Here is a 111,305-nt window from a genome sequence, read left to right on the forward strand (position 1 = left end):
GCGAATTGCAAATAATTTTAGTATTGTGCGATGTATACTGTTCTTGGTACCGTTAATCTGAGCTAGGCAAATCTTCAAACGCATCTCGATCCCTTTATTCTCGATTTTGCTTTATTATTATTATTTATTTGTTCAGATAAAATAATCCATCATTATGTTAGTACAAATGTACAGCCTAGTGTTAGTATATTATTATTAAAAACATAAAAACTCATGAAGAAGACAAGTGAGGCACAAAATGCCTCATGATAGGCGAAGACATGTCATCCCCGTATCCGGCTCAACAGAAATCCTGTTTTAATTCTAATAATAGCGCCGAAATCATTTGTACGGGCTTGGGTGAACATCTCCGAAGCACTGCAGAAACGAGGCAGTCCCAAGAGCATCCTAAAAGCATTATTGTATTGAACATGGCATGGCAGTAAGCGACCTGACATAAAAGTATAGTCGACCCATAAACTACTCGTGTATAAGTTTTACAATAGGCCTTGAAAAAGGTGATTTTCACTTGTTTACTTCAACCAACCAACATATTACCTCTGGCCGCCACACGCAGGGTATGGCTTCGATCGGTTTATTCAATATCGATATTATATCTTAGGTTTTCAGATAGCATATGCTCGAGATATTAACATTCACTCTCTCGATGCCAAGACTATTTGAAACATCTCCGAGCATATACCATCCCCCCCAAAGACCATATATTTACATTGTAAATGAGGCCATGCTTACTAGCGTATGCCTCACACACACGCAGCAGTTTTGTAATCGCCTCTGCGGTGGGAGCCAGCAGCACCATATCATCAGCATAGCTAAGGTTGTTTATGCTTCCTCCTATGCTTAGTACGACAATCAGGTCGTTAATCCTGTACATTAACGACCTGATCGTAAAATAGTTTAGGACATGACAGACCACCCTGTCTTACACCACTCCCCGACCTATACGATGTACAAAAAGCGTTAGACCACGTCACAGTGTTGTTCTGGTTGGTAAATTTTTTTTTAAAATATTTAACAATTGAGTTGCCACACCCCTGTCTTCCATCTTCCTCAAAAGCATATCATACGACAGAAGATCAAAGGCCCGAGTCAAATCCAGGAAGCAGGCATATGCCAATGTTTATATCAATTATTAGCATTTCTTATGAACTCGATACACCGTAAGCATTCTGTAACATTTTCATTCCAAACATTAAATTTCAGATTAACTCTTTGTTCTATTATTCATGACGTAATTCGATATAGATTGAAATAAACAGCAAGTCAAACTCCGCCAGTAACAAAAGAAATTATATCTTTATATACAAATATCTGCCCGATGCATGACAAAATGTATTTACTTTACACACTGTACCCGACAGCTAAAAGTCGGACAATTGTTTCAAAAATAACTCAACAATTATTAAATTTACCGAAAATTTTGTATAGAAAGTTCTAGTGATAAATATGTATACGTATGTCGTCATAAAAAGACTTCCCCTTATCGGTCGTATAGCAAAAAATCTTACAAATGAATGTATTTTTTTGGTAGGCGTAAAATTTTATAAAATAATATTAAATAAAACTGTACTTACTTGGTCACTTCTACGTTCTCACACAGGCTTCCAATAATCTAAAATAAATTTTAATCTATTAGTTAATCAATTACCAGTATTTCACAGTTTATTAGACAAAGTGATTGACAGCGTATTTGTTTACTATAAGCATAAAAGTACATTTTAGATTTTTATGACCAAATTAACTGGTTTCCCTTTAAATAAAGTGTGTGTGTTGTCGACCTTTCAGAGATAGGTATGCTCTTTTCTAATCGACCGTCGTAATAGTTTGAAAAACCTCTACTGGCAGCTTCTTCCGCAAAGAGGTGGTAAGCGGCAGAAAGTACCTTAAAAGCGCTGTAATAATCTCTAACGCTTACTGTAGTGCGTGGGTGACACTGACAAAGTTTAGAACTGGCCAGTTGTCAATGAAAACTTTTTTAATTTCAATTTTAGAATTATTTGGTAACCTTTTCGGTCAAAGATTTATTATGACTTTCGTTGTGGGCTTACTCAACAACAAAGCTATAGGTTGCGATTAGCATTTCTCAATGAAGCCAAATCTCGTGCCACTATTAACAATTGGTTTAACAAGTTTAAGCGTGAACGTAGCAATCTCAATGATGATCCACATGAGGGACGTGATTTAACAGCGACTGAAGATAACAAGAAGAAGATAAGAGTGACTAGGCATTGGTATGAGTCAAGTTCAAAAAATATTACACGAACATTTAGGCGTCAGGAAGTTTTGTACCACCACACTTTAACCGATGACCAGAAACACCTTCGCATGGACTGGTGAATATTTGACTTTGGCAGGTGTATAATAATGAGTCTTTAATAATGAGTCATCCGTCATACAGTCCTAACCTGGTGCCCTGTGACTTTCATTTATACCGAAGAACTAAAGATAAAATTCGAGGTATTCGCTTTACGAGCCCTGAAGATGCGGTGAAAGGGTACGAAAATGCCATCGAAGAGGCCCCTAAAGAAGCATTGGTCCACTGCTTTTCTTAATGGTTCCATGGAATGCGACGAATGTAGAGAGGAACGGAGATTACTTCGAAAAAAAATAAAAATATTGACAACTTTCTACATTAAGCCGTTTTTAATTTTCTAAACATTTTCAGTAGTACCTAGGTAGATATCATTCAATTCAAGCTTATAAGTCGTAAACAAAATGGGTCGTGGCCGTAAACACACCACGCAAAATAAAACAAATAAGTAAAGGGTATTTAAAAGAAAACGTGACTGTTCTTATGTACACACGTTAGAAGTTATACTTTTTTGGCGTACAGGAAAAGTTCAAACTAAACTAAATTAAACAAGAAAACATTTTTATAATCCAGAACGTCAAATACGCAGCAAGCACTCCGTGCCTAGATCAAAATTAGATTGTACTCGCAGGGTGTTTATAAATAGTTATAATGCGATGCATTCTCCTTGGAAAGAAATAAAAAAATACTGGCAGGCATTTTCAAAAAAATTAAATGAATTTCGAGATTATAAAATATCTGTGCTTGAAATTGGTCAAAACTTGAGATTAAGATTGGGGATTCATGTTGCTCCAAATTCTATGGCTGTGCTTTGGTGTCCTAATTTCAAGCGAGTAAAAACTTTCAATAACGAAGACCCCGGATGGCAAGCCCTACATTGGTAGTGACTAAACAATTGTTAAAAAAGTTGAAAACATTATCTTGGAGGATTGTCGTGTTACTGATTGTTTTATAGCAGAATAAATAAAGATTGTTTTAAGTGTCCATAATATTATACACAACCATTTAGGTATGCAAAGATTTAAACCAAGGGATTGATCAAGTACCTTGATGATAGAGCCAAAATCGGTAAAGTTGTTTGTTTCACGCCCCCGCGCCAAGTCCAGAGTGATGGGTGCAATTAATGAAGAATTTGCCAGAAATTAATAGAACTCTATGTATATCACCGGACCTAGCTTTAAGTGATTTTTAGATTGAAAGGAACATTTTGGGAGACATAAATATATAGATGATGTAGTCGCATAGTATACGATTCATCATCATCATCACTCATCAATTATGAAACATCTTCAAAAACGGATTATTTTCAAAATGGAATTTTATAATTATATATATAATATTGTTACGAGCTAGGGGATCGGATAGAAAATGCTATGGATTTATTCAAGGGTTTATTTCTTGATAAATCAATGAGGAATTTATGGGCACCAATTAATTGCAGAGATGCACTAATAACATACAAAAACAATCACTTATTACTTCACTTATGCACATTTCACACTGTACTTTATCACTTTATCGCTTCGGTGTTTCTCTCTTGTTATCGCATTCAAAACTAAAGGCGACTAGTCGCGTTTCGGCTCGCTTATATATCCCTGGGAATAATTCTAAACAATATTCGAGAACTTTCTAGGCGGGCTTGCTACTGAGTAGCGATTGCACAATTCTAGAACGTCCGCACTCTTTGTCTCTTTCGCACGTTGCTCCGTCCTTGTCGTACGGCGTTCTAGAGTGCTCAGTCTAGTTTCGAGAAAGTTCTGATCTTCTCTCTCTCTCTCTCGTATCATTTCGTCCTTGTCTCACACCTAGAAAGTTCGGTCTAGAATATTCCTTCATCAAAGGGGTATAACTAGGCCTGAAAACGCCTGAAAACGGGTCTCCTGAAAACTGCACCACTCGACTACACATGTTCTGAAACTGACTGAAAAAATGTTTCAGCTTCCTGAAAACTAGGGTAACATTATGGAAATTACAATTAACTAATATGTGATTGAGCCTCTCCTGAAACGGTCAGAAATCATATTTCAGCCTGCTGAAAAGTTCTCTAACTAGTGGAAAAATCTAGAAACATTGCAGTCGACCCGTCTCCGTAACAATATACTCGACTTTCAGATTACAAAAGATGTAACCTGAAAGTTGAGTACGTTGAAAAATAATATACCATTTTATAGTATAAAGAGATACCTTTTTCTTAAATATAATTTTGAATTGAAATCATTGTGCAAATACTTTAGAATTTCGAATTAAAATTGTTTTACATTACATGAATCTAGTAGTAGCAGGGCTACTCAACAGTACAAGACTACCAGTGCCGTATAGATGTGCTATAAAACAAGCATATATAATATATATATACATAACCAAGTGAATATTCTATTTGGCACGAGCCAGGTTTCCAAGATTGCACCAGTTTTCTACAAAAAAGATTATAAATCGTTTCGCTTTACAACTGATATAAATTGACATAAATGGAACCCAAAAATCTGAGTCTTTATTTTATAATTTGTTACCTTTCAATGTATCAGTTAGTCAATAAATAACTGTATGTATATCATTAAAACAACATAGCTTATTTATTCACATCTAAAGTGCTCAATACTGTTCCTACAAGAAATTTACATATTCAAGGAAAAATGTATCGACCTGATTATGTAAGAAACTAAATTTAGTTTTAAATTTTTACGACAGGTAATAAAAAACCCATCTTATTATATATTAAAGGCTAGTTATATATGCCATTTTATTTTTAAAGATACATAATATAAAGATAATCGAATTAAAAATAATATTGAGACATTAATGGGTCATTAGGTAATAAATTTGCATAAATTATAAATCGCTTCTGTTTTTTAACATTGATTTTGATCATTCAGCGAACACTGCGTAATTGCGGTTTGGGTTAGACAATTTTCTATGTAGGATTGGATTTTATAATTTTTTCCATAAAAAACATTATTTAGATATGAATTTATAGAACTTATATATTACTAGATGTAATATTTAAATTAATAAATAATATTAAAATTATCATGACATTATGAAGTGATAAGCACAGTAGATTAGTTCAGTATATTTGGCCAATTATGGCCATTATACTGAACTTTATTATTATAAAATGTTGCGTCCATTAAGACAAGACTTGAACTTTAAACGTTTAAAGATATAATATGTACATATTTGTTTTAATATTTTATACCTTAAATATTCTTGGAAATAAATAAGCAAAAAAACAATAGAAGATAGGGAAATCTGCTTTATTTACATGGATAACAAATATTGTTAGAACAGGTACTCGCGTACTGATGCGCATATATTATCTGTATTTTTAATACTACTTTTAAGGTAAATGGGCGCCACTGGCGATGAAGCCTCTTTCGTCAGCTGTGTAGTCTACTCTGTAGGTGATACCGTCTGGACCGACGTATTCGTAGAATCCTTTTGACCTCATGCCTTCGAAGTCATTGCCTGTCTCAATTTGACCAGATTCCTCGGCGAGGATTTTGTTCTCTGTCTCGTACAGGTAGTGGTAGCCGTCAGGGAGAACGTCGCCATCTTGACGGATGATTCCGTATTTGTAGTCGTATGTTCCAGGGGTGACCACTTTTGGTACTACTGGAACAGGGGTGTTGTATACTGGCTTGTAAGTGACAGGCACGGTAACGTAGACAGGGGCAGCTGTGGTGATTGGTACAGCTGTTGTGACAGGCGCAGCTGTGGCTGGGACTGGGACTTTTACGCTATAAGTAATTTAATAAGATATATAAAACCTCCTGCAGTAATTTTTAATGCTTCGTTTTTTATCTTAATTTATTTAAATAAAGAACAATGTCCACCATTATTTAAGTCTAAGTCTGATTGGCGGAAGTATGAAAATGCAATCTCAATTTAGCACAACCCACAACTTAAACTAATAAGTAAAAAAGGTTTGGCATTAACATGCGTTAAACGCAATATTCCAATGAATTATACAACAATGTTATAGATGAACTTAGTATTCACTTATGAATAAAATAATTTGTGATAAGGCAAACTACTACGAATTTTATAACCATCACATTACCATGAAACCCATATTAGGTCATTAACGCATTACCAATTGAAATTGAATTAGGCCAATTGCATACAGCTTTACATATATTGGAATATTATGTCTTTATCAGTGATATGAACATCGTGATTATCTTATGAATTTATGTTCTTAGACGCGGTTATAAATTCATATGGTGATGACCATTATTTTCATAATTTTATTACCGCACTTTGCACAATCGATACAAAAGGCTTGCTGTATTACTAATTAAATTGATAATCGGATACATGAACACAGTTATTACGTTGAACTTTGGGAAATTTATTCTGTGGGACATATCAAAGATGCCTTGGATGTAATTGATTTGTTTATAAAGCTTTGAATTTATTAAAGCTTTCATATAGAATATTGACGTTTCGTGTTTAATTGAGTAAATTACCTGACTTCTTTTCCGGGCTTGTACTTTTCAATGTCATCCTTGTTGCCTACGTAGAAACCTCCTGGACCTCCCTTGTCAGAGGATCCAGTGTAGAATCCGCCAGCACCGCCACGGTCACCACGGTCACCACTGAGAATAACAGAGGATTTATATATATATAATGGTATAAATGTAAAAATTATTTCTTAATACTGTCTTAGATTTATGTGAGCATTAAATATAACTTCTTTACGAACTTCAATTCTTTTACATTACTTGCGTAATTATAAATTCGTTGAAATTAAAATTATTTACTACTAAAACTTTGCTTACTTGTATAGTCCAGAATTGTCTGGGATATAGCGTCCAGAATTGTCGTATCTGCCGGTTTGATATTTTCCAGATTCGTATCTACCTGAGCCATATAAGTTAGGATCGTATCTACCTTCGGTAGCTAGTTTTACAGGGGTTCTGTCGACAAAGTATACAATATGTTAAATAATGAATGTGGTGTGCAATGGTTTGATGGATTACCGTCGAAAACTCGAAATATTACAGCTTAACAATATATTTTTAAAAATATTACAAAATTAAAACCGTAATATATTAAAGAAATTGTATTTTTTATTGAAAATACAATATAACCCCATATTCCAATAGATAGATGATTTAAAAAAAACGCATATATTACCTGTATTCAGCCGCGAGGGCCACGGCCAAGACACAACCGAATACCTGAAACACCAATTCACAATCACTATATTTCAATATATTATTAAAAATTATTTTCGGGAACGCACATCCGCCATACGTACCAAGAGCAGCCGCATTATGATTATCTATGAGACGAATGTTGATATTTCAAGCATCAATGTCTTTTTATATCTTTTTCGACCATTATTCTTGTTCCTCCCATTTATAATGAGATGATACAATAAATATGTATGATCTCTAGGTTACACTAGTGTGAGATATTTTGAAAAATATTTTAATGTTTTAAGAATAAAATAGTTTCACTTGATAAAAATCTTGCGTCTGCTTAATGCTACATATAACTTCAATATTTTGGAATTATGCTGAATAATTTTGAAATAAATATAATTAAAAATATTAAATCATAAATACATTCCGTAACTATCGTACCTTAATTGATTCATATATTTACAGTAACTAATAATTAAAGAGTATGGTTCCTGTGGTGTATCTTTAGCGCTGGCAGTATTTCCTCATTGTATTGCGATAGTAATTCGTTGAGCGATTGATAGGAATAATAATAATTAAAAACGGATAGTTATGGTGAAACAATTTGAAATTAATTATAAAAATGATGTGGTATATATTCCTAAATGTCTTTACCTTAACTTTCCGTCTGATGTTTTTGATACATAAAATATAACTGGGAAGTCCTAGGCCTCTTACGTAGGATTTATGAAATGTGTTTATTTTTTCTATAGTACAACGGGCAAAGGGGCAGGAAGCTTACCTGATTATAAGGGCTACGCCACGTATGGACACACTCAACGTGCTCAGGAGTGCTTAACCAGCCTTTTAAGAATTGGTTTCTTTTACTGAATTATACTATTATGTTAGATTTATAGCTAAATAGTTAGAAATATACATATATTTTAATTCTGGGAACTGAGTTTCATTTCTAGAAAAAGTATTAAAATTCAAAATTATCTTAAAAGCATCTCACGCCGCTTCAATGGCGCGGTTAAAAAGGTTATTTCCGGGTCTTTTGCATAAGTACCCATAATTATAAATATGTGTCTGATAACACTTATAGTTGTGATAGGCTGGTGATGCGATGTATAACGATGTTCAAATTCCAGCTAATCATCGATAGATTAAGCGACTTCGACATTAAGAAGCTGCTTGTTCTAATCTAAAACGCGACAAGTGAAAATGGATCAACTTCTACAGTATTACGTAGTCTAAGTCTAGTCTAGTTTAGTCTAAGAAGGATTTATACATTTTAATCCCCCAATATCAAATAGTTATAATATCACATAGCTTATTTACACACTTTAAAGTGCGTCATATTACTACAAGTAAGTTTAAAAATATAATAATTGCGAAACGCTTAAAAATTCATTGATTTCCAATCATCATCAAATTATTAATATGTCTGTTACCATTTACATAGTCCTGGTAAATGCGATTATAAAATATAGTTTAAAAATAAAAATATAATCTAAAAGACATTGAATCTCTGAGTGTAATAAATAACTGTAGGATGTCTTACATATGACATTAATATTTAATAGAAAAAGAAAAAATCGTCTCATAGTTTTGGTTTGTTTTTAAAATCAAATAATTATAGAAAAAAATTAAGACATTTGGCATATACATTGGAATAAAATATATATGTAAAATTTGATGCTGATTCAATCTCATTTTAAATATTTATAGTTTGCTTTAAATTACATTTTAAATTGAATATTTAAAGTTCGGAAATTTGCTGGCGTACACGTGAATGTCCAAATTAATTGTTTTAAAATTGATACAGTTAAGATTATGTTTTTTTTTTATCAATGTGTAGTGTGTTGTCACTATAACATACATCGTACCGTACTCTATCTCACATTTTACTATTGAAGTTAAAATACTTTACAGTACGCTGCTTCATTAATAAGGCATGTAAGGTTAGGTTGGTGGACTCAGTTTCCGCACTCAGACTCATAATTGCTCGGTTGTACATAAAGTCCTGGCTAATTAAGCCAGCCTAGCTCCTTCCAGAAGTACAGAAGTTGCCTGGGCTCTATACAGGCTTCACGGAGCGACCTCACTGCTCCGAGGATTTCGTACGTGGGTGACTGATTCCTCTGCGCTGAAACAGCCTCTGCACTCTAAAAAATATGTTTATCCAGGAGACAATGGCCCGTAATTGTCCCTATTATTGTTTTGATATTGGTTCTATTTACGCCATAAAGTCGCTTTTTCAATTGCGGGTTAACTGCCGGGGCCATTCCGCGATGTATGTTGTTGTAGCGGTGATCTGACGAATCTAAGTTCGCACTAGTGAGAAGGGCAAGGGGAGGAGCAGATACGGGCCATCGGGCATCATTCCAGAGCTTCTTCTCGCAAACTCAACGACAGCATCATTGCCATTTTTAGGCATGTACCTTAAATAATTTATTTTTCAAGTCCTTTTCTTTTTTTAATGTTGGAAATTGTCAAGGACCCTTTGAAACTAAACGGATCGATTTATCATGAACGGTGGGCATGTAACAGATTGTCTTAATCCGTGCTTTCTTTTGCATTGAAGAGCACCTGGGACACTTTCGAACCCTCCTCGCCCTTCTTATTTGTTACGGTGGCCTCAAATAATACTCTGAATACGTTCTATTGGCCGTCGTTGTAAACGGCTTATATGGTTTCTACAACGGCAAGAAGCGACTGATCTAATTCGAATATGATAGTTAAGGAGCTTCGTTTAGTGCTGTACACTGTCAAATGGGCCGGAAACGCACTCGAAGCGGCGGTATCGCTTAACATCAGGTAGGAGCTTCCTGCCTGTTTGCCCTCTGTTCTTTAAAAAAACTTTTCTAAAGTGTGTTGCATGATAACAAAGGTAACTCTAATTCAACAACAATTTCAAAACATTACAATTAAAATTAGTAATAACATTCTATTATGTTTTATTCAATGATAGATAATAACTAAGAAGTATTTATTTACAATACTATAAATACGACCAAAGTAAAAATATTAAATATTTGCTGATCTTGCAAACCTCGTTCCACATAGTGTGGTTAACACTGCCACAGGGACCTAACTTTTTAATTTATCAATTTTCAATTATTTTTATTACTACTATGTACTACACTAGGTTAAGAATTTTTTTTAATACTCTATATTTATGATTTATTAAATAAATTAACATTAAACTCATCAATATCATAATCATAGAACTGTCAACTCAAATTTTAACGTTGCGTTTGTCATACCAAATACCCGGTCAACGGTTACCCGTTCATTTGCTATTTGATCAAATTATATTTTAATGTTGACTGTTCATTTCTGAATCAAACACAAAAATCACAAAAAATTGTCCAACCATTTTTTGAATTATAATTGGTGTAGCTAACACGACTTTTTATATATTACATGCAACTATTAGGTCCTTACATATGAAATTGGCGTATTGTCGTACTGGCCACTTTGACCTCAAATACCTCCTCCTCTTTGTTTGGAATTTCAAATTCAAATTTGTACAGCTATTTACTCATGTGCTTGTGCATTTGTGCTTCGATGACCGTCATTCATTTGTTTTTTTCTGTCTGCGTCACTCATTTTACAAAATAGAAAACTTAAAGTATCGCATTATTTACGAGTACGAGTTCCGCCGTGGCACTAGTGCTGCGGAAACGACTCGAAGCGTGAATGATGTGTATTGCGGTCATGTTGCAAAAGAAAACATAGTTCGTTTTTGGTTCCGACGTTTTCGTTCTGGAAATTTCGACCGGCAGAACAAGCCCCGTGAACAGCCTGAGACCGAAGTTGATAATGAAGTATTGAAGGCTATTGTGGAAGCGGATCCATCGCAAACCACGTCCGAGTTAGCTGGAGGCTGCGGTGTTAGTGATAAAACTGTTTTAATTCACTTGAAGTAAATTGGGAAGATTAAAAAGCTTGAAAGGTGGGTACCTCACGAATTAACTGAAGCAAACCGGCAAACGCGCGTCGACAACGTGCGTTACATTACTGAACCGGCACAATAATGAAGGTATTTTAAACCAAATCATTACCTGTGATGAAAAATGGATTCTTCACGATAATCGGAAGCACTCAGCGCAATGGTTGGATCCTGGCCAGCCAGCCAAATCCCGCCCCAAGCGAAAATTAACCCCAAAAAAGTTACTTGTAAGCGTTTGGTGGACTAGTGCCGGTATTGTTCATTGCAGTTTTCTCAAATCTGGCCAGAATATTACGGCTGATGTCTATTGTCAGCAATTGCAAACCATGATGGAAAAGCTAGCGGCTAAACAACCTAGGCTGGTCAATTGCTCCACGCCACTGCTACTTCACGACAACGCTAGACCACACACTGCACAACAGAAGGCTACCAAATTAGAAGAGCTTCAATTGGAATGTCTAAGACATCATCCGTACTCCCCGGACCTTGCTCCAACAGATTACCATTTTTTTTGAAATTTGGAGAACTTCTTGCAAGGGAAAAAAAATAACTCTGATGGGGCAGTCCAAATCGCCTTCACAGATTTTATTGGTTCCCGTCCGACTGGTTTTTTTTTAGTAAAGGGATCAATGAACTACCTATGAGATGGCAAAAGTGCATAGAAAACAATGGTTCATACTTTGATTAATTAAATATATTATATTTTAAAATATTCGACTTTTGATTCCTCCCATACAAAACGCCAATTTCATATGTAAGGACCTAATATTTATAGCACCACAGGAACTAATAAATAGGTAATCATTTTGTCAGATCACTTAATGAATATTAAAACACCTCAGTAATTTGATGCCGATATACATACTACAGTAAAATACAACTACAAAATTACAGAGTCCGACGTCGCCTTCTTCCGTACCTGCAACTTAGGTATCAGAATACTAAGAAAAACACTTTTTGAACTGATTGAAGCTATGTATTATTATTAAAAACTTATAATTATTTACATAATTCTAAATTATAATTTTTTTCCGAAGTTTCGCGGAATAAATTTAAAGTTTAACGGAATACATAGCTTCAATCCGTTCAAAAAGTGTTTTTCTTAATGTGTAACATAACAATAAATTTACCTTAATATATAATACAATCTAATATAATTTGCTATAAATTATAATACAAATACCTATCATTTCGTGGTCTCATCTGTGTTTTATGTTTTTGGCAAAGGCCGCCATTTCTGCGTGCACTCTCTGTCACTTACCAGCTGTTTTATTAATTTCATCTATCTCTTTTGTGTTTATTGTACTTTGGGCACTAGTTCCTCTTGCCAGCCCCCGCCTATTTCCACTTAAGTTTATTTATTTTCTTTGTATCTATTATCTACTATATTTATCTAAAAAACAGTTAAATAAAACTTGTATTTGCTTATATTGTAGTTTTATAATATTATATTTGTATTAAATATGCAGATAAAATATATTCTTAATACATTCTCAGACCTAAACAAACTAAAACACTTTCATTGTACTGATTAAATCTTCGAAGGTGGTGAGTTAATAACGGTATAACACGTACAACGTTGGGAATCTTTGTAAATCGTAATTTAATATCATGAGTTTTCACTACCTTATAGCATGATCGACTGCAGATCTGGTCTCAGATTCATACAGCGGGGGACCGAAATATAAAAAAACGCAACGTGATTTTTCTAATTATTATTAACAATAGTAGTTAACAAACTTGCTGTGTATCCGTCCTTTAACTTCGTCCCGTTGGAAAGAAAATTATAATTTATGTAGGAAATGTATGAAAAAAACCGCCTTAAGATTGAAATCACCTGTTACGAGCATTATTAAGTTCGGTGATTTCAGTGATTATTGTCGATGTACAAAATAAATTGTGGTTATGACAGAGACTTAAAATACGATAATATTTCATCAATTTTAATAGGGATTCTTCGGCATCATAGAGAAGCCGCCCACGCCGTGAATGGACGCCCTTAAAAATATTATGAAGTATAGAACAGGACAAACGGGAATCTCATCTGAGGTTAAGAGATACCGCTCATGAATACTCTCAATGCCAGAGTCGCTCGTGTGTTGCCACCCTTTTTAGAATTGGTACTCTCTTTTCTTGAAGGACCCTAAGTCCAATTTCTTCGGATATACTTCAATGAGCAGCTGGTTCCACATTGTAGTGGTGCGCGGCAAAAACTGCCTTAAAGAACGCTCACATGTGGAACGACGGACGTCGAGGTGATACGGGTGGAATAACGTATTCTGCCTTGACCTCTGATGATGAAACTCAGCTAAGTATTAATCTGAACAACTCCTTATATGTATAATGATAAGTCCGTATAATGTATACGTAATTCGACAATGCATCAAGTTAATAGCTAAGTTAGCAATTTATGAAGATTTAGACTTTTGCACCTTATCAAAGAGGTAAGGACATAGTTTAGGAACTGGGAAGGCTTTGACTTTGGCTTTGTTTGGTGTTTGTTTTATGTATAATTTCAGTTTTCTTTTTTTAAATCTATTAATATACTAATTTTAATTATGATTTCTGTATCGTATATTTTGTTCAACAATTTAATCTGTTTTAACTAAATAAATAATATTCTTCACTCATATTATGGATTTATTCCTATTAAAATAGTTTATACACATTAAAATTAATATAAACAGGTAGTAGTTCTTCTTAATGCTTAATTGAGTGTCGTTATTTCCGAAGGTTTTCGTTTCCAGTTTTAACAGATTACATCGAAATATGTTAAGTGAACCAATTAGCGACTTAATATTTTTGTTTACCTATTTTATATTATGTAATATAAAACAAATGCTTTCAGCCACCTGTCCCCTTATTTATAAATTTTTTTTTACTATATAAGTCGAATACGCATCCTTTACCAACTCAGCGGGGTGAAGTCAATTGGAGCTGCAAATTTATTCGAATTTGAACTCTTGTTTTTACTGGATTTTTCCACACCAACAAAGTCGTTGGCATTAAACATAATAAAAATGGTGTTATTAGTACCAATATCGATTAAATTTGATATATTATACAAAAATGTGTTCGTGTACTAGTGTACACACGTAAGAAGTGAACCTTCTTTATGACCTTATTTTTCGAAAAATGTTCTACTATATGCAACGTTACAGAAATTGGTTAAATAAAGTTAAATAAGATAAGGAGTGTCTATAAATATATTAATTAACAATTATTTCATTTTACCTTATTACTACTAAGATGATTACAGAATTTCATTTATTGTAATAGAATTATTACTGTTATGTATGTATGTATGTATGTGTGGACTCTGTTTCCGCACTTAGACGCTCAATGGACCTATCCATTGTGCGTAAAGTCCTGGCTAACTAAGCCAGCCTAACTCCTTCTAGAAGCACAGAAGTGTCCTGGGTACCTCGCAGGCTTCACGGAGCGACCTCACTGTTCCGAGGATTTCTACACGTTGCTTAGTCACAGCCTCGCATTCCAGGACTACGTGGGTGACTGATTCCTCTGCGCTGAAACAGCCTCTGCACAGGGGGCTGTCTGTCGCGCCTAGGACATAAAGATGTTTATTAAGGAGTCAATGGCCCGTAATTGTCCTTATCATTGTTTTCAGATTTATTCTATTCAAGTTTAGAAGTTGTTTGGTAAGCTGTCGGTTGACTGCTGGCAGAGCCATTTTGGACTGTCTGCAGCCCGCACCTTGTGACCAACCTTGATGTTGGAGCTCTGTGGATCTCTGGCATACCCAGGCTCGCACCTGCGAGAAGGATAAGGGAAGGAGCGGATACGGACCTGCAGGCCTCATCTCCGAACCTCTTCTCGCAAGCTCATCGGCAGCATCGTTGCCAAGTGATCCACTATGGCCCTTGATCCACTGCAGGGTAACTCTGTTTGTCAGGGTTATTGCCTCCAGTGCATCGTGACACTCCAGTATCAGTCTACTGTTGGTCTTTTTGCTTACCAACGCCATCAGCACAGATGCACTGTCGGATACGAACTTAATACAAAAGTAATTAATTCCTAACCGCTGCACGGCTCTGGCTGCTTCAGTTATAGCGACACATTCGCACTGAAAGATCGAGCTGTATGTGCCCAAGGGCAGTAAATTATTACTGTTATTGTTATCGTTATTATATATTTCTGTTATTAATAGCTTCGAATCTCGTCTCGTGGTAGGGACAAGAAAAAGATGGCGCGTAACGGAAAAATGTATCGCGTAACCGAAAATGTGTACCCCGCACTTTTATGTTCTAATTTAATTGTGTAAAATTTGTGATGTCATATTTTCTTGTATATTTAAGAATACATGTTGTAATTTCTAAAATAATGAAATAAATAAATATGATGTCTGACGACTACTTACTGTAAGTACAATTTGTCAAGAAATCTAATAAGTTACTTTGGGCCCTAATAAGTGTTTAACCGGACTTATGTACGTAACGTATATAATTCTATAATTATAAATATATTCTTCAGATATATGAAAATTCTTCATTATATTAATTTTAACACGATTCTGATAACGTAACCTATACGCTGCAATAACTATAGGAAAATTGTTACTAGTTGTATATAGTTAAACTTATTATTAGGTCCTTACATATGAAATTGGCGTATTTCGTACTGACCACTTTAATCACGATGTTCTCCTCTTTGGTAAGAAATTCCATATTCAAATTTGTACAGCTATATACTCATGTATTTGTGCTTCGATGACCGTCATTCATTTGTTTTTTTCTTCTGTTTTTTTCTGTTTGCGTCACTCATTTTACAAAATGGAAAACTTTAAGTATCGCATTTTTTACGAGTACGAGTTCCGCCGTGGCACTAGTGCTGCGGAAACGACTCGAATGGTGAATGATGTGTATGGCGGTCATGTTGCAAAAGAAAACACAGTTCGTTTTTGGTTCCAACGTTTTCGTTCTGGAAATTTCGACCTGCAGAACAAGCCCCGTGGACGGCCTGAGACCTAAGTTGATAATGAAGAATTGAAGGCTATTGTGGAAGCGGATCCATCGCAAACCACGTCCGAGTTAGCTGGAGGCTGCGGTGTTAGTGATAAAACTGTTTTAATTCACTTGAAGCAATTTGGGAAAATTAAAAAGCTTGAAAGGTGGGTACCTCACGAATTAACTGAAGCCAACCGGCAAACGCGCGTCGACTGCTGCGTTACATTACTGAACCGGCACAATAATGAAGGTATTTTAAACCAAATCATTACCTGTGATGAAAAATGGATTCTTTACGATAATCGGAAGCGCTCAGCGCAATGGTTGGATCCTGGCCAGCCAGCACAAAACCTGCCCCAAGCGAAAATTAACCCCAAAAAAGTTACTTGTAAGCGTTTGGTGGACTAGTGCCGGTATTGTTCATTGCAGTTTTCTCAAATCTGGCCAGACTATTACGGCTGATGTCTATTGTCAGCAATTGCAAACCATGATGGAAAAGCTAGCGGCTAAACAACCTAGGCTGGTCAATCGCTCCACGCCACTGCTACTTCACGACAAGGCACAACAGACGGCTACCAAATTAGAAGAGCTTCAATTGGAATGTCTAAGACATCCTCCGTACTCCCCGGACCTTGCTCCAACAGATTACCATTTTTTTCGAAATTTGGACAACTTCTTGCAAGGGAAAAAATTTAACTCTGATGGGGCAGTCCAAATCGCCTTCACAGATTTTATTGATTCCCGTCCGACTGGTTTTTTTAGTAAAGGGATCAATGAACTACCTATGAGATGGCAAAAGTGCATAGAAAACAATGGTTCATACTTTGATTAATTAAATGTATTATATTTAAAAATATTCGACTTTTTGTTCCTCCCATACAAAACGCCAATTTCATATGTAAGGACCTTATATATGGAGTAACGGTTTCTCTTGTGAGATACTCTACTCTAAGCTAGGTGAAATGTACTAATAATAAAAAACGTTGTTTAGTCCAATGAAATTGAATTGTCATTTTGCCAATGAAATTCATACAGGCGTTATTGACAGAAATTAAAACCTTCTTACGACTCAATTCTTGTGTAACTCTTTATTATACATTTTTACGATGTTAAAAGATGCCTGTTTTGGCAGGGTCTCTAATTTAGTTCTGATGTTTTATATGAATGATATGAGTGTCCCAATCCATTTTTTTTATTTGTCCTCATGTATTCATGGAGTATTGCAATATTTTTTATATCGCAAAAACAACCCGTAAGTCAGCCAGTAAACTATTTAGTAATTATAATCTATAATACGAAGATTTTATATTAAGTTTTCTATTAACTTTATTATTTAAATTTCACGAAAGAGAGTCACGGCAGATGGTAAAAGCTTTAGAAAATGAACGCTAACGTGCATGACACTATGTGTTGTATATAAAATACTTCTCTTATGTGTTGTAAGTGATTTAAATTATTAAGAACAGAAGTAGCTACTGTTAGTAGCTGTTGTTACTGTTAATTTTTGAGACGAAAACATCTTTCTGTAGGTTTTAATTAATACAAATCGTATTTTTTAATATTTTATTACTTATATCACATTATGGCCCGATTTTTTTAGGCTAATAGGTACAACAGTTACTATTTTAATTATGACTAGATCACTGAGGCAAATGAGCGCCAACAGGGACGAATCCGTTTTCATCAGCTGTGTAGTCTACCCTGTAGGTGACTCCGTCAGGGCCAACGTATTCGAAGAAACCCTTTGTCCTCATGCCCTCGAAGTCGTTGATCTTCTCAATGCGTCCAGCCTCTTCAGCGAGGATTTTGTTCTCTGTCTGGTACAGGTAGTGGTAACCATCGGGGAGAACATCAGCTTCTTGGCGGAGGATGCCGTAGTTGTATTCGTAGGTGTTGGGGACAACAACCTTGGGAACGACTGGGACTACTGGAACCACTCGTGTGGGTGAGACGTACTTGGGTTTGTCGTTCAAGGAAATGTAGTAGGCACCGAGGTTGGCTGGGGTGGCTGTAGCGGGAACTTCAGTTACGGGGACTGAGGTGGTGACTGGGACGGCTGTGAAGGGTACAGTTGTGGTGACTGGAACAGCTGTGACTGGGACAGCTGTAGTCACTGGGACGGCTGTTGTGACGGGGCTGGCTGGTGTAGGGAGAGCTTCGTTGGTGCTGATAATTACGACACTGAAATTCAAACGATGATTTGTTAGGGGCTATTATATATATATATATATATATATATATAAAGTAATGATTGGCTATTAAGTGAATGGTGGATGAAATCATCCTCAATAGGAATCTTCAATAGGTACGCTTAGGAAGACTATACTGAAACGAATGTTTTAAAGGCCAGCAACGCACTTGCGAGCCTTCTGGCAATGTGAGTGTCCATGGGCGGCGGTATCACTTCACATAGCTATTACACTAAAAAAAATAAGAGTTACAAATTTACTTATAAATGCGTTATTTTATGAGCCATATAATATCATTTTTAATATATCTTAATACTGACTATGAAAAAGCATTTGCGTCTACAGCCTTGTTCGTTGCTAATGATATCAAGTCAAGAATTAATTAGAAATTGGTTGCCATTGGCTCTGATGATCTGAATTTAAACTACATAATTGAGATTGGTACACATATTTAACTAATAAAATTGTATATAATTATAACTTACTTAGGTTTCTTTACTTGTTCAAAGTTCAATGGTTTTGAGTCTGGGACGTAGAATCCGCCAGCGTTTCCACGGTCACCACGGTCACCGCTGAAATATAAAACAATACATAACAACCAGAAATTCATTTAACAACTCAACTTTTTAAATATATGTATATATATATATATATATTTTAAAAGCACATTTTTATAGGCTAGAAGCGTAGTAGTGAACCTTCTGTGTGAAACACGACAATTGTGAGTCTTACACGAAATGCCTGTTTCATAATTATGTTTTTAATTTTAAACGAGTACTTGAGTTGGTCGGACGTAATTAAGATCTAACTTACTTATTAACTATGGGTTTCAATATCCCTAATGCCCTGGAAGCGACTATAGTATACAGCAAGACTATGGATGCAGCAAGTCGACATATCGATTAGGGCATGAATGAGGCCAATAAGACTTTTATTTTTATATGCTATTAAAACTCGCTGGAGCGATGAAAGAAAATCGACTGCGTGTGTAAAGATCAGAAGATCACCCTGAGATGATGATGAAATTTGAGGGTAAGAGGTTGTAATGCCAATGAATTGTAACACGAAATATAAACTAGGACTATTAGACTCCAACACTTACTTGTAGTTTCCAGTGTTGTCAGGTACGTAACGTCCGGAGTTGTCGTTGTATTTGCCAGAGTTGTAGCTTCCGGCATTGTAGCTGCCAGCGTTGTAACGACCAGGTTCGTAGCGGCCAACCACTGGTGTAGGGTTGTAGCGGTTAGAGTAGAATCTGTTGTATGGGTTCAATGTGGTCACGGATGCGGAAGCTGTGGCACGACTGAGTGGCTGTACAGTTGAGCTCCTGAAATTGACAATCTTTTTATAGGTTTTGTAATATATTACAAAATGATGGCGAATCTCAATCACACGATTTATGTTGTCCAATCACCATTAAATGAAATAGAAAACGTGGATTCATTTCGTCTTTTGTTTTGAATCCTCACTTTCCCGATCCGAAACAGACCTAAAACTTTTTAACAAATAATAGACAATGCTACTCTTGTGTTAGTCACTAACTAAACTGAAAATGTCAACTATAACATTATTTAATATGTAGAGTCAAATTCATGAATATAATTAATAACTTTGTTTAATCCACCAGGAAACTGATATTCACGTATAAATGAATTCTATCGCGAAACTAATTAGCATTACACTATGTTCACTTTTTAAGTATTTAAAGATGACTTACGCTTGCTCGTCAGCTGCGAAGGCAACTGCAAACGCCAGGGAAAGAATCTAAAAAAAAATACAAAAAATATTATTTGTGCAAGCACTAAGAAAATCTATTAGAAAACGATCATGTCTTGCCAACAATATTTCTAAAACACCCCATCTAGATACAGACTGAGAAAATTATCTGACTTCTGGATCTCATATCCCCATATCAAAATATTAAACTCATTGTTAAAACTATTGCCAGTTAATGTATCCAAAAATAATTAATATGTATTGTCACATACCACAAAAGTACGCATTGTTGCTCTCTAAACAGCTCAAACCTAATGCTGATATAACCAATATTCGATAGCTATATATACCTTTTTTTTCGCCAAACATAATTTGTGAATCCTATCCAGTTCTCCATAATAAGTATATTAAAATTATCTATTCATTAGCAGATGTTCTCAATCGTCGCTCAATCAAGTCGTAAATTCGAAACATCGACATGCTAATGTGATTTATTTCTTGAACTTGTCAAAAATTTATTGCTACGAAGTCAGTATTATGTATAATCAATTGTAATGAAAATATTACAACAACTTGAGGCCTATTCACTAAAACTAAAACTTTTTCTTCAATTCACTTTTCTGTTCTCGCTAGAAAGTTGTATTAGCTTCGTCCATACTTTACACTGATGTTATCGCTAACCTCGACATGAGCAGTTTTTGTTATCACAGCGTCCAAAAATTGGTGACAGTTTTCTTTTTTTAGTCTGTTTAAAATAACATAAATTTTAACATGCTAATGATACATTTACCAAACCTCACAATTTCCCTGAACTTAGACATAATTACTAGCCTGTTATGCATGACATATCTGTGAGCAGACTTAAATAATGCAACGACTATTTGATAACGTTATAATTTTTAAATTAGCGTGATTTAGCACTAAAAGTACCTCATCCTTATGTTATCCACGGTATTTGGGAGTGTTTGCCTGACCATAAAAAACAGCTTGGTAGGACGATATAACAAGCGAACCCAAACGAGTACGGAACTGATTCTTCACGCGGGTAAACTGTAGATTAAGTCTCATTGCCTACAATACATCTCATAAGACGACCTTGCTACTGTTAATAGACTATGGTATATCATAATGTAATTTTCATTTAAATTATTTGAAGAAGTCTATTAAGTATGTGTGAAATTATTTAATCAATAACCGTCTAAAATTCGTCATATTAGCGCGTTTAACCAATTCAAAAGGGAATTTAAGATACATAGCAGAATGAACCTAGTAGACTAAAATTAGGATTGCTGATTGCGACGTGCGTCTCGTTCGTATATTAAGTTTCTCATGTAAAATAAATTACATTTTTTGTAATAAAAAATAAAGTTCGTACTTTTCTAGTTTTTTAAGGTAATAATTTTCCCTTACTAGTTAGTTGGTTCTGGTGGCAAATTAAACTTGCAGAATGTCAATAAATAATAATTATATTTCTCTTTTATTTGTTTCAATCATTACACAGTACTTAGTAATAAGGTGATCTAATCAGATCACTGATTAATATCCAATAACTCACATGAACCAGTTTACGCATAATATTAAACGAAGATAGATTGATATATTATCATTTTTATAATGGATACCTTGAACTATAGAATCAACAAGTATTTGATCTATTTTGAATTAATGAGTGTAAAGGTAAAAGTTCGTTGATTAGTATTTAAATGAGGATCCATAATGAGTCCTAAATAAATAATATGTATGTAAGAATTATGTGTATGTCATTGCAAATGCAATATGCAATTTGGATATTTTTGGAAATAATAAATACCAGGGCGGGCGAAATAATATAGCTTTATGCATGAACAACTAAGTCTCATTGCACGTTAATTTATTTATTTATAAGTACAGCTAAACGTATTATAAAAAAAGAAGAGAGAATATACAAAACCAAAACAAATTACATTGTTAAACAAATACGAAACAGAAAGTATAAGTAATTTAATATAAACCGCTTAGTATTTTAAATTGTTACTACTGTTAAATAATGACTGACTGACATTGCTTCATATTAAAGCACTCTTTTGTCTCTTTTAAAATTATGTTCATGTTGTGATGTTTATGATGGTGAAGTACACCTACGGCATAGTTTTTTAAGTAACGCCCATAGTATCATACATAATAATAATAATTAAGCCTCATTTATTCCTTGAAACATTCACCCATCTTCACAAAATAACACACACTCAAAATTTTATACAGTAATAAAAAAAATCCAAGAACATCTTATAGGCCTCCAATTGGCTCCATCTCTCTCTGCCTTGAGCATTTTTCTACCAATCTTCACCACCTAGTTCTTTTAGCTCGTCAGCCCACCATGCAAGAGGTTGACCATTGTTTTCCCTGGTGGCCATATCATATACATAAAATTAAAGTAAAAAATATTTAGATTCATAATGTTCAGCTGACCGATGGCAAATGTTGAGACTGGCAATGAAAGCAGAAGATAGTACACAGCTGTGATAGCATAACACTTATATTCCGATCTTAGCTAGGATACGAAGGACAAGGCCTGCCATCTTCTGGCTACAATGAAATTGCATTGGCAAATTTACGTGTTATTTGAAGCAAAGATTCCGTGATATAGAACATAACTAGACTCGTAGGTTAAAAATAATTGGTTAATTATCACATTCGGACAATAGACGCATTCATTAAGTTAAGTTGACACATCTGTAAGCGTGATTTAGAACTTCGACCCCGGTTTTTACATTTTTAAATCCTGTTCGCCAACATTGAAACTTGATATATAACGTCCTGTTTCGGCGTTGTTTTATTTATATAATATTTTGATGACATTATTTTTTCTATTTTAACGTTTGTCTGATCTGTTTTATTAAATTGGTGATCAAAAATTTTTTTCTAACCCGGCTCACGAAATAGATACAGTATTTTAGAATACTTATACTTATATCTTTAGAATACTTATATATACCAGCAGTGCAGTGTTGGCCTAGTGGCTTCTGAGTGCGACTCTCATCCCTGAGGTCGTAGGTTTGATCCCCGGATGTGCACCAATGGATTTCCAAATGCGCATTAAACATTAGCTCGAACGGTGAAGGAAAACATCGTGAGGGAACCGGCTTGCCTTAGACCCAAAAAGTCGACGGCGTGCGTCAGGCACAGAAGGCTGATCACCTACTTGCCTATTCGAAATGATCATGAAACAGATACAGAAATCTGAGGCCCAGATCTAAAAAGGTTGTAGTGCCATTTTTTTTATATATTACTATAGGCCTTAGGGCCTAGATCTAAAAGGTTGTTGCGCCAGTCGTAATGTGGTAATACCTGCTGCTATCAAATTGATAAGAAGTGTATTTCTGGATAGGGAGGATGCAACACTAAATTTTTATATATAATAACATTAAAAAGTCAGTCAGTTTTTTTAAGTGGTCTAGTAATGTATAGCTTCGGATCTTTCCATTTTTTTCATTCCAATTTTTTTCAATTCAGATGCAATTTTTGTTTTGGAAGATACGTTGAAGTGCATAATTTTAATTGTTATCAAGTGGAGCGCTATTTTATTTTTATTATTTTCACGGCCGTTTCTCATATGGAATAGAACATGTGAATGGCTAGTGGTTTATGTTAACTGATAATATTATTGTCAATATAATTGAATCGACCGTGAATCGTGCTTTAAGTGTACGCAAGTTTAGAATTTCTCATATCTTGTTTACGAAACCTGCCAGGTGTTTTATATTTGAGTCATATCATATTCTATTCTATATGAGAAACGGCCGTGACAATAATAAATATTATATATATATATATATATATATATATATATATATGTTATAAAATGACAGACATTAAACTGTTAATGATTCCGGTTAATGTGGTTATGAGGTAAAAAAATATATAAATCAGTGGCTCTTGAACCTTTTTAGGTTAAGGCCTCAGATTTCTGTATCAGTTTGTCATTTGTTAATCTAATAGGCAAGTAGGTGATCAGCCTGTGCCTGACGCACGCCGTCGACTTCTTGGGTCTAAGGCAAGCCGGTTTACTTACGATGTTTTCGTTCACCCTTAAAGCGAATGTTAAAAGTGCACATAGAAAGTGCCATTGGTGCACAGCTGGAAATCGAATCTACGACCTCAGGGATAAGTTGCACGCTGAAGTCACGAGGCCAACACTGCTCAAAGGCTAGGAGCAATACCACACTTTTACATATTCAATAAAAAATATTATAATCAAATTCCATATTTTTACTGTTGATTATTTTTTATAAATAAACTAAGATTTAGATTGGAATAAACATAATTATAACATAAAATGATTATGCTTAAATGTAAAAGTATATGTTTCTTCGAGACAACTTATAGGTTAAAACGACGACAGTCAAATAATAACTCTGGTTAAACGTAAATTAATCAATAAAGCTTTTTATAAATTCGACGATTATTTGAATGGTCCTAATCCTTGGAATTGATTTGCTCCACTTCAAACAATTTGTATGACTCAAAACTTAAATCTAAATTTCAAAAATCAGTTGACGTTTGTGTCCCGCGCTGTTTACGATGCGCAAACTTTTCCCCACTCCCTTGTTTAATGGTCAAAAAGTTATCCAGTATCGTACCTATATGAATAAAATTGTTTGAGTTTGAATTTGAAACCTAATCGGGTATTTTCTTTGTTCGGCGTTGTTCGTAATTTGAAGAAGATCTTTTTACGATGAATCACGCGTATCTTACTCATTAGTTGGTGATGTAATGACTGGAATAACTTGTTTATAAGATAGTACTGTTAATATTCATATGATTCTACTACGATTATTTATTTATTACATAAAGAGCATATAATTTCATTTCTTTGAACATTATCTTCGTGGATAAGATCCATACAAAACTGAAAACTGGTATCTATTTTATTTAGTTTCCAAAACAATTAAGCTTAATTGCATCTTTTTATCTAACATAATCATTTGTCCCTATTTTCATGACAATGTGAACACAATTTGATAGAACGAGACAGAATATTACTTTAGTTAAAAGAGTGAAATTGGAATAATTGAGTCTTATAAATTAATTTTAATAAAGACATTTTGACTACATATTATTAGATTAAATAAAAATCAGTAACTTGTTACTGGGAAATTTTAAAAAAAATAAGTCAATTGAAATGATATAAAGCGAACAGGAGGCACAACTTGGACGAGAAGAGCTTAATATTAGAACCAAAATCGGATTATATTAAGTATTAGATTAACTTTGGTTATGTAACTTAAATATGTGTTTATATGTATAATACTGAGTGTCAGCAATAAAGGCTTAATAATAATAGTGGAAAAAATAATATATGTATATACACACAATTATATTGGCACTTGTAACGAACGTTAAATTGTATATGATAAAGTTAGCAATATAAAAAAACAAAGAAATGGGTCCGGATTTATAGCCATTAATAAAATTATATAAGATTAAAATACAAGGTTCGAAGCCTGGTCATTGCCCTAACAATAACGCTTAAATCTTTTTATTTTCGCTCGTTCTTTCAACTCTACGGTATAAAGTTTATAACCGCTTTAGTTTTTTTATCTCTGAATGCTGACTGCTAATAAAGGATACAGTTAGATTTTTGGAAAGTGAGAAATTTCACGTTTATTTTTAAATTCAAATAGTTTAAGAAATAAAACCCGGGCTAGTTCGGGTCCGAACAATATCATTTTACATTTTTATTGCATGATAGACTCAATTATAAGGTTCTCTATGAAATCTTCTTCTTATCCACTACAGTATTGACAGAGCGATGAATGATGATGATGATATTAGAAGGGGCAGATGTGATGCGCTTCACGACGTTTCGCCATCGTTGCCTATTAGAGGTCATCCTGCTGCACTTATTAAGTGAACCTCCTACGATAGACTTGATTTGATCTGGTAAGAAATATTGTGCATTTAATTATAAGTATCAGAAAAAAACAATATCTACTTAAATTTATCATTAATCATTAATCAGGTTACACTACAAATGCACCTGGAGCCACGGACTTTTGAATAGAATTATTTAAGCACGTTTTATGTTACATATAACTGTTTATTAACTGTAACTGTAATTTTTAGTGCTAATTATAGATAAAATGTTACGGTTCCTTCCGTTTAAGTCCGAATACAAATATTAAAATTCGTTAAATTGAACCGATTTATTAACAGTATCTGTGACATTGCTTAAGACCCATTTAGATGGAAAGAGTTGGAAGATGAAGAGACATTTAAAAATATGTTACGGGTTACGAAAGCCCAATTTCCAAGAAATTGGACCGTCTATACAAAAAAAAGATACAAATATGCGTCAAGCTATAGCTGCTCGGACAAAATTACGAATAAAGAGTTTCTGCCTACAGGACATTCCTTTCACCTTTCAAAAATAGGTCAATATACAAACAGGATTTGCAACAAGATGGCAGTTTCCTTCATGTGTCGGAGCTTTGAATAGCAAACACATACTGATTTAGTGTCCACCAGAAACACAATCAGAATTTTCTAACTATAAAAATGCATTCAGTATTGTACTTTTAGGTTGCGTTGATTATGACTATTATTATGTATGTTAACATTGGAGCAAAGGGAACAAACTCCGATGGTGGTATATTTAATGAAAGTCCATTAAAAAAGGTATCGAGGAAAATACACTGGACTTGCCTAGTCATGTTGTTTTCATTGGAGATGAAGATGTTCCTCTAAAGCCGTACCAAATGAAACCATACCCGCGTCGAAATAATTTATCATATCATTATAAAATCATATTTATAGACTATGCCGATGCAGGAGAATTGTCGAAAAGGAATTTGGTATTTTAGTTTTACGATTTAGGATTTTTGAAAGACCATAGAATTGGCGCCCTAAAAAGTAGATGTCATAATAAAAACAACTAGGTACATGGGGAGAAAACCATAAAAATGGAGCCTTTGAAAATCTATCTTCGCAAAATTACAGTAACCTTACCAGACAGGTAATTTCAGTCCGTGAACAGTATTGTCAATATTTTAATAAAAGCGGAGCAGTTTCGTGGCAGAATAATGCAATTTTTTTTTAATAAACAGCTTTTAACAATCGCTGTCTCTTCGTTGCATTTGATTATAGTGTTATCGACACATAGTTCGATGTCTTGATTCTTAGAGTTTCACTACCAATTATCTGACAAGTTAGTTTAGTTTTATTGATACTATTTTCAATCTTGTTTTTGATATTTAAGGACTTTGCCGCGTAACAAGCTTTCTTAAATAATTTCGAACATAAAGAGTAAATTCTTCATTATGATTGTATGACATATAGGCGTAAATGTCATACAACCGTTGTCTACTTTTATTATTTCCCGCTGTCGACCAAACACTAAACGATTTACACTGCGAATGAGGGACTTTCTTTGGAGTAAAGATAGTGTTGAACTCCTTATTAATATAATCCTACCTTAGATTGTTGTATTGTGTATCAATGGTAGAACCTCCCGGCAATAAAGGTAGGTGTTTATCTATATTATATCTAAATCACGCCATTCGCTTTTTTATTTACTATCGTTTAAATACCATTTTTACCATAAGGAACATGGATTATCAAAGCCTTACAAATGAAAACTAGCTTCTTTGGAAAAATCTTCTTTTCTATTTCCGGAATCATCATCATCAAAACCATCATGATCACCTTCAGCAGCATCATCATCACAATCATCAATACCATCATCATTATCATCACCATCACCATCTATTCTTAGAATAGAGAAGTACTAGCAAATAACAGAAAACAATATTTTTATAAAAAAATTAAACAAGTATTCCAATATTCTTATATTAGCTAAAACTTTTTCTTTACATGTGACAAGTGTTGCCGATAAATACTACCGTTCAAAACTAAATTAAATGTCAAGATAGCTTAACCTCTTTTAACCGGCGTCACCAATGATCTGCTCCAATACTTTGTAACTGTATGAGTTAAGTGATTCCCTCACAGAGTAGCGATCCCGATTTCAAAGTTGAATTTTTATACCAAGCTGTAGGAAAATGAGTTAATTTGAGATTGAATCGCTATCGTTATATTAAGGCCCATTTAGATGGAGAGAGTTTCTCGCACGTTTTGGTGCGAGAAATCGTACGCGACTATCGCTAGCAATAATCGCCACAGCATTATCGTATCAAAATGTTAAGATACAGGCAAGAACTAAATTCTCGCCTACGATTAGATCATACGAGAATCGCCAGGGATTTAATGCTAGGCGATAACTTACTGCGTCTGTTTACACATCGACATTTTAGTGAGAAGATTCTTACTTACGAGAAACTCGACTAGTATAAACACGATCTCGTATGACATTGTTTTATATTCATGCGAGTATTGTACAAATCGGTTAGAACCGTTTGCGAGAAGTTTCTTTCGAGTTTAGTGATTACTTGGGTATTGATCTTAAAAATGTCGCAAAAATCCTTTTTGGCTCTGCCGATAATATTAAGTTCATTGAATTTTATAGAAGTTACGACTGTTTGTGGAACACGGAAAATAAAAATTAAGCCAACATTTTTTTTCCGTTTCCGTTTAATTAATTCTTGTCTTAGAAGAGCAAAATTAAAACACCCTCACGCACTGCACTGATAGCAACTGGCACAAAACTTCAAAATACGATTATTGCTTTTGAAATTCTGTTTACACGGACACAATGAACTTTCCATTGCGAGGCAAATCTCGCAAAAGTGGAAGAGCAAGAGGTGTGAATGTTTAGACGGAGAAACTATTTTATATTCTTGCGATAATCGTACATTCGAGACAAGAAATTCTCTCCGTCTAAAGGGGCCTTATGCTTATTATTTGCCAGTTTCTATACAGCCTAGCTTGACTTTCTTGTAAATATTTTAATTTATTAACCGTTTAATGTTGTGTTCTTTTTATGTATATGTCTTGTATGTTATGTAAATGTAAATAGGTATCCCGTTGGAGTAATCTGTAATGGTAGCCTATTTTGTGAATAAATAATTATGAGTTGGAACATTCCGTGATTTGCATTTGATTCAATATCGTTGAGTGTTAGTAATCACGAAAGGCTGATTCCTTTAAACATAAAGGAAATAAATGTATCTTCCTACGCCTTATACAGCCTAAAACAATGATAATTCAGCGACACAAATCTGAAGATACATACAAAATCGGACCCACTGACAATGCCAAACAATACATTTTTAAACCCCTTGAATAAAAGTTTGATAAATTACGATTTCTTTATAAATTGCCAAGATATTAGTGGCAGTGACTATTTGGTAAGAATAAAACGCCTTATACTACTCGAGTGATATTCTAGTAGAATGTTCTAGCCCAGGAAATCGGATTGTCTTTGGCCCAAACAAAATTTAAAAAGCTTATATGACGGATATATATGAATTTATTACAAAAAATAGTACTTTACACGCGAGTTCAGTGAATGACTAGAGTTCTACATTTCAAGATGTTTTCTTCAATAAAATTGCTAGCATTGTTCGTAATACGGCTTTGTTATTTTTATGGACAAGTAACTGAACAGCATTCTGTTAATACGGTCTTGATGAAGTATTTGAGACCCTTGTTGCCTACGGGAACAAGGAATACACAATTGAATTTCTTTACCTCGGATGTAGAATAAGTTACAAAACTTTTGTTTAGTATGCAACATTGAATTAGTTATATATCCCTAGATCTGATGCCGCAACCTTGTGCCACCCAAGGAGCGTTATCAGAAATCAATATAGAAATCCTGATCCGTATACCTAGTCTAGACATAAGTTCCCTTACAAATGAATGATTTTTTTAATGAAGTAATGTAATATTATTCAATTACCTAAATTTTGTCTCAGCAAGAAAATAAAAAATATTATATTCTAAATGGCCACCTTTGGCTTATATAAAGGCCTTTAATCATTGTAGCCGTGTCGTTTATAGCAGGCCATGTCCTCTAAAACTGACTATAATTTAAAGTCTAAAGGATTGAGGTCTATGTTAGATGAGGGGCAGTTTTCAGCTCTTATAAAGTCCGGAACGTTGGTTGCAAGCCAGGCTTGGGTGGTTCGAGCCTTGTGACCAGTTGCAGAATCCTGCTGGAAAGTCTACAGTATATTTTTAAAAAGTATATTGCTGAGAGGTTTCACAACATGATCCAAGACTGTATCTTGATACACTTTGGCTAAAGTTTTCACTTCTTTTTCACAAAATTGTAGTTTTTTGACTCCTTGATGACACACGCCCCACCAAATCATCACTGACGCAGGATGTACACTTTATAATTTTGTTTATTGTGAAGTTCTTCAATCGTGTAAATATACCGACTATGAGCATAGAGTTTCAGATTTCACAATCATAGAATGTAGTCTCATCAAACGAAGTTCATTTTTTTATATTATTATGTTTATTGACAAAGCACAAAAATAATAGATGTAGTCCGGCAAAAAGCCACAGCCCTCTTCTAACCCACGTGAAAACATTGTGAAAAAAAACCAGTGAGTTAGAACATAACGAAATGCTGATTACATTTGTCTATATACCATTTGTGAAATCATGGACCGGATACCACTACATTAGAATAGTTGAGATAATATTAAATTCATGCAATATATATATATTGCATTATATTTAACAAGTTATCTGTTTATTTTCGTAACCAGCAATGTTTGTCGATTTAAGGCCGTGTGAAAAAATAATGTTAGAATTTTATTCAAAATGATTTTAACTTTAATAGTAACTATCTAATCCAAATTCTGTATATTGTATAATGTTTCATTATATTGAAATCGTTAGTAAATTTTTCTGTATACAATTGTGTTTATACTTAAATTTGTTTTAAAATAATGTCAACAGATTTTCAGCGTAATAAAGAAAATACTTTTTATCTTATTCTTGAGATATACAGATAGAATAATTATATACAATATATACTGTCATCCTTACAAACTAGCAACATTACTGCACATTAGATTGTATGTCAATAAACATCAAAACAGCCTCTCCTGACCTCACAATAATGTAATAGGTTTCAGAAGAACTATTTCGAATTTATAAAACATTAATGCAAAGTCATTTAAAAAATGAGTAGACGCCTGCATCAAAACAGCTAGGAGGTTGCTTTTACATGACAATAAAACAGAAAATTAATTAAAAATGTCATAAATTACTGCAAAGTATCAATAACCTTTAACATATACTATAAAGACGAAGCTACAATGAGATATGCTAATATTATGTCTATGATAACGATGCGGCAGTATTGTCGAGTCAATAAATTAAAAAAAAAACTAGAGAATATGTTGGCAACGCTTGGAGGCCTCTAAAACTAGTTTTATTTAAATGTCAACGACTATTATTACCACCTCCAAGGAGGTCGCGGGGTCAAAGAATATCATCTGCAATAGCAAATCATGTGCTTTGAACATTACGTACTGTGACCTAAAATAATATAAACTATTTATCTGTGAAGCTACAAATTATACGCTTTAAATTAGATTGTCTTCAATCTTTGCCATTTTTTTTATAAAATTTACATATGCAATGACTTTTAAAATACATACTTTTAAGCTAAAAGTTGCTAGTTTTTTTTATAAAAGTTACCATCCCATATTCGTACATAAGTTACGCTTTCTCAACCAACTAATCGATTTTGATGAATTTTCATAGCAATAAATTTTTATATTTTATGATATATTCCTACAAAATAAATGAGTATAGAGTTGGGTTACTTACATATAATTTTACGTGTGTATATAATATCATTGTGAGGAAATCGGCAACAGACTTAAAAGTGTCGACGGCATGAGTTAGACACAGAAGTCTATTAGAAAAAACAAATGATCACGAAACGGACCCAGAAGTATGAGGCCAAGACCTAAAAGTTAGTAAGGTTGTTTTCAGTTAGCAGAATTATTAATTGCTTATAAAATAATTAAATAGCTTATATTATAAGATTTGAATAATTATAACCATTATATAATCATCTTACTTTATCTGTTGTTACCCGTTTCTAGATATACCATAGTTTATTTTATTATATTTTATTTCATAAACAAGTTGGGTCACCTTCTGTCTGATGTTGTCGATAATTGAATTTAAGACTCTCTCGTTTTCCATTACCGTACAAGCGAGTGATAGTTGCGCAAATAGACGTAAGTCCATTGGTGGACAACCGGTCGGAGCCCCGACCTCAGGGATGAGACACTGCTTCCTACTTGTGGATAGAAAATTGATAAGTAGAATCGGTTTTTTTTAACTGCCATGATGTACATAACAATTGGTAGAACTAATTAATATATTTATTTGCATTGCATTCGCTCTTTATCTAAAAAGTGTGTTGCCATTGAAATTATTATGATCTGCATACAACTGCCTACTACCTAATATTGAAATCGTAATGGTATCGTACACAGATGTAACCTAGTTACCTTTACAAAATTAATGATTAAAAACACATTTGCGTAATAACAGTTACGACATCTAATGCTTACAAAAAAGTATTTTTAACGAGAGGAATAAATAATTGGTGATTTAGTTTATTTTATCAAATTGTAGTCGTTAATTTTTAAAGCCTTATTTTCATTGTTCTAATTGAGCGAAGTTACGAGTACCTATACACGAGTGTTATACATCGTCTAGGGCTATTTGTACCACTTTATTGTAAAAATAAAAATAGGATTGTAAATAAAAGAATTAAGTTTTATAGAAGTTATTTAAGTTAAGTATAAAAGTATATACAAAAGTATTTAAAATAATATCACTGTAGTTCGAACATACCCTTCTGGAGCCTCAAACTTTTGCTGACAATATTAACTATAGCTTTCGTTAGTTATGCCCGGTAGAACAAATAACCATTACGATTGATGCTAAACTGTGGCGTAATGCTTACTCGTTTGTAATTGGCTAACTCCAAGTTTAGTTACTTATTGTTGTGGCTGAGGTGGTGCGGTGGCAAGGTAAGCCAAAGCGCGCTGAATGTCAGCTGGGATTGGGGGTGGTGTGGGAAGATGGGCACCCTGGGGTTGATATCCGTTCTCGTCAGCGACGTAGGTCAATTGGATGTTGCTTCCATCATCGCTTGGGTACTGCACCTGTCCCTGAATTTGGAGAGCTGGCTCCTCCCCACCGATGTTTCTAAGCTGACCGTTCGCATCAGCCACTATTCCGTTTCCGGTTTCGAAGGAGTACTGGAAGGAGCCATCTACGCTGATGTCGCTTTTCTGGCTCAGAATCGGGATGGGCTCTTGTCCTTGGGGAGCCGCGAGAGCGACAGCCAGGAGGGATAAGACGATCTGTGAAAAGAAACTACTTTTTAGAAAGCACTACTACTCGCATAGATGATGTAATCCATGAGTCACATAAAAATATTGTAGATTTTTTTTCAATATTCTCTATAGGTCGACACATAAGGTCACAAAGCTAAGCACAGCCACTTACAAAGGATTTCATGGTACTGAAATGTCGGTGAAGGCACAAGACAATGTTGGTCTAACTGTATATTTCGGTATATATACGGGTGGATCACGATGCCACTTACCACCACTGGGTGGTATTGCACCATACGCCCCGTCAAAATAAATTCATTTGAATATGAGCGAACGTTTGAATGATTTTTAGAAGTCAATCAATTTGAAATCTTAATTATAATGACGTATTACATATGCATTTATGTTAATTTTACAAGTTATTTAAAACTTAGCTATTAACTTCAGTACATTTATACAAAGTATTAACTTTTTATGGTAAAAGCCGATTACTAGCAGTAACGAGAATCGTAAATATCAGTATTATATATATATTAATTTCAATCATCACTCCTAGTTTAAACAAAAAAAAAATTTTCAGTACAAGAAAAACTGATGTTACGCTGTTATTATTTTTCACTATCAATAATCTGAATTGGTTTTTTTACGCTTATTTAAGATCAATTTTTTGTTATATAATACTAGTATGAAGTAATATAAGAGTATGCGCTAAAATAGTATATGCTTATGTATATAGCTAATACTTATAGTATTCATGATATTTCAAGCGATTAGGATATTAAACAAAGTATGAAATACTGAATGCAGCGCCATCTGCCATACTGATTTGTGAATCTAAACCATCCAGGGCGCGATCCAAACGCATAGAAAAAAAATATTAACATCTGTACATCCGTTTAAGAGGAGTTTTTATTATATATATAAAGATATTTTTTGTCCAACAACAATATATTTATATTTAGACGAATATAAGTTGTTTTTAAGTAGCAATAAAATGTGTTTGTAGTTTAAGGTAGTATGTAAAATATATATTAAAATCATTGTTTGCTAGAAATTAATAAATTATTATGTAATATTTAAGATTTTACTGCCACGCACATTTATGGTTTAAATGTTTGGTTGTTATTTCTATGGAATTTACTTACAGGACTCTCTATAAAAACAGTTTTCTCCATAGCCATACTTCTTAAACCAATTAAGGTGACCGTAAAAGGCAAATGTTTTTCAAGGTTAAAATGAAAAAACTGCAAACGTGTCCATTATTTTACTAATTGGCAACGGTTTTTGAAAAAAATGCAAAATAAAAAATATTATTTTTATAGAAACTTGCATGCACTACAATGAGATAATTTAGTGTAAATTTAAGCGACAGTTACACTTAAATCTACACTAACAAATACTCTATATAAGCATAAGTAATTACATTTGTATGGGGTATGTTTTTCATAACTTATATTTTTAAACTTAGAACAGTGGTTTAAATTTGGAAAGTCAATATTTATATAATCGGTAGACAAATGTCATTTGAACTTTCAATTTGACCTTTTGGCACAATAGACATCCAAACAAAGTATTTGCATTTAAACTTATCACTGGTGTTACCAATATACATTTTGGTATCGCAGTCAAAAATAAAATTATTAAATAAATTATGAATTTGGGCCGTTTGTCGTGCTGAATGTCAGCTGGTGACTGGAGTTGGGAAAAATGTCCCTGGGTATGGAATACTATTCCGTATTTATTAGTGAATTAAAATTTAAATATGGAACTAAAGTGTATTGTGCATACAATACACTTTAGTTCCATATATATATATATATATATATATATATCTTTTTTATTAGACAAATTAATTTTGAATTTATCAAAATTTGTTTTTTTAGATTTTCTAATACTAGGCCCTTTCTAGGTAGGTACCTGTAGTACAACTATTAACAGACAGGCAAGTTTTAGGTTCCTGTACCTATCAACTTTAAACAACTATTGTTTTACTGGATATCAAAGCTTGGATTGCGTCGACAATTAAGCTAAATCAATCGCTGTTTAGAATCCTTGTTCTGTACTTTTTATGCCAACTACACAATGACACTAATTATTTATTTCCAACACACAAATATTTACAATATTCATAATTTACATACAAATAATAACAATTAAAAATTATTAAATATAAAATTAAAACAAATTTAAAATGTTTGGTCCCTGTGCGTATCGCTGGCAGCATTTCCTCGCTCTATTGCGTTACTTATTCGTTGAGCGAGGAAAGCACCAGCTCTGGGGTCACCCGTACTATCTACGAGCCAACTTAAATCTTTAATTAGCACTTGAACCCCACAGCCTAAGAGTCTCTACTCCAAAGGAAACAAAATCGAATAATATTCGTTTTTCTACTAAAGCACACGTGAAATACGTGTCAATAGTGTCATCCAATTGTCGAGGGCTGTCTGATTTACCATATAATAAAAAGGAGAAGGCCAAAGTTATTTGCATAACATTAGAACGAACGAATTTGTTTGATACTTAAACGGGCCCCCCGTTCTATCTACTTATAATAAGATAGCCAATTCAAGTCGAATTGCCATCAATTTTTTATTGAGTAATTATGAACGCAACGTATAACAACGTTTAATTTACAATCATCTTGAGCATCAAGGTAATATTTATAATTATTATAAGGTCAAAAGTTGAGAAGTTAGTTTTTAAATGCCTTTGTATATTTGCAATATTTGTGAACTTCAAAATACATGATGTAGTTCTTATACTTAATTGAAACCAAAAGCCGGAATAACGTTGTCTGTTAGAAAGATGTCTGAAAGACCAACAAGAAAAAAGAATCACGTCCCCATATTTTATTATTATTAATTCCTTGTCTTTGTCTTGTCCTGTCGTGTATTGGTCTTTATTGGTTATAGTTGAGGTCGGAATGGGAGTGTGTTTTAGAGACTTGTGTTGTCTATTGTTATTGTTGTTAAACGTTGTATGTAAAAATACAAAAATTATAATAAGTTTGGTCCCTTTAGCAGTTCGCTATATAGCGAACTTTAACACTTATTACACATTGCGTTGTACGTATAATGTACGAGTATGTACTATGTGTTAACGTTGAAGTATGGTTCGGAAACTTAAAAAATCCCCATAGTAGTAACGCTAAATTTTAATATAACAACACTCCCAAAATAGAATTAAAAAGCATTCGATTTAAAAATAATAAAACCAAGATTTTTACATAAATAATAATAAAATGTAAATTTTATATTAGGTTATAAAAGAACTGTTTTTGGACATAGTAATTCAGTGACAACTCTATTTTTGACCTCACATTTCTCTATCTGTTTTATTTATAATTCTTTGTAAGGTTAAATCATCAATCTGACACATTAACCCTTAACCATTTAGAGCAAGTTTCCATTGGTTACTTAAAATAAACCCATTGCTGCATAGCTAGGAATCGAACGTACGACCTCAAAGTGGAGATTCAAACGATTGTAGAATAGATATGTCTACTTGTGAAATCATGTCAATAATAACGAGGATTTTATTTAAATATTATTTCATATGACTGGAAATTAATATATTATATTTTTTTGATGTAAATATTTTAACTATATACGAACTAATACTTTTTTTTTACTCTTTTCAATTTTTACTCTATTAATATTTCTATGTACTTAGGTTAAGAAAATTGCATACAATATATTTGTTTAATTAAAAAATTCGATTACTTTATTTGTGTTAATTTTGTTTTCAAGAAATATAATAAATTCCACTACAATTCAAATTTTAAACTTGAATTAATATTGAAGACCTAATGAAGTTTTCTTACTTGTTATTTTTTTTGCCGGGAATCGACCTATAAAAAAGTAAAGCTCCGTTTAGCAAGGCCCCCAGTTCAGTAAAGTGTAACATTAGAAGCATTTCATATATATTTCTTTTTTGACGTTCATATGTGCACTATGTGTTACCTATATGAATAAATTATTTTGAATTTTAGTAAATAGCTTTAGTTTGTAATACAAATGATAACAAATTTTTATTACATATAAATGAATATAGATAAAATATTAAAGTCATAACAATAAGATAAGTGATATCAAAAGTTTCCTTGTAACACAACACTTATACTTACATACGTTTTTTAACACAGAAGAAGAAAAAATTTGCTGAAATAATAAATGTCAAGAGGCCATTTAAACCTCCATGAGGTTTTTGGTTGGGTCCTTGATAATTTTGTACAAACATTAATTTAAATTGTTATTTAATTTTACTGGAGACAGGACGATGTTTGGTAGAGCTGAATAAAATGCATAATATACTTAATATTATATTATACAAAAAAAACTAAATTTTAATGACTTTAAGCGTTCTCAGGCTGTGGAGGAGCTGTGGCAATATAGGCTAAAGCTCTCTGGATAGCTTCGGGTACTGGTGGTGCAGTGGGGAGGTGGTCACCTCGGGGCTGGAATCCATTCTCGTCAGCGGTGTAAGTCAACTGGATGTTTCCATTTTCTCCTGGGTACTGGAACTGTCCTTGAACCTCCAAAGCTTCAACATCACCAACCTTCTTCAGGGATCCCTTTTGGTCAGCGCTGATACCATTTCCAGTTTCAAATGCATACTGATATGAGCCATCACCGTTAATTTCACTGTCTTGTCTGAGGATGGGAATTGGCTCAGTTGGGGCTTGAGGGGCTGCCGCGGCCGCAGCGACGAGCAAGGCGAAAATTACCTGAAATATAACATTGTTAATAAACTTCAATCCTGAAGGGGTTTTTAACAGCTGACCAAGTTGTTTTTCTAATCCTAGTGTCTACCGTTACCAATAGCGGTTAAACTTCGAGATCAAATATTCAAATTACAATGAAACAAACTTTAGCGCCCAAATTATGGTATTTTAATCACATTTAGAGACACAAAATAACTATTTTCACAACACTAGCGAACTCCATAACGTACAACACAACACTTACAAAAGACCTCATTGTATGTATGACTGGTTGTCAATGTATGATTTAAGTACAATGTATCGATGCTGTGATGTCCCGATTTGAGTATTTATAGTATATGTTACCACCTCCCGGCATTCCTAATTTCGTAATACATTGCGCAAAATCTATGAAATAAGTAAACAAATGCATTACCTCGAATGTTATCGCCAACGTAATTGTCAACAAAGAATTTACCATTTCAGTTGACCTCAACGTACATGCAGTTTTGAAGTATCAAAATACAATTTGCCTTGACTCCGTAAGGATATTGATTGAGGAGACTATTTCTTATGATTTAGAAAGTTCTGGAATTTAATTAAATTATATTATACTATTAAAAATTTGTTCAATTCGTTCCTACGTGAAGACAAGTAAACAGAATATTAAAGCTCACTGTAACATACACTATCAAAATTTGGGTATATTCATAATTGTACAAATATATTCATAATTGTGAAAACGCATTCTTGTATTACTGAATATACTATATATATTACTATATATTACTAAATATTACTAATATTTATCCTTAAACGCCTAATAATATCACTTTAGGAAGTGAAGTAACGACAGTGAAATAATAAATAAATCATTCTCTTGATTGTATTAGCCATCCTCAGAAAATCTTATGAGGTATATATATTATTTAAAGTAATTATAGTAATTTCATTAATATTATAACTTATATATTTATAATTTTATTATTAATAATTAAATTATATTTTATTATTATTAATTTTCAAAATTACAAGAAATTTCACCTGTGTAGAGTCATTAATAACAAAATAAAAAAGCAAAATTAAACATGACTCCCGTATGTAAAATTAAAGCAGTAAGACCTTAGTATGGCCCTTATATGTCAGCGCAAAGACTCCTTAAAATCGAAAATTCTTTTATATAAATTCAACATTAAAGTAATATAATATTTTCAAGATAGAAAGTCTATATGATGTATTGACGCCTTGCAAGCCCCGGGCAGAACCGTGATTGTGTATTGTTCCGATAAAAGATTACAACACATGATTGAAAATGTATCTGCTAAAATCATGTTGGATGTAACATTATGTAATTCCATAATCATTTATGTATAGTTCTTACAACAAAAGATTTCATAGATGTTATGTAAATAATTGTGGGCCGCTGAGTACTGGGTTATCTGCCAGTTATTTAGTTAAGTATTGCGATATGTACACTAAAAATGATTAAATATGTTTACGAAAGGATGCTTTTTTGTCGAATTCCACCAACAGAAAGGAATTGACAGATTGTTTTTTTTTTATTTATAAATTCCCTCGGAATTTATATAAACTAGCGGACCCGACAGACGCTGTATACGTCTTAAATACAAAAGATTCAAACATAAAATAATTTTACCATACTCGGTCCAGCCGATTAGGAGTTTAAAAAAAGCGTAGAAGATTCATATACAAATTTACTTGATTGATGTCATACTTCCATTTAAATTTTAACTATAGATTTTAATATTCACAATTTATTTTTACTGTTATTTTCCTTAAAAGGCCGGTAACGCACCCGCGAGCCCTCTGGCATTTAGAGAGTCCCTGGGTGGCGGGGCGGTATCACTTAACATCAAGTGAGCTTCCTGCTCGTTTGCCCTATAAGTAAAATCAAAAGTAGACAAATTGTTGTTATGAATAGGATTAGTAAGGCTTTGTAGTTAATAATTCGAAATTTGAATTTGGAATCTTTCTGACGCATATTTCTGGGATTTCATTTGAAAATGTTTGTTTTAAAATGTTACATTTGGTTTTTTTTCGCCATGTATATATGTTATTTTTAATGCATTCACGTTTTACTAATCACACGTTGAGATTAAAAATAGCATATATAGCATGGTAGATTTACACTAACAATACATAATAACTTATTCTAGAAGGAAATTCCTGTTAAAGTACTTAGAGCTTTCCTTAAGATAATAATCATTTCTCGGAATCAGAATATGAAGATGTATGCTGATGTCAATGCGGTGGTCTGGCGACCTTGACACGGCGGGGAAAGTGAACTGACGGCTCGTTGAGCAACGCAGGTCGCCAGATGACGAGCATAGAGTGTAGAATTAACACCTTTTGGCTCGTCTCGTTTGTCTGTGGATTTCGATGCTTTTTTGTATGTTATTTTAAAAATAGTTCTTTATTCAAATCAGGCCTTTATACTTTAATGTACTATCTTAATTTTTAGTATATATTGAGCGTTGATGTTTTTAGTTCCTCCTGAATATTGTACCTACTATTTAGGCTATTGTAAGATGATTTCAAAGTATGCAAAAACGTGGCCCAAAGCTAATTCAATATAATATCTTATTATAATGGCTATTGTTATATGTTTGTAGTTAAAGTAAAAATATTATTATTATAATTCTCGAATCATTGTGGTTTCGTCACTATTTAAAACAATTTTTTTGTTTCCTAATCGTAAAATTAATTTTACATAATTCAATTACTTACTATGAATAACTTAGCATTTTTGGCGTAGGCGGTAAAAAATTAATAACCGATGTTCGTAAGATAAACATCAAAAAACCTTCGTTGAGCAATACTAATAATATTAGATGACCTTAACTGCGAAACCTATCGAAGCTGCCTTCAATATCTCTTCTGTGTTTGTTTTTTTTTATTTCCACATCTTTTGTATTAAAATATGAAAATATATATTTTTTTTATTTTTACATTTAAGCTGGTAATACTAACTGTTTAGGAGTAGGTAGGTCTCTCTATGTCTCTACATATGGAAGACATTTAGACATAGCTATCAAATAAAACCACGTTAATAATGCATTAAAAATGTATTCCTTATTATTCATAAATATGTCTACAGTAAAAACATATAACAGATAAATTCTGTTTAAATAAATTGCCAATTAAATTCTTATTCTATTAAGTTCTTGACCCGGGGTGGGGAGTGTGGCGAGATGGTCTAAAGCTCTTTGGATTTCCACTGGGATTGGTGGTGGTGTCGGTAAATGGGCACCGCGTGGTTGGAAACCATTTTCATCGGCTACGTATTGTAGTTGAATAATCTGTAAAATATTATGAATACTGAATTATAATGTACAAATCGTAAAAGAACATTTTGCAACTTTTTTGGTGATTTTCAAACTACGTGTGAATAATATCACAAGATCTGATAGGCGTTCACCTGCACCTAGTATACAATTTCACACAAAATAAATTTCCAGAGAAAATATTAACTTTCATAGTAAATAAATGGCGTGTATTTACTACGTAATAATAACATATAAAATGCAATTTCATTTGAAAACCACGTTAAAAGTACAAATAAGTTTAGAAGTTCGATACTAAACTTCAAATATTAATTTATAATATAATTAACTCGAGATATGTCTCATAAAAGTAAATGTTGTAGCATTATTTTTACATTTTCTCATCAATAAGGAAGAAATTTATATTTTTACACTAATATGCTACGAGTAAGTTTATAGCAATAATACAACACTACAACTTACTTGTCCATCAGGCGCTGTATATTGATACTGCCCCTGCGCAGACAGAATTTCTTGTTCAGGTATACCAGCATTTTTTATTACTCCCTCTTCTTCAGCTGCAATACCATTAGCTGTTTCATAACTGCGAAACAGAGTGGGTTAAGAATTAAAAAAAAATATAAATATATTCATAAAGTGTTGTATTTCACTGTGCGTATAATAGATGATATATATATATTACTATTAAAATCTGTTTAGTTAAATTCCTACTCCAAGGTTTGCCTGTTAGAAATCACATTAAGCAATAAAGCCGACCATATGATGCGCAAAAAATACTTATAGAGTACCTTTTCTTTCTTATGTACAACAATATAAAATCTCCATTGAAATCATTAGAAGTCTTTGATCTTTATATAAAACTATGTTTGTGAAGTGAAACTTCTTTATCGGCGTTGGAAAAAAAATTACCTTCACATTTTTCCGCTACGCGTCATCTTTTTCTTGTCCCTACCACGGTTGATTAGAAAAGATTCGAAGACATTAATAACAAAAATATATAATTATCATAACAATGCTTGTAATAATTATATTACAATTAATGAAATTCTGTAATAATCTTAGTAGTAATATGATAAAATGAAATAATTGTATTATTTGTTTTCATGTCTATGATAATAAAAGCCTTTTGTTAAACTTTATCTAATTTAACTCTATTTAACCAATTTCTGTAAAGTTGCATACAATTGATCATCTTTCTAAAAATAAGGTCATAAAGAAGGTTCACTTCTTACGTGTGTACACTAGTACACGCACACATTTTTACTTCTATTGACTGAATCCGAAACTTATCCTATATTAGTTTCGTTTTACTATAGAAAAATTGTAGTAATATTGACTTAAATTTTGGAACGCAGAATATACATACATACATGTATATACCGTAACCTTTAGTTTGGCGAGCTCAAGCTTCTAGGAATAGTCCTCAGATATTGCATCCTACCTACAGAGCCTACAAGCTACCATCAAAGTGCTCACGACCTCTTGTACACGCAAGCAACTTTGAATCCCATACTACTAGAGGCGGTGAAAAATAATTTTACATACAAAATCGCACTGACTACGAACTGGTGCCCTATGGCTTAGGTATCTCTAATGGTGTAATTTCTAGTACAGCATACATATGCTGGACACATTTTAGCTTAACTTTAAACTTAATTTCATATATAAAATAAATAGTACTATAATACTTACTTCCATCTATAAGAGCCATCGGGATTTATTATCTGTTCCTGCCTTAATATGGGAATAGGTTCTGTTGTGTACACTTGCTGTTGATAATAAACATCTCTCACATCAGCCGCTACCACGCCTAGCGCCAGTATTGTTAGTAACTGCAAACAAAACATCAGAGCTTAGAACTGAAGATGCTAAATAACATGATGGAGCTCATGATTCTTAATAAAGGAAGTAATAAATAGACTGCTGCTATATATACAATCAAAATCGATGTATATAATAAATAATGTATACATAGCCAAATACAATATTTTCCTACGAAGTATAGTAACTTTCAGCCAGGGGTTGAAAGGTCTGGGCCTCAGATTTCTGTATCTGTTTCATGATCATTTGTCAAACGACTTTTTGGGTCTAAAGCAAGCCGGTTTCCCCATCATGTTTTCCTACACCGTTCGAGCGAATATTATGTGACGGAAAGTCATTGGTGAATAACCGGGGATCGAACCAACGATCTCAAGGATGAGAGTCGCCCGCTGAAGCCACTAGGCCAACACTGCTCATATGCTCTCTGCTGCTCTCAACAATATATCGCTATCTCAAACGATTGTGAAACAATGTGAAATATGAAAGCTCATTTATGAATATATTATTATGAATGCAGTAATAAAATAAGCAATACTTACGAAAAACATCTTAAATCCAGACGATCCTTAGAGATGCAAGTAAAGAATGGTGCATTTCAGATCGCAGGCCGTATTTATATGTATTTTTTGTTGCAATTGCCACGTATGCAAAATTCATATTTTATGGTCGGCAGTCAACAAAGGATAGGTTTTGAGGGGCGTCCCTTGAAAGCTGTTACGTGATGACATTATTCGAACCTGCCTTGACACTGCTTTCTGAATTTTAAAGTCAATAGGATCTTCTAAATAAAATAATTATTCTCAATGTCTATTCAGAGTTAAAGATTAAATAATGTATATTTTATTAGGATCATTTTTTAAATTAGAAACACGAAATAATTTCACACTTAAATGTGACTTTTTCTGTCTAGAGAAAGATAGAGCTTAATAGCAATTTAAAATCAGTTTTTTCTATTATTGTAATAATTAAAGTAAAGAAAATAATAATACACTTTACAAGTATACTTTCCTTTATTAATGGTAAACATGTAAAACAATCCCTTAAATAATATAAATACATATTTTTATTCGAAATTATACAGTACTTACTTACTTATAATAAATTTAGCTAAATAATTCGTTAGCTACAATTTGTCAACGTACGAGTGAACTAGCATATATCCGAATACCTATATATCAAAGAGTCTCTCAGTTTAATATTTAAAGATTAATTTCCTAAAGCAGTGGATAACACGTAGTGTGTGTTTAGATTATTTATGTTGGATATATGTGATAAAATATGCCTTTTTATATGGTAACAACAGAAATTATTTTACGTTGTTTATTTTGTATTCTATGTATAACATAAATATACTTTATCGTTCATATCTTATCAAACCAGTTGCAGTATGACACACTTCAACAAGGTTTAAAAGAAAATTTATTATACTGCCCATATCTTGCCTCATCAAACCTTCGGGTATCGCCTTTAAATTGATTTTTGACTTTTATTACTTGTCAGTCATATAAATCCTTATAATTGAAAGCTTATTATAAATGCTTCCAGAATAAAAAATTAAGTCAAAAGATCTGCGTATTTTAGAATGCAGAAGTGTTTAGTACGATACGATATTGTATTTTTTTTATATATTATAAGAATTTTAATGGTTCCAGAGAGAACAAATATATGAATGAAGTTATGTCCTATGGAATGAGGACATATGAAACGTAATATTAAAAATCACATAACATAAAATTCAACACTACCACCATTTTATTTACACTTTTACAATAATTTGTACATACTTTTTTTAAGTGTAATATTTTATACTGTTTTCTTGATATCTTTAACATTGCGGTACGGATTGTAGAGGTTGTATCGGGCAGCAAAAGGCCTTGCGGGATTGTATTGATTGAAGTTGTGTGGGCTTTGATAGTTGTTAAAACTATTGTAACGTGGGTCGTAGTTAAAGCGATTCTGTCTAGGGTCGTAAATATGGTTGTAGCCATTGCCAAGCAACCCAGGTGCCACGCCGTTGCCTAGCAGCGCTGGGGCCACGCCTTTGCCATCAGCGGGAATGTGCACACCGGCTGTTCTAAAACCTGTATAAACGTAAATATATATAGTAAATAACGAAGATTTTCATCATTCATACATTAAGCAAAGCGAACATACAAAGCAGCTTTAAAGGCTATTCCGATTTTGTGATCACCAAGGAACTTAACATGTTTAGCTGGCATTAACTGAAGACTTTTATAATAATTACCATTTTCATCAGCAACATAACTGACTTGAATGGGCGTTCCCTCTGGAGAAGTGTAGGCATAACTGCCTTCAACAACCTGAAACAAAAATAATTGTATTCTTCGAAATCCTACAGAAATGGTTAAATTAGAGACAAGTCTATTTGACCTGCGAGAATCAAAAAACATTTAAGAATTATAAGATACCAATCAAAGGTTTTGAACATATATTGAAATTTATTATAAAAAATGTTTTGTTCAAAACGTATTATTTTCAAAAAGTCACATTTTTTTATATAGACCTGGACAGACCACATATCCACCTGATTTTTAATGAGATGTGACCTATTGGAAGGCCCGTCCATGTCTATTTAACCACCTCTTAAATAAACCCATATTAAACTGTCTATAGAAGATGTAAAGAGGCAAAGACTCCTTTGCTGTTGAAGAAATTAAGATTAGCGCAGTGCGGCATCTGAACTCCTGAGCATCTGTGCTTTGAGATAAGTGTTGTTTAAAAGGAGGTGACGGAATCGGGTTGTTTAGTTCCATTGAGCATACTCCGGAGTCTAATTAAAAGCTGATGACCTATGCTGTACGGGATGACATATTACCTGTGTTCCTTGTGGTGATCCAGTATTGTCAATATAGGCATCTTTCAAAAATCCACTTTCTTGGGCTTGCTTTCCGTCTCCCGTAGCATAACTTAAAATATAGTATAAAACGTCATATAAAATAAATAATTGATCTATGTAGTATCGATTATAATTATATAATATAATAATTATATATATTATTATAATTATTAGTAATTTATTGTATTATCTAAAATGTATACACAATTATATTTAGAATGTGTATGAGTATTGGCAGATTGTATCATGCCATATATATAATTATAAATAAATAAAAATATTTTTATTTTATTTCAAGGTTATATATAATATCAAATAAACATAATTTCAACTTTCAATATTATCGTGATTTCAGGTATCGTATACTTTAAACTAAAAAAAATGTTTCAAATGTTTTTTTTTATATGTATATGTATGTTATCACCTGTATGAGTAACTTCCATCTGGGCCACGGTTGCTGGAATAACTAATTATAGGTACATTTGGACTAGCTGTATTGTAACAACTCCTGTATCCATTATATCCAGAAAACGCTGGGTTACCAGCAAAATTGGGGTTCACAAATGCAGAGGAAGTTGGGACAGTTGGGGCCGCTTGTACAGCCGCGGTAGTTGCTGGTGCTGGGTCACATAAGACCACTTGAAGACTTAGTCCGACGCATACTGCTAATCCTAACATCTGAGAAAAGAGGTTTCCTGATTGTCCATTATCTAGGTCTTGAAACCTAGTCTGGAGAACTAACGAGAAAGCTATACATAGCCATTTCACATAAATAAGCTGGGGAATAGAAAAGTCTAAAATCCGTCCTTTCTTGTAATTATCAATCTAGATTGTTATATTGATAACATGGCAAAATAAATAGACGAAAATTTATTAATTTGTTAATTCTTTGTCATTGATTGCAAAATTGATTTAATCCTAAATAATTATTATTAAAATACATTGTTATTTATTCAATAGGATTAAGTTATTATAAAAAATCCTCCCCGTAAAAGATGTCTAAATAAATTAATTGAACACAGTGAAGCGAAACTGTGAAAAAAAAGTGAAACTATTTTTACCAAAATTATTTAACCCCATCTTGTCCCAGTTAATTTTAGTCAGATATTTATTTAAAACCTAGTTAACAATTTAAAACAGGATGTATTAAAATTCAACGAAGCAAAAAGCTAAAATAATTATAACAAAAACTTCAAACAATATTCATACCTTAAGATTTTTGGAGCACTTGTTCTTGTTGTTTCGGCTTTGTTAATGCAACACTTCGCTAGAAATATTATATTTATACAGGCTGGGTTGCAATTTTTTGCTATTTAGTTCAATTTTACATAATTTTTACACGTAATTGTGTATGTTAAATTGTTTTTATCGTCAAATATTTAGTAATAATTGGGTACACTATACATAGATATACAACCATCAGAATCGTTCGTTTCTTAATTGAGTATTGGCAGATTGTACTTAAGCCAGTAAGGTAATTACTAGAAGACTAAAAAGCTTAGGATATGTTTTCTTAAATAAGTCTCCCTAATCGGGCATTAAAATTTGTAACTTAATTAATTATTTAAAAAATATTATGATAAAGCGTTTATTACTGAAAGCTAGATACAATCATATAGAATTTAATTTAATAAACATAATTTTTCATTAGGCAATCAGCGTTTCCTGTAACTATAGGTATTTAATGTTAATTATAATTGTACAGCCGCGGTAGTTGCTGGTGCTGGGTCACATAAGACCACTTGAAGACTTAGTCCGACGCATACTGCTAATCCTAACATCTGAGAAAAGAGGTTTCCTGATTGTCCATTATCTAGGTCTTGAAACCTAGTCTGGAGAATAGTAATAATAACCTAGTTTTATAATAACCTAGTCCATTATAAACATTCTCCATTCTTGAAAAAATGGCTTAAATTTTATTAGTTGAGGTTTGTGAAAAGTCTTTCATTATTAATTTCTTACAATATTCCTAATAATTATTTTTATGGACCTGATGTATAAGTTAGCACACCGAAACAACTAAAAGAATGTTAAGAAAAACTTAAAAAGTAGATGGAATAGATCAATTTACGCATATGATTCACAGACCTTATTTTATTTGAGAAACGATTGTAAAGCAAGCGAAACGTCGGAAAAATTTCAAATTATGTAAAATAATTATAAGTTTATAATAATACATAGCTTCAATCCGGTAAAAAAGTTTTTTTAAAAAAGACAAAATAGGCTAACCTAACACATTTTTTTTCGGAAATTATCAGGTATGCTAATAACCCTAATACAGCTCTATAATAATCTTCAGCTCTTTAATCTATAACATAGTATATACGAGCACACCGCTGCCTAAGATTCTGGTCTGTCGAATGCACTCATTCTAAAGTCTAAAGCTTCATTACCCAAGTTACTGACACACCCCAAAGAATGTACTTCCATGGAGGATCCATGCGAAGGGATAGTTCAGCAACTTCAAGTATGAAATACACTTTTGTAGCCTGCGACAGATGGGTCCACATACCTTATAATAAAAGGACATATATGTCAATAGTCTCTGCCATGTTCGGGAAGACGTAAAAATAGGTTTATGAGAAAAAAAAGCTATCTTGTAAGTGAGAACAAAGAAGAATATTGAAGTGTAATCGTAAATCGCAGTGTTGGCCTAGTGGCTTCAGAATGCGACTCTTATCTCTGTGGTCGTAGGTTCGATCCCCGGCTTATAATGGACTTTCGTTCTATGTGCGCATTTAACATTCGCTCGAAGTTTGAAGGAAAAACGTCTTCAGGAAACCAGTTTACCTTATCCATTAAGTGGACGGTGTGTGTCAAGCACAGGAGGCTGTTCACCTACTTATCTATCTGATTGAAATATTGATATGATCATGAAACAGATACAAATCTGAGGTCCTAAACCTAACGATGTCGTAACGCCACTTTTTTATTTCTATCGTATAGCGCATTACTGCACCAGTTTTCACACAGCCTATGAATGAGCGAAAGAAATTGTTTTCCTAAACGTGAAATAAATATATAGTAGAATAAACACTGAAAACAAAACTGTGTCAGTGATTAATAATCACGCACAACCGCACCAATACATTGAAGATCTAAAAAAGTAATTATTCATTTCATAGTTGTAAAAAATCTCATTAATCTGGCATTTGGACACAGATACAAATCTAATTGTCAATTAAAGCCCACGATTGCATCAGTAATCTTAATTCTAACACAGTGCCTACTTGTTGGTATATATAACGGAAATTAACATCGCTTTGTAATTGAGTTGTTATTAACCTAAAAACACACAACCTACAATTTTGTTGTTATACAACAAGGGCCAAATGGGTAGGAAGCTCATCTCATGTTAAGTGATGCCATGGACACTCTCAATGCCAGAGGGTCCGCGAGAGTGTTGCCGGCTCTCGAAGGTCCCTAAGTCGAATTAGTTCGGAAATACTTCTATGGAGATGTGGTGTTCATGAAATTTATTGGATACATTATTAATTTAAGTTTGAGAGATATAATTATGATAACGACGCACGACGCAACGACAGTTCGCAAGTCAAGGGCGTAGAACGGGCAACAAGAACTGGCGCTCTCTGCCCGTCTTAAGGGTCATAGAAATTGTTTGTAAGGCAGAGGAGCCATAAATCTTTGAACTGGAGCATATCAATCCTAAGGATTAGGATCATTTAAATAATCGTCAAATTTATAAAAAGCTTTATTGATTAATTTACGTTTGTCGAGAGTTTTGAATTTATTCAATAATAATTCTCTAATATAATCGTACATGAGCTGAGAAAATAAATTTATTTATTATATAAAATTAACTGGCTACCAAGCACAGATCTACGTGTGTGTTAATAAGTTATAAACAAATGAATTAATGAAGAATACGTTTGAAATTATTTCCTTCAAAATGTTTATCTTAATTTTATTTATGTAAATAAATTTAAAAAGTTTGGTCCCAGTCGCAGTGCCTTTGTTACTTGCAGCATTTTCTCGTTGTTGTACTATGTTTATTCGTTAAGTGATGAAAGCACTAGCTCCGGGGTCACTGGTACTAACTACCAAGCGCGAACTTAAATCTTTAATTAGCGCCTGTACACTTCAACCCAATTAAAGTTGGAAGAAAGACTTTTATATTTGGTGTTTATACGCTTGGTGGCGCCTTCTCTATGGTAGGTATGGAGGACATATGGGCAAGCAAATTCTGATGGCCATACGAAGCGTTTCAGGGTCCAAAAGAAGGATAAGCACTAAGCCACTGACCGACTTGCCGAAATCCCGCAGCCTTGCGCGATCTGTAATTGTGGTACTCATAATTTTTAAAATAAAAAGTCATTTATGTTTAATTTACTGAAAAGGTATTAGCAATATTTCGTATTTTTACAAGGCGTAGATTTCTATAAAACGTATTGGGCCAAAAGTTATTTTAAAACTCGTTAAAGAGTTATCTTAACGTTTGCTATTTTTTTACTTCAGGCGTTTACGGTGCGCTCGGATTTTTCTTTTAATTTTATTAATTTAATTTGATAAACATATAATTATCTAATAATATACACAACAATTATTATTTAGTAATAAGTTTACCGACGTCAAATACGTTTTTGATATACGGGATTTATACATAGCTAAGTCTTGTACGGCTTAAGGAACTTCGTCTATAATACTTTTCATGAGGAGACTATATGACACAGCTGGCTTCGAGAATTATACTAATATAGTATGCTTTATTATCATCTAATTAGCTAGCTATTGCCTAAGCTGTGATCATACGCGTACAAACAGAAAGTAGTGACCCTAACTTTCAAAATTTCATCTAATCGTGAAACTTATAAACGAGTAAATGTCAAAAAAGATTAGTAATCTCGAATTTTTATGTTTCGCCTACTCAACTGGCCGTAAGCTTATTTTTTTATTATGTAGAGAAGACTACAACCTTACTTATAATATTTAGAATAGTGTTGTTACAGTCAGGCATGCGACTTTGCACTCGTGGCTGATGTGTTCGAATAACTGTTCACCAATTGTTTTGAGCTTTATAAATTATACTTGCTAATAAAGCAAAACATTTTATGTATTTATTTTCACTTATATACACACAAAAAAATATATTTTTAAAGGCTAATTAACGGACATATAACTTATAAGCGATTTCTTCCTGGCAATATGAAACGCAAAAAATATGGAGAAATGTAAAGCCAGGACAAAACTCACTGCGGTTTACTGTTTACGCAAGAATTTGTCAATTAATGCTTCATATAAAAAGATTTTAATTTATTATAAATTCCTATAGTAGTAACTAACAAAAAATGTCATTTGTAATCTATGTCAAATTAATCGAATATTTAAAATCATCGAAATATAATATATTATGATAATTAATGTCTGAAGGTTAGAAAAAATACGTTGACCTTTCACCTTCTCGTATAGTGTTAATATTTAACTATCTTAAATATGTTTGAGCAATTAAATATTTGGTCGTCGTAACATTTACGTCAGACTTATATCTAATGATGATCCTATTTTGCTGTTTATATAACCTAGCCTGATGGTTAAGCACACAGGTGTGGTCAAATCTTGAAGGAGTGCATCAGGTACAGACGACTAAACCAATAAACAAAAATTTGGAAGCCTCAAATAAAATATTACTACGGTACTGGTATCAAATCTATACAGAATTTATTAAAGCAAAGATAGATCCAAAACTGTAAATGCAGCAATAGACAGGACTGTTTAAATTAAATGTGTTTTTATAATATATGGAGTTAAAGGTAAATAAAAGCCCTATTATTTTACTTATGCCAAAAACACGCTAAGACAATCTGAAACTCTTCTTATTAAGAAGATATATTTTATATTATATATAAGATATATATTTCTTCATATCTGAAGATTGACGCTCCCGGCTTTGGCAAGGCTTATGGCCTGATGTATTTGTGTCAAATAAATCTCACACGTTATATTAGATTTCAAACGACGGTTTACGTCTTATTACTCGACGTGTCGCCACTTTTTGATATAAAGTATTAATCAAAACAAATATTTAGAGAATTCAACGTATAATTCCTATTCAAATGTAAATCAACAGTAAAAATGTACAAAATATGGCAGTAGGCAGGTTATGACCGCAGATTTCTCAGTCAGCTTACTTCCTCGATACTGGTTTAGGGACGGAGTCTCCCTCAGCGTGGAATCCGGACTCATCAGCGTAGTAGTTGATGGTCTCTGTCTTGCCCTCTGAGTCAACGTAGGAGAAGGAACCACGGACGACGACGACTTGGTGTGGTTTGTTTTCCTCGTCAAGAACCTCCTTCGGTTCACCGACCTCGGAACGGGAGGAGCCATCTTCACTTTCGTAGCTGGAGATGTCAGATATATTTTCAGTAATGACCATCAAATCGTTTTATTACTTTATCATTTATGGATATGAACGAAAATCAACTCCTATTTTAGCGGTTAAATTCGTTCAATTATGTAATATTTTACTTTAAAAATTAATTGAACATAATCGAATTAATGTCACAATTTAATGAGATTTTAATTAAATCCATTGCAAATAATTATAAATAGTACTACGTGAATAAAATCTGTTTATCATTAACTTCTAGGTCAATGGATATTGAATTTTATATTCGTTTTCAATATTTGGTAAAAAAAAATATTTAATTATTTACTTGAAGATGTATCCACCGTCGGACTTATGTTCGTATTCACTGCGAAGAATCTTTGTTGGTTCGTTTGCTACGGGAACAACGGCGGCGGTGGCGACGGCCACGAAGGCAAGGGCGACAATGATCTGTAAAAAAACCGATTAAATAAACCAAAATCGCAGTAGTAAATAGTAGTAAATAATATTTGCTACCTACCAATTTCATGGTTAATTGATTTGGTTTCGTAGCTGATGAGCGACTGATGCCGAAACGATTGGAGCAAAATCTTTTATACATTTCTCCCAGGTACATCTTCTAACGTAATATCAGCGACATATCTCCCTGGACGTGTGCGTACGCGTATGTGTGCGCGTCTACGTGTGTGCGTACGTGGTTTAGTTTGCATGTGTGACAATCAGTGATTCGAAGGCTTTTATTTATGATTGTTTAGTTTACAATTTGTTACCAAATTTGTCATGTCTATTGGGCGTCAATTGGTCAAGGTAATCTTTTCCTCTTAGGATATTTTTATATTTATTGTAATTTTAGATATTAAGATTAATAATAAATAATCCAAGCAAATATAAACTTATACATATAGAATAGATGGCGTTTTACTTTGTTAGATCTTTTGTATCTATCTTATTATATTTCTTACTATTCTTAAGATTAAATATTTACATTTTTTATCATACTACGTATTTCTAAAACTTATAACCATAACTAAACTCTTTATTCAAAACGTATTCAAAGACATAAATAAAAGAGTAATTGAAATCAATTCACAATTTTTGATTTTAACAAGTCACTACCTGTACAACAAATACAAGTTTTATAGGTCATACTCAGGTACCATCCTATTACCTAAGTGACCTGGTTACTTAGAATAATAATTGTTTATCCTCTCGAATTAATAATTAATTTAAAAAAAATCCTGAAATTTTTATCAACATGATTATTTGTGTATAAAGTTTTTTATTATCATAGAATGTAGACTGTTTAGACAAATTGTCGGTATTATCAACGCTACGTTATAATACCTTTAATCTTAACAACTTCGATTACCTTAGACTTGGAAGAAAGTTATAAAAAATTAAACATCAGAGCTCTCTATTAATTCTATGAAAAGACTTCTCCGTGACCAATTAAAAATCTATATATTTACTTGAAAAAAAAAACCTATTCACAACAATGGACAATGAAAATAATGTATGTTTTATGTTATTGAATTTTTAAAAAAATCATGTGCGTGACATGTATATTTTTATAGGAATAAACTCTTTAAACATAAAATGATAGTAATTGTAACACGAGTCACTTTTAAATTATAATTATTATTATATTTGGATTAAAATAGCAGTAAGATATATATATAGATAGACAACTACATTGTAACATAAACAATCGAATAAATCAATTTTTCCGACTGGTCATGGAATATAAATAATAATATTGTCATTGTCTTTAAATTTTAACAAGTTATTTAATAGCAGTTAAATCTATACGTACATAAATCTAAAATGTTTCATTCATTTACAAATCTGTTTTATTTTTAAATTATTATTTCATTAATACTAATTTATTTTATTTATTTATTATAAATAAAATAAGTTATAATAAAACTAAATTACACGTAGCATGATTATTGATATTTAGATCTTGGTAATTTTTCGAATTCCTTCACTCAAGAAAGTTTAACAAGCTCGACTTATAAGCGTTTCATTTTGTAAATGCAATTCATATTAAACTATATTTTCTTTTAATATGCGTTTCACAAAAGTAAAACGACACGAAAAAACATTAATAATTCATCTAAAAACTCTGCCTATATTTAGCAGGGTCATGTTTTACGTAATGTATGCACACGAATGCTATCACCAACTTAACTTCTGACATTTACCGAAACAAATTTTCATCACATACTTTTAACTTGTCAATCCTAATAATTTTATTAGCGCCGGCAACTCGAATCAATGTTCCTAATCAATAACTGTCATTTATTAGTTTATTTTTTGGAAATAGACACGATGTCATGAGAATCTTTTAACGAAGAGAACATTTATAGCCTCTTTTTTTATCTATCCTTAGATATTTTTGTATGGAAGGGAAAATATACTTAATTATATTCCAATCCAGGCAATTTCACACCTCATTGCAATTTTATACCGCCCAAGACAGCCTAATTTCATAAAATTTATCTTATTTTTCCCCAAACACCTAAACGATAAGGGTAATAAACCGAATATGATGGTGTTAGCTGCGAATGATGTCATTTGGTGTATTCAGTAGAATCTACACATTATCATTTAACACAGAGTTTAAACTAAACAAGTCGTCGTAGTGAGAACATGATTAATGTGCTCACGTAATATTAGAGGTAATAATTATATTTAAAACATTCTAGACGTACTTAGCTAAGTCGTATTCTTATTTAATATTTAAATAAAATTATTTTAAATACCACAGTTATCACTAGAATTAATAAAGCAAAGGTCAAACGTCAAGAAATCGTAAAATTAAAGTTACGCTTAAATTATCTGCATAATTTAAGATTTTAGAAAAACTTGTCCAGAAACAAATAAAAGTAACCTCTGCAAAGGTCGTCTTTCGTGAAATTATTCAAGGTTAGTATACCTGAGTTTTGCCTATTAAGGATTTTACGGATCAAAGTAATAATTTATATTAGTTTCATCAGTTCATCAATCAACATACATGGAATATTATTCTATTCTATGTAGATTGTGTCCCACATTTCTGTTGATATCTCGATTTCAATACAGCGACGCTGAAATGTGTCTCTCCTTTGCGTTAAGTTGGCTTTGAGCGGCCAACGTACATGGCGTATCACCTAGAGGCGCGGGATATAATTGTGGTAAGACGGTATAAGGTTGTTATACTTATTTATTAACATTATTATAGAAATGTATCTGATCCACAACTACATAATTACATATTACTCTAAGTGCTCGTTAAGACATGGTGAAAACCGCGCGATTGTCAGATCGTGTTTGTACCGCAAAAATGTCGACTATTCAAACATTGGCGGTTAGTTAGCAATCAGTTTCAAGATGGAAGTCGAAGAGGAACTAGCGTGTCTGTGTTTGATACAGAAACTAAAGAAAAGGCAGTACTGGGTGCATCCAATATTAAGGGATCGACTCACACATGGCCAATTTGTAATCAGCACACTGAAGATTCCATATTGTAGGTGTTTTCTTCATTTCATCAATAAATAACTCAGTGTCAAAGCGATCCATAGCGAGTCGTGAGCTCATGTTGCATGTTTGTCCATGTTGTGACATGTTAATCGCGCGGTGCCCGCAACGCAAATGAACGCTGAGTGATGATCTTCGTAGTAATAAAACCGCGCGGGTGCCGCACGATTCTATTTTCTAGCACTTGAGTGGCGGTAACCACGCGATTATGTGTGGACGATTATATAAACACCTATGTAAATAAGATCGGCGCGGTTCCCGTGTGATGGTTCCCGCCGTGTCTGAACAAGGCCTAACTCCCTCTGAGTCATCATCGGATGTCAAGGCAGAAAACAAAATACCATCCGTATCACCTCAACGCCCGTCGCTCATTTTTGCCGCGCACTACCAGTATGTGTAACCTTTCCCACTGAAGTACATATTTCCAAACCAATTTGACTTACAGTCCTTCAAGAAAAGAGCCTACCATTTCTTAAAAGGCAGGTATTAGACAACAATTCTTTAGAGCACTCCCCATTATAAATGCGAAAGAAGATGAAGCGAACCAACATCTCAACGCAAACCCAAAGGACCTAGATGATTGTTCAGTTTAAGACTATATTATAATTCATATTTTTAATGGAAGGCAAGATTTATAATAGATGTTATTGGCCTAATATGAATTCAAATTGGATGCAATAGAACACGATTTATGCAAATTACTTCATGTTCACGGGTCTTAGGGAACCTAAAACACTTAAGGTTTCATAATTCATGTTTACACGGGGGACATGCAGATATACACATTTGTATCTTCAGTAACGATGAGTTTCTGGGTAGTTGTAAATCGAACCCAGGCTGTAAGCTCTTTAACCACCTGAGACGATGGCCTATGTAATAATAATAATTAAAGGTCACAATGTGTTATTTGTAACCAGTTTTATTCGCCAATATCGCGATCAAACCTTTATATTAATTGTTGCAAGGCACACATTATTATAACTTATTTATCTATGAAGTAACGCTTGCAAAAAATATATTAATAAATGCTTGTGATAAAACCTATATACTCTACAGAACTTAATTTAATATGAATATTTTTTATTAAGTAATACTGAGTGATAATCTCATAACAGCTTCCTAGTATATAACTATCAGTGACAAACGAAAGCTTAGCTACTTAGACCAAATTGCGAGGAGAAAACCGGATAGTCTCAACAATCTGGTAGCGAGGATTAACAGCAGAAGTTGGGAGTCTATCTCCTGCCCGTTGGTCTGACCACATTAAGACAATATTGAGTCTCAACATCCCTAATGCTGAGGATAGAGCAGTGTGGAGGCAGCAAGTCAACGTATTAGGACATTACAAGAACAGCACGATCCGTAATGAGAACTGGTTTTAAACTTTTCGTCGTATTATGAATGTCATGGAGGTTTCATAAGGTTTTTTTGGCCTAACTAGTGCAAATCTAAAGTACTGGTCCACTGTGATATTAAAAAACCCTGCAGTCCCGCAATTTTTAAGTCTAGCGCATGCGGACGTAAACACGTTAAAAAATTACTCATTAAATATATAAACATCAATTTTTCATATTTAAAATGGTATTTATTTAAACTCAAGAATGGCGGAGCTTAGCGTAGTTTTATCGTATTATCGTGACAACGAATAAATGTATTTTTAATTTTGTTTTTTAAACACTTCTATTCTGATGAAATGTCTCTATTTAACATTCCTGTGTTTTAACTTGCTAGTTTAAATAAATATTTGCCATTACAATTTTTTTACAAAAAAATCTTAATGCTTTATTAATATTATCAAATTCCGTCAATATTTAAATTAATCAAGCTAAAAGTATATTTATAATAGGTCAGTTTACAATATTTGCATAGTAGAACTAATAAAACGACCAATTCATGCAAAACCCACAATCACTTTATTCAATACAAATATCACCAAGTTAGCCTCATAACGTGATCAGTCTTCCTTTTCGAGGTTTTTATGAATCCAAGAAACTGTAATTCAGCCACCGCCCGGGTGAATCTCACTCTGTAACAAATATGTTTAGTAAATAATTAAACCAAAGACGATCAATTAGTCGTGATTGGTTAACAGTCTACAAATATAGACCAATCACAAACGAGCGAAACGTGCTCAAATTGTTGGATGGTGATTCGTCAAAAAAATTATGTGTAACACGATTGAATGTTTAAATGAAGAACAAAAGAAAAATATATTGGATTTCATGTGTCTATGGATTATTCGTGTCAAAAAAAATTTAACACGGTAAGACAGACTAACTCATGTGGATTATCAGAGTCATGTGTATCATGTGGATACAACACAACACGGTCGTTTTCTTTAAATTCCATCACTAAACACGTAACTAAAATTGTCGCTAATAATATTTTATAATATTCTATTATGTTTTAAAGCAATTTACAATTATTTTGTTAGATTTTTGGTGTTTCGCTTTCGAGACTAATAAAAACGCGCTAATTAAGTTAGAGTAAATTTATTAAATAAATATGCAGGATATAATTAAATTCCTATTGATTATTTTTTGTACACATATAAACTACAATCGTTTTGTACATTCTAGCATTGTTTATTGAGAGACAAAATATCGTTGAGTCATTATTATTTTTTTACATTTTGGTTTTCTACAGGTCTGTAAGAGCCATCAAACTTTTCTTCTTAGAACGTTCTTCAGCAGCTTTGAGCTCATAATACGTACATCGATATTGTCTACTTTGGCAATATTTTTACCCCATTCTGTACTCAAAGACTTGTTTTTTTTTCTAAAATTTTAGTATAGGCTGTGACGAAATGAGTACTTTGAGGGTTCTTACACCTTTTATTAAGTAGTCACTTCATTTTCAGTGACCACCACTGGTCTAGTGGCTTGAACGTGCAATTCTTATCCTTGGTAGAATCGAATGGCAACGCACCAATTAACTTTTCCGTTTATACACGCATTATAATCGTTCGAATGGTGAAGGAAAACTTTGTCAGGAAATCAGCATATCTTATACCCCTAAACGTCGACGGCGCGTGTGAAGCACAGAAGTCAGGCATACCAAAACCTGGCACTGGCTTTATGTGTATGTGTTTAATCAAATATATATTATAGTAAATAAATATATATTACATTTCCGGGTACCAACAATGGCATTCACGTTCACCACACCTTTAATTACCTAGCATATATTTTGTTCAGGGCTAATAAACGGATATCGTACAGAATATTATTTTCCTTATAATGTCATCGAAATAACAATCATACAATTTTATTAATCTTACACATTTACTAGCAAAAAACAGCTCTTTAACGACGCAAAAGCCTTGAACCACAACCTTTAATCACGTTTGTCATCACGTTGTAAAAAAAATTAAATACAATTTAATAAATCTGCTAATTTAGAATGAATTTATTGATAGACCTGATGTCACAACCCTCTTAGTGACCGGTGGCAAAATTTAAAATGTCTTGTATGAAGAAAAAATACCTTCCGTTTCGACTTTCGTATCTTTCTATCAGATTGTGATTTCATCGCATCGAATAGATGCGGTTGAGTATTTACATAAACGTAAAAATGTATTTAATTTTTATAATTTATTTACTTACGGTATTCCGTTACTAACTAATTTTAAGTAAGTAATGATCCACTTTGCAGACAGAATATTTATTTGCGATAATTCCCTCACCGGTAGGCCTACTCCGCAACTTCATTAGCGATTCCGATTTTGCATTAAGCTACCACGTAATTTCAAGTTAAGACATCCGTGTCATGGATATGAATTTTTTTATTGTTACACGACGTCATAATTATCTTCGTGTAACATGTGGTCTATTGAGGAAATTGTTGTTATTACACAGTAGCCCTGCACTTGTGTATTAATTTGACAACAGGTCGTCACGGACCTAACTAGACGTAAAATAACTTGCGGAAGATTAAACATTTTAATAATCTTATTTGTTTTGTCTGCCTTTTATTTGCCTTTTGCATAATTCATGTGATTACAGTGGTATAACTATATGCCATACTAGTTAACGTTCGTAATGTATTTATAAATTTAAGGCAAACATGCCAAAATATATACAACTTTAAACCAAATTTAAATTTCTATTTTAAATTGATTTTCGTAGATATCCATTTCTCCCTCTTTTCCGGAGAACGTGTTTTGTCCAAAACGCACTGAGATTGTGCATTCTGTTAAACGATCTAGGTCTGTAGTTGCAGTAGTTACTTTAAAATCGATTTTCGTTTAGTTTTTATATTATTGTTTTGTTTTACTTCTTTTTATTATACCCTGTATGGTATGATTGTCTTTAATTGTTTTTCTTAATATTTCTTGTATCGATGTATCAGTGAGTCGAGCGTTGGCGATCTATTATAAATAAATATATATATACACTAACGTTGATACTAGTTTTAAACTACAAAAAAATGACTATCGACTTAAAAAATAAACACAACCTGTCCCAATTATATCCTGTACTGAGGAAACGGACGCCCAGAGGTCATGTGTTCGAGTCCACATTCGTCACAAAAAAATGTTCAAAAGCTTAGAAAACTATATGATTTGGAAACAAACACCGACCACACAACTACATACATCTACCTACTAGATATAATCATGTTTTGTTTCACGTTTTTGACAACAAAAGCAACTATGCAAAAAATTCTGTTTTGTACGACGACCGCTATTTAAGCTATCGCGGAATATGCTAATAAGAAGTATTAACAATATTCATAGCGCTAAATCCCCTGCATCATTAGCTCACCCTTACGTTCATACACTCACGTACATACCCCCACATACACTCCATCACACACACAGCCGAATTAGGTATTACTTAGTTGAATGTATTTGATAACATTTATAGAATTCTTCCTTTTTAAGTTTCGAAAATGTTTGAACGTTTATATAGTATGTATTCCACCTTTTGCTACCTTTAAGTTTTAATAAGTGTTTTTTGTTAAATATGTAGGATTACGAAATAAATAAATAAACGCAAGCCTACATATAAGCCACCCAACACGCGGGAAATGCCTTTTTTATCTTTCAGAGGCCATTTCAACCACTTTCAAAACTTCATACACTAACAACATCTCAGCCTGTCATATGTTCAAAAAACATTCTTCTTTAATTATAATTGAAATAATGCAGAATTTATTACAAGTATCTTAAATCATGAATATAACAAATGGACTAGAACACAGGGAATTCTAGTGGTCGACCTTTTAATATACATATATCTTTTGAGTGTGTGTGTTTTTATTATACATATATCATTTGAGTGTGTGTGTTTTTATTATATATATATCATTTGGGTGTAAGGGTGTGGGGGAGCTTTCCTTGTAAAACGTTACGACTATTGGGTACAGAAAAACGTTACGGCGCGTTACATGGGGAGGGGGGTTCAAGAATCAACAAAACTTGCGTGACGTAGTACTTGAACGGTCCCTAACGTGTATATTTGTTAGAATTTTCAAAACGAGTATATTTTGTGGTATATTTCGGAAAATAAAATAAATAAATGCTTTCTTTTTCAGGTCTGGGCCTCAGATTTCTGTATCTATTTCATGATCATTTGACATTTCGTATTGCATTATATTTAAGATCTCCATATTTCCATATATCTCATATGGATACCAAACGTGAATTTTTATTAAGGCGCTTATAAATAAAATTGGATATGCTAAATGACCCTTATAATGGCCCAGTGACAAGAAAAGCAGAATCCTGGGAAGATGAAATAAAAGAGATAGTGGGGAAATATTGGCCAATAGAAGCGAAGACGAGAAATGGAAGAATCTGGAACAGACCTTCACTCCATCGGAGGTCCTGTACTAATCTATTATATATTTAAAATTGTAATGTTGGTTTGTGTATGCTTCAAAAACTCAAAAAGTTCTGCACCGATCGAGCTGAAATTTTAGCATGATATATAGGCATCAAGGATTGTTTTTATCTATTTTTTGCATTTTTAACGATCCGCTGTGTACCAGTGACCGCGCTATATGCCGGAAGCGAGGAAAACTCGCTGACAACCGCAATTGTATTGGCGCAGTCACATTTTTTTTTTAATTTTTAACGTTTGTCTATCTGCAATCAGCCTCTTGGCTCTTATCAGATTTTATAAAAAGATGGCAATTAGGGAACGCAAATACAATATTTTTTCATTTCCCTCCATAATTCATAAACTATAAGACTGCAGCAACTTTCGCCCTCTTCAGCCGATACACATAGCCAGTCGTTTCCAAGAGGCCCGAAGTTAGGGGGTCTACGTGTTGCTGAAGTCTCCTTTTGTATCAAAACAACAATATTCGTTCCCAATTACATCGTTTATTTAGAAAAAAAATCATCTAATTCTGATTGTATAATAATCTTAATATATATAAATCTCCTGTCACGATGTTTGTCCGCGATGGACTGCTAAACTACTTAACCGATTTTAAATTAAATTGGCACACCGTGAGCAGTCTGGTCCAACTTAAGAGATAGGATAGCTTAGATCTTTAATTATAGTCGCAATTTTATTTTATTGCAAATTATTTGTCCATAATTAATTGACTCTCACAATTATCTGTTAACTCCAAAACATTCTAACAGATGTCAATGCTTTTCGACCGACAAACGTCATATAAGCTACAATTCAATATCATGATTACCACGTGTTATTGAGGCTAAAGTATAAATTTAATTTGTTTTGTAGTAAACGAAATACCGTGAAATTCAATTATTTCTACTTTTTAAATTTTTGGTGTTAGCATAGCCAACCACGTGTTACTTAGACCGAAGTGTAAATCAAATTCAAATTATAGTGACGATAATACAGTGAAATTATTATTTCGTGTCAGGGTATTAAGGCTAACTAAAACCACATTAAGGAGAAACGAAGTTCACGGGGGCTGCTAGTACATAATAAATATTCACTTAAATCAAGGAACTTTGGTGTGATAGTGTCGTGATTGAACTGAGCCATTCACCAAATCTAATTTGGGCGGTCGCACTCTCCACACAGAAGGACCAACCAATCACCAATAAAGCTCAAGGTCAATCTTTAGACTTGTGTGGTTTAGATTTAGATGGACAACTGTATGATGCGTGTTCCCGAGTGGGAAACCAGATAGTCTTTATATCAACGCAGTCAGAGGAAAACCAAAAAAAATATTGTATATCCACAAGTATTGCAATATTAATCTTATATGAAATGTATTTTTTGTTTTGCATCTCATTTCTCGATCATTCAATCGCAATGTGCCTCAGAAAAGCGTGGCACCCTGCCACAGGTATGTGGAACCAGCTGCCCACTGAAGTATTTCCGAACCAATTCGACTTAGGGTCTTTCAAAAAAAGAGCGTACAAATTCTTAAAAGGCCGGCAATGCACTTGCGAGCCCTCTGGCATTGAGTGTCCATGGGCGGCGGTATCACTCAACATCAGGTGAGCCTGCTGCCCGTTTGGCCCCCATTTTTTTTTTAAAAAAAAGCTAGTATTAAATACAATAACGTGCTTAATGTATTCCGTATAGTACTCGAATGCTAAACCGATTTTGATGAAACTCTTTTTAAAACACAAATAAAATATTCACTTCCAAAAATAATTAAAAGCACTTTATAGTTAAAAGCAACTTACTGAATATTGGTGTCGTGTGCAGGATCTTCACTGTCAGGGCAAAGGATGGCGGCGAAAGCCTGGAGCCAGTCGTACAGGTTGATGTGCTTTCCGCACTCGCGGTGAAGCTTATAAGCCAGACTCACATCCGGGATTGTATCTGACACGCTCTCCAGGGCCGGCAGGGTGCAGCATTTACACTGTAAAATTATTTAAATAAAAATATTTTCGACCACATAAAGTATTTTAGAACGTTATTCTATTATAATTGAACTTTGACATATTGGAATAGAGGTTGGAACTTGAGATACCTTTTGAAATACGACCGCTAATAATCGAGTCGTTAACCAAAACCATTATTATATATACTAGCTGACCCGGAAACATTTTTTTAGTTCAGTTAGGTTAGGTTAGGTTAACAGTTTGGGGGTTGACCGTAGAGGGAAGACAAATATTTTTTTGGGGTGCACACCCCTTATCACTTAGGGGTTTGAAAGATAGATAGTAGCCGATTCTCAGACTTACTGAATATGCATAAAAACATTCATAAGCATCGGTCGAGCCGTTTCGAGTATGGGAACGAACATTGTAACACGAGAATTTTATATACCTAGAGATCTATTACATTTCAAATCATTGAAATAAAACTGATAATTATATTAATAAATCATTCATTTAATATTTGAAAAATAAAAGCTCAATAAACAAGGCCGAACAGTGTGTGAGCGAGAGGGCCTCCGAGAGCGAGAGAGTCATCTAACATTGACAATAACATTCTATTAAGGCGGGAAATTTGAATTATATTTACCACAGATTATTTAAATAAATAAATTATAAACAAAATCCCTTAACAATTACTGCTGAAGGAGATATTACGTTTTATTATGTCGATACAGAATAGTTGGCGGCTGTAATTACACAATTTTCTTGTATATGTCGCAGTAAAGTAGTTAAATCAGAGAGTTAATTGAATCTCTAGAGAGTTCATTAAATGTAGATTGTCAATCAAGTGCTAGCGACTTTGCAGCATTTTGATTTAAATAAAGCAGCGTCGAAAACGTTTAACTATCTGTCTGACCGAAAGCCAGCGTGTTGATTAACAATGTGAAACAAGACTCCGGCGTGATTATTAAATTTGTTATTGTTATTTCGGTGTGATCATGAAGAACTGAGAGCTTGGAAGTCCCGTGTTTTGTTTTATTGTAAATGGTTAGGTTAGGTTAGTCTTGTTGCCTAGGAACGTTTAGGAAACTCGTTAAACGTTTCGTTCACTCACTTGTCTGACGGAACTTTAGCGACTTGATTGAATATCGATTTTTAATTAACTGTCTAGAGATTGTATATACAAAATAACAAATCAAATAAAATAAACTCATGGTTCTAGTTTTTGAATAGTTCAAACGGTTTTACGAGAATACTTCCACAACGCGATATCCGGACCGCAATTACATACATTACCTGTAAATAACACTGTGGGTTGCTAAGCGCAACGTGCAAGGCGCCTCTCGGAGCACCAATGATCTGCTTCTTGACATTCGACACCTCAGAGAAGAACAGGATCTCGTGAAATGTCTGCGTGTGAGGCGGGAGTAACGACTTCTCAAATATCTCCTCCAAATAATTCACGAAACGGGATCTGATCATCATAAATTCCGATTGGACTCTATCAACCCTCGTTGCTTTTAGGAGTTTCTGAAAATTATTTTAATAAAAAAATTTTTTTTAATAATAATAATAATAATATTTTTTAGCAAGAATATGGTACAGGAATGTTTTTTAGTGTGCTTGCTCGACGACAAATACTAAGAGACAGATATCTCTGTCGTATAGGCCTACATCCTATCGGATTTAAGCCTATTTGTTTATAAGAGGAATAAGCGTAAAAAGCGTGTTTATTTTAGTAACTAAATAGAATTAGCTGTTGAGTTATATATTCTTTATGTATAAAAGAGCAGGTGTTGGGATATTGGTTACAACTTTCATCCCAGGTTTGATCCTAGGCTGTGAACCAATGGACTTTTTAAACTATATGTGGTAAACAATTGTAAAGATTGGAAAAAAAACGGGCTTTGTTATTATTTTAAGTCAAGATAAGCCTAAATTTGTTTAAAAAAACATATTCAGCTATCGCTCCACATACATCTTACTACAGCATCACACAACACAGCCGAATAAGGTATTACTTCGATAGTTGTTTTTATTAATTTTTAATCAATTTTCATAAATTCGTAAAGCGTAACCACGAGGTGGAGGGGTGACTCACGTAAAGAGTTTGATCCAGATGCGTGATTCATTATATCTTTATTATTAAGAGTGAGTCCTACTTGAGTGAGCGATGGAAAAAAAATGTTTACATAATTTTATGTATTTATGCGTACAAATAAATGTAACTTGATCAATTCAATTGTGATTTCCATTTACCTACTTCTCTATATCCATACAACATATCTATCAAACAAATAAAATGAAAAATTTTCTTATGAAAAAGCAACCATTTCATCAGTTTTTTCTTATGACGTCACGTTCAACTATCGTCAGAAAACCGACTTTACAGACATTACCGACTTTTTTATTGTGTATTACGAAATAAGCGTTAAATATGCCATAACCAACCTCTTTCAATTTGTATCGACTGCCTCTCAAATCGAAATCATCATCGTCCTCCTCTTGAACCGTCACCTCCGTACTGGCATTACCGATTTGCCGCCGAAATATCGCAAAATGTATTTTAATGTTTTTAACAAACTCCTCACCCAAGCTATTAATGGATTTGTTTAACATATTTTTCGTTGGAGATCGCAACGGTCCCGGGGAGGTGTTTTGTAGGGCGTTATTCACGACTTCAATTGCACTTTGAATTGTCTCCAGTAATTGCACTTTGGACTGAAAGTTTATCAATTGCATGCTTTCTTTGAAAGCTTCTGTTTTGACTATGTGCTCTGCGGCACATTTTGCGTATATTTCTCTGACCTAAAATAGAAAGCCGATTAAGTCAATTGTCCCTTTTCGTCATAGCGCAAACTTGATTTGACAGAGAGAGACAGAAGAGAACTGAAGTTAAAAGAGTGCAATTAGGTCAGTTTTGAAGTATGCTATTTCGGTTACCGGATAATTGTAGTCTATAAAGAAATGATTATGAAAACAGTAAATTTCTTTATAATTTATACGTCATAAGGACTGAGTAAAAAATATAACATATATTCAGTGCAGTGTTGGCCTAGCGGCTTAACTGAGAAAACTCTGCTCGGACATATCTGTGTGCGTATTTAACACTTGTACGGGGAAAGAAAACGTAGACTGCGTTTGTCAGGCACAGAAGACTGATTACCTACTTGTCTAATAGAGAAAACAAATCACAAAACAGATACAGAACTTTCATCATCAGATGTCGAAGGCAGAATACGAAATTCCACCCGTATCGACGTCCTTCGTTCCATAACTGAGCTTTTGAAGGCAGTTTTTGTCGCGCACCACCACTATGTAGGACCCCACTTCAGGTTAATACGTTGTCTACATTATACTTTATATAAGAAACGGGTTTATTTTCAAATACTTCAATTTCGGAAATACTTCAATGGCCCATCCCATTGTAGTATTTCTGCTGCTGACTCTAAAAAGGTTTCTAAAAATGCCGGCAACGCATTCGCGAGCTCTCTGGCATTGAGTGTCCATGGGCGGCATGTCCTTCCCGTTTATAAATATAAAGGGTTAAAATCGTGTAGACAACGTAATAATCGAAAATTGAGTTAAGTATTGGAGATTTAGAATTTCACGCAAAGGAATTTTGTTTTTTAAACTAATATTTTTTTACAAAACTAATTAAGAAATTACAGCACCCACCGACTTCCCCATGACGTTTTTCGGCAAATCCTTAACAAACACAGCTAACAATCTTAGAGACAGATAAAAACTAAACAGATAATCATGCAAATTGTGCAGCTCCTCCTGTAGGATCTCTTTGAAGAAATTATCGTCTTCGAAAAGACCGATCTTCGTTTGACAATCCTGTACTTCTAGAAATGGCCTGAACGATAGAAGACGTCTTATATTTTCCAGATCATCCGATGTTAATTTTGAGATCTTAGCGTTTAATTCCTCTCGATCACCGCATAATGATTTAATACTATCAGCATAGAAGAAGTCCATCATACAGTACTGAAAAGGAAATATTTTTCATTCATCCGCAACCGTCTTGCATTAATATTTTTTTAGTTTATGCCTGTCCTAAAACTTCAAAACGACAAAAGCGCACTACAAATAGTAAAAGTTACGAAATTAATTACGAAAATTACATTATAAAATTAACTAACAACTATATGCACTAACAAATAATAGAAGTTTTGTAAGTTCACTCAACGGAAACTAAAAAAAACGTCTACTATACTATAATACAGCGAATCGTATATACAGGTATTTTCAAGTAAAATATGTGCAGTTAGCTTAGCTGTAGACAGATGAAGTGACGGCGGACGATGTCGCATTTTGACGTACCTATAAGGCACATTAAACTTAAGGCATTGTAGTACTGCCGAATGACTGCTGTGTAACAATTTTATTACGTAACATCACAAGCGCGAATTCTCCAAGCTCGCAGTAGCACACTGAACCGAGAATAAATAAGGTCGGATAAATGGGTAAACACCGTACATACGAAGATAAATATCCCTCAAAAGTATATTTTTTTACTGGTGCAGCTACATTTTCCTATGCAACCCTATAGACCAATCGATTTTACGAAATAAAAAAAATCTTTTAATTTTTTCTTTTCATAAAAACCACCCTTAGAATCGAGAAATAAATACTAGAATACTAGAATTGGTCCAGCCGTCTTCGAGTTAACAACATATTTTGCGATTCATTTTTATTTATATAGATTCAATTTTCAAGAAAAAATCTGATGCGAGGACTTTTAAATTAGTTAAAAAAATTGTTTTTTTCATCTGTTTTTATCTGTTTGCGTCATTTGCACTCATTTTACGAAATGGAAAACTAAGTATCGCATTATTTACGAGTATGAGGTCCGCCGTGGCACTAGTGCTGCGGAAACGACTCGAAGGGTGAATGATGTGTATGGCGGTCATGTTGCAAAAGAAAACACAGTTCGTTTTTGGTTCCAACGTTTTCGTTCTGGAAATTTCGACCTGCAGAACAAGCCCCGTGGACAGCCTGAGACCCAAGTTGATAATGAAGTATTGAAGGCTATTGTGGAAGCGGATCCATTGCAAACCACGTCCGAGTTAGCTGCAGCCTGCGGTGTTAGTGATAAAACTGTTTTAATTCACTTAAAGCAAATTGGGAAGATTAAAAAGCTTGAAAGGTGGGTACCTCACGAATTGACTGAAGCAAACCGGCAAACGCGCGTCGACTGCTGCGTTACATTACTGAACCGGCACAATAATGGAGGTATTTTAAACCGAATCATTACCTGTGATGAAAAATGGATTCTTTACGATAATCGGAAGCGCTCAGCGCAATGGTTGGATCCTGGCCAGCCAGCCAAATCCTGCCCCAAGCGAAAATTAACCCCAAAAAAGTTACTTGTAAGCGTTTGGTGGACTAGTTCCGGTATTGTTCATTGCAGTTTTCTCAAATCTGGCCAGACAATTACGGCTGATGTTTATTATCAGCAATTGCAAACCATGATGGAAAAGCTAGCGGCTAAACAGCCTAGGCTGGTCAATCGCTCCGTGCCACTGCTACTTCACGACAACGCTAGACCACACACTGCACAACAGACGGATACCAAATTAGAAGAGCTTCAACTGGAATATCTAAGACATCCTCCGTACTCCCCGGACCTTGCTCCAACAGATTACCATTTTTTGATATGATGGGGCAGTCCAAATCGCCTTCACAGATTTTATTGATTACCGTCCGACTGGTACTTTTTAGTAAAGGGATCAATGAACTACCTATGAGATGGAAAAAAGTGCATAGAAAACAATGGTTCATACTTGGATTAATAAAATTTATTATATTTAAAAATATTCGACTTTTTGTTCCTCCCATACAAAACGTCAATTTCAAATGTAAGGACCTAATATATGCTATGATATAATGAAAGATATTCTTTAATTCAAACCCAAGTGGGGTTTCTGAGATTAGCAAACCCACATATTCATATCAACATCGGTGAAATTCTTACCTTAATACTTTGAATAATTCCAGTAACAGAAAAATCGTAAAACAGAAAGACATCCGTCAACAGCTCAAACGCTTTTCCCGATAAGTGAAATGGACTTGAATGTGTTAAGAATATATTTTCCAAAACCTGTAATAAAGAAAATCCATATAAAGCAACTACATTTTGTTTATGTGTTGTAAGAGTGCGACTCTCATACAAATAGATTGTTTTTTCTATGTTCGCAATAACACTTTCACATACGGCAAACATCGTGAGAAAACCCGCTTGTCTCAAACCCCAAAATCTATGATATCCAAGGCATAGACATTAAATTATCTCAAACTTATTTTGAACGTAATAAATAGAATATCAATAAATGGCGCCAAACTATTGTTTTTGACGCCATAAATATAAAAAAAAACAAATTGACAACCTCCACTATGGTTTTCTGAAGTTGATTAAAACACTTTTATAGTTATAGTCATTTGGCACTATAATTTAATAAATTTTTTTTTTTGGGATATAAGACTTAACATAGAAAAATATATATATATAAAATAGGAGATTATAAGAGCTTAAGTCTGGCAGCAAGGGAACTAATTAAATCATCATGAGGCAAATCTCCATACAACGTTTGACTTGAATCAATAGATACTATTATTGAATAAACAAAACTACAAAAAAAGAAATACCAGATCAGAATTCAGTTTTTTTATGTCATACGACCAGGCGGGGCGATTGACACCTACAACAGCAGGAAGATCGCAAGTATGTTACCAGCCTTTTTAGTAGATTTAAATGGGTAATTAAAATACTTTTACTGAATTCGATTATTTTATTATTTATTTTGGCATATATATTTTTTTTTAAATATTATTTGCAGTGGCAATTTTATATACAGAGAGACACAGGGTTATTGACCTATACCTACTCGATCAATATCTCACCTATATTAATATTTTTTGTACTAGACAAATGTATTAAGCAAAAAGGAAAACAAGACAAATTATTATTATTTTACAAATTATATTAAAAAAAAACAAAAACATACTAACTTGATTCATATAAACATGAGAGGGCTGTGAATGGAATACTTTTATAAGGAGCTTTGATGAAACTTGGTAAGGAAAAGATTTATGCAATGCAGAGACAGATGTCGCCACACCAAAAATAAGTACTACCGGCAAAGTTGAAATATAAGAACTGAAAAAAAAATACTATAAATCAATTGTACATTAATTAACATATTATGTAAGCAAGTCTTTTACAGAAAAAAAAATATAATCAAAAAATATATATATTCTTGGCATTTAATCTATCTACAATATTTTATGGAGGACGCCTTTGCCAACTGGCAAACAAATCAAGCAAGATCCAAATATTAGAATAGTTTTTTTAATAAACTATGTTTATGTGTGGTACATACATGGTACAGACGTAAGTCAATCTAAATAAAGGCTAGAATATTATTATTACAATATTAGTTAACACAAACTCCCAATGAGTCAAGGGAAATTCTATCAAAATAATGAAGAGTACCTAAGAAAGATGCTTTCCATTATCATTTAATAAGTTTTTATTACTAATATTCAAAGATTTATTGCTACAAATTGGGTACTGACTACAATCTATTATTATAACACTATTTCTACCAATAACCATTCACCATTAGCATTATGAATTTTTTGAATACTAAGGATTCTTTGGTTATCAACTCATTGGCTAGGTAATTTTGGAAACTAAAGAGCTAACCAATACCAACAAAATTAACTCGAATTTTACAATACCTTATTATCATAACAAAATCCTGTAGAACATTAGAATTGAAGCTTTCAAAGTCCGGTATTATAACAACTAGAGAATGTTGTGACTTTTTCCATTTCTTTGGAGATTTTACAAGATTATCGTTATACCAACTCTGTAAAGTCTTCATGGTACAACGACTTTTCTTTAATTTAGGCTTATGTGACTCATCAAAGCTTTCTTCTAAGTCATCCTGTAAAAAAAATTATTACTTAATATTGCAATTGTGTTTTAAGCGGTTTTCTTAAGGATGCACACTAACTAGCAAAATTACTTAAGTTGAAAGTATGTTGTTGAGTTTTTATGCATTGTTATGCTGTTAATTTTTAAAGATACCATTAGATCTGTTCTTTTTGTATCATCTTTACCCCGAAATATTCAAATAAGATGTCTTAGTGAGTAACTGTGTTAGGTAATTTTTATTGTTTTAATATTGGATGAAAAATCTAATAAAATCAAGAAACAATTTGCATAGTTCCACACATTTGTACTTGTTCATATCAGATATATCAATTGTAGGTAGGGAAAATACACATCTATAGTTTGAACTTAGTAAAAATAAATATTATTGAATAGTGAAAGATATTAATTTTATTTGCATTGCAAATATTTCTACAAAAAACATAAAAGAATTAAAAACACATCGAATACTGCATGGGATGCTTTTATCTCTGGTAAGCAATCACTTCCAGGCAACATTAATATATTCTTCTTTTTTATTATTTGTGCTTAATAGACAGTTATAGATAATCGTTAATTAATATAACATACCACTAAATTGTCATCATTAACAAGCTGCCAAACTGTATTTTCTACTAAGTGTTTTAATGTTGGTGCATCTTGTGAATTTACCATAACGACGTGGGGGCTCACATCTTCCCTGAAAATATATTACCCATATTTGTTTATAAATGTTTACTTTTCCATGTAAAATATATAACTTTTACTACAAAAGCTTATTATGACCTATGATTTGTTATACAGCTGTAGCTTTACTGGCATCTAAATATAAATCTAAATGTATAAATCAACAGTCGAAACAAGTATTACTGTTGCATGGCAATTAAATCTATAGGCTTATAGATAATAGGGAGGGCCTTATCAGTCTAGAAACAGGTCCACACAAAATAATAGATATAATATATATCTACTACTATTCATTATACAGAAGATATATTTTTTTAATATTACAATACTAACCTTATAAGTCCTATTAGAGATTTGAACTGATCAACATGATCAGGTTGGTTCACACCGGTTAATAATGTGATACATGGTATTATTTTATCACAACTGTTTAATTCACTGCCCTGTTGTGCAATTTTTAAGTAGCTTACTATATCGTTTAAGAGCACACTGTGGGTCATTTCATGGAGTATCTGAAATATATGACATACTGATGTACTTATTAATAAATCTTTTTGTAACTCATATTAGAGTTGCAATGCAAATGCATATACATTTATTACTATTACTCCGAAATATAAATTGAACATTTTGAGTCATTTGCAGCAGTTCTTTTATTTAATATGTGGTACTGATATACAGAAAACACAACATTAACATATAAGTAAAAGCAATTGAAAGCTTCTAATTGTTCCGATGCATTAACATGATCCAAAGAATCCAACAACTACTCTTAAATAATTGTTGCTACAACAAACAACCTTACCTTTAGCTGGTCTTCGACAGCATCCCAATTCCTTTTAAATGACGTATACCACAATTCATTAGAAAACGTTGATTCAAATATTGACAACGACTTTTTCTTGGACTTCTTTCCATTATTGTAGCCATTTGGAAATAAAAACACACCCTGAAATTAGAAATACGTAATAATTTAATTAATATAAGTAATATATGCAGTTGAATGAAAAATATATTACAGATTTTATTGGATTATAGAGAGCTTACAAACCTTAGACACTGATGTTGTAGATTCCATATCCTTGCCGGTTTAGAAAGGAACTACTATTTATTTAATATAAACATTCGACTAAATTGTGATATTCACAAACTATAACGCAATTTGTTGTCGTATTAAATTTTAAAAGTTTATGTGTTATAATTATTTAAGTTTCCTTGGTTTCCCAGTTCGCACAGATTATGATTGTTTTTTGTAAAATTTCAGTTCCCGCGTCTGGAGTAACAGTTTCTACACATTGTCAGTATTTGACATTGACAGCAGATACTAATTCATATTTTGAGTTCACGAAAATTATTTAATAACGACATATGATGGTAAATTACTATCGTACGATATTTTTTGAATACATGAGTAATAGTAGTTCCAGGACTACGTGACTGACTGCTCTGCGTTGAACCAGACTCTGTCAGTCGCGCCAAGGATAAAGAGATGTTTATTTTGGGAGACACTGGCCCGTAATTGTCCCTATCACTATGTTGAGATAAATTCTGTTGAGGCTTAGAAGTCGCTTTGCGACTCGAGGGTTTACTGCTAATAGTGCCATTTTGGACTGTCTGCAATCCGTATTTTGCGTCCAACGGTGAATCCAGCGTCGCACTTTCGAAAAGTACAATGGAAGTAGCGTTATATAGCAATACTGTTATTATAGGCGATAAATTGGGTCTATTTAACGCCTAGCATCTTTTTGTTTGCTTTGACAGAAGGCGATCGTTGCTTTATTTAGTTTGTATTCAAGGTGTTTGTTCCAGAGGAGTTTAATGTCTAGAACATTTTACAAAAATTTATTTTATCGTTGATTTTTAGTTTTATATTTAAAAGTTTGGGAAGTTTGTAATAGTTTTTTTTTATGTAATAGCAGGCAAACGGGCAAGAGGCTCACCTGATGTGAAGCGATACCGCCGCCCATGGACACTCACATTGCCAGAAGGCTCGCAAGTGCGTTGCCGGCCTTTCAAGAATTGGTACGCTCTTTTATTGAAGGACCCTAAGTCGAATTGGTTCGGAAATACTTCAGTGGGCAGCTGGTTCCACATAGTGGTGGTGCGCGGCAAAAACTGCCTCAGAAAACGCTCAGTTGTGGAACGACGGACGTCGAAGTAATACGGATGGTATTTTGTATTTGGCCTTGACGTCCGATAATGAAACTCAGCTGCGGGTATTAGACCGAACAACTCTTCTGAACACTCCCCATGGTAAGATGCAGAGGGACCCAACATCTCTACGCAACGCCGGTATTCCATGTGGGGCCAAATTTGCGCTTTATAGAGTTGCAAGCGGTGGCTCGGAGTGAAGTACCGTCTCGCCTTGCTGAGCACACCAAGCTTTTTGGAGGCTAATTTAGCCTTCCCTTCCAAATGACCGCGAAACTGGACGTTATTCGATATGTCAACGCCCTTTTTTGTTACTTTGTTCATGTAAGACGTTATAAATTATCATTAAAAACGAAGCTTTTCAAAATTTGTTTAATCTGCAATTTTTAATGTTTTCCTCCAACCTAAAGGGAGGAACCTCGACTAACGTCGAGAAGTTGTACATAAACGTATATACACTTAGTTAGAAAAACATCGTTAGCGCCTTTGAGGGTTATCAGTGTTTTGTAGCCGATTTGTAAGTGTCGCTACATTTTGTAGAATATCTATGAATTTTGATGACAATCGAATGTCGCTGTTAAAAAAAGAATAAAGAATTTTCTATATAGATTGTATCATATATCTATGAGATTAATTGGTTTTAAGAGCTTGCGGTAGCCAACGTCAAATGTAAAGAAAACTTAAACAAAAACATTTATTAGCTAATAATGAAAACATCGCAGTTACAATAATATTCTAAGATCTTATAATTATTCAATTAGGTATGTATTAACTCCATTTGTCTAAATATTTACAACTAGGATCGAAGGTATGCCCTCAGAATCCTGAATAATAATGAATAAAGTACAAAAATATTGTAGATTCCAATTAAACATATTATATGGTTCACGTGATAGTCTCTACTTTTTCCTCTGAAACGTAACATTAGTTCCATAAATTACTTGTAAATTTAATCTTACGTTACTAGGCATAATATTAGTGTTTTAATAACGCTAATATCACACATTTAAATAAAAAAGACTTAACTTTTTACATAAAAACGGTTAGGTTAGAAAAGATTGACGGAAACTATATCTGAAAATGCTTGTGCTGTTGATTTATGATACAATTTTAAACGACTGTATCAATAGAGCATTTTGCATAATCTATACGGAAAAGCAACCATCGTGGGGTATGTGGACGATGCAGTGCTAAATTATCTTTTATGTTATGTTGGCAACACTGTTTCGTCATTATTATTTGACACTAATCATGATATATACGAAAAAGTCAACGAAATGGCGCGTGTATAAGAATTATTCTAGTTTGACACTACCACGCCGGTTCTCTTTCCGCACAAACTGTGAGTTAAAATTATATTACGAAGCATAATTTTAAAATTATTTCGTTATCGGTACGGAACAATATTTATTATTTACATGAAACATATACCTACGAATGAAATAAAGGCATATGTTATTTTATTTTTTAACAGTATGACCAAGCGTTTTTCGTATTAAAACTGAGATATCCCGTAGGAAAGGTTTTGAACTCGATTTATATACAATGTATTACAATAACGAATCAAGAACTGAACAGAAAATGTATTAAAGCAGGCAGGAATAAACATTATTATAGGTAAATACAGATAACTGCTCTGACTTGATTGACGTATTCAATGCATCTTAAACTGAATTTAATCTCTAAAATGCCGTTGGAAAGCACAGATTGCAATGACTAACTGTCTTGGATACAGATATATAAAATTTATGTATCGCATTGCCGAGCCACCGTATTTTGTAAATGTCTATTATAGAATTCACTTTACCCAGGGCAATTGGTCTATTATGCATCTTCGGACAATCACAGATCTAAATAACAATCAGAATCAATCGATTTGAGTAACAATCAGGACTTAACACACGTGTTAAACAGTATTTTATTTCACTAAAGCATGTCATTGGGGTGGCGAACGCGAGGGTAAAGCTGTATTTTCACAGGGCGAATGTCGATCCTCTTCAGTATTATATTTATATTCACGGTCGGCACTCTGATGTTCAGTGCCTTGGGGGGTAGATCGTTCCTCCTGGTTACTGCTCGCTTCAAGTGGGGCACCGCTTCCGAAAGGCATGCCTTCTGTGGCATACGCTACTTCTCCGGTACCCACGTATTCAGACGGTTGGTATCCGTAGCTGTTCAAACTGGAAGAAATACGTTGAAGAAATTATATAAAGATAAATCAACTTTATTACGTAAAACAACGGATAATAATAAAATACAATGTAGCCTGAATCAAAGAACGAATAACAAATACTTAATTTTTAAGAAAAACACTTTTTGCTATGTATTATTATTAACTTATTTACATAATTTAAAAAAAAATCCGACGTTGCGCGTGCTTTTCAGCGTGCGTGGTCACGGTGACAGAGGATAAGAGGTGTTGAATGTCAAAAGTATCACAGCTGCAGAGAAAGTTGTGTTATCTGTAATTATTGCCCCGAAGTTGATATCGACTAAAAGATGACTACTACTTTATTTTTTTCATATTTACGGAGAACGTTATAGTTGTAGCTAGGCTATATTTTTAATTATAAAATTTCTTATTTAGAAAAATTGTGAACGTAGAAATATTGTTTAAAGTTAATATCTAATTTCCTTATTGTCTGTATAATTTTGTTTTTGGCTATGTAGATTTTTGATTATGTAGAGTTTAAAAAAAACAATCTTTCTTCTTCTTTTAAAAACAGTTATAACTATACACAATAATGAAAATATATATGTTTATTTTTTCTACGGGCTACACTTTCTAAACGAGTATTAAAAATATTACCTATTCGGCCAATACGAAATATCTTCAATAGCGTGATGAGCGTATGGAGCGTATGCGTGTTGGTAGTATGGTGAATGATGCTGGCTTGGCGCGTCGTACTGTAGCGGGTAGAGGGGGGCGGGTGCTGACGCCGGTGCCGTTGTCGTGGGGGCCGAATATTCTATGGGGGCAGGGTATGCGTGTGGGGGCGTTCTATAGGGTACTGGGGAGGTATTGGGTTGAGGTGAACTGTTTCCTTGCGAGCTCCAGTAACTGCTACTTCCAGCCCAGGTGTAACTGCTATTTGTAGCGACTGGTGATCGCTCTGCGGTGCTGTAGGTAGCTAGCAACAATATTGTAAATCAATTATACATATTCTGTAGAATCTGAATTATTTTACGTTTAATAAAAAATCGGATATTCATAATGGCATCACATTCCTGATCACTATAATAGCTACAATTTAGTTATTTGCTTTGTTTTGTTGCTGACCATGACGCTCACACATGAGCTGCCGAAGAGAGAGTTTTTTGCTTTAAAATAAAATGTCTGGATTTAGCAAGTAAACCAAATATATTTTTTTATTGAAGTGAAACATCTTTGTCGGCGTTGGAAAAAAATTTACTGTCACATTTTTCGGTTACGCGTCACATTTTTTGTTGTTCCTACCTAGGTTGATTCGAAGAGATTCGAAGCCATTAATAACAAAAATATATAATAACGATAACAATGATACTAATTTCTGTAAAATTGCATATAGTAGATCATTTTTCGAAAAATAAGGTCATAAAGAAGTTTTACTTCCTACGCGTGTACACTAGTAGACGCACACATTTTTATTATTTATTTTATTTTAGATTCTGAAGAAGAAGTCTGGTACTTGTATAATTTTTCAGTGTTACTTGTAAATTTATTTTTGTTGACTTAGATATGCATTTCTTTATCCTTAGTATTTTTTTCTTTACCTTTAAGAAATCACTTATTAGCGATAAGGCTGCCTGTTGCCTAATAACTTATGTAACCTACTTACTTTTTGTTTGTATAATTATGTATATTATGGTAACAAAGTATAAATAAATAAATATACCAAACTATAGAAAAAAGACGTATGCCAAAAACATGCAATCATTAATAAATGTTATCTAATCGAATATAGTTTTATAATCAAAATATTTAAGTTTATTGTTATTTATTAAACATATAATTACTATGACGTGGGTAAAAATTGCTTACAGGGAGGCGACAAAGTTCGCGGCCGCGAAGGAGGGCGTGGCGGATATGGTGCTGGCCTCCTAGACGCTGAATTTCCGCTTCCATATAATGGCTGTGATGTCACAAACCAGCCTCCAACTGTAATTATTATTTAGTAAAAAAAATAGCAGTGAACACTGTTAGGCTTATAAATCTTATGTAAAACGCTTTAACAAGGTAGTTTATTCAATTCGTGATATATACTATTCTCCACGATATCAACCTCTGTTCTAGAAACTTTTTTATCATTTTGACAGCTAGGCTATGAATATTGCAACACTATAACTGTTACTGTTAGAACATGAATATATTTTTGTTCAGTAGAGTAGTCCTGTTTATTTATCGATAGAAATCAACTTTTAAACCGAGTCATACTTACAATTTAATTAGAAAATTTCATTTACTCACAACAAAAATTCTGACATTCCAATATAGCGTGAAAAGACAAACTTGTTAAGTTTTAAGTACAGTAAAGTTTTAGTTAAAATTATTTATAACAAATAAATATTTTATATATTTATATTTTTTTAAATATTACAATTTAATTATTTATCAATAATGAAACATGTGAGATACATACATGATATATAATAATATATAGTTATATTAGATTAACGATATATATTTTGAATAGTTGCGATTAAAAATAATTACATAACACTAAGTCTACTAATAATAATACACTTTTTGTAATAGCCACTAGGCCAACTATTACAGCTCTACCATGGCTTAAAACAGTATTCTGTAGCGTACTGTAGTCTCATTTATTTATAACAGATGATTCGTCCTGTCATTGATTTATTGTGTGTTCTATGCTCATCCGTCCGAAAACCGATAGATCCATAAATTAGAATCATTGTATAAAACAATTTTTCTGATTTGATAAGTACGAATTCAATATTTATTTATCTATTTCTTTAGTTATTATAAAAAAATATAAAGTCTAATTGCGCTCTTTTAGCGTAACTATTATAACTATTTACCTCTCTCTCTCGCTTTATGTAAATTTTTATAGGATAGGGCCGCAAATGAGTCTATAGGACGCCCATAAAGGGCAGTCATGGCAGCCCATAGACTAGGTTTTAGTTTCCATTCTCTGAGTAAGGAGTCTGATGTATGCTCTCTTTTTAAACAATTGGAGTTAGTATCTTTCAGGTACATGGAGTCCATTGCACACTTCATTAGTTCAAACTCAAACTCAAAATAACTTTATTCATTTAGGTAAAAAATACACTTATAAACGTCCGAATTAATTATAATTTTACGCCTAGATATTTTATTTACGTAATCAATTAGTTATAAATGATATTTTCATGCCTACGAGACTCGTATATTAGCAATATTCATAACGCTAAATCTCCTGCATCATTAGCTCACCCTTACATTCATACACTCACGTACATACCCCCACTTACACTCCATCACACACACAGCCGAGTTAGGTGGTACTTAGTTTAATGTATTTGATAATTTTTATAGATTTCTTCCTTTATAAGTTTCGTAACGTTTTACCCGTTTTGTATATGTTATGTATTCCATCTCTGGCTGTATAATTAGTATTTTTTTATATTTAATTAATTTTGATTTAAAAAATCCGTAATTAGGAACTTCCAGATTCAATCATATACTTACATTGTGGGTACTGGTGAGGCGAAGAGCTTTGTTGAGGGTAGTGAGTACCAACAAAGTCCCTCTGGTAATAGCCCTCAGGTCTCTCTTTTGCATCCAGGAATGCTTTTGCAAATGGATTGTATTTTATTTTCAGTGACGTCACTTCCTCGTTCTGATACGCAGTTACGGCGATAAATTGCGTTTCAGGAAATGGATATGTCATGATTCGACGGAGATCTGTGCCGACCTTTACTAGGTGGACCCTTGGCTCGTATTTATGAAGGGAATTCAGCATTATCTGAAAAAATATGTGTTTTAATATAGTATAAAATAAAAATAAATCAACGGCGCTACAACCTGTTTAGGTCTGGGCCTCAGATTTCTGTACATGTTTTATGATCATTTGTAAATTGAATAAGCAAGCCTTTTTGCCTGCCGCACGCCGTCGACTTTTTGGGTCTAAAGCAAGTCGGTTTCCTCGCGATGTTTTCCTCCACAGTTCGAGCGAATGTTAAATGCGCTCAAAGAAAGAAAATCCATTGGTGTACAGCCGGGGATCGAACCTACGAGCTCAGGGATGAACGTCGCACGCTGAAGCCAATAGGCCAACATTACTCAAAGTATAATGAAATTTAATGAAGTATAATGAAACTTTTTACATATTTTCTTGTTCTCATCTATATTATTTACCAAATTAGTAATAGGAGAAAACGTGAAGTTGATTTTCATGTATGAGCACGACAAATAGTGTGTTTATTAATCAACTTATGTAATAAATAAGAATTGTTGGCTTGAGGTTCGAAGCAACGACTGTGAACCAATGGACGTATGTGCGCATTTAAGACTCGCTGGTACGGTGTAGAAAAAACATCGCGACAAAATCTATGGCGTGAGTCAGACACAAAAGGCTGATCACCTACATGTAAACATATATAAATTACGCTTATACCTAAAAGACTAACGCCAGTAGTTAACCTAATAAGTATATAAATGAAAACAAGATTTCATATGATACGATTCGTACGAGTCAAAGTATTTAGAAAGTGACAACTGATACAACACACCCATAGCAGGAATATTGTGTACAGTTATCGTAATAGAATAGTAATAAACTGTATAAGTTATAGTTAATCAATATTATATTTTAGTAAATTAATTGTTTTTGGCGATAGTATCCGCTAGCTCGAAAACTCGAAACAAAAGCACGAACAATGCTTGCAAACTATATCGAGTATCGTATACCTTATAAACATTAGAAAGTTTGTGCAATACTAATAATCTATCATAAATCTTTAAACACTATTTACTCCCATTATTATTCATAACAATATTGATATGTATAAACTGTGTACTTTGAATAATAATTGATATTAACTGAAGTAGAATAATAATAACGGGAAGAGTAAACATAGCGTTGAGACAATAATTATTACAAATGATAGTGCGTACGCGCACCCGCTAAATAGTTGGCAAAGCTACAGATTTCACACTGAGCTGTCAACATATGGATCTGGATATAAAGTGTTTGCTTTTATCGATCACATTCGAGCGTGAGAATGGTTATTGAAACTGTATCGACTTTCTACATTCAAAAGTTCTCAGTACTGAACTGTTAATTATGCTCATTTGAACTAATGAGAACTAGACAAAGAGGCTGCTAGAGCAAATAGCTGAAGAGTAGACTGTTTGTTGTTTGGTTATATTTTATTTTAATTGTTTTAAACATACACCATCTACCACGGAATCTTTCTTCTTCGAATCTAGAATATAGAACGGGGAAAACGTACAGGTTCATCTGATGTTAAGTGACATCACCACCTATGGACACTCTCAATGCAAGAGGGCTAGCGAATGCGTTGCCGGCCTTTTAAGAATTGGTAGAATAGGGGGGAAAACGAGCCTACGGGACGCCCATAAAGCAGTCAGTGCAGCCAATGGTCACCCATTTTAGAGGATACGACGAACTTCGAATAGCTGGAGGTCGTATCTCTCAGGGAAGATCCCCTCCGGGAGTTTATTCCACAGTTTACTATTATGAGTGTGCATATATATTATAGACATTCTCCACTTCTGTGTACCTCAATTTTTAAACCATTTCCCCTGCGCTTAAATCGACAACACCATCATCAAATAAAAGTTTTAAAGAGATTCATTACATCGTTGAGACCAAAAATTGTATAGTATTAAGCAGGCTTTTAAACTTTACAAACTCTACTGCAAAACATAAAGATTATGAAGATAAGTAATAGTAAACCCCATATAACTCGATTTGACTCAAATTATTCCATTAATTTGGGGATGACAATTCAACCGTTCCATAACAAATCTATAACACCAGAAAGTTTCCCAGTATCTCACCGACCCTATATAGAGTTTACACAATTATTTCAACTGTACCTGGCCATTTCCATTGGTTTTATTCGTGAGTTTCACTTTAGCGAACGATATCGGCTCCTTCATCCAATGCGCGCCAAAATTTGGGCTTTCAGGATGTATGTATATTGCGTTAGAGGGCGGCACTTCCGCCTTTCCGCCGGGAACCTACAAAGATGATACTGCGTGAGACGAATATAAACAATCTCTACTTTTTAAATTTAGAAAATTATTGTTAATTATTTATTTTCGTTACAAATTAATTTAAAGTAAAATAATTATAAGTTTATACATAGCTTCAATCCGTTAAAAAAGTGTTTTCTTTAATTACATCTTTTTAATTGAATTTTAAGCACCGTATCTAAACTCGTAATAACATCGTAACATAATTTTATATAAAACAGAGGGAAAATAGGCAGGAGGTTCACCTGATTTTAAGTGATACCGTCGCCAAAAGAGACTTAATGCCAGACTTAATGTTTAATGCCGGTAACGGTAAATTTTAAGAACTGTACGCTCTTAGGACTTTCAGTTGAATTGGTTCATAAATACTTCAGTGGGCAGCTAGTTCCAAAAACTGCATTAAAAACGCTCACGTGTGGAACGACTCGAGGTTATACGGGTGGAATTTCGTATTCTGCCTCGACGTTCGATGATGAAACTTATCTGCAGTTATGTCAGATACTAATACAGTTCAAAAGTACTTACCCACTCTCCATTAACATATTTCCAGCGATGGCTATCAACTTGTACAAATTCAAGTAGAACGGTATACATGGCCGTAGGGTCCAATCCGCTAGCCGTTACTTTTACTACGGGAAACATTCGTCTAAAACAAAAGGTGTATGAATAGTTAGAACAACATAAACCCACAAATATCACGAGGATTTTATTTAACGACCGCATTTATCTTGCGTTTTGAATATTATGTTTTGTAACGGATTCTAGTTTGTATTTTACAGTCAATAGTTAAGCAACTATAAAATCTGAAAACAACTTTGCTGGTTATCGCAATGTTTAAATACTTAATAAACTACGAGGTACAAGGCAACTTTAAGTGCATATAATAGAACTCCCTTATATAAATCAGTAATATTGCATTCCTTCAACTAAAGTTTCTTCGTCTCTTTCTTTTGAATTGTGTTTATCCCGTGTTGAAAGAAGACAGCTTAAACCGGAAGAATATTTTTTGTAAAGGGGTACTAATTGCGGTGATCATATCTAGTTTATTTTAATAATAATAAATAAATTAGCGGCGCGACAACCTTTTTAGGTCTGGGCTTCGGATTTCTGTATCTGTTTCATGATCATTTGTCAATCTAATAGGCAAGTGATCAGTCCTGTGCCTGATACACGCCGTCGACTTTTATGGGTCTAAGGCAAGCCGGTTTTCTCACGATGTTTTCCTTCAAGTCAAATTAGCTTTTAACCGTTATTACAAATATTTAATTTCCATTACTCCTGTTATTTAAGAGAGAAATAAAAAAAAATATTATACACAATAACAGGATATTTAGGTAAAATAAAGTGCAATATCTACGCCACTAGGAGTCTCTATATTGCGGGATGCCAGCCTCTTCCTTTAGACATGTAAACTGTGTTTGAAAATAATTTCTACAATTTATAATTTAACTATTTTTGAACATTAATAATAATTTCTGTATTAACACAGGACAGGTTGACAACATGTTGTTTAAGATTTTTAAGTATGTAATGTGAGTTTTGGAATGTAACTGAATAAGTTTTTAAGAATGTAAAGAAGAAAGGGCCTCGAAGGAGAAACCCCATTGGGCGAAGAAAGCCACGTATGTTATTTATTTATTATTAAGACAATTTAGTAAACATTGTTTATCATCACATCAAATGTAAAAAGCAGGTACTACAGATGCTTGGAAGAAACTCGAGACTTTCGCTAGACAACAAACTCCTTATATATTCGTGTTAAGAATAACTTTATTATTTCTCGTAAGAATTGGATACATAATTCACTTACTGAGAAACAATATGTAAAACTAAGATTAATAATTAGAGTGCACAGATGTACATATATAAAATAACAAAAGAAAACAGCAACTAAAATGTGGGTAGACGTAATAAACTCGATCAGTCAACCAAACAAAACTTAGAACATTGTTCGAATTTCGTTTTTTACTAGATATAGCATTGTTGCATATGCATATGATATAGCAAGTTTATATTTATTTCCATATTTTTATTAGACTATTTTATTTCAGTTTATTGTTCTATATAAAGTCGTCCTAAAGTCCATTTGGACATATGGCCTCCAACGGTGGGGCAGCGCAAGTCATACTAACAAAAATATACTCCAACAAAACAAAATCCTAAGAGCAATTGCAAGTTTCATGATACAGAACGACAAAGATTACGAACACCTTGAAATGAGAACATCAAAGAGGAAATCCGGAGGCTTGCAGCTAAATACAAAGAGCGGTTAATCTGTCACCAGAACGAAGTCGCCGCCAACTCACCATAAAACAGTATGTGAGACAACGAAAACGTCACTATATTCTAGAGTTAGAAGACCGGCAGTAGCTCTAGCCCATGGGAAACCACATGACAGCACCACAGCACAGAATGGGTTTAGCCTTAGGGTTGATTGCCAAAAAGCACAGAAGAAACAAAACTGTTAAAATGGGATAATATTTAGTCTCGCTATTGATAGAAAAACGTTAATTTGTTTTAAATTATTATTTGAGTCAGAAGTTTTGTTAACAAAGAATTTTATAAGTGTAAATTTAGCATCGATTTCTTTGGTTTTTCTTTATCCAACCAGAATCCCTTTCTTCTGCCAGGTAATGTTTTTAAGAAAACGAATTTCAATGATTTAATGAAGAGCAGAGTCACGGGTTGCAGCGTCATAGTCGGGCGGTATCATTTAGAAGTCCTGCGCTAATCAGCAAGACCTACAGTGCTAATAGCTTAGAACTAGCCGCCCCTCAGCACCCTGTTAGCACTCGCAAATGTACCTATATATGTACACTAAATGTATCGTAGTACGATTAAAATTTGAATGTAGTTTTTCGTTCCGATAATATCCAACTGTGTTTGGATGTTTTCAGTTGTACATGTGGGAAGGATATAGGCTGGTAGGCTGAATTCACAAGAATTGCATTATTTATTATCTACTAGACCCGACAGACGTTGCCCTGTCTTCACTATGAATATTGATTTCGAATTGTTATAATTAACTAAAAATGCTTTATGATGATTTTGAATACAAAATTCTTGTTTGTGTTTCTGGGGCGTATATGGCGACATATAACTGGCCATGTGACAAACATGGATTTTCAAGATTAATGCCATAAACAATTAGCGACTGTAATTATTTTATATGTATTTTATCAATATAAACTCCGATCGAAGCACTACTTTAGTGATTACTTAATATGGTGGTTAAGTATTCTTAAAATTTCTAATTTCCGCGCTATTTTCTTATTTCTTTTCTTTCATAAGAACGTTCTCCCGACAATAACAAACACAACAAGAAAATAATTAGCAAAAACAATATATATAAATGAATCCTTATATTTCTTTTTTAATAAAAGTTTTGTTATTAGTTAGCATTTATTCTTTTACGTAAAATGTTAAGAAAAATATCATATTTAGTACTAATGAGGTTTTGCACTTAAAATTTTACAAGCAATTACTATAAATGAAGTCAATTTTTTTTATGAAGTGTTTTCTTAAAACCCGAATAAAATTATTGTTGATTTATAGGTGAGAGAGCTTATATGATTTTATTTTACATCACAATATAAAAATTAAAGAAGACAATGGATGTGAGCGGACTGCTAAAAATAGTTTCTTCCAGACAATCCATCTATGCACGATTAATTATAAGCAGTAGAAAAACTCCCTGGAATTGAACTCGAAATATACAATAAACTTTTTCCTAACTGCGATATTTGTGTTGCGTCTCTTTCTATAAAATTTTGTTTACCCTGTGATAATAAAGACAATGCTTTAATGGTACCATTGGACTGTTTCTGTTTATATAGGGGCAAAGACTCTGTGACCGATTTCGTAGTACAGCCACAAAATGCCTTTTATGAAAAATTAAATTTAAATATTGAAAAAAAATTACTAGTGATTACAGGTCTATTAATATCCCTTAATATTTAAATTAAAATACTTAAAAGCGTTAAACTAAAAACAATGAACTCTATTGTTATACAAATATCTCTAATTCATGCGTAGGTAAACGAACTTTTCAATTCACAGCAAAGCTTATTTCAGACCAAACAATGAAACAGATGAATACAACACAACAACGGCAAAGACTAAAAATTTGTTGTAATAAATATTAACAATGTTGATTAGTCAATAACCATTAAAATTGTGGTTTATGTTACCTATCAATAAATATTACTGTATTTATTACCTATATACCTATACAGTGTATTTAAAAGGTATTGTTTGCAACAATGTTTTCGAGTTTATTTATTTGTGTATGTCTATAGCAAATGTGATTCATGGTGTCAAATATGTATTTCTTGTAAAGCTTTTTAAACTTCACACAAATGTCTATGGTTATGAATCAATATTTGTATACAATATTATAACTGAATAAAAACTTACCGGCCATTTTTGGTAACAATCATTTCATTGGTGAGCGTCTGAAATCGGACCCACAGGTCCCGGTCATCAAGAGCAACGTTGACTTCCCGTTCACGCCCACCTCGTGTACCGCCTCCCCCCACTGTGGGTTCCACAGCACTAAGAATATGAGATGCCGCCATATCTATAAAGACATTCGTGTAAGACAGCATAATAAACCAAAAAAAAATGTTAAATGAATTTAAGCTAAGTATGTTACATGACAAGTCGATGATTCGAGTACAATACAGCAATTGAATTGTGGTGAGCAAGATAAAAACAAATGAAAGTCAGAAGGACAACATTTTTGCGTCTGCTTTAGTACGTGTCTGCTTTAGCCCAGTGGTTTGCATGACTTGAGAGGCGTGATGGCTACGCTGGGTCGCACCTTCTTTCAGCAAGAACAAAGCCTGTCGCGTCCGCAAAGCAGGCGGTAAAAAAACGTTAGAAATATAAGTCTTTCTTCCAACATTAATTTTGCTCCCTTTAGAGTTAGACTCTTGGGCCGTGGAGATCAAAAGCACAGGCGCTAATTAAAGATTTAAGTTTGACCCCAGAGATGGTGATTTCATCGCTCTATAACTATGGCAATACATCGAGGAAATACTGCCAGCATTGAAGGTACACAGCCACAGACGCAGAACTTTAAAAAAAATAGTTTTCTATTTATCAATGTTTTACGATAACTTTAGATTTAAATAATTATTATTTGTACTTTGTTTAATAATATTATTAATACTCTATATTTTTGTGTTATTAAATTGATGAACATAATATTTATTTATATTGGTCACTATAGACGTATGCATAATATTTTTTTTACATGTTTTGCGTTTTAATTTTAGTTTTATCAAACATTACATGAACTCATAAATTAGATAACAAGTAGAACATATTAATAATATTATATAACTTCATTATATTAAACATTCAATGACTATATAATTTTTTTCCGGGTACAGATAAGAAACGTGAAACATGAAATGTGTAATACTTGATTGTTAGAGAAAAACGTTCAATAGCAATTTCTCAATCTTAATAATCTCAATTTCAATACTATTTTGTTAAATAAAGATTAAACAATTTCTTAATATACTTTTATTTCTTGGTTTCTGCCTAGTTAATCAATTGGCTTATGTGACTTTTGGGTGAAATTATATTTAAAATATGTTATTCAAATCAAAAGGCACAGGCACTATCAAAATTGTATTTTATCTCAAAGAGCTCTCAAAAATATTGACTGACATTAAATATCAATATATACCTATCATATGTCTAAAGACGATTGCGACTATTAATACACGACTTTTTTTAATTAATTTTTATATAACAGAGGGAAAACGGGCAGATTAAGCCGCCCATGGACACTCTTAATGCCAGATGGAAGATCAAAAATTGGTACGCTATTTTCACGAAGGACCCCAAAACGGATTGGTTCGGAAATACTTCAGCGAGCTGATGGTTTCACATAGTGGTGGTGCTGGGCAAAAACTGCCTTAAAGGCAGAAAAAAACTTACTAGATCTATTGTAAACTACAAAAAAATTGCGAATTAATGGAGGACTCGTATTACGAAGAAATTATATTTATTTCTTTCCTACTAAAATTAAAATCTACTAAAAAAGCCAATCTTCCTTTCCATCCAACATTAATTACATCAAAACTCAGCTTCACTGAGCCAATACCTATAGCCTACACAAACATTTTTGTAAGTTTGGTACACGATCCTCCGGTGTTTATCGTTCTCATTAACATCGGCTGACCGTAGTTCAATGTCCTGATATTCTTTCCGGGAGATTTTAGTTTTCCCAACTACATTTCAATACAATAGTGTAGTGTCTGAATAAAGGCGTATGAAAAAGTTATATTCAGTCGACGGCATTGTCATAACTATCAAAGAGGCTGTTATTATATAGGACCTCTAATAGCCTAATCAGGCAGATCAATGGCCGAGAAGCTAGGCAGCGGGGTGGTATCCAAGCTCTCCTTTCGTAAAAAAGGACTAATTAACTTAAACTAGGTCGCTTGTCGTCTCCCGCCCGACCCTGACGCCGACTACTCCGGAGATATACGTGTAAGATGCAGTCATGCCTGCCGTCCGCAGACATCCATCTTCTCCTTCTCCGAGTGCGTCCTCCCCCACCAAGGTCTTTGGCTAGCCTGGTAGCTCTGTGTCAACATTCCCCTGGGGAGAGGAGTCCGAGAAGAATGTCTCCGCTTATAGTTTGGCCGACTCTGTCGGTATTTAGCCGCTACCATGTCAAATAAGTTGGAGGTACCAATCGAATATAAAGTCGTTTCTTTTCTTAAATACATTTTAATTGAAGATTTTGTCATAATAGAAATCTCAAATGAATGATTATACGTTTTTGAGTAGCCATTGCGATTAGCTTCTTTCCTAAACATTTCCTTGTATAATATGATACAAAACCATAAGTAAACATGTTAATTTGGATTTACCTAATTGCTACATAACGAGGAAAATTTTATATGGTATCATTAAAATCATCAGTTTTCTAACTTTATATAACATTCTCGATCGCTATTTTAAATTTTTGTGGTCAAAAATAAAAATACATACATACATCATACTACATACGTATAATTTTTATTTACAATTTTCATATCCTACAAAGTAATAATAAAAAAGTTTGGTTCCTGTGGCAGTGTACGTTTAACGCTGGAAGTAATTCCTCGCTGTATTGCAATACTTATTCGTTGAGCGAGGAAAACACCAGCTCTGTGGTCACCGGTACTATCTACCAGGTGCCAACTTTATTCTTTAATTTTTAATTATTTTTATTATTACTATATAGGTCATAAACATTGTAAACACTGTATATTTGATTATTATGTTTAGGTTTTAATAAACAATAAATGTATTTACATTCAAAGTACAATAAATTTACGTTTAGCTAAATATAAGTATGACTAAAGTAATTGTACAACAAAAAGACTAGATACCAAGCTAAGTATAAAAGCAAAGTAATTACAGCACTAGCCAACTCGTCTGCAGCGTCATTATTCATCGTTTTACGACTCCATAAGGTATAAATATTAAAGTTGAGTCGTATAGATGAATTGCGAACATTTTCTTTTTAATGGTGAACTTAAATACAGTGTACGACTATTGATCCTAGTTACCTATCTATCCTTACATAAAGCATACCGCCTATATGTATCCATAAAGTACACGCATGGCTCTCAATTTCAATATCAATAAGCTGAGTTCGCCCGGATTTAAACACGTGGAATGTCGTTTAATCATCTCTTAGTGCCGTCGTTTTACAGATACTATAAAATATCAAAGATAAAACGAATAGCCCCAAAGCTTACGTTCAAAGGATCGTGTGATTGGAGTTTTATGATGAAGATATGCAATAATTTTGAGACGCAATTGTCCCAGTTGCTACACGTATATGAAGCGGGAGGTGCTAATTATCAAATGCAAGAACTAAAATTGAAACAATATAGTGTTGTCTTTTCCAATTTCGGAGTTTGCAGAACGACTGCGTAATGAAGGCCGGAGAGGCGAATGGAATGCCGAAAAACTCAAATAAGTATTTTTAATGGTCTTGCGTCATCGCAGTTTCAAACTTGAAATTTTATTATCACTTGGCTTGTATACAACCGCCAGCCTTGATATATTAATCAAACAATAGACTTATGTCAACGCAGTATAATCAATAAGGTTTGGATCTTCAAATAAAAATAATTTTCTATTATTGACACAATAATTTGATTGCCTTGAGGTCGTAAATACGATTTTCCATCTTCATTGTGAGTATAAAATTGCTACCTACACAAATTTTAGAACCAGGTGTCAATAATAAAATATATAGGAAGGTTTTTTATTTACGCATGCAATTATAATCTTTATTATTTTCAAGACAATTGTTACTGATTTATGGCAATAATACAATGTTGCCATCGTCAAACTTGTCGGTGCGCGCACGTTTAACTCTTTTATATGACACACACCTTGACAAAGAATTCTAACTAGTCCCAACTCAATTAATTCCTTAAATATTGAATGTAAATATTCAAATTCGGTAGCCGATAACGGCAATCAAAACTTTTTTGGTTCCTACATTTCAATTAAATTTTATTCCGATATAGTTGTCATAAAACTTTAGAGTTTGACGAGTAAAGCCCATTGAGGAAATCCGAATTGATATTAATTCAAATAACTCGGGTTAAAAAGTCAGGATTTTATGTGAGTTGTAAAAGTTTATTATAGGGCTTTGTGGTAAGCGGACGTGCCGATAGGCCTTCGGCGGGCAATGACGGAACGGGCGGGCGCTGATTGCACGGCATTGTACAGTACCATAGTGCACCCGTCTCTACTTTGTCTTATCTACCTCTATGGCTGCAATAAAACCAGTTGTGACCATTGTTAGATTATTCCTTAGAACCTGGCAATAAATGATTAGATTATAAAACTCAATACATTATTTGCGTTCAGAATTTCATACAATTATGCAATTTTTAATGCATTTAACATGTTTATTTTCTACGCACAGTCTATATATTGAAGTGTACACTTAATCGAAGTAAAACATCGACTATATTGATGATTTTCTTGTTATTGAAGTTGACTTAAAAGTATACTTTTATGTATATATGGTTATTTAATTATTTACTTCGTAAACCTATAGCTAAAATATACAACAAAAAACAACCATATTAAACCGAATACATAATATGTATATACAAAAAGGTTCATTTACGAAAGGAAAAATTAATAAAAATTATTAAATACGTTATAATTCGGCTGTGTTGGGTGATGGTGTTAAAGTTAGGATATATACGTGAGGGATTATATAGGATATATATGCAGGGATTTAGCTATGGTTAAATAAATGAATTTTATTATTATGCTATTCTGAAAATTACATTGTAAGGTGCAAATCCCGGTGGTTTATAAATAGCTATTATTTTCTTTATCCGTAATTAACACAAGCTTGTACGCTAAATCATTATATAATTTATCATAACCGATCTTTGTCCCGAAAATCCAGGACGATATAAAACATTAACCTATTCGTCTAGTAAAATAAAATACCAAAGAAACCGACGCAGAAAGTTTGCTCCATGCCATTGGGTATTGTAAATACACAGAATTTTTCAATTAACACACAATTTCAATAGACCATCAAAGCATAGACAAAATGGAAGAGGACCTGCCACAGCTGAAATCCGACAATTGGCTCTGGAGGGAGGGAGGATTGGGAAATACAACCTGCTTTACGCAAGATTCAATATGGTTCACAGCTTAATTGAGACCATTGAGGTCTTATTATATTATAAAAATTAATGCCTTCTTGAAATTTTTTTATACGTTAAATAACGAATATTCGATGCTAACAATCTATTCAATAATTTATGTGTATACACATGAACCTTCAATAGGCTAGCTTTGTATTAGCTTCTAAATTTATATATACATAAATGTCTCATAATTACCTTCTATGAATATAAACCTCTATTATTAATGAAAATTTATGGTTTATATTGAATGTTATTCAATATAACATTCAATTAGTTTTATTTGAGACTGCCATAATATCACGTTGCGTAGAAAAGCCCCGTAAGTCTTATGTCAAGAAATTACGGGTTTAAATTTTATTCAAACAATATTTTTATCGCTGGACTGGAGATAGATTTACACTTACGCCAGTGAATATTTCAATCATAAAAACAATTTTCAAACGCATTTCCGGAAATTTATTCTCCATACGAATTCATCTAAATTTTTTCGAGCCTTCTGTTAAATTTTTTGGTCCTCAAATTGAATGACCTCGATTAATTATAATGCGCAATGCGCACTAGATATGATTTAATAACAGTAGAGTCTAAATAACAGATGTCACAGACTCTGCGCTAAAATGGAAAAAGTTATGGCATTCTAACGAAAAAAAAATTATTTGTCGGAAGTCGAACCGCTATGAAACATTTGTATCAACTACAATTTTATTTCTTATAACTTATCCCATTATTTTAATTAACATTTTGTCGTTGATTACCGATCTTTAGTGCTTGATGACGTAAACATGTATATACAGTATCAGTAATTATTATATTGTATTGATATAAATTTTAATAACATCATAACAATGATTTGATTTATTGATTAATTAATGAGTGTTGACACACCTGACAACTCTATGTGACATCCAGCCTGTTTAGAAATTCAAAAATTTCTATAATCTCTGAATTTGTTTGTGGTATAATCTATAATACCGAAACTGCGCTTCTTACATTTTACTCGCTGTATTTTGCCTTGATTTTAGACGATACGTATATCACATTCAATAAAATATCTACGCTACAAAATTAATGAACTAGCGCAGCGCCGTCTCTAAAAACTTGTGTGTGTCATTGACTACAGAATTGGCCTCCTAGCTCACAAAAATAAACCTTGGTTAATGGTTATACAAACGTGGAATCTTAATTATCTTTCGACTGTATATTTATGGAACATTATCAATAATTTTCTAAAAAAAATATCTATCGAGGAGAAGAATCAAATTGAGCTGTACGTTATCTACACTAAATTTATTTTAGAGAGCGAGCGTGTTTATGTGAAATTTTATATGTATATGCAAAATATTTAAGCGTAATATTAACAAGGCTTTATCTTTTAAATTTTTCACAATCCTTATTTGCCTAGGTAAGTGATGAATTTCAAATGATGCAACTACACATTTTTCTTAGTGTATATAAAGGAATTTTGGTAATTTTTTAATGTTAAAAAATGAAATATCTATTATATATGTGTAGAAAAGATATACAATATATGTATAAATATTCATTTACTTAAACCCAGTTAATAATAGTTATATATATATATTTATTTGCGGATTATATTTTTCTCAAGAACACGTACACAACTAACCTACCATATTTTTTTTTGTGAATGTAACTATTTAAAAAAATAAAGTATCTTTGATTCGTAAAATAAGCTAATGGTCCTATTCCAAGAGTGAGTCCAGTTCTATGACAACTTTTCATTCCATAGTGATCGGCATTCGACTCTTGTCTCAAGTAGGTTTACTTCTTATCTTTTCCTCGTCGTATGAGTGGGTTATAAATACGCTAATAGAGATATCAATTTGTGCACATCTACGATTCGATCACGTGACCTATAAGAGCCGTGTCTATCTGTGGATAACACTGTCAAACATAAATCAAATGTTTCTAGTGTTTTATCCTTAAGGATAACAGTACCCTTGTATGGCTGACAATTATTTCTTTTAACAGGGCAAACAGGCAAGAGGCTCACCTGATGTTAAGTGATACCCAATAGACAATCAGAAGGTCAGAAGCCTCGCTGGTATTTAAAAAAAATGTACAACAGACTGATATTGAAGTCATAGAGTGCAGAGTTGAACAGATAAAAAATATACGTTCAATTAATTGAGCGTAACAATCGTACAAATGATAGTTCTTTCTGATCTAGTACTGTTAAGCGTCTAAAATTTAATTTAAATCGTTATTAATAAAAAGGCTTGGATAGAGACTTAAGATTTTTTTTTGTACATATTAAAATCCGAAATTATATGTAAAAATACAATAATCTATTCTTATACATACATACATATTCTAAAAGTAGTGCTGATTTGTTGTGGTTAGTTGATAAATTTTAGGTATTACGTCTTTATTCGATCACTATTGTCTACGGAGTTTATGACTTGTTATCTCTGTTTAAGCGGAAAAAATGAAAAAGACAGCAATATTTATAGTGGTCTACAATTCTTTGTGGAAATTAAATTAGTAGTTAGTTAGTGATCCGTCGGTCGCGTAGATCAACAAGATCGCAGTACCTACTGAGAAATTTCATAGACAACTATCTATGGTAACTATAGCTAATATACGAATAATAGCTATCTAGAAATATAACTTATATTTCTTAAGTGACATATATATATTACATGGTAGGTATATACTTCTCCTATATGAACCTATATGAAGGCCACCACAAAACCACATTGACGTATCTTCAGATTGATCTTAAGATGCATTTTAATCTATATAGATAACAATTATCGCAAAATATGTTGCTAAGCGTAAAACCCGAAGAAGGACCAATTCCAGTAGTTTTTATATATTACTTGATCTGATGTAAGTTTTTATGGAGAGGACAATTTAAAAAATGAGAATAAATTGTTGCATTTTTATTCCGGAAAAGCGACCACCTCTATGGCATAGGAAATGGTCCATGTATTGGTGTGTAGCTTAGTAAAAAGATCGTATTAGGACGAAGTCCCCATGGCCAATTTTCATAATACTAGATCATTGTTACGTTTATTATTTTCTTACCCTTTTTACACAAATTCCGTCCGTTCATAAATTGTTATTCGTTCAATTAATCACTTCACTTCACTAATAGTTTCTAAAACTATTTCTAATCACAATGTCAAATAGCACAAATGATTGCTGACGTGCCCTCTGCATGACCAACGACCACAAACTCGACCACTACACTTCATTAGCATGTTTACAAAATATACCCACTACCTCCAGAAGATAACAAGCGAAACCCTACTTTAAGACATTAAAATACAGTTCACTTTACCATGTCAAGTATCGCGTTAAAATATATACGTTCCTTATTGAGGAGCTTATTTCCAAGCAATAAAGGTCATATTTGTGGTTGATATACTTAAAGCCGTTCGTATTGACCACGCCCCTGGTGTATTGACAAACAAAATGATTGGTGCTATCCACTACCTCGACAATCGTGCGCAGCTTCTATGGTTAGTCAGCTATTTTTTTCGTACTTATGCAATGAGTGATATGAAAATTTTAAAAGGAAGTTATTTGTATCGCCAAATTTAGTTTAATTAACTGAATAACTAAAATATTTCTATAACTAAAGATTTTCCTTCAACAAACTTCAATAAATTGCCAATAACGCACCTGCGAGCCCTATGGCAATGTCAGTGTCCAAGCGGTGGAATCACTTATTAAAAAAACTTCATCTGCGATTTCTATAAACAAAAAATAGAAAATTTTCTGGACATTCCGGCTTTCCAGGGGTGAAATTATTATAACACTAGGGCTTATTTAAGCCTAAAAAACACTATGTAGAATAAAACAATGAGTTCAGCGTGCGAGTCTCATCCCTGATATAAATTTGATCCCCGGCTGTACATCAATGGGCTTTCTATGTGCACGTCAAACTTTTGCTCGTATGGAGATGGAAAACAAAATGTAATTTTAATAAAGATTAGATTAATTAAATAATCGTAAAAGTACCTGCTTTAGGAGTTGAAATAGAAAAAGAAGGGAAACGGATATGCCATAAAACAAAAGAGCAATATAATGATATATAAAACCTTTTTAGACTAAAGCAATCAAGTCTTATCAACAAAGATAATACATCTATTCTTTTTACAGAAAAAAATTTTTTTGACCTCTGTTATCTTTGCTTGCGCTCCATTCAAGCATTTCACAATGTGTAACCTACTTATTGGTAAAGGTCTAAATAGCGTTCAATTATTACTACACTCACACATCTTCGTTTTTACTGCAATAAATTGGTTTTATGAAACGACTTCAAAAGACCCGTAGCAATTGTTGATTTAGAAATAAAATGTAGTAGGTACAAATATGTCTTATTAACTGCTCAATAATTTAAATAATAATATTTTTTATTAATAATATTATTAGCTATATAATGAACTATTTAGTTGTTCAAGGGGTTGTTAATTTTCATTATCGGAAGTTAAGGCAGAATTCCACCCGTATCACAACTGAGCGGTTTTTTAATCAGTTTTAGCGCACCACCACTATGTCGAACCAGCTGCCCACTGAAGCATTTCCGAACCTATTCGGCTTAGGATCCTTCCAGCAAAGAGCGTACCAATTATTTTGTCAATGTCTATAGGCAGCGGTATCACATAACATCAGGTGAGCCTCCTACCTGTTTGCCTCCTATCACATAAAAAAGGTATCCTAGCATGTATACCTAAATCTGTGTACACAATTTACACATGTTGATTTAAATCAGTTTCCGTCCATATCATCAAAATCAGTTAACATCAGTTTAGTTTACCTTTACTGGTTTCGATAAAATAAAGAGAAATATTTGTAAAATTTTGTTAATACGAGCGATATTTTGACTTTATTTATCACAATTGTATGAGATGTATACAATATAATTATTGTTTTAGCATTTGCAAGAATAAAAGTAAGTAATAAATGTAATTTAATAGTTCATATGCCGATTAGTCGCGTCGCGTTCGTTTAATTCTAATTGACTTTATATTTCTGAATGGTAACTACGTATACAAAGGAGCAGTGTAGGTCTAGACTCTAGAGGCTCCAGCGTGTGATCCATCCATCCTTGAGGTAGTAGGTTCGATCCCCAGCTTTGCACCAATAGACTTTCTTTCTATGTGCGCATTTAACATTTGTTTGAACGGTGAAGGAAAACATCGTAAGGAAACCGGCTTGTCCTAGACCCAAATAGTCGACGGCGTGGGTCAGAAAGCCACCTTGCCTATAAGATTGACAAATGATCGTGAGACAGGTACAGAAATCTGAGGTCTAGGCCTAAAGAGGTTTTTTTTAAACTACATTATTGCGCTAAGGATTTTTATACTACTGTTTGTAATATTACAATCTACTTCTGTCTACTTATTAAAGTTCTCATTTGATCCAATTTTTATTATTTTTAAGTAGGTTAATTGTAAATACTTAATTTAATATTTGAAATTCGAAATGGTGCACAGATCTACTATGTTGGTAATTCCATTACCTCATCCTATGTTAGATAATCAATGAAACAAATACTTAAAAAATCGACTTCGACTCCTATAATTGTAAAACTCATATTAATTCCTATATTATATATCTACCATATTGGTGCTTATAAGTCACTGGCATGCACAACAAAACATATCGTATTTAACTATTCGAACTAGTGCAAATTTTAGTTTAAAAAAAAATTTATTCAAGTATCCCAAGGAATTTGGGATGATTTGTTAATTGCATGGTGTACACGTCGCAGCCGTTTTAGCCGTTCAATCAACAGCCTAGCCGCTTTACTAAACATCGCCGTTTATCAAGCCGTCTGAATGATATTCAGCCGTTTGATCAAACAGGCAAATATGAAATAGACTGGTCATTTCAATTAAGTCCACTTTCTACCACCTAACGACGAAATAAGTCAGTATAGCGTCGCTCATGATATCCAAAGAACAGTTAGTACGTGAAATATATTTAATAACGATTTTGGAAGTAAAACTTCTTTATCGCCGTTGTAAAAAAATTGCCGTCACATTTTTCGGTTACTCGTCACATTATTCCGTTTTGCGTCATCTTTTTCTTGCCCCTACCTCGGTTGATTCGAAGAGATTCTAAGCCATTAATAACAAAAATATATAATAACGATAACAATGACACTTAGTAAAAATTCTATTACAATTAATGAAATTCTGTAATAATCTTAGTAGTAATAAGGTAAAATGTAATAATTGTATTCTTTTTATGGCCTAAGCATTAGCAAGCCAGTTTGTTTAATGTTGCAACAAATGCGACGGCTAGGCAATGACATCAATCGACGTTACATTACTTACCCATCCTGATCATTTCAATTTAGTTCCACTTTCTGCCACCTACACCTAACTGTCAATAAAGCGTCGGCAAACAATAAATTTGTAGTGAAACTAAGGGTACTAATAAGTCACGCGTAAGAACACTAATAGGTCACGTTTTAAATATATTAAATAAAGAATTTCTTAAGTCAAATATTTTATCTTCTTTATTTCACATGGGCGTACGAATGTCCTAATCATTAGCTAGCCAGTTTATTGAATGTTGTAACAAATGATATTCATTCAGGCCGCTAGTTAAACGGCTAGGGTTAGTAAAAAGGCTAGGTTGTTGATTAAACGGCTAATTAAACTTGGCTGTGACATGTATAGCTAGAAGCACTCAAACCCACTGACGTAGAGACCGCAGTTCAAATAATTAAAATTAAGACTTAAAATTAAATATCATTGCCATACATAATCTCATACTTCTAGATTTTAAAACTACTTCACGTTCCGGTAATATATACCTCCCGTGGTCAGCATTCCATCGCCTCACCCAGTTACGGTCTGCCGAAGGGTGCTAATTGGTAAAGGAAACCTCAAACAACCGAGCTCAGTGCTCTTAGAAACGATTCATTTTTAACTCAACCGTTATAGACGATCGTTGTATATACATTGGCATACAATGTACTTTGAAATTTAAATGTCTTGTTCTCGCTCTTATACTACGAATATATCGCTTGTCCTGTAGAAAATAGACGAAAAAGCAAATTTTTTTTTTCAGGAAAAATAAAATAATGCGTCTTCAGTCACCGTGACCACGCACGCTGAAAAGTACGCTAAACGTCGGAAAACATTTAAAATTTAGAATTATGTAAATAACTATAAGTTTTAATAATAATATATAGCTTTAATCCGTTCAAAAAGTGTTTTTCTTAAAATAATGTGTTTCTATTACTAGGATTCGAAGTATTATGCAATTGCACACGTATATAGAACGAAAGCTTTCCTATTCGACGGTTTAAACACTTTTGTTATGTATTAAGTGTAAATAGTTAAAAAGTAACTAAACGTAGCTTTTTGCGAATGTTTCACTGTATAAACGTAATTACCGAAGACACAGTAACCGTCTATTACGACGGTAATTTTTACGAATGTCTAGAACGTAATAATTTATTACCGCTATGTTCGAGGAAATATTATGACCTTGGTGAATAACATATATTATTACAACTCTGTTCTTGTTTTTCTGTCGCATAACAATTATAATTATTTGGTAGATAATTATAATTATAATTATTTGTATTACCTAATTTTACTAACCTGATATAGAGAGATTAACAATCTCAATTAAAGCTATCTTCATGTTGTTGCTATCTATATCAGGTTAGTAAAATTAGGTAATACAAACAATGTGCACAAAATATTCCGTAAAATAAAGACGTCCTCGTGTTATTTTATAATAAAAAGTTTTGCAAAAATTGTGAAGAAAAAAAATACAGTTATAGTAAGTCTAAAATGTGAAATCAATGTAAAACAGTCGTAATAATGCTTTACGACTTTGTTGCCCGGGCAAATGATATGGTACATGATATCATGATATATGGACATTACTCCGTCTCTTCAGTCGGTAGCTCATGTCTGAGAGTCGTGGTCAGAGAGGTAACACCTGGAGCGCGCAATTTGTTTCCACCGGCTTCTGTCCAGGGCCTATCTTATAACGGTGTATATAGTTTTAAGGACGATGAGTCTTTCGCTTGGTCAGTCAGTCTGGTGAACGGCCGCGTGATATTTTTTCTTCAGTGTTACCAACCACGGTCAGTTTACGTTATTACGCATGCAAATGTCTCAGAATGAAATAAAAAGCTTATTTAATTATTTTAATATTAGAACGGAAAGAACGAAGGCTTTACAGTAGCACCGCCCATTTACATCGTTTATTTTTACCTGTTTTGTGATGTAAATATAGTGTTTATTTTTATGTATTATTATCTTTGCTTAACGTGATTTTATTAACACTTCTATAGTCGGTATAAACGCAAATTTTACATTTAATACTAGACTTGTCAGCAAAACTTTTGTAATGTTAGAAATTCAGGTTTATATCCGTTATTAAGTTATATTTACATAATATAATGTGTTTCTTCTTTACTAAAGAGTACCTTAACACTATAGTCAAATACTTTTATATTTAAGTTGGCTTAAACGTCTGGAAATTAAATTAAAAAGGTATTCATTTCCGGATTAAACTGCGTTTTTCCATACATTATCTTTTGTTCAAATACTTTCATAGGAAATACTATAGCAATCGAAATATTAATTGTATCTACCCATTGTTTCAGTTATGGCTGGATTATTTATGAAAATGAAATATTTAAGTTCGCCACATTTTTAAGAGAGATTATATGAGAGCTATTAAAGCTATAAGAAAAATATACGATAGTACTTAATTTAAAAAAAAAATTGAAATATGTTTCTGGTTTAGATTTTTGTCATATTTGTTGAAGGTCCTTTCTTGGAAACTACTGTACACTATTTTATTCGTTCAGTTTACATAAAGCATTAGAACTTTTGGGCCACATCGGATTTGAATACTGGTTTATCACAAAAAAACTGTCTCTTTTTATTCAGCCCTAACTGGCAGCTTGCGCTCCAGGGGCTAGGATCTACCCGTTCTTGTCTTCCACGAAAGAATTTATTATTTAGGTCACATTAAATATTCCGCTCGCATTTTCTTCTACTTTTGACAGTGGTTTTATAGGTGTACCGCATCTTTTGTCATATTTCTGGCATTAAGTTTCTTGAACCATAAGTGACCGGTCTGCATTCCCTGTACAGTTTCAGACATCTCTCTGTTTGGTAAAAATATAAATAATAAAAATCTGTCTGCTTCTTTTATTTATTTATTTATATACAGCCCATGCATGGCCAAATTCTAACCAAAAATAACATAAAACTAAAATTTCTAATCTTTTGCAAGTATATTTTTAAGTCACAGTATATTACCCCATACGCTTTACAAATAGGTCGCTCTCCGGTGAAGACTCGAGAAAACCATCAACTCACAGCAAAAATGTTTTGTTTCCGGCAGCGGTAATAATTGTCTAGAACGTACATGATTTTCACGATAACGATAAACCTTCTACAGTTACCTTCTAGAGATTGTACGACTGTTATAATAATAATTTATTGCAAGAATATGGTACAAAAATGTGTATGTTGATACAATAGTAAGTTCGCATATTCTGCCACACATAATGGCGCGCAAAATTTATCTTTAAAAGAGTTTAACATTTTACATTATTAGTTATATAAATTGGTACATTCTTATATTATTTGTATCGTACATATCATATCATACGTTATTAAATTTATATCAACTACAGTGGCTCACGCAAATAATTTATTTATAACAAATTTTATCCAAAAGTAATACACCAAGACATTTTAATTCTTTTGGTAAATTATTGTAAACCTTAATTGCCATACAAAAGGTGATTTTTCTAAACAGTTTAGATAGATTTTTGGCACAGCCAATTTCTCCACACTTCGACTTCAGCATTCGACTTAAAAATAAGGACATTTCTAAAATATAAATACAGGGAAGAGATACAATTTTGAGCGTCTTAAATAAAGGTACGCAACAATCAAGACAGTTTGCTCCACTAATTGCCCTAATACATTTCTTTTGAGACTTAAGTACTCTATTTACTTCGACTGAATTTGCCCAAACTATAATTTCATATCTAAGTATAGTAAAGCACGCAGAACATTTTTTCTGAAACCAAATTGTTCTTTTTTAAAAATTACGTTTGATAAAAGGAAATTCTCTATTTTATTATATAATACTTTTTCGAAAATTTTAGATAATATGGGAATGAAAGTCATTGCCTGTAAACTTTTTCGAGTTATAAATATTTTTTAAGTATATTTTGCATATCCAGTACCATCCATATACCATCAGTTTTATCCAGACCGAGGCTCCGGAACAGAAGCGATTTACAAACATAACTTTAATGATACATAAATAAACAGAATCCATATAAAAATAGAATTGTACTATTCCAGCGTTGAGGGATGAATTAAATAATAGATATAATTTGCAGTATATATTTACAACTAACCTTTTATTAAATTATTAAAATAAAAAATGAAATCAGTGGCATTACATCCTTTTTAGGTCGGATTTCTATATCTGTTTCACGATCATGTGACTATAGTATATATATAATAGCCAAGTAGATGATCAGCCTGCTGTGTCTGACACACTCCGTCGACTTTTTGCGTCTATGATAAGCCGGCTTCCTCACGATGTCGATTGCGGGGATGAAACGTACGATTCTTATCCCTGATGTATAAATATAAAGCCACTAGACCAACTTGTCAGTATTGATTTAGAGAGATTCTGCGTCTCTGCCTTTGGGTTTAGAAATACCTGATTGAGCACAATAACCAGCCTTGGCTACTACAATAACGAAAAGTAGAAACGATTATTTATTGGGTAAGAAATAAAATTATTAAAATATAATAACGAGGGCATCAACCATGGCCCATGGAGGCATGGAAGATCAACCACTGTAAGAAAACTATTAATTAAATAAGTTGAGCGCAAGAAGTGAAAAACTACATAAGATATACAATTACTCATATATAAACAATGGAACTAAGGAAATCAATTATAACAATAATTTCAGTTATAATTTATTAACGAAAAATGACTTTATTATAGACTGTAATAATGCGATGATCAAAAGCTTATCTATATATATACAAATGAATCCCTATTTCCCTTGGTCACGTCATCACACGGCTGGACCACATGCGCTAATTGTTTTGTTATTGTCAGGAGAAAGTTCTTATGTAAGAAAAAAGTAAGAAAATTGTGCGGAAAATTGAAGAATAGTTACGATAGCATTTTTTATTTTATTTCATTCAAACTTTTTGATGTAACCTAATGGCGTTTGACATTTTTATGAACTTATTAATGAAATATGGATTACAATCAAGTAAACAGTATTTACAATTTTCTTAATCTACAAAATAATAATTAAGAAAATTAAAAACTATTAAAAAAATCAAAACAAATTTAAAAAGTTTGGTACCTGTGGCGGTGTACCTTTAACGCTGGCAGCATTTCCTCGCTCTATTGCGATACTTTTCGTTGAGCGAGGAAAGCACCTGCTCTGGGGTCACCCGTACTATCTACGAGCCAACTTAAATCTTTAATTAGCGCCTGCGCACTTGATCCCCACGGCCCAAGAGTCTCTACTCCAAAGGGAACAAAATCGAAGTTGAATGAAAGACATATTTGTGCCGTTTATTATTAGCTTAACTTTAGTAATAACATTAATTTATTTATAATTTCCGTCTTCATTCTAAATTTCACCAACATCACCTTGATGGCTGGAAATATTCCACGGTCCGTTTCACAAGGCATTTTCTTTTACGAACTAGCGAATTGTGGAATCGACTCCCGGGGATCTTCCCTGAGAGATACGACCTCCAACTCTTCAAAATTCGAGCGTACTCCACTCTCAAAGGCCGACAATGCACCCACTAAAAATGGGTGTCTATGGGCTGCGATGACTCCCCTTTTTGGGCGTTCCGAAGGCTCCTTTGCCCCCGTTATATTTAAAAAAAAATATTTTGTTCACATGGCAAATTAACAAGCTACTCCGACTTCTTAGGGTTTATCAGACAGATGTGTGAATCGCGTCGGACCTAAGCGACGGAACTCTGTTTATTCGGAGGTAAACGCTAACTTCGTCGTTTAAACACTACGTGCTAGGCCATGAATTAACTTTCCATATAAATAAAATTCACGCTACTCTAACCTCCCGAAATTAACACCTTCGCGTAAATAGTATTTAGTCTTGTTAAACCGTTTTGGATAACCAACGGATTAATAGTTTAACGCTTTACTTAGGACTTCTCTACAACAATGCGACTGTAATCGCTTAACAGAACCACGGTTATACTTCAGCATATAACTCTCATCCCTGAGGTCGAGGTTCGAACACTAATGCACCAATGGACATTCTTTTTAATGACTGTAATAATGGCAAGTTAGTAGTGCATTTCCTTTACATACGCTAGGACCCATTGATTTTTTTTCTTAATTAAATTAAAATAATCCAGTGGCGTTACAATCTTTTTAGGTCTGGGCCTCAGATTTCTGTATCTGTTTTATGATCATTTGTCAATCTAATACTCAAGTAGGTGATCAGCCTTCCGTGCCTACAAACGCCGTCGACTTTTTGGATCTAAGGCAAGCCGGTTTCCTAACGATGTTCCTTCACCGTTCCAGCGTATGTTAAATGCGTAGAAGTCCATACAAAAAGACAGAAAGTCTATTGGTATGCAGCCCTTGAACGAACCTACGACCTCGGGGATTGTAATCGCACGCTGAAGCCACTTGGCCAGCACTGTAAGCTTAATGTTTAGAGCTTACACTGAAACAACTTATACTTAAACTAAGAAATGTAAACAATTATTGTATGGATTATTTATAAAGGTTTAATAATAATATTAATAATGCTCTTGAAAAGATCTGAAACTGGATCTCTTCAATCTCTATATTAATATTAACTAAGCGACGGAAGCGGAACCGTTTATGTAGGTATCGAGTATACCGTGACGTATAACGTGACGAAACCAAAATCTGGTCAACAAACAAATATTTAATGAGATGATTATGATTGTTTACTCAGATTGCTGGGCATTGCCGAATCATGTTTAAAAAGCCATGCCATTTGTCCTCGATTGCTTCTATGTTTTCACTTAGATATTGCTTAAAACATCAGCAATATGGTATATTTTTTATCAATATTCGTATTTGAAATTGCTATCTCTTTTAAACTCCTAAAATATCAATATTTTATAACATTGCTAGTAACAACTCTCGGTCAAACGAATGTAAATACATAATTTTTTGGCTTCATATACTCGCCATGATTAAACAGAAACGAAATTATACTTAATTAAATATTTGTTATATTATAATATTATAATTATATATTTGACCCATAGTCCTCCAAAACGGCTCGACCGATGTTTATGATATTTTTATGCATATTTAGTAAGTCTGAGAATCGGCTGCTATCTATCTTTCAAACTCCTGAGTGATAAGGGAGGGATTTTATTTTTTATATTTTTTTTATTATTAGCATTAAAAATACATACATCCCTAAAAAAAATCTACACTTTAAATTTTCTAGAAATTATTTACATGGCAAATCAACGTTACTGCTAATTAACGTAAATGCTAAAATTGGCACGTATCACTTTACTTTAACCCAGGCCTGTATAGCATAGTTTTCCATAGGCCTCAGCGCGATGTATGCTGCTGACAAAATACTTATTTTTTTAGAACAGGGGACTACTGGGCTAACCTGACACTCGTAATGCCGGAGGGCTCGCGAGTTCGTTGCCGGCTTTTTAAGAATTGATACGCTCTTTTCTTTTTAAGTCTATCATTTTCTTCGCGATAACTAAAATAAAAATAAGTAAATATGTGGTGCCACACCATTTTGAGGTCTGGGCCTCAGATTTTTGTACCTATTTCATGATCATTTGTCAATCTAATAGGCAAGTAGGTGATCAGCCTTCTGTCCCTGATTGACACAAGCCGTCGTTTTGGGTCGAGACAAGCCGGTTTCACCGTTTGAGCGAATGTTAAATGCGCACACAGAAAGAAAGTCCATTGGTGCACAGCCGGGGATCGAACCTACGACCTCAGGGATGAGAGTCGCACGTTGAAGCCACTAGGCCAACACTGCTGCACTTCTGGAGACTTCTACGCTTCTGAAGGGTGGGGAGCTGGAAATTTTATACGTAAATGCTTAAAAAGGAGTATTTGTTGGCATCTATCACCTTCCTATGACAATAAAACAACTTTCTGTAAGTATAACTTTTAAAAAAGCAAATATTTCGCTGTCATTAGCGTAAGTTTTTACGACATGCTAAATGTAACAGTCTATAAATTGCTTTATAGAAAATCAACATTAATATTTATCAATTGTTAAGTTTAACGCCTCGTTTGTCTTAAACGATAATGTTAGAAATGTGACAAAATCGTGAAAAACCGAAAACAGTTACATTTTTGTACAACGGAAGTTTTTCTACTTATTTTGGCATGACATAAGGCCGGCAACTCACTTGCGAGCCCTATGGCAATGTGTCTATACGTGGTATAACTTAACATCATGTGATCATTCTGCCTGTTTATGCTGTTATATAAAAATAAAAAATCTACTTACTTGAGCGGATAAGGGGCTCAGGCGGTGAAGGCGGTTGACTTGGTCCAGGGTAGTAGTCGGAGTCCAGAAGGTTGAACTAGTCAACACTGGATGGGCAACTGGAGGAGGAGCTACTGCAGCAATTGGCGGGAGTTAGAGTCGCAGGGATCGCTGGAAGTTTCTCGTTTCGGAGGCCAAGACACTTTTTGGGTCGCGAGTGTGTGACTGCTTTTACATAGTAAGAAATCAGCATGCGTGATACTTCTTGTCCTTTAGTTTACTCACTACGTTCCTTTCCTCGTTGCCAAGTCGTTATTTTTCTGTTAGTGTTCGAGTTATATAACCATGATTGACTGCCGCAAGAAATACATGACAATATACACGAGTCAAAGACTTTCTTCTTTCTTTGATAAATAAACATCAAGTTCATATCGATCTGTACTAATTAATTTAAGGTAAAGCAAATAACGTAAAACGTAACTTTTTTTGGAAACTATTTATAAAAAAATAAAATAAAAATATCCGTATATGTGTTCTTCCGTTCTCCGAAAATTGTTATCAAATTCATCCATTGAGCCATAAAATACAGAAGAAAATCATATGTCCCCTTGGCCATCTCCACTAATTAAGTAACTCGGAGACTCTGGATCCTGATCTTTGGAACAATTATTGTTTGCGATGAAATTAAATATTTATGTTCGCCTATATACCTTAATATATATAGCATACACTTTATTTTTATATTATATTACTGTTTACGCCAAGAACACATGAAATCGTTTCGAGTTTAACATTTCGACTTTTTTTTTTCATTTAAAAAGGTGGACCCTTTCCACCGTTACGTGTTGTTATTATTTCTATTTGTAATTTATCTATCATCATATCGATATAACAATGTTTCAAAGTATTAAACTGTGTGTTAATGACTCGGGCCTTTCTGTTAGCTCTCTACTGCTTGCCTACGGTTCAACATTGACAACAAACAAGAATGACGTTATAGTCCATGTTCAAACATGTACTTAGACATGAAACGTGTTCGATAATTATTGGAAGGATCAATAGAACGCCAACTATTCGTGGTTGGCAAACAATTATGTTTTACGACTGTCGCCTGGTTTACGTTTCTATTTGAATCTTAATTTTCAACACGGTTTACTTTAAACACACTTTCAAGACGAGTATTTACTGATCGAATGTACATTTTAGTATATTCATGGAATAGTCACGAAATCGCTGACAAATGTTACGATTTGCATTTAAAACTTGCGAGCAAGGTGACCCCCCCCCCAACACTTACCCCTTATCTTAATATATACATATAACAAGATCGGTCGTATTTTTATTGGAAAATGACGAAAAGTATTTACATTGTTCATGAGTTTCGTAACTGTCAAACATTTGATGTTTATCTCGTCGATACGATAAACTCGCCCCTTAAATTAAAGAATGTATAAAAATGTCAAATCTATAACATATATCCAAATTATACGAATAATGTATTTTAGATTTAAAAAATGTAGCACAATATCAGAAATGGAAAGGGATTGTCATACTTATAAGTTATTTCGTTTTGTGTTCATTTCCTAATAAGGAATTGAACTTAATATTTATTTTGTTTTCATTGTATTCCTATCACGAAATCATAAATTAAGTACCTACCTGTGTTTTTGTATAAATCATAATAGTTTATCCTACTAGGAAATAAAAGGCTTTTTTATTTGTATAAAAAAAAAACAATATTTTGAAACACGTACAAATTATAACACGCATTGCTCATTATAAATAACAGTTGCCAAAAGACATCAGATATATATCAGAGACGTTTGAGGGTTCATATGTCGCAGTTAACTAGCACAATAAGCCGTTCAATTAACAGCCTAGTTTCTTTACTAAACAGCGCCGTTCTACTAGCGGCTTGAATGATATTCAGAATACGTTACATTACTTACCCATCCTGTTCATTTCAATTTAGTTCCACTTTCTACCACCTACACCTAACTGTCAATAAAGCGTCTGCAAACAACAAATTTGATCATATTTTCCATAGTTTACTAAAAACTGTATGGAACAGTGTAATGACACTAAGAGTAAGTATAAACACTAAGAATTCACATTTTCAATATATTAAATAAATAATTTTATTAAATGTTGTAACAAATACTACGACTGAGTATTCAGGCCGTTACTTAAATGGCGACGCGGCCGTGTAGTAAAGACGCTAGGCTGTTTATTGAACGGCTAATTAAGCTAGTTGACTGCGACAAACACACAGGCACTGCACACACAGGATATAAATAGATTTTAGCTTTAAATGTGCATATATGAGCGACTATTGTAACATTATCTTATTGAACACATATGAACTTTATCTTAATGTGTATTACTAACAAACCACGGCATATAAATTTTGAAGCGTTCGTAATTTATTTATAGTTCTTTGCACACAAATAAACATTACAACGCTAGAAAAACAATACAAAAAAAACAAATTGTGCAGAAGCGTGAATCGAAATTTAAAATACAATAATCATTTATTTATTTATTAACACTTCGTTGCATACAGAAATATAATACAATTGATATAATTAAATAAAAAGGAGGAAAACTGGCGCTTTCGAGCGATCTCATCTAGGCAACTATGGAAAAAAAACAAAATGAGATAAGGTAACCAAGTAGTCCAGAAATATATAAGCCATATTATTTAGACAAAACTAAAGGAACAAAACAAAGCAATCACAACATGTAAACAGTAATCAGGACAATATTAAAATAATATCAAAATCAATGAAATCTTAATAAATTATAATTACAGAGAGAAGAGAAACATGATTATAAAAATTATTATATTAACAGTGACACGATAATGACAGGTATCATGTACCAATGTAATTTATTTTAAAATAGCAAATATAAATATGAAATAAATATTAGTCCTTTAATTCCTGATATTAGAATTTGTGTTTAAAATTCAACGTGTATAAACGCCGTTATAAATCTATTTTATCAACAAAACAATATGGGAGTGACAACTTCATATGCCTGTCACGTGCCAGTTCCTATCTATCTATATATATATTAAAAAAAATTAAAAAATCAATGGCGCCACAACCTTTTTAGGTCTGGGCCTTAGATTTCTGTATCTGTTTCATGATCATTTTTTAATCAAATAGGCAAGTAGGTGATCCGCCTTGTGTGCCTGATGCACGCCGTCGACTTTTTGGGTCTGAGGCAAGCCGGTTTCCTCACGATGTTTTCCTTCACCGTTCGAGCAAATGTTAAATGCGCACATAGAAAGAAAATCCATTGGTGCACAGCCGGGGATCGAACCTACGACCTCAGGGAGGAGCGTCGCACGCTAAAACCACTAGGCCAACACGGCTCATATAAAAATCAATCCCTATTTCCCTTGGTCACGGCATCACGAGTGAATTGCTGAACAGATTTCACTAATTCTTTTTTTGTTGTGTTTGTTATTGTCAGAAGGTTCTTATGAAAAATTTAGAAAATTACGCGGAAAATTAGAAAATTTAAGAACGTATTTGTTACGATAGCAATTTTTTTTTCAGTGCATAGCGCTTTTACAATTCAAACTTTTTTCATATAAACTTATGGCGTTAAACAATGCGTGCTGCAAATATCGTCAAATATATATGCGATATAAGAAAAATGAATATTGTTTAAAATAAATGCTTAGATTATTATATTGATAAAATACACATAAAATAATTACAGTCGCTAATTGTTTGTGGCAATTTATCTTGAAAATCCATGTTTTTCACATGGCCAGTTATATGTCGCCTATTCCCGTGTCGGAATACCAACAAAACTATTTATATACAAGCCAGAAAAATAAAAAAAGAATGTTGTTTATCATAAAGCATTACAATAATAAACACTTTGTTTCTGAATTATTTTACCAATTCTAAACTAATATTCATACTTAAGACAGGACAACGTCTGTCGGATCCGCAAGTCAATTTATATTATTATTATTGATCAAATATAACATAAAACTGGACAATATTATGTATATTATATTTTATGAAAATGTAACATGAATTAAAATGAGTTGGCCGGATCATTTCAGTGATAGGGCGGCGTTTCTAACTAAACGCTTATATAATTGAAGCTAGACGTATATTATAGCTGCATAGTTCTAGTGGCTTGAGCGTACCCCTATACGCCTAACGCAGTTTGCGTTTGAAGCACTGCCGATGGATGTTTTTAACGCTCGTACGTAAAGGGAAACGACATACGGCAAA

General features: G+C 33.3%; 8 protein-coding genes and 2 long non-coding RNA genes across 11 annotated transcripts; 2 read left to right on the forward strand and 8 right to left on the reverse strand.

Annotated features, from left to right (window-relative positions):
* Positions 1 to 5,549: 5,549 nt before the first annotated feature.
* On the reverse strand, positions 5,550 to 7,639 carry LOC123707624 (larval cuticle protein LCP-30-like). The gene is made up of 5 exons (XM_045657853.1): positions 7,575 to 7,639; positions 7,451 to 7,494; positions 7,093 to 7,230; positions 6,781 to 6,909; positions 5,550 to 6,048 (listed from the first exon to the last, which is right to left on the reverse strand). The coding sequence occupies exons 1-5, from the start codon at positions 7,587 to 7,589 to the stop codon at positions 5,649 to 5,651; spliced, it is 726 nt and encodes a 241-aa protein (XP_045513809.1). The 5' UTR covers positions 7,590 to 7,639; the 3' UTR covers positions 5,550 to 5,648.
* A 10,272-nt stretch (positions 7,640 to 17,911) lies between these two features.
* On the reverse strand, positions 17,912 to 20,600 carry LOC123707713 (larval cuticle protein LCP-30-like). Its single transcript, XM_045657997.1, has 5 exons — positions 20,540 to 20,600; positions 20,269 to 20,315; positions 19,654 to 19,878; positions 19,037 to 19,123; positions 17,912 to 18,543 (listed from the first exon to the last, which is right to left on the reverse strand). Exons 1-5 carry the CDS (start codon positions 20,552 to 20,554, stop codon positions 18,003 to 18,005), a joined length of 915 nt encoding a protein of 304 aa, XP_045513953.1. The 5' UTR covers positions 20,555 to 20,600; the 3' UTR covers positions 17,912 to 18,002.
* Positions 20,601 to 37,837: 17,237 nt separating this feature from the next.
* Positions 37,838 to 38,548, reverse strand: LOC123707487 (endocuticle structural glycoprotein SgAbd-8-like). Its single transcript, XM_045657574.1, has 2 exons — positions 38,497 to 38,548; positions 37,838 to 38,255 (listed from the first exon to the last, which is right to left on the reverse strand). The coding sequence occupies exons 1-2, from the start codon at positions 38,506 to 38,508 to the stop codon at positions 37,884 to 37,886; spliced, it is 384 nt and encodes a 127-aa protein (XP_045513530.1). The 5' UTR covers positions 38,509 to 38,548; the 3' UTR covers positions 37,838 to 37,883.
* Positions 38,549 to 41,341: 2,793 nt separating this feature from the next.
* LOC123707486 (endocuticle structural glycoprotein ABD-4-like) lies at positions 41,342 to 43,930 on the reverse strand. Its single transcript, XM_045657573.1, has 4 exons — positions 43,897 to 43,930; positions 43,229 to 43,368; positions 41,999 to 42,119; positions 41,342 to 41,551 (listed from the first exon to the last, which is right to left on the reverse strand). Exons 1-4 carry the CDS (start codon positions 43,903 to 43,905, stop codon positions 41,393 to 41,395), a joined length of 429 nt encoding a protein of 142 aa, XP_045513529.1. The 5' UTR covers positions 43,906 to 43,930; the 3' UTR covers positions 41,342 to 41,392.
* Positions 43,931 to 45,091: 1,161 nt separating this feature from the next.
* LOC123707484 (endocuticle structural glycoprotein SgAbd-2-like) lies at positions 45,092 to 47,456 on the reverse strand. The gene is made up of 5 exons (XM_045657571.1): positions 47,424 to 47,456; positions 46,639 to 46,892; positions 46,194 to 46,284; positions 45,603 to 45,678; positions 45,092 to 45,438 (listed from the first exon to the last, which is right to left on the reverse strand). Exons 2-5 carry the CDS (start codon positions 46,890 to 46,892, stop codon positions 45,161 to 45,163), a joined length of 699 nt encoding a protein of 232 aa, XP_045513527.1. The 5' UTR covers positions 47,424 to 47,456; the 3' UTR covers positions 45,092 to 45,160.
* A 4,797-nt stretch (positions 47,457 to 52,253) lies between these two features.
* On the reverse strand, positions 52,254 to 53,188 carry LOC123707485 (larval cuticle protein 1-like). The gene is made up of 3 exons (XM_045657572.1): positions 53,078 to 53,188; positions 52,886 to 53,007; positions 52,254 to 52,570 (listed from the first exon to the last, which is right to left on the reverse strand). Exons 1-3 carry the CDS (start codon positions 53,171 to 53,173, stop codon positions 52,357 to 52,359), a joined length of 432 nt encoding a protein of 143 aa, XP_045513528.1. The 5' UTR covers positions 53,174 to 53,188; the 3' UTR covers positions 52,254 to 52,356.
* A 2,437-nt stretch (positions 53,189 to 55,625) lies between these two features.
* On the forward strand, positions 55,626 to 63,807 carry LOC123707517. The gene is made up of 3 exons (XR_006753505.1): positions 55,626 to 55,733; positions 61,615 to 61,903; positions 63,723 to 63,807. It is a non-coding gene; the product is annotated as an uncharacterized LOC123707517 (long non-coding RNA).
* Positions 57,967 to 73,724, reverse strand: LOC123707516 (origin recognition complex subunit 3). 2 transcript variants are annotated; one of them, XM_045657615.1, is made up of 12 exons: positions 73,525 to 73,724; positions 73,279 to 73,422; positions 72,807 to 72,985; positions 72,378 to 72,486; positions 71,591 to 71,799; positions 70,859 to 71,006; positions 69,825 to 69,950; positions 67,520 to 67,834; positions 66,293 to 66,649; positions 65,138 to 65,371; positions 63,701 to 63,879; positions 57,967 to 58,102 (listed from the first exon to the last, which is right to left on the reverse strand). In XM_045657615.1, the coding sequence occupies exons 1-12, from the start codon at positions 73,549 to 73,551 to the stop codon at positions 58,006 to 58,008; spliced, it is 2,124 nt and encodes a 707-aa protein (XP_045513571.1). In that variant the 5' UTR covers positions 73,552 to 73,724; the 3' UTR covers positions 57,967 to 58,005. The 2 variants fall into 2 exon arrangements, with proteins under 2 accessions (XP_045513571.1, XP_045513572.1); XM_045657616.1 differs by lacking the exon at positions 67,520 to 67,834.
* A 2,169-nt stretch (positions 73,725 to 75,893) lies between these two features.
* On the forward strand, positions 75,894 to 80,559 carry LOC123707129. The gene is made up of 3 exons (XR_006753460.1): positions 75,894 to 75,966; positions 78,648 to 78,764; positions 80,429 to 80,559. It is a non-coding gene; the product is annotated as an uncharacterized LOC123707129 (long non-coding RNA).
* LOC123707128 (T-related protein) lies at positions 76,022 to 95,712 on the reverse strand. The gene is made up of 8 exons (XM_045656938.1): positions 95,586 to 95,712; positions 87,247 to 87,409; positions 83,356 to 83,476; positions 82,672 to 82,815; positions 80,296 to 80,572; positions 78,646 to 78,762; positions 77,434 to 77,755; positions 76,022 to 76,804 (listed from the first exon to the last, which is right to left on the reverse strand). Exons 1-8 carry the CDS (start codon positions 95,611 to 95,613, stop codon positions 76,561 to 76,563), a joined length of 1,416 nt encoding a protein of 471 aa, XP_045512894.1. The 5' UTR covers positions 95,614 to 95,712; the 3' UTR covers positions 76,022 to 76,560.
* Positions 95,713 to 111,305: the final 15,593 nt, after the last annotated feature.

The sequence above is a fragment of the Pieris brassicae genome, chromosome 3 (genome assembly GCF_905147105.1).
Source record: "Pieris brassicae chromosome 3, ilPieBrab1.1, whole genome shotgun sequence".
Lineage (NCBI taxonomy): Eukaryota > Metazoa > Arthropoda > Insecta > Lepidoptera > Pieridae > Pieris > Pieris brassicae.

Excerpts from the sequence above, each read along its gene's own strand:
- LOC123707624 (XM_045657853.1), bottom strand. Across the intron at positions 7,231-7,450 it reads GCCCTCGCGGCTGAATACAG|AACCCCTGTAAAACTAGCTA; the intron begins GTAATATATGCG and ends CTTTGTCGACAG. Across the intron at positions 6,049-6,780 it reads AAGCCCGGAAAAGAAGTCAG|CGTAAAAGTCCCAGTCCCAG; the intron begins GTAATTTACTCA and ends AATTACTTATAG.
- LOC123707713 (XM_045657997.1), bottom strand. Across the intron at positions 19,124-19,653 it reads GACAACACTGGAAACTACAA|CGGTGACCGTGGTGACCGTG; the intron begins GTAAGTGTTGGA and ends TTTATATTTCAG. Across the intron at positions 18,544-19,036 it reads GAACAAGTAAAGAAACCTAA|TGTCGTAATTATCAGCACCA; the intron begins GTAAGTTATAAT and ends TTTGAATTTCAG.
- LOC123707486 (XM_045657573.1), bottom strand. Across the intron at positions 42,120-43,228 it reads GATGGCTCTTATAGATGGAA|TTATGAAACAGCTAATGGTA; the intron begins GTAAGTATTATA and ends TCTGTTTCGCAG. Across the intron at positions 41,552-41,998 it reads ATACAGCGCCTGATGGACAA|ATTATTCAACTACAATACGT; the intron begins GTAAGTTGTAGT and ends AATATTTTACAG.
- LOC123707484 (XM_045657571.1), bottom strand. The coding sequence starts at position 46,892 with ATGTTAGGATTAGCAGTATGCGTCGGACTAAGTCTTCAAGTGGTCTTA. Across the intron at positions 46,285-46,638 it reads GATGGAAGTTACTCATACAG|TTATGCTACGGGAGACGGAA; the intron begins GTGATAACATAC and ends CTATATTTTAAG. Across the intron at positions 45,679-46,193 it reads GATCACCACAAGGAACACAG|GTTGTTGAAGGCAGTTATGC; the intron begins GTAATATGTCAT and ends TTTTTGTTTCAG.
- LOC123707485 (XM_045657572.1), bottom strand. The coding sequence starts at position 53,173 with ATGTACCTGGGAGAAATGTATAAAAGATTTTGCTCCAATCGTTTCGGC. Across the intron at positions 53,008-53,077 it reads ATCAATTAACCATGAAATTG|ATCATTGTCGCCCTTGCCTT; the intron begins GTAGGTAGCAAA and ends GTTTTTTTACAG. Across the intron at positions 52,571-52,885 it reads GACGGTGGATACATCTTCAA|CTACGAAAGTGAAGATGGCT; the intron begins GTAAATAATTAA and ends TGACATCTCCAG.
- LOC123707516 (XM_045657615.1), bottom strand. The coding sequence starts at position 73,551 with ATGGAATCTACAACATCAGTGTCTAAG. Across the intron at positions 71,007-71,590 it reads GATTTTGTTATGATAATAAG|TTCTTATATTTCAACTTTGC; the intron begins GTATTGTAAAAT and ends TTTTTTTTTCAG. Across the intron at positions 67,835-69,824 it reads GAATTATTCAAAGTATTAAG|TACTGTATGATGGACTTCTT; the intron begins GTAAGAATTTCA and ends TTTCCTTTTCAG.
- LOC123707128 (XM_045656938.1), bottom strand. The coding sequence starts at position 95,613 with ATGAACGGACGGAATTTGTGTAAAAAGG. Across the intron at positions 87,410-95,585 it reads ACGGAATTTGTGTAAAAAGG|ATATGGCGGCATCTCATATT; the intron begins GTAAGAAAATAA and ends ATGTCTTTATAG. Across the intron at positions 83,477-87,246 it reads ATTGTTACCAAAAATGGCCG|ACGAATGTTTCCCGTAGTAA; the intron begins GTAAGTTTTTAT and ends CTTTTGTTTTAG.